At 46.2% G+C, this 143,602-nt stretch overlaps 3 protein-coding genes, 2 long non-coding RNA genes and 1 pseudogene across 14 annotated transcripts in view; 2 read left to right on the top strand and 4 right to left on the bottom strand.

Moving 5' to 3' along the window:
* Window positions 1-3,876, top strand: part of LOC119525237 (zinc finger protein 77-like) — a 12,159-nt gene extending 8,283 nt beyond the window's left edge. For both annotated transcript variants that reach the window (XM_037823865.1, XM_037823866.1), the window contains exons 2-4: window positions 679-805; window positions 1,807-1,990; window positions 2,388-3,876. In XM_037823865.1, coding sequence (XP_037679793.1) covers window positions 679-805; window positions 1,807-1,990; window positions 2,388-3,537 — 1,461 coding nt within the window. In that variant the 3' untranslated portion in view covers window positions 3,538-3,876. The remainder of the gene's footprint in view (window positions 1-678; window positions 806-1,806; window positions 1,991-2,387) is intronic.
* Window positions 3,877-23,036: 19,160 nt separating this feature from the next.
* LOC119525240 lies at window positions 23,037-46,532 on the top strand. Of its 2 annotated transcripts, none has more exons than XR_005214945.1 (3): window positions 23,037-23,088; window positions 42,607-42,711; window positions 45,218-46,532. It is a non-coding gene; the product is annotated as an uncharacterized LOC119525240 (long non-coding RNA). The 2 variants fall into 2 exon arrangements; XR_005214946.1 differs by having other exon boundaries at window positions 45,164-46,532.
* Window positions 46,533-63,044: 16,512 nt separating this feature from the next.
* LOC119525209 lies at window positions 63,045-64,330 on the bottom strand (annotated as a pseudogene).
* Window positions 64,331-64,865: 535 nt separating this feature from the next.
* Window positions 64,866-84,017, bottom strand: LOC119525241. Its single transcript, XR_005214947.1, has 3 exons — window positions 83,968-84,017; window positions 65,476-65,602; window positions 64,866-64,920 (listed from the first exon to the last, which is right to left on the bottom strand). It is a non-coding gene; the product is annotated as an uncharacterized LOC119525241 (long non-coding RNA).
* An 843-nt stretch (window positions 84,018-84,860) lies between these two features.
* ZNF554 (zinc finger protein 554) lies at window positions 84,861-102,687 on the bottom strand. Of its 6 annotated transcripts, XM_037823869.1 has the most exons (7): window positions 102,437-102,687; window positions 94,948-95,008; window positions 94,156-94,195; window positions 93,576-93,649; window positions 93,006-93,132; window positions 92,084-92,179; window positions 89,758-91,549 (listed from the first exon to the last, which is right to left on the bottom strand). In XM_037823869.1, exons 3-7 carry the CDS (start codon window positions 94,184-94,186, stop codon window positions 90,363-90,365), a joined length of 1,515 nt encoding a protein of 504 aa, XP_037679797.1. In that variant the 5' UTR covers window positions 94,187-94,195; window positions 94,948-95,008; window positions 102,437-102,687; the 3' UTR covers window positions 89,758-90,362. The 6 variants fall into 6 exon arrangements, with proteins under 6 accessions (XP_037679799.1, XP_037679797.1, XP_037679795.1 ...); XM_037823867.1 differs by lacking the exon at window positions 94,948-95,008 and having other exon boundaries at window positions 94,156-94,215; XM_037823868.1 differs by lacking the exon at window positions 94,948-95,008.
* A 10,055-nt stretch (window positions 102,688-112,742) lies between these two features.
* On the bottom strand, window positions 112,743-143,318 carry THOP1 (thimet oligopeptidase 1). Of its 3 annotated transcripts, none has more exons than XR_005214951.1 (14): window positions 143,175-143,318; window positions 140,184-140,396; window positions 135,941-136,089; window positions 134,098-134,205; window positions 131,505-131,607; window positions 128,951-129,111; window positions 125,266-125,401; window positions 124,600-124,966; window positions 124,009-124,210; window positions 119,155-119,341; window positions 118,792-118,920; window positions 117,147-117,283; window positions 113,682-115,846; window positions 112,743-113,245 (listed from the first exon to the last, which is right to left on the bottom strand). XR_005214951.1 is itself a non-coding variant. In XM_037823960.1 (13 exons), the coding sequence occupies exons 1-13, from the start codon at window positions 143,227-143,229 to the stop codon at window positions 115,691-115,693; spliced, it is 2,103 nt and encodes a 700-aa protein (XP_037679888.1). In that variant the 5' UTR covers window positions 143,230-143,318; the 3' UTR covers window positions 112,743-115,690. The 3 variants fall into 3 exon arrangements, 1 of the variants encoding a protein (XP_037679888.1); XR_005214950.1 differs by having other exon boundaries at window positions 112,743-113,817; window positions 114,694-115,846; XM_037823960.1 differs by having other exon boundaries at window positions 112,743-115,846.
* Between the last annotated feature and the right edge of the window lie 284 nt (window positions 143,319-143,602).

Raw genomic sequence — 143,602 nt, 5'->3', positions numbered from 1 at the left:
GGGAGTTGGGCACACTGGAGAGGACTTTCCCAAGTTAGTCTTTCCCAGCCGAAACAGGGCCAGGAGGAACCCACAAAGGGGGCACAGACCGGCTCCAAAGTGCCCTGGGGAGGGGATCGGGAAGGGTGCCAGGAGCTTCTTCCATGGCTCCCCAAAGCTGACTTTTCTTGGTCTGTCTTGCAAATGCAGCCCTTCAACTAACTGTTCCTCAAGTGTAGCATCTTTAAGTCGTCTCCACCGCATCTTTGTCTGGGGTGCATTGAAACAGTGGCTACCCTCAGAGCCGGGCCCCCGGCAATCTGAAGTCGCTGATCAAAAGCCAAGATTGGTGGTTGGAAAAAATATCTATTTCCAGCATTACCTGAATGATAATTTTATTTCTTCATCTTTACTCTGTCCCAGAATCTGCCCCATCTCAGTAAAAATATTTTTTTAAGTTACGTGAGTATACATGTCATCGTTATTGTCTCAGTTTGCTTCATGTTTCCAAAGTTTTTAAAGTCACCAAGATTATTATATTTTATTTGCTTACTTATCATTTCTTATGAGAATGTAAGGTCTATGTGATTCAGTATTCTTTGTGAATTGAGTCCATTTCCCCAGGCTACGAGCTCACCCATCCTCTGCACACTTTGGGGGCGATGGTTCTTTGCTGAAACAATATCTGGAATGTTTTAGGACTCAGTGGTTTTTGAGGAAGTGGCTGTGAACTTCACCCCAGAAGAGTGGGCTTTGTTGAATCAGGCTCAGAGGAACCTCTACAGAGATGTGATGTTGGAAATCTGCAGGAACCTGACTTCAGTAGGTAAGGATGGCTTCATTCCTTCACTTAGTCTTCTAGGGAACAAATGTATCTTATACACTGTTCTTTTTATTTGGGTTGAGTAATGGGAATATGTTGGAAGGCACTATCCCAGCTCTCATGGAACCTGGAGTCAAATAGCTTTTTCATGGAAATTAAGTTTTATATATTAAACTTTGTATTTCTCTTAGTTAAAAGTCTTGAGTCTCACTATGTTTTATAAGTGTGGGTATAATTTTGGGGCACTGAGAGAAGCTTTCTGGTTCTTCCCCTGTGAGAATTATACTGTGAATAATACACACTTGACATGGTAATTTTGCTGCAGTTAAATACTCATCTTCAGGGCCCTAAGGACCAAAGTATTGGCTCATCTCATGGAAATGTGGGTTACCTTCACCATGTGCTTTTATCCATGAGCAGGGTAGTGTTCACACACACTCAGTTTCCCAAGGGAGCTGGGGACCTGGCGGGAGGGCATCCAGGGCATCATGCACCTTGGGAGGAGCAGGTTTTGGATAAAGGAATCATAAATAGAAACAGCAATGAGAAAGATAAATCAGCTTTTGTTTTAGAAGGGTCAATTTTGTCATTTACCTTGGTTTATTTGTTTGATTTTATATCCATTCCCTCACTTTCCTTCTTTTCAGGGAAAGACTTCCTGTATTTTTTCTTATAAAGGTAGCATTTGGGCATGTGCATTTTGCCCATTTCCTTCCTACTTTGCTCTCTGATCATAGTCTATTTATATCAACAACTGTCGCCATCTTTTTGGAAGTATTTCTTAGTAAACAGGTTGCCATTTTGACCCACTTCCCTTATTATTGCCAAAGTCCCCAAAAGCCGCATCTGTAGAGTCTTCCTTTGCTCCCATGTTCATTCTTCCTTATAAAATTTGTTTACCTTTTTGGATCAGTACGGAAAGAAATCCACATATATTCTATTTTCTTTCTTTCATCCCACCATTTTTTCCCCAAGAAATTGAATTGTGTTACCAATTGTTGCAGATTGTTACACTCAAGTTAAAACCAGTGGATCAGGTCCTCAGCAGGATATTTTGGGGAGTAAAGTATCCAATGAAGAGAAAATAGTAAGGTTCACAAGAATTGATTCCTGGTCCTCTGTTTTTGGGGAAAACTGGAAATTTCATAACATTGAACATCAGCACCAAATCCAGGAGAGGCCCCTGAGGTAAGTGGCACCCATGCAGGAGGAAGGAATATTTCTATAGAGTGTTAAACTGTCTTGAAATTCAAGAAAAAGCATAAACCTAACTATTTGTATACCGGGAGAATTTTCACAAGACAGTATTTTCATAAATGTGAAGAAGATATTGGGTAGCTGAAACAGAATTCAGTTGGAAACAATTCTCATAGAACCCCATATGTAAGAACAGTGGAAAAGTAATGGCTGTAGTTGAGCTTTAAGCTTGGTCCACTTTGAAACAATGCAGACAGTACAGAAAACTTATTCACTGAAAGTGGCAAATACATAGTCACAATACTCATTTACAACAAGCAATAAATTGTTAATAAGTAAATCGCTTATAATCATTAACCATTAATAGTGTGCTTCCTATTTTGAACAGAAGTCATTTGGTGGAGAGCCTCTGTGAAAGTAATGAAGGTAATCAATGTGGAGAATCCTTGAGTTCTCATATTGAAAATCTTATTGTGCATAAGAGTTATCCTACAGGAGTTAAACCCTATGATTGCACTAAATGTGGAAAAGCCTTTAAGGATCATTCTTTCCTTGAGACTAAACAAAGATCTTACACTGGACACAAACCATATCAATGTGAAGAATGTCAACAGCCTTGCAGTTGTCCCCCGTGCCTAAGCACTCATGTAAAAACTCACATTGCAGAGAAAACCTATAAATGTCAGGACTGTGGGAGAACATCTAAGAAACATGTGAAAACTCTCAGCAGTAAAAACCCTTTTGAATGTAAGAAATGTGGGAAAACTTTCACTTGCCCCTTATCCTTTAAGGGACATATGAGAGGTCACAGAGGACAGAAAATCCATACATGTAAGGTATGTGGGAAGGCCTTCATTTATTACTCGTACCTTACACGACACATAAGAAGTCATACTGGAGAGAAACCTTATGAATGTGAGCATTGTGGGAAAGCCTTCAGTTGTCCCTCATACTTTCGAGAACATGCAAGAATGCACACTGGAGAGAAACCCTATTTGTGTAAACATTGTGGGAAAGCCTTAAGTTATTACACATCCCTTCGAGAACACATGAGAACACACAGTGAAGATAAGCTCTATGAATGTATGCAGTGTGGGAGAGCCTTCAGGTATCCTTCATCCCTTCGGGGACATATGAGAATGCACATTGGAGAGAAATCTTATGAATGTCAGCAATGTGGCAAAGCTTTCGGATGTCTCAAATACTTTCAAAGACATGTGAAAACACACAGTGGACTGAAGCCCTATGAGTGTAAGGAATGTGGGAAAGCCTACAGTTTTGCCTCATCCCTTCGAGTACATGTGAGAACACACACTGGAGAGAAACCCTATGAATGTAAGGAATGTGGGAAAACCTTCCGTTGTTCCTCAGGCCTTCGAGTACATGTGAGAACGCATACTGGAGAGAAACCCTATGAATGTAAGCATTGTGGGAAAGCTTTCAGGTATACTGCATCCCTTCGAGTGCATGTAAGAATTCACACTGAAGGGAAGCCCTATGAATACAAGGAATGTGAGAAGACCTTCACTCATTCTTAAAACTTTGTACACATAAGAAAACACACTGGAGAGAAACCTTATGAATGTGAAGAATGTGGGAAAACCTTCAAGTATAGTACTTCCCTTATTGTGTACATGAAAACTCAGAATAATTATAAATATGGTGTTGCTTTGTAAGTGCCTCATCCTTAATATAGATCCCTATGAGCCTAGCCTTGGTATTATGGGCTTGAGGATGCTGTCTTGACCAATAGGGGGAAAAGAAATGAGACAAAATAAAGCTTCAGTGGCTGAGAGATCTCAAATAGAGTCGAGAGGTCAATCTGGAGGTTATTCTTATGCATTATATAGATACCCCTTTTTAGTTTCTAGTGTATTAGAATAGCTAGAAGGATATACCTGAATCTATTGAATGGTAATCCAGAAGACTTGATTGTTGATGATAATTGTATAACTATATAGCTTTTATTGTGTGACCATGTGATAATGAAAACCTGGTGACTGACACTCCCTGTAACCAGTGTATGGGCAGATGAGTAATAAAATAATGACAAAAATATATAAATAATAGGGGGGTTAAGGGGCATGGGATGGTTTGGGTGTTCTTTTTATTTTTTAATACCTATTTTTTCTTTATTTTGGAGAAATGAAAATGTTTGAAAATTGTGGCGATGAATGCACAACTATACGATGATACTGTGAGCCATTGATTATATATTTGTGATGGATTATATAGTATGTGAGTGTCTCTCAATAAAATTGCATTGAAAATAGGTTTCTAGTGTTTTAATTTCCAGTTAAACATTTAAAGTAATAAGTATCCTTTTGTGTACTCTTTCAGCTGCTCCACATGTTTTGTTATATAGAACTTTAATACAGAACAGTTATTATATTACTTTAATATAGTGCAGTTATAGAAAATGTATAATTCCATTGTAATATGTTTTGGACCCAGAAGTAATGAAGTGCCCCCTACCCCATGTACATCTTGGTTTAACTTTAGATGAAAAGTTTTTTTTCAGTATCCAAGGATATTTTGTTTTATTAGAGAAGCTGTAGATTTTCAGAAAAGTCATGCAGAAAACACAGAGTTTCCATGTACCCTGCACACACACTTTTCCCTATTATTAACATTTCACATTTGGTGAAGCAATATTATTACAATTATCCTATTATCTACAGTCATAGTTTGCATTAGCTTTCACTCTTTATGTTATACAGTTGTGATTTGTCTTTATAATTTTTATTCTGTTAACATACATACAACCAAAATTGCCCCTTTTATCCACTCTCAGTTATACAATTCAGTGGCATTAATCACATTCACTGTGTTGTGCCTCCACGCTCAGCATCCATTAACTTTTCCATCACCCCGAACAGATACTAAATCTTGAGCAGCACCATGGAGGAAGGTAAAGCAAGGAAGGAGGATAAGGAGCATTGCAGGTTGAAGTTTTGAATTGGGCAGTTACTGAGGGCCTTGTGGAGAAATTTTTTAATTAAAATTGAGAAGGCTGTGGTGTGAGCCACATGAATTTTTGGAGTGGAGTAGTTTCCCAGGTACAGGAAGGAGCAGGTACAAAAACTCCTCAGGACAAAAACATGTGCAATGTGTTTGGAAACCTTCAAAGAGGGGAGGGGCAAAAGTTGATTAAGATGGGGAGAGATTTCATGGGAGCTGTAGCTATGGAACGTAGAGGCTGCAGGAAATTGCTACGAGTTTGCATTTTACTCCCATATACTCTCCTCATACAAGCAGTTTTCCCTATTATTAACACTTTGCATTAGTGCATTACCTTTGTTACAACTGATGAAACATAGTTGTACTACTAACTATAGCTCATAGTTTACATTAGGGTTCACTGTATTGTACAGTCAGGGTTTTATAAACATTTTTACTCAAGTATCATATATACAACCTAAATTTCCCCTTTTAGCCCCATTTAAATGTATCATTTAGTTGTGTTAATTAATATTGGATTCCCACTTTCTATTCTTTTCCTAGCATTTGATCGTGATGATGTGAAACTTTTGGTTTTGTTGACATTTCTTCTCTGGTCCACTGTTGCAGATACTGGAATTTGCCAACTGTGTATCTTCCACATTTGCTTGTTGCTAGTGGATATCACACCCTATGTTTGTCACAGAAAGTAGTAACTGTGCAAAGATATTAAAAGAGAACAGTCTAATCTATGTTCATATTTTGAACTTTTCTCATTGTCCTCGATCTTGGTTGGAAATTGGACTCTGTATTGTGGCATGAAGATGAAAGATGAAAACCTAGAGTGAAGACGGTTGTACTGAATTGTGTTGTCAACTTGGGTAAGGTTGGTATCTACATATCCCAGCATCCTTTCTGTCTAACTCTGGGTTAAAGTTCACAAGAAGAGGAATGGGCATGAGTTTTGGAAAGCTGAAGTGAAGAAGCCATGACTCTCAGTACTGCCATCAGGAAATAGAGGGATGCCTGAGAACCCAGTGGGCCCAGGCAGGTTACAGCTCATTTTTCTGACTTGTGGCTCAACTAGTCAAGATTAGCCCCAGACCACACACCACATGGTTCACTTTAGTTCCCTCTTCAGCACCAGCTTCCCCCATCATGGGCCGCCTTTGATGCTCACAGGCCCACACCGGCCCTTCAACTTTCCTACAAACTCTGTGGTGTCCAGCAGGCCACCGCTTCAGGCTCTCGTATTTAGTGTCTTCTCATCCTCTGACCCCCTTCATCTCCACCTCTTCTCATTGTTATGCAATTTTTTGTAGTGGGCACATAGTTCTTTCTTGGGATTGGCTCATGTAGTTAAATCCCCATAGTCACCTTGTGATATGGGTGCCAACAGGATCTTCATTTGATAAAACTGGGAAACTTAGACTGTCTTAGAACTCCACTCTGCCACGAAGTAGTTGGGGCTGGAATTGGTGACCAGACTCCCTGACACCCAGGCGCATTGTCCAGCCCCTGACAGTATGAACCTAGAATTAATTGAAAAACCCACTGAATTCATTTCAGAGGTGTCTGTGTGGAACAGAATCCTGTTTATCTGTTTACCTGCCCCCTCCCCCAAATACACTCACTCCCCTGCCTAGCTTTTCTTTGGATAGCTGCCACAGATTTTGTTTGTCACCTTCATTTGAGAAAAATCTGTCTACATTTTCAGATACTAAAAGAGGCAGCCCAGCTTTATCCTCACCCAAGATGCTGGGGAGCTGAATAGATATGAGAACCAGACCACAAGAGGTGTACCAGTTAGGACAAGGAGAAAAGGCAAAAATCAAAACCAACTTACTGTTTTCTTCTTACTGCAGCTGTTTAATGTGATTTTAACCATTGAGTTCACGGCAGAAAATGCAGAGCTACATTAAGTAATCTGATAAGTACAGATATTATTGTAGATGTTAGCATGGTTTACTTACAAAACTAAAAGAAATGAAACTGCTAATAAAGGATTTCATTTGCCTTGTTTAGGGCTAAATTGTGTACATGAACTTGTATTCATGTGAATAGATTACTGGGGAAAACATTGCCACCCCACAAGGAAATATATATCTAGATTTAATGTTCATGAAATGTGCAGGATATATATGGAAAATATTTTGCTATTAAAACATACAAATAGCATCAAATGCATGGAGATTGTGCCCCTTTTGCTGGACATGAAAAAAACCAGGTAGTATCTAAGTTCTCTAAATACAACCATAACAGCTAAAGTCTAACCAGATTTTCACCAGATACTTTCTATTTGCATCAAATTAAACACCCAAAATAAACATAATGGAGGGAAATGCCGCTAAAAATAGACATGAAATGACTAGATAAGAATGAGGATGGACTTGTCTCAGCAGATACACGGAGTATTTAGTAAGTTAAATTAAGGTGTTATAAACGTTAGCATACATTAATGCATCAGTGAAATGAAGTATTGATAGATATCCAGTGGTATAATAAAATATCACACAATAAACCAGAATTTCAGTTTGGCAAAGAAAGAATGGCTCATTCCAAAGTTGTCTTTAGTTATTCATTTGAAAATAAAAATTTTTACTTATTTTATGCTATTCCCCTTCCCCTAATCCAAAGAAACTAAAGAGTTAAATCTAGATGGTACAACAATAGATATTAAAATATTATAAATATTTCTAGGTTATTGTGAAGGAATCATGATATAGAAATCCTAAAACATGTGAAGGAAGGACTAGATTTAATAGGAAAAAAGGGTTAAAATGTTATGGTAAACGTTTTATAAATTAAAAGACAAAATGTAGATTGGAAAATATCTTCAGCTTTGATAAAAAACAAAAGTTAATATTCCCATAAAGTCTTATCAATCAAAATGCCAGAACATCAGCAATCTAATTCAAGAGGGCAGATGCCACTGCAGACTCACAATAGCCTAAACACAAATGGGTAATAAAATAGGGCTGATGTTACAGTTATTCAAGAAACTAGCTGTTTAAACAGCGTGATGATACTGCACACATTTCCGATTTACATGATACAAAGAAGGGCAACAGAGTCTGCAAGCATGTGGGATCAGTGCCCCCCTGTACATGGCTGGTGGAGCTATATATTGATTGAACTTTTCTGGAAGGTACTGTCCAATGTCTTCCCAAATCTTCAGTCATGTGCAAAAAGTTTGAGTAGCATTTACAGTCCTAGGACTTCATCTGAATCAGAGAAATATGCAAAGGTGATTGTGCATTTTGCTCACAAAAACAACATGAATATTTTGTCACAAATTTCCAATACGAGAATACTTATAAACAAATGGCTCTCAGTGCAATACCCTGAGGGCTTTAACATGGTGTGTTAATACAATAATACAGTACTGAAATGGAAATTTGGTTAGGATAAACTTTCCAAAGGCAAATATTAAATGTTACAATTTTTATAAGAAATAAAGCAATAAATGAACCATGCCAAGTCCTGATCCTGTCATTTACAAAGTATTGTATTCTTTTGAGCAATGCCAGTGGGGTAAATGATTCATCTTTGGAAGCAGAATGCAAAACAATTAGCTTTTTAAACTGTCTGGAGCTGATGACGGTTTTGCCTTTTACCACCCTGCTCCCTTTGTGACTTACAAGATCAGTGACTTTCCACTCCCTAATTTCCCCTGGAACAGAAATCCCCATCATCCCTCCAGTCCTCTTGCTTTCACAAAGTAAGAGTAACTAAGCAATATGCTGTTTATGAAATGTAAACACATGAAAACTTCCTCATTATAATATGGCTAATTATTGAGATATTTAAAAAAGACAGGTTAAGAAACAGTAAGATCCATTTAAACAGGTGTTTGTAGCTAGAGAGATGTTGGGGAACTACGATTAAATAGAAATAGAAGTCCAAATTCATCCATTGCAAATCTGCCTTGGGAACTCAGGACTGTAGTCACCACGATGGGTTTGCTGTAAACAGGGAAAACCCACGGAGGTTGATCTCTCTCTTCTATGGAGGATGTTGGTGGATTTTCCTAACTGGAAAAACCAGCTTGCTCTTTCACGCTGTTGCACTTCCGGAAGCAGTGGGAAAACCATTCCCTCCCAGTTCCCCCCCCCCCCCCAGAAAATCTTTGGCATATTTTAGTTCAACACTCGGACATCTGCTTAACACGGTTTAGTGAAGTCCAGGAAGAAAGTAACTTTAGTCCCATTATGAATCCGAAGGAAATTGGAGGAAACCAAGCCCCATGGAATCTTTAATGCCTGTTTCTGTTGGATTTCAGGGGACAGGAGGTGTGACATCCTCTGTACAGTGTCGTTACGGTGTTTTTTAAGCCTGGTGTTTGCACTAACTGCTGTTCGGCTGCTGGGGCACCTGCTCATGTCCTCTTGGGGTTCACATGGGGACAGCCCCCCACCTTGCAAGTGGAGGCAAATAGGGCCTGCCTTGGTGGAGGAGATGGGGGGCTCCCGCCTGTTACCCCTGATAGTACACCAGTGACCTTGTGTCCAATGACTGGCCCTGCCCCATCCTAATGTTCTCAGTCCCTGGGATGGTGCTCAGAGGAGCTGGAAAAGGACAGAGGGAGCTTGACAAAGATCCTCAACCTTAAGCCCTCCCTGAAACAAACAAGCTGGGTGCTCACGGAAGTTAACTTGGGGAAGAGGGCCATGTGATAGGAAAAACTTAGGTTCCAGTTTTGAAGGGGAATAAACTAGTCAAAACTGAAACAACGTGTCAAATACTGTAAAAAGTGGGGTGCCCTGGGAGAGGGGGGCTTGGTACAAGAGTGATTCAGATTCATAAATCAAATTTTTGAATCTTCCATAAGCAACTTTCCAATCTAGCCGCCAAGAAACATACAAGTGTGAATGCTTATATATAACTCACCAAACATTTTATCCTGAATAAACTTCCATCCCAATAATGTACATGGATCATTTTCATGACAGCGCCTTCTAGGAAAAATATATTGATAGTCTTCATTTACTTCATTTACTTCGCCAGGGCCCTTGATGGAAATTGAGAAAGCTGAAGTGGGCATGTTGGGAACATACATGAGCATACATGTATCACTACAAATTTCTCAGACTAGGATAAATCTTAAGAGGCCATTGCTTGGCCTCTACCCCTCCATTCAGCCTTTCCAGGGCTGGATGTTAGGTGTACCTTTTCATATTTATGTTGAAAAAGTATCACATTTTATACATTTTCATTTCCTTGAGTACACTAACTGTGATGGCTAAAAAGCACATGAAAAGATGCTCATCTTCTCTAGCTATTAGGGAAATGCAAGTCAAAAACCACAATGAGATATCATCTCACACTTATGGAAATGGCCGCTGTTAAGCAGGAAACTACAAGTGTTGGAGAGGATGTGGAAAAATTGGAACGCTTAGTCACTGCTGGTGGGAATGTAAAATAGTACAGCCGCTGTGGAGGATGGTTTGGCGGTTCCTCAGGAAGCTAAGTATAAACCCAGCAATCCTGCTACTTGACATATACCTAGATCTGAAAGCAGGGACGTGAATAGACATCTTCACACTGATGTTCATAGTGGCACTATTCACAATTGCCCAAAGATGGAAACAACCCAAGTGGCCATCAACAGATGAATGGATAAACAAAATGTGGTATATACAAAAATGGAATTGTTATTCAGCAGTAAGAAGGAATGCAGTCCTGAAGCACATGACAACATGGATGAACCTTCAGGACATTATATTAAGTGAAATAAGTCAGATACAAAAGGACAAATATTGTATGATCTCATTGATGTGAACTAATTATAATAAGTAAACTCAGACATAAAATATAAAATATAGGTTACCAGGGTATAGAATGAGGCTAAAGAATGGGGAATGGCTGCTTAATATATGCAGAATTTTTAACTAGGTTGAATTTAAACATTTGTAAATAGACAGAGGTGATGGTAGCATGTTATTGTGAGAATAATTAAGTGCTGAATGGTGTGTGAATGTGGTGGAAAGGGGAAGTTTAGAGTCATGTATGTCACCAGAAGGAAAGTTGGAGGTTAAAACATGGGAATGTATAAAACAGTGAATCTTATGGTGGACAATGCCTGTGATTAACTATACAAATATAAGAAAGTTCTTTCATGAACTAGAACAAATGTATGATGCTATTAGAAAGAGTTAATAGTTAACAGTAATATTTTAATACTCTTTCATCAACAGTAACAAATGTACTACACCAATACTATGGGTCAATAATGGGGGGGGATAAGAGATATGGGGGGATTTGTATATGCTTTTTAATTTTTGTATCTTTTCTGGAGTAATGAAAACATAAAATTGATCATGGGGTTGTGTGCACAACTATGTGATGATACTGTGAGCCAGTGGTTGTAGACTTTGGATGGTTTGCATGGTGTGTATTTTAAAACAAAACAAAACAAAAATACCTTGATGATCTGCCATTAAAGGTTCTTAATGAAATCCTCTCCATGAAGGAACATTTATTTTCATTCACAGCTAAGAGGCAGATTTTGAATCTTATGCACCAACATTCCCATTATGACCATATTCCAAGTGGGAAAAATCACACTTTTCATATACTCCCTGAGCTGGAATGCCTTAAGTGGAGCCCCTCGTTTGGGATCCTGATTCCTGATGTGCTTTCCCCAATGCAGGTGGGTGAGCCAACACTATAGGTATATTCTGGACTTCCTGTTTGTTGTCCAGGAGAGCAAGAGAAATCCCTTCTTGTTACCCAACACAGCCTGTGGATATGTTTCCAGTGCCTCCCCGGTGATCACAGGACCTTGGAGGGTGCCCTAGATGTGGCTGTAAATTTTACCCGAGAAGCAGAATTCCAGGGCCATCACTGCAGGAACCATCTGCCCGGGTGGAGATACCACTGGAACTGTACAAATTCCCACAGGTGCAGTTGAGGATGTGACGTGGACGGGCAGGGATGAAACATTATTTCCTGGGTACCATGCTCTGGCAGCTCAGCAATGTGGGAGCAAGGAATCGGATGTATGCATCTTCCCCAGCAGACAAGAGAACATACCACATTCTCAGTGTGGTGGTACTTTCATTATGGAAACAGAGGTTAATATTCAGAATATATAAAGTACTTTTACAATGCAATTATCAAAAGACAAATGACCCAATTAAAAAATGGGGGAAGGAATTGAATAGACATTTCTCCAAAGAAGATACACAGATGGCCAATAAGCACATGAAAAGGTGATCACCATCATTAGCCACTAGGGAAATGTAAATCAACACCACAGTGAGAAACCATTTCATACCCATAGGGATGTCTGTTATTTAAAAAAAATAGATTGGAGAGGATGCAGAGAAGTTAGAACTCTATTGCACTAGAAAGCAATATGGCAGTTCCTGAAAAAGCTAAATAAAGAATTGCCATTTGGCCCAGCAATTCTACTTCTAGGTATATGCCCAAAGAGAGTGAAAACAAGGTTTTCACCAATATTTATAAAAGTGTCATTCACAATAGCAAAAAGGAGGAAAGAACCCTAGTGCCGTCAGCAAATGAATGGAAAAACAAAATGTACATGTGCATAGTGGAATATTATTTGGCCTTAGGAAAGAATGAAATTCTAAAACATGCTGCAACATGGAGGAACCTTGATAACATTATACCCAATGAAATAAGGTAGGCATATAAGGATCAAAATCGCTTGATATCACTTATAAGAGATGACTTGAAATAGCAAATTCAAGTAGATTAGAGGTTACTAGGGAGAATGGGGGTGTTTGTAAAACAAATTTAAATAAATCAGAAGACGTCTAACTATTGAACAACTGAATAATGAATTAAAGCATTATTTTTGTTATCCTGTTTCAAAAAATGCTATCAAAGGTGAAACGCTGCACTATTGGGGAGGGGGTATTTATAAAAAAGTGAAACAGAGGCATTACTAATTTGAGTAAATCACAGTGATTTCCAGGAAACTTATTTCTCAACACTTCTTTTCCAGATAGTTCTTGGAGGGAGGATGAAACATAATAAAATGGAAACATCATCTTCCTCTCTGTTGAATATCTACATTACTTTTTTTCTTACAATGTGTGACTGATTGCTTAATAATACTACCACCCAGCAATGACCCCTTGTATTTTTTCCACCAGATGAAAAAGGGACCCTCGTTTTGTCTTTTCACTCAGATAACTTGTGGTTCTTTTGATCTGTCCCTGAGTGACAAAGGTCAATTTCTATCCTTCTTATTGTTGAATTTCAGGGATACTTCCTTGCCATTGAGCACAATGGAGTTATTACTGCATTTTGGGTGGACCTAGGCAGGGCTTTTTCTCTCAGATGATATGACCATTTCCTCTAGATTTGAGAGGGGAAATGGTCAGCAATGACATCTGTACATCCTTTATGGAGAGGATGCTTGTCACTAAGTGATTCCAACTGTCAGAATGGACTTTCCTGGCTAGTGTCATAAATTCACCAGTCAATACGACTATTGTTTGTGGGGACACAAATGCACTAATAAAGCTCAGTTGAGCTGCCTTGACTTCTATTACATCATGGAAGGGTTGCATTATGACCCCATAGTGGGATTTTACCACCAGTGGGAAAGAGTCCCTAAAAGAGATGCTTTTCTTGTGAAATTATGGTCATTTGTGCTCCTATGCTCTTTTACTGTGAATCTGATTGTGTTGTTTTGGAGGGATGTCCACTGAATGCTTCTTTGGTTTCTATGCATTGGCACCTTTTTTGATAAGAGCATGTCTGACTCTGGTTACGCTGTCCACAGTGCTGTGTGTGCTGCAGCCCGTGCCCTCCGTGAGATGCTCCTCATAAAATTAGAAATGGAGTCTCTGGGGAATGTTTAGAGGTGATTGCCATTATTGTCCATGGCCCCAGCGACTACTGTTTATTGGGCTTCATGATCTCCATTGTGGTCTCCTGAAAACCTCAAAGAGGGCAGGTGAATTAGATTGATTTTTTCCACCGGTGTCCCAATTGTGTCCATATCTGTGTCACACTGTAAAATGTTCCCTAGAACATGAGTGGCTTCAAGTTCATTTCGTTTACATGGAAATTTTCAAGTAGAAGATGCTGCTAGAGGAATAATTTTGTAAATGCAAGAATCAATGCCATATCTTCTTGGCTCACTGTAGCCAAAATTTTTTCCAATGTAACTATTTTTGAGGTCTTACCACTGATGTCTTGAAATGACTATGGAAAGGACCTATTCTTTGAACTACGCTATGAAAGACATTCTGCAGAGTAATTTCCATAATTTGTCTGAATACTGTCCCACCTTTCACAATAGTTATCACTATCCTATTTTTACAGATAAAGAAACTGACGCTCAGGGGAGTAAATTCAATTAACTCAAGATCATAGATCTAATTCATAGGTTAACATGGATTTCAACCCCAATTTTTATGAAATCACACTGGATGCCCAGACCACATCTGGTCTCAAGCATTAGTGTTTTTGGCATTTCAATTAGCATATGTACATGACTATAATACCTCCATTTGCATGTACTGAAAAGGTGATGTTGTAGTTCACTATGCATTTATGATGTTACCTCTTTTCACCTTCACAAAATGGGCCCTGTAGATATTTTAGCCTATTTTTAGGATTGAGACTGAGGAAAGTAAGTGATTATCCTACTGGTATATAAAATAAAATATTTCAAAGCTATGCCTCATTCTTAAATGTTTTGCTCTCTTAGCTGAGTTTATTTTCCATTACAAATGATACATCTCTTTCAGCATCACTCCTATCTGAGGACTATCCAGGTTAACAACAGTGATGATGAGCTGGTTTCCATGGGAGATGTGGAGGGTTGAGTTATGTATCCCAGAAAAAACCATGTTCTTCATCTTTATCCCATTCCTATAGTTGGGACCCCATAGTAAATAGGACCTTTTGAGGATGCTATTTTTAGTTAATGAGTGGCCCAAGTGAAGCAACTTGGGTCTTAATCCTATTACTGGAGGCCTCGTAAGGAGAAAGCCCCCAGGAGGAGCTGAAAGCTGGAAGACAATGGAAGCTGGAAGAGAAAGGAGAGGACGCCATGTGGTGGGAAAGCCTGGGAGCCCAAGGATTGCCAGCCAGCTAGAATGCTACTGACCTTGGGAGGAAGCAAGACTTCCAGCTTCCAAAACTGAGCCAATAAATTCCTGTTGTTTAAGCCAAGCTGTTGTGTGGTATTTATCTTGGCAGCCTGAAAAACAGAGTTTTGTAAAGAAATTATGTGAAACTGTATGATATTCTGAATATGGGACTTTTCCAGCTGGACTGAAACATCTTCTGGCAGTAGGATGGTTTGTCCCCAAGACCCCTTGTGGTCAATATTGCACCATCCAGGAGATGCTGGAGTGGACTATTGAGTTGATTGAGGTTGGATGCAGTTTTTTTTTTTTTTTCCAGTGCCAATAAATATTTATTTGTTGTATTTTTCCAGGGAAGAGTGGGGGAAAGGGAAAGGGGAAGCATGTGTTACAAAATCATAGCAGAAGAGAAAGAAAAATCCAGTGCAACAGTATCAGCTGTCACATCAAGACATCACAAGGATGGAGTCAGTAAAGCCCAAGGGAACTCAGGCTCGTGCAGTTCAGGAATGAGTGGAAGGGAACAGGGAAAGAACAGATGGGTCACTTCTTTCCTACCCTACCTTCCTCCGCATAAATTCAAGATTTCACACAAAGCTTTGGTTTCTAGCAGTAAGTGTGGAGTTACGTTCTTCCATCTTCTATTAAACAGTCTTGTTGCCACTTTGACATAAGTTTCTTGCACCTGCATAAAAGTTCTTGAGTGAGTTGGATATATTCATTTTAGCTTTCCTTGTCTCCCTTCCCCTTTCTACATGGAACCCCCTCCCCACTATTGCTCCTCTCTACACTAGGAATAAAGATTAAGTAGGTTTGGTCCATCCAAATACAGTATTAAGTGTTTGGCACAAATCATGTCAAGGAATCCTCTTGACTCAGAAGGTCGGTAATGAGGGATGGGTTCCTAGATTCTTCAGGTTTTTTTTCACAAATCATTCAAGAGTTACGGAGACACCCCCCAAATTAAATATATATGGGGGTTGTAAAGGGGGGGGGTTAGGGTAGGAGTCAAGTTTTTAGGACAGAAGATCTGGTCCAAAATAGGGAATAGGAGAACCCAAAGAAAGGATAGTTCAAGGTCCCCACTTCGAGAGGGGCCTCCAGCATGTATTTCAGCTCCTTTTGCCTGGTGCAGAATCTGCTGTCAAATATACTTTGGCTATTTTTCCTTCAGCACACACACAAAAAGAAGTCTGTAAACAATAAAAACCTCATAAGAACATGGAGAAAGAACAACACATTATGTTTGCACAAACCAGGCCACCTTGCAATTACCAAATCAGTGACTCGTGAAAGTCTACAAAGCCCCCCTCCCAACAGAATAACTGGGGGGGGGCAGCATTTGTGGGAGACAAGAACCCAGGACCAGGTGTATCACCCAGTGTGTTCTATTGCATTTGCCCCATTTCAACCCAGTGAGGTAGGCTCACGGTTGACTCAGAGCAGGTAAACGAGACCCCCTTCTCCCTCAGCTACCATGACATTATAATCACCATATAAGCAGTGGAACAGGACATCAGCTCCGGATGCCACTAAGAAGCCTTCACTTATGGTCTCTCTGGAAGCCAAGCAGGAAAAGTCCAGAATTGTGAAAGGTTAGGGATTTTGGTCTTTGCTTCATCCATCTGTGAGAAGCACTATTCCTAAAAGGAATAAACACTCACCCAGTTGTGGAGAAGCAAAGAATTTATTCATGATCTTGCAAGAACGGGCGCCCAACCAAAATGTGGGGGGTTGGCACACAGAGCAATAGACCCAGCAGTATTTATTCCCTACGCCTAACCGCAAGTCCCTCCCGTTTCGCCATTGGCTGGATACTCCAGAAGTTACATTCTATTCCACAAGCCCAACTAGCCCGTGCAAATTTGAAACATGCAGCCAGCCCAAATTGGAAACATTTGAAATAAGTTTCCCCTGAGAATTTGCAACATTTGAAATGGTTGGAACAAATCTCCACCCCTGACTATAATGGTTATGCCCAGGCCTATTTAGAGCCAGTCTGGGCTAGTTTGGTAACAAGTTATGAGGCTATTTTGGGAACTTCTACCCCCTAGTCTCCACCTTGCAAGGATAGTAGATAGTGGGCAGATAAACAGGGGGGCTGACTGTGGATAGTGGGTGGATAAACAGGGGGACCGATCATGGACTACAGTTTGTCTTTTTAACCTTCTGCCAATTCCTGAACTGCCCTGCCCTGCCAGGCACACCTATCCTGTGTGAAAGCTAAACTTAATCTCATTCTTACACATTCATCCCCTCATCCACAAACACCCCGCTGTGCCTGGTAGCCCTAGCCTAATCCAGTGAAAGATGGAGCTATGTATCAAGCAAGTCCTGTGCCCGAGGATTAAGAGGTTTGGAACAGTGTTCTAGTTTGCTAATGCTGCCAGAAATGGATTGCCTTTTATAAAAAGGGGTTTATTTGGTTGCACAGTTACAGTCTTAAGGCCATGAAGTGTCCAAGGTAACACATCAGCAATCGGGTACCTTCACTGGAGGATGGCCAATGGTGTCCGGAAAACCTCTGTTAGCTGGGAAGGCACGTGGCTGGTGTCTGCTCCAAGTTCTGGTTTCAAAATGGCTTTCTCCCGGGACGTTCCTCTCTAGGCTACAGTTCCTCAAAAATGTCACTCTTAGTTGCACTTGGGGTATTTGTCCTCCTGTGCTTTCTTCAAAGTGTCCCTCTTGGCTGTGGCTCCTCTACAAAACATCACTCACAGCTGCACTGAGTTCCCTCTTCCTGTCAGCTCATTTATATGGCTCCACTGATCAAGGCCCACCCTGAATGGGTGGGGCCGCGCCTCCATGGAAATTTATCTCATCAGTGTTATCACCTACAGTTGGGTGGGGCATATTTCCATGCAAACAACCTAATCCAAACATTCCAACTTAATCCCCACTGATATGTCTGCCCCACAAGATTGCATCAAAGAATATGGCTTTTTTGGGGGGACATAATACATTTAAACCAGCACAAACACGAAAACTTTGTTACCTGTATGGATAACTCTCACCTGACCTTGGCTTCTTCTCTTGGCCTTTAACCTGCTCCAGCCTCTCATAACCTGTACACCACTTCCCTGTTTAGACCAATTTCCAATCTCCCAGTAGAAGGAAATTAAGTCATGGGGTGACCTAATTAAGACCTAATCTCCATGAGATACTTTCAGAATGGATGGATATCAAGAGGACACTGATAGGAGAGCCAGCTCTAGTTGGCAAAAATAAGGTAGTTCAATAGGCTCTACACTCCAAATAGTTGTTCTTTGTGGTGACAAAGCAGCAACCACAAAAAAGTATTCCTGCTGTGCAGATTTAGAGCTGCCATATTTTAATTGTTATCCCACCCATTCAGGATGGGTCTTGATTAGTTTACTGGAGTCTTTAAGAGAGCTAAGAGCAGACACTGACCCAGACGTTTGTAGATGCTAAGCTAAGAGATGAAGCTCAGAGTTTGCCCTGGAGAAGCTAAGTGAGAACCCACAGATGCTTAAGGAGAAAACCACTGGGATCAGAAGCTGAAAGCAGCACAACCCGGGAGCAAAGGACCAGCAGGCACCAGCCACATGCCTTCCCAGCTGACAGAGGTGTTCCAGATGCCATCAGCCTTTCTTCAGTGAAGGTATCCTCTTGTTGATGCCTTAGTGTGGACACTTTTATGACCTTAGAACTGTAAATCTGTAACTTGATAAACCCCCTTTATAAAAGCCCATCCTTTTCTGGTCTTTTGCATAGCAGCAGCTCTAGCAAACTGGAACACTGTTTGAACACAGCGATTTCAAGGGAAACGAGAACAAAATCCTCCAGGACAGTAAATCAGAATTTCTGGTTAATCCATTTTCTCATGTAGGTATATGTACAAGCATATTCAAATACCACTAGAAAACAACCTGCGCGCATGTGGTGCCAAATCCTAGAAATTTCACATGGAATTAGAACCAAACAGTGTCTTTGACTTTTTGGGTAATTTTATGTGTCAGGAAATGGTTAGTTCCTTGGTGTTCAAGGCCTATTCCTGAAGATGCTGTTAAAACGAAAACAAAAACAACCCCCTAGAGATAAAATCCACTTTCTACGAGATAAAAAATTTTGTCTAGGCAACAGGATAATTTAACTTATGAAACTCAAGAACACAAGAAAACAAGAACAATAACAAACATAATTTCCTTGAATATTTTCAACTAGAAAGGCAAGGCATTTTCTTAAACAAAACATTCTTATGTTCCCACGACTCCACAGGAATCCAGTAAATAATTTTACGGCAAATGGGCCCAGATCAAAACTAAGTAGAAACTTGACCATCCGACACGTGGGGAACGCACGTCACAGCTCCCTCAGCAGAACACTGGTAGAGCTAACCAAGAATGCCAGTACCACCCAAAGCTGGGCCTGTAGTTTTGTCTTTTGTGAAATGTGAATGGCTAGAGAGTTGATGTTGCTTTACAGAACACTTCCCTCTGGTAAGGCCGGGGCAGTGAGTGAGGTCAAAGAGTACAACACAAGTAGTTTCCCACAGTGCCTTTGTCCTCTGACCAATGCACTAGGTTTGGATGCTGAATTCTTGCATATATAAAGAAACCCTACAATTCAATGACAATGGTACAAAGTGCCAGTTTGAATGTATTATGTCCCCCAAAACACCATTACCTTTGATGTAATCTTGTGTGGGCAGATGTATCAGTGTTGATTAGATTGCAATTCTTTGAGTGTTTCCATGGAGATGTGCCCCACCCAACTGTGGGTGATGACTCTGACTGGATAATTTCCATGGAGGTGTTACCCCGCCCATTCAGGGTGGGTCTAAATTAAATCACTGGATTTAATGAATGAGCTGAGAAACAGAAGGAACTCAGTGCAGCTGAGAGTGACATTTTGAAGAGGAGCTGCAGCCAAAAAGGACACTTTAAAGAATGCACTGGAACTGAGAGAGGAGCTTCAGCTTACAGAGACATTTTGGAGACAACCTTTGAAAGCAGACTTTTGCTCCAGAGAAGCTAAAAGAGGACGAACACCCCAAGAGCAATGAAGAGTGACATTTTTGAGGAGCTGAAGCCCAGAGAGGAACATCCTGGGAGAAAGTCATTTTGAAGCCAGAACTTGGAGCAGACGCCAGCCATGTGCCATCCCAGCTAACAGAGGTTTTCCGGACGCCATTGGCCATCCTCCAGTGAAGGTACCCGATTGTTGATGTGTTACCTTGGACACTTTATGGCCTTAAGACTGTAACTGTGTAACCAAATAAACCCCCTTTTATAAAAGCCAATCCATTTCTGGTGTTTTGCATGCTGGAAGCATTAGCAAACTAGAACATGGAAACAGCCCAATTATAAAATGGGCAAAAGATATTAAAAGACATTTCTCTGAAGAGGAAACACAAATGGCTAAAAAAAAACACATGAAAAACTTTCATCTTCACAAGCTATTTGGGAGATGCAAATTAAGACTACAATGAGATATCATCTTACCCCAATTAGAATAGCTGCCATTAAAGAAACAGGAAACTACAAATGCTGGAGAGGATGTGGAGAAACTGGAACCCTTATTCATTGCTGGTGGGACTGTATAATGGTGCAGCCACTCTGGAGGACAGTCTGGAAATTCCTTAGGAAACTAGATATTTAGTTACCCTTTGATCCAGAAATTTCACTTCTTGGTATATACCCAGATGATCTGAAATCAGTGACACGAACAGATATCTGCACACCAATGTTCATAGTGGCATTATTCACAATTGCCAAGAGATGGAAACAATCCAAATGTCCTTCAACAGATGAGTGGATAAACAAAATGTGGTATATACACATGATGGAATACTACGAGGCAGTAAGAAGGAATAAGGACATTAAACATGTGACAACATGGATGAACCTTGAAGACACAATGCTGAGAGAAATAAGCCAGACACAAAGAGAGAGATATTGTATGTTACCGCTAATGTGACCTCTGTGAAAACTGTAAAATAAATGTTTTATATTGTTGAATGTAGGGGACCTAGAGATAGATAGCAACTCGTGAAGGGGGAATGATAATCTAATAAGAACAGATAAGCTATTGAGGATAATCTTAATGTTATGGGAATGCTCAGGAATGATTATGGTTTGTAAATTTTCTTGGAGTACAGTAGGGACATATTGGAAGCAATGTAGTTATTTTAGGTTTTCTTATTCCTTTGTTTTGTTTGAAATGTTTTAAAAAAATTTTTGATAAAGTAAAAAAAAATAAACTGCTATTATGAATGGAATTTTTTTGTTGATTGCTGATCATAGGGAGAAGGCTTTCAGTCTCTCACTGGTGAGTACTATGCTGGCTGTGTTTTCCATATATGCCCTTTATCATATTGAGGAAGGTTCCTTCAATTCCTACTTTTTGGAGTGTTTTTATCAAAAAGGGATGCTGAATTTTGTCAAATGCTTTTTCAGCTTCTATCAAGATGATCGTTTGATTTTTCCCTTTTGATTTACTGATGTGTTGAATTACATTGATTTTCTTTTCTTGAACCACACTTGCATGCAGTAATGAACCCTACTTGGTCATGGTGTATAATCCTTTTAAAGTGCCATTGGATTCAATTTCCAAGTATTTGTTGAGAATTTTGCATGTATATTCATTTGAGAGATTGGCCTGTAGTCTTCCTTTCTTGTATCTTTTTCTGGTTTTGGTATTAGAGTGATGTTAGCTTCATAAAATGTGTTAGGTAGTGTTCCTTTTTCTTCACTTTTTTGAAAGAGTTTGAGCAGGAATGTTGTCAATTCTTTTAAGAAAGTTTGGTAAAATACCACTGAGAAGCCATCTGGCCCTGGGCTTTTATTTGTAGGTAGATTTTTGATGACTGATTGGATCTCTGTGCTTGTGATTGGTTTGTTGAGGTCTTCTATTTCTTCTCTGTTCAGTCTAGGTTGTTCATGTGTTTCCAGGAAATTGTCCATTTCCTCTAGGTTGTCTTAGTTTGTTGGCATATAGTTGTTTATAGTATCCTCTTATGATTTTTAAAATTTCTTTGTGATCTATGGTAAAGACCCCTCTCTCATTTCTGATTTGGTTTATTTGGATCTTCTCTCTTTTTGACTTGGTCAGTCTAGCTAAGGGTTTGTCAATCTTGTTGATCTCAAAGAACCAACTTTTGGTTTTATCTATTCTATTGTGTTTTGTTGTTGTTGTTGTTCTCCAGCTCATTTATTTCTGCTTTAATCTTTGTTATTTCTTTTCTTCCACTTGCTTTAGGGTTAGTTTGCTGATCATTCTCTAGCCTCTTCAGTTGTTCAGTTAGGTCTTTGGTTTTAGCTCTCTCTTCCTTTTTGAGGTATACATTTAGAGCTATAAATTCCCTCTCAGCACCACCTTCCTTGTATCCCATAGGTTTTGATATGTTGTGTTATTGTTATCAATATCTTTAGATATTTGCCTATTTCCCTTGCAATTTCTTCTTTGACCCACTGGTTGTTTAGCAGTGTGGTATTTAACCTCCATATATTTCTGAATGATCTGGTTCTTTGGTGATTAAGGATTTCCAGTTGCATTCCATTATGGTCAGAGGACCCAGGTGGGAGGGACCTCTGCCTCCTCTTGCCTTCCCTCGGGCGGTGATGCCTGGTGGAAGATCGGTCCCTAAATGGGGTGCGCGGGCCGCCTTGGAGGATCAGGCCTCCTGTCCACCCCGCCCGGGCGCCCATCCTCCCCGACCAGGGACGCTCCTCCCCCTGGACCCCAAGCCTGGAATTCCCTGCCCATCCCTGGGCCCCGCGTCCAGGAGGAGGACGCAGGAGAAGCCGCGGAGCTGCGGGCGGACGTCGGGGCCGCCGGGGAGGGAGCAAGTTCTCCAAACGCCCAGGTCCGGGGAGACCAGAGGCCCCGTCCGTCACTCAGTCCGCGGGGAGGGCGGGGAGAATAACGTCCAGTCAGGGATGAATGGGGGCGGGCCCAGGAGGACTACCCAATCAGGGGCGCCAGGGCGGCACCATTCGCGTGGGCGTATCGCTACTTCCGGCCCCACGTGGCCCTGCCCCTTCCCTATTTCCCCTGCGCGGGCAGCGGGGGCTGCCGGGAGGACGCCGCGGAGACCTCAGGAGGCGAGAGATGGTGAGCGCGGGGCGGAGGGGCCGCGAGACTGTGGGGTGAGGCCGAGGCTCACCGGGGGGACCCCGACTCCGGGTTCCTGGGTGGCGAGGCCTCGGGGACCTCCCCTCGGGCCGGGGCTGGGGCGCGCCGGCGGGGTGGTCCGTGGGCCCCAGCCCCTGTCAGCCGGCCCCCTCGGGCAGCGGGTCCCGCATGCGCGGCCTGTCCCCCGCTTCTCGCTCGTCTTCCAGGCGTGAGGGTCTGTGACCCCAGCGCCCTCCCGCGCCCGCCGGCCCCGTCTCTCGTCCCCGTGACGGGTGTAAGCACTGCTGCCCGCCCGCCGCACTGGGAAACTGCGTTCAAATGACCGTCTTTTGTAAACTGCTTTTCGTTATTCCGGAGCCACGGAGGGTTTGCTTTAAATGACTTGTTTCGGGTTGTGGACGTTTTGCGCGCGAGGAAAGGAGCGCGGACGCCACCCGCACCGTGACCCGCTGCGCCGAACCTTCCGGCGTCTTTCCCCGGGACGGCGCTCTCGGCGGCCCGGATTTGCGCGGAGGTTCCCCTGGGGCTGCTTGCCTGGTGGACCTGTCCTCGGCCCGGCTGTCGTGTTGCTCGCTTTTCCTTGGTCCTGGGTCTCGTGCCCAAGGTGTCCCCGTCCAGCATCTCTCATGGGGAGACCAGCGAAGAGCGCCTGGGTTCACCCTTCCCTCGCCGCGTTCTCCAGGGCAGCCTCTGGGGCGGGCGTCGGGGTTCAGGACGTCCCGTGCCCCTTGGCTCCTGGTTCTCACGGTCCACGTTGGGCCCGGAGGGCGGTCGCTGCGGTTTCAGGAGGGACGTGGGAGCTGGAGGCTGACATCTGTTAGCAGCCACGCCGGTGTCCAGCTCAGTCTATTTCTTGTTTGAGTAAATGTAAAATAATAATTCCCTTTTGCCTTCTTTCTTCTCTCAGGGAGGATAATGAGTTTCTCAAGTCTGTCCTTTCCTTTTTGGTACGTACTCGTATTATCCCAGGCCTTAGGTTGAGAATGCTGCTGGGGAAAAGTGTGTCAGCAATAGAGAAAATATTCTTTCTTACATTAGGATTGCAGGGAAGATGGCACACAGTCCCACACACCTTGAAATGAGGTGAAAGAAGAGCTGGATTAGAGAGATTCTTAAAAATAGAAGTTATTGTCCTATTTGGGGTCCAGAGTTTCAGCAGTGTGGGATTCTGATCCATTAACTGGACATCAGAGATTAATGCAAATTCTGTAAAATGTGACCGCTAAATCCGAAAGTCTCAGTTCTGATTACTTGATTGACAGATTGTTATCGTAAGGGTGAGAGTTAAATGACACGTTTTCGCTTCCCTACTTTATCCTTAAACACCAGGTGAAAGTAGTGACTCTCCTGGGTCCTTTTCAAACACTGATTGAGAGTTTGTCTCCTTTAAATGACCAGTGATGGCGTGAAGATGCTGCATCACCCCGTTGGGGAAGTAGAGACCAGAGGCCAGGGGACTCCAAGCTGAGTCCAAAGTAGAGCCGGCAAAGAAGACCAGTTAAATTTCACGGTCTACTTTTGGGGAGCCTGCCACCGTGGGAGGTCTCGAGCAGCTCAGGAGGATGATGGGGGAGGCCCTTGGACTGGGAGATACTCTCGGGCTGGGAAGGGGAGCTCTGCACCCAGGCGGGCCTGGGGCATTTATTGGTGGGGGCTCTGTATTTATTTGAGCCACCTGATTACCTTCTTGGAATTGAATTACTCCCTGTCATTGAAAGTTTCTATTTACTGCTTACCAAAGAGGGTGAAGCATTTTCATGTGTGTCTTTCATCTTCTATAAAAAAGTTTTTAGTCACTTGCTCGCTTTTAATTCATTTATATACTCTTTGGTTTCTTGTGTTTTCTTTCTATACAAGAAACATCTCCCCATTGGATATCTTAGAAACATTTGTGTGTAACTTCTGAATGCTTTCTAGTTTTGTGCTTTTCACTTATACTTAAAATGACTCAATTGTGGACGGAGCACACAGAAGATTCATTTCCCATCTGGATATAACCACTTGGCAACAGTTGCACGTGTTAAATTGGCCATCACTTGCTATCAGTTCATTTGTTATTTACCACTGCTCTCTTTGCCACTCCCTCTGCCTTCAAGATATTGTGTGAATTGTTCTGGTATAAAAGCCTTGATGTGTGTTAGGGAATGTCCCTCCACCTTGTTCCTTAGAAAATCTTGTATATTCCTGGGAACTAGTTCTGTCATGTGATTTAAAAAAAAAAAAAGTTAATTTGGAAATAATTAAAAACTTAAGCACAGCTGCAAAAATATTAACTCCATACAGAGAACATAACCCCCACCCCCAAAACTCAGACCCGCACACTTGCCGTATCATCTGTTACTGCCTCTGTTTTATAACCGTTATAAGCTATAGTTGTAGACATCATGCTCCTTAAATACTTAACTATTTCCATGTGCATTTCCTTACAGCGATATTCACTTCTGTAACCACCTTAAGAAAGTTCAAGAAATTTAACATTGATATAAAGCTTATCGTCTACATTCCAGTTTTTCATACGTCCCAATAATGTCCTTAAGGGCATTTTCTCCTCCATTATTAGGTCCAGTCTGGAATCACATATTGCTTATAGTTGTTACTGTCTCTTTTATCACTCTGTCTTTAAATTGTGGACTTGCCCATCTCAGCCACTCCAGGCAGACTGTTGGGTGAGAATAATCACCACCCGCCATTACCCGCACTTTCCCATCATCCCAAACAGAAACCCTGCACCCATTATGCATTAACTGCCTCCTCTTCCTCCCCACCTACCCCGGCATCCTGTACTCTCCTTTCTGTCTCAGTGAATTCTCACACTCCAGTGATATCATAAAGTGGAATCCTGCAGTTTCTTTTGATCTTTTACTCCACATGATGTCTTCAGGGTTCATCCGGGTCACGGCATCTGCTACAGAACCTCACTTCTCTCCAGGGCTGAGCAACACTCCACTGTGTGTAGACACCATGCTCTGTTGATCCATCCATCTGCTTATGACCCTCTGGGTTGCCTCCACCCCCTGGCCACAGTGAACAGTGCTGCTAAGAACATCAGGGGACAAATATCTGTCCCCTGATATAACATTCTTGAAAATGACAAAATTATAAAGATGGATAACAGATTAGTTGCCAGAGTTAGGCATGGTGAGGTGGAAGAGGGTGGGTGTTACAGAGGGTAGGAGGCAGATCTCTGGTGATAGTACAGTCCAAGTTCCTGCTTTCAATTCTTATGGGTACATACCCAGAAGTGGGGTTGCCGGGTTATATGGTAGTTCCTTGTCTAACTTCCTGAGGACCCACCAAACTCTTTTCCATGGTGGCAGCACCATTTCACACTCCCACCAAAAATGTGCTGAGGTTCCCATTTCTCTGCATCCTTGCCAGCATTTGCTACTTTCTGTTTTTCTTTTTGAATAATAGCCATCCTAGTGGGAGTGAGGTGGTAGCTCACTGTGGCTTTGATCTGCATTTCCCCAGTGGCCAACGATACTGAGCATCTCATGTAATACAGATCCATAGAGAGCTGCAAATCTGTACACAGAGGTTCAGTGTACCCTTCACTCAGTTTTCCCCAGTGGTTGCATCTTACATAATTAGAGAACAATAGCAATACCAGGAATTTGACACATTGGTATAATGTCATGTATACTACTTTGCCATTTATTACATGGTTAGATTTGTTTGATCACCACAAAGATGCAGAACTGTACTATCACCAGAGATCTGCCTCCTCCTCTCTGTAACACCCACCCTCTTCCACCTCACCATGCCTAACTCTGGCAACTAATCTGTTACCCATCTTTATAATTTTGTCATTTCAAGAATGTTATATAAATGGAATTGTATATTTTGTGATGATTTGAGATTGGCTTTTTTCACTCAGCGAAATGCCCCTGATACCTATCCAAGTTGTTTTTCCCCATTTTTATTGCCATTCTATACAATTGCTATACCAACGTTTGTTTAACCATTCACCTATTGAGGAGCATTTTGCTTGTTTCCAGTTTTAAGCTGTTACATGCAAAACTGTTATGAACATTTGTGCACCAGTTGTTGGGTAGCTCTATGTTTTCAGTTCTCAACGATAAATGCCCTGGAGTGTTAGTTGTTGGGCTGGATGTTAAGTGTATGTTTAGTGTTTTAAGAAACTATCAGATTGTCTTCCTGCATCGCTGTTCTATTTTATCATCCACCAGCATTGTTTGAGAGCTTTAATTTCTCCACATCCACACCAGCAGTTGGTGTTGTCACTGTTAATTTTAGCTGTTCTAACAGGTGGTAGTGATATCTTATCATGCATTTCCCAAATTGCTAGTGATGTTGAACATCCTTTCACATGTTTATTTACCATCTGTATATTCTCTGCACTAAAATGTCTAGTCATGTCTTGTGCCCACTGTCTAATTGGAATCTTTTGGTTTTTATTGTTGTATTTTGAGAGTTCTTTATATATTCTGGACATGAATCCTTTCTAGATATGTTGTTTGCGAATATTTTCTCCCAGTCTGTAACTTGTGTTTTCATTCTTTCACAGGTCAAAAATTTTTAATTTTGATGAAAGTGCAGTTTATCAATTTATCTTTTTCTTTCATGGATTGTGCTTTGTTGTCACATTTAAGAAGTCTTCACCAATTCTTGGGCCAAAGATCTTTGCCTATGTTGTTTTATGTTTAAATCTATGATCCATTCTGAGTTAACTTTTGTATAAGGTGTGAGGAGTAGGTTGAGGAGGTTTTGTTTTGTTTTGGCTTATCTATTCAAACCACTTATTCCTTTAATGGGTCATCCTGGTGAATTACCTTGGTTAACTTCAGAGTGTTTTATTGTAAAATACAGCATACAGAAAAATGAGTCCAGCAAATATATGGTTGGCAGAAATATTATAAAATATCCATGCAGTCACAATTAGGGAGGGATACAGACATCCTTCCACAAGATGCCACACCTGAGTTAATTCCTAATCACAAAATCACAAACCCCATTCTGCTCTCCTTGTGTCACCAGTGTCCTGAATTATATATATGAGAAAAATTTGCTTTTTCTTAATGGTATTATCATCTGTGTATGCATCTGTAAATCAATATATTTTAATACATATATTTTAGATTGCATGAAAATTGAATCAAAATGTATGATTTTTTCATCAGGTGTCTTCTGTTCCAAATTACAGTAAAGTCTTCTATGGATTGGTAGCCCATTCACTTTTTAAAAGGTTTTATGTTTTTATAGTCATAGAAATCCTCTGGTGAAAAATCTGTACAATCACCAGTCATGTCACTGCAGGATCTCTACTCTGCCTTTTTGCCAGCGCCAGTACTGGCCTCTGCAGTCCCCTGACTCGCCTCTTTCTGTTCTTCTGTTCCTATCACAGGTCTTCTCTTGTGGGCTGTGTCTGGCAAGTCTGCATTTGGGTTTCATTTTTCTTTGCATAACCCAAGGAATTATGCTGAAGCCAGTTGTCTTGCCACCACCAAAATGGGTTCTGATCCAAACAACAAAGATGACATCTGGTGTAGTCTTGTACATTTGGGCTAGTTTTCCCCAAATTTCTGTCTTAAGTTCTGCTGCCTTCCCTGGGTGAGAGACGTCAGTGACCATCTGTTTCTGCTGAAGTGGTCAGTTGTTGTGAACTTCCTGGCCTGGATAGTGACTGTGTCGTTCATGATGGTGGCCGATCCTTAGGCAGACAGGGAGGAGAAGAGGACCTGTCCGTGCCAGCCAGTCATATCAGCATGCCTATTCCTTTGTCCAGCAAGGCAGCCAATAGCAACTTTTGGTTATCGAGTATTTGACTTGTGGCTGGTCTGAAGAGGCATCTGTTGTAAATGTAAAAAGAATATAAAATAGCTCATTAAAATTTCATATTGATTATATGATTAAGGTTTTGGCTATACTAGGTTAAATAAAATATATTTTACAAATTAATTTCACCTGCTTCTATTTACTTTTTGACCCGGTTACATGAAAAATTATGTATAATTTGTGGCTTGCACTGTCCTAATGGACAGCACTGTTCCAGAGTGTCCTCAAGTAGGAATATACAAGCAGCAACAGCTTTATTGCAAGTAGATACCTGAGTGGTTTCCAATTTTTGGCTATCATGTATAGGGTTTCTAAAACATTCTTGTATGTGCATTTTCTCTAACTTGAATGGCTTTCCCTCATCTTCTCAGAATATACCATGCTGAAATCTAATCCTCTCCCCAGAAACCTCTACCTGCTGTGAATTTCCACTGTTAAGTTCATGTCAGCTCCATCCTTCTGGTATTTTTCTCAGCAAAACCCTTGGAATAATTCTGACTCCTTCATCTCACACTCCAACTTTCCAGCCCTTCAAGAAGATCTGTTGGCTCTAAGCTCAGATTATATCCAGGCTTGAACAACTCTGTGATCCCTCATCATCTCTTAAATGATTAGAGTCAGAACCAACTCCATCTGCCCCCTACAGTCTGTTTCACCGTAACAGACTTAACATAATCTCGTAAAGCTGCCAGTTCACAGACCACATCAATCATTTAAGTCCCACAACAGCCTCCACATAACCAGTGTCAAGTCAGAGCCTTCTCCTCCCTTGATGTGACCACCCATCTGCATCCTCTCTCACTCTTCGTTCCTGAATTTTGCCGTCTCAACTCTGCTCCGTCACACTGGTGTCTGGCTGTTCCTCCAGATTACCACTTGGGACAGTGCTGTCATTGTTACTTCCTTGGCTAACACCAGAATATCCCTGAAGTTTGGCTCACGTCTTTTTTTTTTAAGGCAGCCTACTGTGAATGTCCTAATTCATCCACTTTGCATTCCCAGCGTTTTCATTCCTTTTTATCTTGATTTTTTTTACCACAACACTCATCACTTTTACACAACATAGAACAGTTTCATTTTGTTTTGTTTATACTTGATTCACCTCTTCACATGTCAGTCTTTTCCAGAAGAGATCTCTGTCTATCCATGTTTCTCACTGATCTATTCCAACCCCATGAAGGTTTTTTTGGCCCACACTGTGCACTAAATAGGTATTTAAATAAATGAATGGGTCCTGTTGCCCATTGTTTGAGTTTCGCAATTATTGAAACTTGGATTGGAATCAGCTTTGAACTTACCCCTGACCCACCAAAAAAAGATGGGTTTTACATTAAATTAGATAAATGTGGGGAGAATTTGCACTCTTACCAAATTAAATTTCCAATTTCTGTACATGATATGTCTTTCCATTTAATTATTTCATTTCTGTTCATAATTTTTTTTTTAATTTTTGCTTCCTGTACAGAGTTTGCACAAATTTTGTTAGATTTATTCCTCTGCATTAAATGTTCAGATGCTGGTTTGGACAGTTTAAAAAAATATCATTTCTTTTATATTAGTAAAACATAAAACTGAAATTGATTTTTGAATGTTACATTTTTAACCATTGTTTCTGAGTTCAGTTAGAAATTTTAATTTATCTGAAGGTTTTTGGAGAGCAGGGAGTTTCTAAGCACTAAATCATACCCTCTGCTAATAATCAAGTTTGTTTTAGTTCATAATTCTTTTATGTATTACTTCTTGTTTTCCATTTCTAAACTCTTAAGGTCAGCCTTCAGTACACTGTAGAGTATGTGGACATTCTGGCCTTGTTCCTGATTTCAGAGGAAATTCTCACCATTAAATCAAAGTTTGCTGTTGTTTTCTATCAGTACCATATATTTTCCTATTAGGTGCTTACCTGGTATTAATTACTATGGTTAATGAATATTGAAATTACTCAGACATTTCTTCTGAATCTATGAAGATTAATCCTATGATTTTTCTTTTTCTTTTATTGGGTGAATCAGCATTTCATCTGTCTTACATTTCTGGTATTACGTGAACTTGATTGTAAATTATTACACCTTTATATTTTTATATATTTGGTTTAATATCTTAAGAACCTTTGTATTTATCCTTATGAATGAAATTCGACATACAAACTTATTCATAAAGTATATATAACATAATTTTCCATTCTAGCCATTTTTAAGTGTACAATTCATTGTATTAGTTACATCCACAATGTTGGAGAACCACCACCACTATTTATTTCCAAAACTTTTTAATTGCCCCAAAGAGATCCTGTACCCATTAAGTCATAAATCCACATTACTCTCTTCCCAATAACATCTAATCTACTGTCTCGATGAATTTGCCTGTTCTAGATATTTCTTATCAGTAGAATCATACAATATTTATCCTTTTGTATCTGGCTGCTTTCACTGCACATAATGTTTTCAGGGTTCATCCATATTCTAGATATATCAGAATTTTATTCCTTTTTATGACTGAATAATATTTTAGTATACATACATACGAGGTTTTGTTTATCCATCCTCTGTTGTGTGACACTTGAGTTGTTTCCTCCCTTTGGCTATTGTGTATAAGGCTGCTGTGAATGTTGGTGTACAAGTCTTTGAATACATGTTTTCAGTTCTTTGGGGCAAACACCTCATTTGACTTTTGAGCAACTGCATTGTTTTTCCACCGTAGCTGCCACAGGGTTCCAGTTTCTCCAAATTCTTATCAACATTTATTATTTTCTTTCTTTTTAGAATAGCCATCCTTATGGGTGTTAAGTGGTATCTCATGTTTTTGATTTGCATTTTTCTGATAACTAATGATGGCTATTTGTATATTTCTTTGGATAAATGTCTATTTGAGCTCTTTACCCATTTTTGAACTTTGTTATATGGTTTTGTTATGTGTTGGAATTCTTTATATATTCTGGATAATAAATATTATCAGAGACATGATTTGCCAACTATGTTCTCTCTCATTCTGTAGGTTTTTTGACTTTTTTTCTTGATGGTGTCCTTTGATGCAAAAGTTTTAAGTTTTGATGTGACACAATTTATCTGATTTTCTTTTGTTCCTCAGGCTTTCGGTTTATATCTGAGAATCCATTGCCCAATCTAAAGCCATTTAGATTTACTTATATTTTCTTTTAGGAGTTTTATAGTTTTAGCCCTTATATTTAGGTCATTGATCCATTTTTATTTAAGTTTTGTACATAGAGTGAGGCAGGGATCCAACGTCACTATTGTGCACATGAAAACCCAGTTGTCTCAGCACCGTTTACTGTTTTTTCCCTAGTTTATGACTCCATGAATTTGCTTATTCTAATTATTTTGTATCAGTGAGAAATACAATATTTTTCCTTTTGTGTCTGGCTTATTTCACTCAACGTTTTTAAGGTTCATCTATGTTGTCATATGTATTAGAACTTCACTCCTTTTTACAGCTGAATATTATTTCATTGTATGACTATACCACAATTTGTCCATTCATCTCTTGATGGATACTTGGGTTCAGCACCATTTTTTGAAGAGATTAAAATTTCTCCATTGAATAGACTTGCATCCTCCTCAAAAATCAATTGGGCATATTTATGGATTTATTTCTAGACTCCCTGTCCCATTGGTCTTTATGTCTGTCCTTAATCATTACCATACTTTTTCATTATTGTAGTTTTGTAATAAGTTTTTATATCATAAAGTGTGAGTCGTCCAATTTTGTTCTTTTTGAAGACCATTTTGGCCATTCTGGACTCATTGCATTTAATGAATTTAATGATTGGCTTTTTCCATTCTGCCAAAAAGGCCACTAGGATTTTGATAGGGATTGCAATGACTCTGTAAATCTCTTTGGATAGTATTGCCATCCTATCAATATTGTCTTTCAATCCATGAATATGAGTTGTCTTTCCATTTATTCTTTATTTTATTTCTTCAAGGTTAATTGATTTTGAATTACTGTTAGTTTATAAAAGGTAAATCTTGTCTGAATTTATCAGTTTTCACTCTTATTTTAATTTTTCTTCCACTTTCTTCTTCTCTTTCTTTTTTTTTTCAGCTTGTTCAGTTTGATATGCAGCCTTTAGATACTGATGTCTTCTCTAAAGAGCCTAGGACCCAATCAGCCTAAATTCACAAGTTTGTATATTTAATTGCCCGGTTTTGAATGTTTCCTTATTTCTTATTTGATCTTTTTCCTGTCATTACAACTTTATATATAAAACCATTGTAAGAAAGGAAATAGTTTCCTTTTCACACAGAGAGACAGCATGGAATAAGGGAAATGGAGGCAAAACCAGTTTAAACAAGCCCCAGACAAAGAGAAGAGAGAATCTGCCTGCTTCTTATATGGAAAAGTAACCATAGTTACTGGAATGTAAAGAGATATGAGGTAATATCAGAGGCGGGAACTCACAGCAAAAAATATAAAAATTTGGGGGGGATAGGCTGATCAGTTCAAAATCTCAATAATGAGCTAGTTGGCTCTCTAGGATTGGCTGTACAAATTAAAATCTCAAAAGATGGATTAGTTAGTGTTCTCGGATAGGCTGTAACCTCTGTAGTACCCAAGTCAATGGGGAAACAGGGGAGGGACTTGCGAATTAGGAGTAGGAGATTTAAAGATTGCCATTCTCTTCCTCTGGCGCGCCAGCCTTCCTTCCATGTGTTTGGCTGGACGCCCTATCTTGCAAGATCGTAAATAAATTCTTTTCTCCTCCAGAACCGAGAGAGCATTTATTCCCTTACAGGTACCGCTTTATTTCCGACACCATAAATTTATGAATCATACTTTCAGTGTTTTAAGAAATCTGATTGTAACCCAGAGTCATGAGGATTCTTCCTAAGTTTCTTTCTAGAAATTTTATAAAGGTTTTACATTTGGGTCTGTAATCCATTTTGAGTTATGTTGTGTATATGGTGAAAGATATGAATGAAACAGCTTTTTTAAATATATGAATATATGGTTCCAGCACCATTTATTTTAGAAGACTGAATTCCATTTCATTTTTTGCCAAATTTAGCTGCCCATATTTGGACCTTTTTCTAGACAGAATTCTGTTCTATAGATCCTAGGTGTCTGTCTTTCCCAGCTATCAGTTTCTAAGTCTTGAAAATCAATTTTATTTTAATCTTTTCCTGGCTTTATATATAAAGTTGATTTCCATTCGACAGCAAATATTTAGTCTTGCTTTTTATCTTAAGGTGGTGAACATACTCATCACCCTCAGGTGTCCTGGTACCCACCACTTGTCTGCCCATTCCCGCCTATATCCATCCCCAGACAACCATGGATCTGCTTTTGGTCACTATGATTTAATTTTTCTCCTTTGTAGGTTTACCGGCTGTAGTGCTTTGCTATGTTAATTTCTTGATGATAGAAATTAGTTATTACAAGAAATTAGTAATTACAGTGTATCTGGACATCTGAGTTCTCCCCATTTTTGGCTATTATGATTATAGCTGATATATTTACACAAGAACCAGTACACAAACTTTACATCATATGTTTTATTGTAGAATATAGCATATATACATAAAAATGATAACTTTCCAAGTGAAATTTAACAAGTAGTTAGCAAATTTCAAAGGATGCTATGTGTTACAGTTCCACCATTTCAATTCTTTCCTTCTAGCTATTCTAATACCCTAGCAATTAAGAAAAAGAAAATTATATAAAAATTCAGTATTCATCATCCTTTTGTTAAATTCCATCTTGTCTGTTGCTCTCCCTTCCTCCTGTTTAATCACTTTCCTGATCTTCAGGGATGTCTAGGCACTGACCACACTAACATGTTCATGTTGAAAAGGGGTGTCAACTTTATGAGCACAGGGGGCACATCTGGTTGATGTTCTTGAAGAGGGTGTTGCCTCTGGGTTTTGGGACTTAGCTGGCACAGGAGCTGTCTGGAGGATTTAAGTTTCTGAAGAGTAAACTTAGTGAGTGAAACTATTATAGAGGCTCAGTTAGGAACCAGGTATTCTTTAAGGTTTTAGGACTACTGTTGACTTGGGCTTATCATATTGTGGCCATTTGGCATATCTAGGTTACGCCTGCATAGGAGAAACCTCCAGGACAGCCTCTGACTCTATTTGAATTCTCTTAGCCACTAAAACCTTGTTTTGTTGCCTTTCTTTTCCCACTTTGGTCAAAAAGGCAGTCTCAATCCCTTGATGCCAGGGTCAGGTTCATTCCTGGGCTCCATGTCCCACGTCGCCAGGAAGGCTCATTCATCTTCGGGGTCCTGTCCCACGTCAGGGGGAGGGTGATGAATTTACTTGCAGAGTTGGGCCTAGAGAGAGAAAATCCACATTTGAATAACAAAAGAGGTTATCTGGAGGTGACTCCTAGGCATAATTATAGGTGGGCTTAGCCTCCCCTTTACAAGTTTCACCCAAGCAAGCCTCAATATCAAGGGCTTGACTTTAAAAGTAGGGGGATCCTAAGCTCACATAGCATATGTTATGTCCATGATCATCCAGATCTCACATTATCATCACTTAGTTGTACAATCTCATCACTCTCCATTTTGAACAATTCTCATGACCCAAAAACATCACATAACTTTCGTCAACCCTTAATTATTTGCCCCTAGTATTTGTGTAATACTAGTGTGGTATTCCTATTAATTATTCTTAGTATGCAATATATAGATTTTTCCCATGTACCCTTCTGTTGTCAACTATCTGTGCTGTCATACCTTAGAAGTATATCATGCAAGCCCCTATCTCTTTTTGAGGTGCTGATCTGTGGGAAACACGCCTTTAAACCACCCCTTTGAATCCTATTTGCCTTCAATACAGCTCTGATACTTGTAATCCCATTAACAATCATCACCCCTATCTATTACCACACCTTTGAATTCACCCTCATTAACATATCTGGACATACTAGATTATCATTCCCCCTCACTAGCTACTATCACTAGGTCACTAATATTCTGTATTATAAGAGGTTGATTTTACATTATTCAGAGTTCACAGAAGTGGTAACATAGAATATCTTTCATTTTGTGTCTGACTTTTTTCACTCAGAACTATATCTTCAAGGTTCATCCATGTTGCCGTATGTCTCAGGACCTTATTTGCTTCTTTATTGCTTCTTACTGCTGCATAGTAGTTCCATCGTACGTACATACCACATTTTGTTTATCCACTTGTTTGCTGAAGGACACTTGGGTTGTTTCCATCTCTTGGCAATTATGAACAATGCTGCTATGAACATTGGCATACAAGTGTCTGTATCACTGCTTTCAAATCTCCAGGGTATATACCGAGAAGTGGCATTGCCATATCATAGGGTAACTCAATATCTAGTTTTCTGAGAAACTGCCAAATTGTCTTCCAGAGTGGCTGCACCGTTATACAGTCCCACCAGCAATGAATAAGCGTTCCGTTTTTTCCACATCCTCTCCAGCATTTGTACTTTCCTGTTTATTTAATGGCAGTCATTCTTATTGATGTGAGATGATATCTCATTGTGGTATTGATTTCTCATCTCCCTAACAGCTAATGAAGATGAACATTTTTTTACGTGTTTTTTAGCCATTTGTATTTCCTCTCCAGAGAAATCTTTTTTCATATCTTTTGCCCATGGTACAACTGGGCTGTTTGTACTATTGTTGAGATGTAGGATTTCTTTATATATGCAAGATATCACTCTCTTATCAGATACATGGTTTCCAAATATTTTCTCCCATTGCATTAGCTGCCTGTTCACCTTTTTGACAAATTAAGGTACAGAAACTTTTGACTTTGAGGAATTCCCATTTCTCTATTTTTTCTTTCATTACTTGTGCTTTGGGTATAAGGTCTAAGAAGCGACCTCCTGATACTAGGTCTTGAAGATGTTTCCCTACATTATCTTCCAGGAGTTTTATGGTACTATCTTTTATATTGAGGTCTTTGATCCACTTTGAGTTTATTTTTGTATAGGGTGTGAAGTAGGGGTCCTCTTTCATTCTTTTTGTTATGGCTATCCAGTTCTCCCAGCCCCATTTGTTGAAGAGACTGTTCTGTCCCAGTTCGGTGGATTTGGGGGCCTTATCAAAGATCAGTCAACCATAGAGCTGGGGGATGATTTCCAAACTCTCAATTCAATTACATTGATCAATATGTTTATCTTTATGCCAGTATCATGCTGTTTTGACCTCTGTGGCTGTGTAGCAGGCTTCAAAATCTGGAAGTGTAAGTCCTCCCACTTTGTTCTTTTTAGAATGTTTTTGGCAATTCAAGGCCCCTTTCCCTTCCAAATAAATTTGAAAACTAGCTTTTCCAAGTCTGCACAGTAGGTTGTTGGAATTTTGATTTATAAGATCACTTTGGATGGAATTGATATTTTAACGTTTATAGTCTTCTATCCATGAGCAAGAAATACTTTTCCACCTATTTAGGTCCTTTTTAATTTCTTTTAGTAAAATTTTGTAATTTTCTGTGTAGAGGTTTTTTATGTCCTTGGTTAACTTTATTCCTAGGTATGTGAGTTTTTTAGTTCCTATTGTGAATGTAATTTTGTTTTCAATTGCCTCTTCAGTTAGGACATTACTAGTGAATAGAAACATTCCTGACTTATGTGCATTAAACTTATGTCCTGCCACTCTGCTGAATTTGTTTATTAGTGCAAGTAGCTTTGTGGTTAAATTCTCAGGATTTTTGAAATATAAGATCATATCATCTGCAGATATGACAGTTTCGCTTCTTTCTTTCCAATTTGGATACATTTTATATCTTTGTCCTGGTGAACTACTCTGGCTAGAACTTCTAGCACAATGTTGAATAACAGATGTGACAGTGGGTATCCTTGTCTTACTCCCGACCTTAGGAGGAAGGAAGGCTTTCAGTCTCTCACCGTTGCTTATTATGCTGGCTGTGGGTTTTTCCTATTTGTCCTTTATCGTATCGAGGAAATTTCCTTCATCTCCTACCTTTTGAAGTGTGTTTATCAAAAAGGGATGTTGAATTTTGTCAAATGCTTTTTCAGCGAGTCGAGATGATCGTTTAACTTTCCCCTTTTTATTTGTTAACATGTTGAATTACATTAATTGATTTTCTTATGTTGAACCACCCTTGCATGGCAGGAATGAAGCCCACTTTGCCATGGTGTATAATTCTTTTAATGCGCCTTTGGATTTCATTTGCAAGTGTTTTGTTTAGGATTTTTGCATCTATATTCATTAAGGAGATGGTCTGTAATTTTCCTTTTTTCTAGTGTATTTATCTGGTTTTGGTATCAGAGTGATATTAGCTTCATAAAATTAGTTACGTATTGTTCGTTTTTCTTCAAGTTTCTGAACGAGTTTGAGTAGGAATGGTGACAATTCTTTTACAAAAGTTTCGTGAAATTCCCCTGCGAAGCCATCTGGCCTTGAGCTTTTATTTGTAGGTAGATCTTGTTGATCTTCTCAAAGAATCAACTTTTGGTTTTATTTATTCTATTTTGTTGTTGTTGTTTTGTTCTCCAGCTCATTTGTTTCTGCTTTAATCTTTGTTATTTCTTTTCATCTACTTGCTTTAGGATTAGTTTGCTGATCATTCTCTAAGCTCTTCAGGTGTTCAGTTAGGTCTTTAATTTTAGCTCTTTCTTGCTTTTTTGATATATGTATTTAGAGCTATAAATTTCCCTCTTAGCACTGCCTTTGCTGCATCCCACAGGTTTTGATATATCGTTTTCTCGTTTTCATTCTTCTCTACATATTTACCTATTTCTCTTGCAATTTCTTCTTTGAACCACTGGTTGTTTAGAAGTATGTTGTTTAACCTCCGTATATTTGTGAAAGATCTGCTTCTCGGGTGGTTGTTGGTTTCTAGTTGCATTCCATTGTGGTCAGAGAATGTGCTTTGAATAATTTCAATATTTTAAGAACTATTAAGACTTGCTGGAAAACATTCCATGGGCACTAAAGAACAATGTATATCTTGGTACTTTGGTATGTAACAATCTATATATGTCTGTTAATTCCAATTCATTTACCATATCATTTAGGTTCTCGGTTTCCTTATTGGTCCTCTGTCTAGTTCTATCTTTAGAAGCCAGTGGTATGTTGAAGCCTCCCACTACTATTGTAGATGTGTCTATTTCTCTCTTCAGTTTAGCCAGTGTTTTTCCCTCTCTTTTATTCATTTAAGTTATCCTTACTAATCACTCTTCAGTTCTGTGCTCTTCTCCTGATCTCTCTTTTTTTCTTAGCTGGTAGAGCTCCCTTTAGTATTTCTTGCAGGTCAGGTCTCTTGTTAACAAATTCTCTTGTGAAAATTTTAAACTCTCCCTCAATTTTGAAGGAGGGCTTTGCTGGATAAGAATTCTTGGCTGGCAGTTTTTCTCTTTCAGAATCTGAAATACGTCATACCACTGCCTTCTTGCCTCCATGGTGCCTGCTGAATAGTCAGTAGTTAATCTTGCGGTGAATCAGTTCTCCCTCACTGCTTTCAGAACTTTCTCCTCTTCAGCAGTTGACAATCTAATCAGTTTATGTCTCAGAGTAGCTTTATTTGAATTTATTCTATTTGGAGCTTGTTGGGCAGTTTTGATTTGCACATTCATGTCATTTAGAAGGTTTGGGATGTTTTCCTCAATTATGTCTTGAAACACTCATCCTAGCCCTTTACCCTTCTCTTCTTCTGGGACACCAGTGATTCTTATATTTGTTTGCTTCACATTGTCCATCATTTCTCTGAGATCCATTTAAAATATTTCGATTTTTTCCCCATGTGTGCTCACAGCTACTGTCCTCAAGTTCACTTATCCTTTCTTCTGCCTCTTCAAATCTGCTACTGTGCATCGCTAGTATATTTTTAATTTGACCCGTAGTGTACTTTATTTTTATAAGATCTATTTTTTAATTTATTGTGTTAAACTGTTCTTTAATGTCTTTAGCCATCTCGTTGAAGTTGTTTTGGAGAGTTGAGTTGTTTGTACTTCTTTAATTGCTCCAAATTTTGTGTGTCTTCTGGCTTTTTAATTTGTAGGTTTGGCTCTTCCAATAGCTTCTAGATCCTTCAAGTGCTTTGTAATTTTCTGTTGGCTCTGGGATATTTACGTGTCGTGATAGGGTTACTTTGGGAAGTATAGAACTATTTGGACATTTATAAATAATTTGGTAAAGCAATAGCTTGCTGGGGTGCAGTTTCCCTAACCTACCAGCAGGTGGTACTTTCAAGTAGGTCTTCTCCAAACTTCACTTGTGCAGTGGGCAGAATCCTATCCGGGTGTGGAACCCATCAGTGCACCTGTTCTCTGTGTGCACTGGTGAATGCCTCTCCTGGGGCTGTGATGCAGGTCCTGATCAAGGGCACCCTGCAGGTGGGACGTGGGCCCTGCCTGCCATGTACCTGTAAGTTTCTGGGGTGTGGGAGGGGCTCCTGATCACCGGTATGGCAAATCTCCCTTCCCTGCTTCTTGCTGTTGCACCCCCTCAGACTTCTGTGGGCGGAGAGCAAATGCTGCCTGCGGGTTCCCTCGAGGGAGCTCCCCGCTGCCTGGCTGTGAAAGATCACCCCCTGCAAACTGTCAAGGCGGGGTGCACGGGAGAGGAGAGCTGCTGCTTAGTCCCTCGCCTGGCAGTGGTTTTGCTGCCACTGGCAGGGAGACTGCCAGACGGGACACACTCACCACGTCCCTCCAGCCGCGTCTCCTCTTCATTTTTGGTGGTGTCCCCTCCGTGTACTGTGGGGAACCCTCTATGGCCAGCCACAGAGAGCCCGTTTCACCTCACCTACTCCACCATCTTCCTGGAAGTCCCCCACAAATGTTTTTAAGTTTTTATTTCTCTGGGATAAATTCCCAGCAGTGGGTTGCGTGTTAAGTACATGGTAGATCCTTAAAAACTGCCAAATCATTTTCCAGAGTTGCTGTACCATTTTACCTTCCCACCCCATGTATGAGTGGTCCAGTTTATCCTCATCAGCAGTTGGCACTCAACCTAGTTTATTTTAGTCTTTCTGATAGTTGTGTGGTTTCAGCTTGCATTTCCCTAACAGCTAATGGTGTTGAACATGTGTTCACATGCTTATTTGCCATCTGTGTATCTTCTTCTATGAAGTGTCTTTTGGAGTCTTCATTAAATTTTTTTTTAACTGTTCAGTAAGAACAGTAAACTGCTCCTGTGTGTTACCCTGGCATCCACAAGAGTCCTCACAACTCCCAGCATTACCTGGCTCTCTAACACAGAGGAGAATCCATTTAAACACAAGGGATCCAGGCTTTAAAGCCCTGGGCAAGTTAATTAAAATAAATGTCACATTTGGGACAATTCCACTGAAAAACCTTCCAGTGAATACTGCTTCCCTTAAGTCAAATTTCCCCTCCTTAGAATGGTCACCATCTTAGGATGATCTGCTAATTGGAATAAAAAAAATCAGTGGCTTTATTAGTAGGTTTTGCCAACTGGAATTCTATTAACTTACCTTCATTGGTTAAAATAGTTTATTAAAACAAGCACTAGAAGGGTTATGGCCCATCATATGAGATTTGTTGAAGGAAGGAATCATAGTCCCCACAGGCTTTTTTTAATTGTCCAATTTGGCTTGTCCTTGAGGCAGATAAAAATTAACGGAGGCTCACTGTTGGCTGCATGGTGCCCCCAATCGCAGCACATCCCCATTATTACTGAGATGACTGAGAACAGTGAAAGGGCCCTCAGGAAGTATTTTGCCATTTAAATAGCTCTGCTGTGGCCCACAACCTTTGTAGCCAAGACCTAGAAAATATACCCCCTTCGACTACCATTTGCTGCTGGCATTATATGGATGATGGTCACTGAAAATCCAGACCACCAGAGGCCACCCAGGTGTACCTGGGTGCCACAGTGGCCAGGCTCCAAGGCAAAAGCTGGGCTATCGCTGCCCATATAATCTAAGGTCCAGCAACTTCTATTACATTCTTGAGCTCGATCTGGTCACAGCAGAGGGACGCCAATCTCCCAAGTGTCACATCGGTTATTGCAGGCCCAACACCTGCTGAGTCTGAGTTTTGGAAGCAACATCTTCCCCATCTGTCTCGGTTAAATGCTGTCACATTACCTGGCAAACCCTCCACTTTGATGTGGGGCTCCCAACAGCCCCGAAGCTTGCCCTGTTGGCCGCCCAGCAGGTACTTTCTCAGGGAGGCCCTGGCCCCTGAGCACCACATACCATGAGGTTTTGGACCCAGTAGCTGCCTGCAGTTGCCCAGTCCACACCCCTGGGGTGAGAGCCTCTGCTTACAGCCTGGGCACCCCTAGAAACAGAAGCCATAATGGTGCCAAGCGGTCTCAGTGCACTTGTGGCACCTGTCATGCCATGGTTTAAGGACTCGTCACCTCAGCATGGCCACAGAATCCTCACTGGTAAAATGGAAACAGAACCTTCAGGATCGGGCTCAACCCAACACAACACAAACGTCCTCCCAACTTACAGGAGGAGGTGTCTTCCCTCAGCCCCTTGCCTGCCAAGGCTTTGGAGCTGGCAGTGTTGCCCCCAGTGTCTGAGTCGTTACAAGGAACCAACAGTCCGAGGAGGAAAGGGAGTTGGTACATTTTACCCCTGGAAGTGCCCCCAGTGTACAAGTGGCGCTCGCTGGGGGGCACGGCATTCCACCCCACCATGGGTGCCTCTCTCGTGCCAGATGGCACCCGCTGCTTGGTCCAGTCAGGGAAGTTACAGGCCACTGCCCTTGCTACACAGCCGGCCTGGAACAGAAGGCTGTCAGCTGTTTGCCTTGTTGCAGGTTGCTGGGCAACAGCCGAGAGTCTTGCTGGTTGGTCTGGCCAGTGGAAAACAGACAGTTTCCTTTTCCAAGGTAAAGAACTATGGGATGTCCAAGCAGCATCTGGTGAGTGCTCCCTTGAAATCTGAGGCTTTCTTGTCTCTGTGCTCATACAAAGACCAACATATAATAATCAAACTGATAAACTAGCCCCAATTTCCCTTCCACAGCACCACTGCCACTGGCAGTGTGGACCCTGACACTTTTGGCCATTGGGGAATTTTTTCTCTGATAAATTCAGCCAAAGCTGAAGGACTTCCCCATGGCAAAAGCAGCTATTGCTGTTTACTTTTTGATCCAACTTCTCATTGACAGCTTGAGATAAGGCAGAATTCTCTGGGGACCATATGCCATGGTTGGTGTAGACCTTTTCCCCCTTAGGAGGAGCCATGTGCTGTGCTGTGACTACGGCAGGTATGTACACCGGCCTCCTCGCCCCCCAGCAAAACACACACACCAGCTTTACAAAACTATAAGTTCCCTTTGGGCCCCATTATTATTATTTAGATCAGGGCTCCCATCTTACATCATAAGCAGTACAACAGTGGCTCTAGAGCAAGGGCTCAGTCTTAAACAAAAGGGGTGCACTTCTGCAAGCCTTGTAATTGCTGTTTTCTGTAATTAAAGGGGGACTGTCTCATCTTTGTGTGTGTGAAGATTTTCTATAAATGAGACTCTTCAATAATACTCCCCCTATAGCTATGGATTTTCAATCTTGCCTCATCCCATAAGGGGTGGAGGCTAAGATCAACAGCAGATTGTCTCCTAGAACCTATTTATGAGTTGTTATGGGATCCGTTTGAACCTCACTTTCTACCATCTAAAAGTGTGCATTATTAGGCTATAAGGGTGATTGATCCGGCCGCCTCTCTGCTCCCCTCGGGGAACTTAGCTCTTTCTCCACAGCCATTTCCACAGATGGTGGGGACCCCAAGCAGGGCGATAAGCCTTCTCTGCTGAGTAAATGAAAATTACATTCGAAAGTAATCAGGGAACCAACACCCTAAACCCCCCATGATGAAAACAGACAACCCCTCCTTGGGGTTTGCCAGTGGCAAAGCAGCATCACACGACATAAAGCCCGTGAAATGCTGTCACACGCCCTTCTGTTAGCTCTTGTTATTGGTCTGGGTGAAGCCTCCAAATAAGCCGCTGTGTCAACCAAATGTGGCAAATGCTGAGGTCAGCTTGCCACCACATTTGTCTCCTACAAGCCCTACAACCCAAAGACCTCTCCATCAACCAAACTGAGGCGCAGGGTCCAAAGAAAATGGCTAACCTGGAGGGCTGCCCACAGGCTAACGCTGGAGCACAAGCTCAGCCACAGCTATTTTAATTGGCAGACAAACAACCTGCCATCCTGTTAGCACATGGCCATATGATTAAAAGCTATTTGCAGCAAGATAGCATTCATCACCTATCTGGGCAAAAACATTGGACTGTTGGGAGCTTTCAGATTCAGCTACCCTTAGTTGGGACTTGGTGTCACTTGGGTTCTGGCACTTTGCTCCAGTTACACAGCATCACAGGTGCTGACATCACCTTTGCTAGCTGTGTACCCCCAAAGCCCCTTGATTTAAAAAATATTTATATGAAGCTCCCAGGTCCAACTTTGTCTTCAGATTGTACAAGCAGCTCAGCCTCACTATAATACCGTAGAGCTCCAAAAAGGTAAGCTCCGTAACCCGAGAGGATGTCCACCTGGGAAGGACACCCCAGTCCCACACCTCTGACGCCATCGCCCAGCCCAAGACCTCGCCCTCAGAGAGGACCTTGCCTCTGGCCACTCACCAGCTACCAGACCCCAACCACAGTGGAGCTGACAAAGTCCCACCACCCATGGGAGAGCCCAGACACTCTCAGTTCTGCGGTGACTACTTGTAATACTGAGTCCTAGGTTTTAAAAATGGGACCCACCAGACTGGAGTGACCTTCTAGACACTGCAGTTTTCTAGTCCCATGACCCTGTCTCACTTTGTGATACCTGTAAATCTCCAAGTTCTGCCCCCCCGTGATTGTAATTCTTCTTGTACTATGTTAAACCCTGATGGGACCAAGTGCAGTGCCTCCAAGGTGCAGGCTCCCACTAATGCCACTCACTGCTCTAATGTGAAGGGAGACCTTACGAAAGGATCCGTGGTACGTGCTCTCCTCGGTGTAACGGGAAAATCCTTCTGGCTTTCCAGTGCTCAAACCACTCATTCCCTTTACCCTCTTTCCGTCTCCTTCCTCATTATTTAGTATCCCACCCCTACCTCAGTCTAACAGTGCCCACCACTCTCAACCCCCAAACAGAAACCAAAGCCAGGGCCTCAGCCCCTGGGATATCTACAGACACCCAACGTACACATGCATCTAGCCAAGCCAGTCTCATGCACTCAGAGTCCCTATCTGCCAGATCTGCCATCGGCCTGCTTCCACACATTCTACATCAAACATTTATCCACCTGATAGAAATGACATGGAAAAATACTGGGAAATTAAAACCTCCCCAAACCGCCACCTCCCTTGTATCTAGGGGCCCTCATGGTGACTAGTGACTGCTCTTGTGTTTCCTCAACACGTACCACAGATGAGCTATTTACCGGAAGACTCTGCACCCTCACTACATGCCCAGGGAAACCACCGTCTCCCTCCGGTTCTGATCCTGAGGATTTCCCCTCTACCTGAGGGGAAGTACAACCTTCCAGTCCAGAGGTAAAGCCACAGGACTGAACAGTGGCCACAGGCAGTGCTCAAGTGGTCTGCTTTGCGGCTTCTCCTCACCTCGATGAATTCCAGCCGCTCTTGGCCTTCCTTCCCACTGATGTAAACCCTAATCACTCTTCCACAGCCCCTGCCAAACGTTCATCATCCATCTACTGCGGTCAAACCATAATACTGGGACTTGCCACCACTTTAGGACTTGCTGGAATGTCTAAAGAGACTCTCGATCTAACCCACCAATCAGCAGTCATTACTGCTAACCAACAGATGTCCCAAACTCAAGCGTCTTACTTTCCTACAGTACAAGAAATACTAGGCCTGCTTTATCCAGGCCAGAGAACCCTGGCAAAAATGTTCTTTGGCAACAGATTGGCCCTTGGTTATTTATTAGCTAATCAAACAGACGTAACGTTACTAGTATTTCCCGTTGTGTGTGGATGAACAATGCTGGACAAGCAGCCACTTCAGCGGAACGGCCGAGCTGCAAAATCTCCATCATAAAAAACACGACCCACACCTTCAGGTACTAGGATTCAACCGAAGTATTAGTAGGTGCCCCTGTCTGAACTGATTAATTCTCTGGGTTAACACCAAACAGTGGGGAGCCTGGCTATAAGCCAGGGACTCCTCATGCTTGTGCTTGCTTCCTTCCTCTCTAATGTCATAATAAAATGTTTTCTGTGCTGTTTAGGGCAGCTTATACCCTGTTTTCTGGAAGTCTTTATCATCCAGGACACAAATACTGATGTCAAGTTTTGATCTCGAAACTGATATCAAGGCATCAAAAGGCCAGTTGTAATATAATTTTCTTCAAAGTGCTGTCTCAACACAGTTTGGAGACGCTGCCCAGAGTGCTGTCCGTTTCCCTTCTGGAGCAGCTGATTAGGACCATATCCCAGCCACTGCCCTTAGCCAGCTCTCACACTCTGGGGCCACCCTATTCCAGACCTTGTCCTCTGGGCTGGGTACCCAACAAACGGGGACAACCTCTATGCCCCCGGAGCCCATGAGGTTATTCACACTGGCCGATCCCAGGGAGCCTGCGATACCTCGCTAACCCCACACCCTCTTTGCCACACTTAAGCTGCCTCCTTCCCTTCCCACTTACCGTTACCCTCTGCCCAGGTACAACCCCCTGCGTGGCCCTGCATGGCAGCTGTCTCCCTTGGAGCAGTGAGGAATAAAAGACTTTAAAAGCTTTGCAGCTCTCCAAGTGTCTCTGTGTTATATCACACGATCAGTGAACTTACAGTCATGCCTAATATTTTAGAATTATAGAATAGCCTGCGATTGGTGGAGCTTGATGACCGAGTGTGATCAGAGAGCCCTCCTACAATACTGCCTTCCAGGGTGACTGTGGGCACACCGTGTTCCCGGAGAGACGGTATCCGCGGCTTGACACTGAGGGGGAGTGCAGGCAGTCGCACGCGAACAAGCCAACAGCAGCAGCTCTCCTGGGGGCTGACCCAGCCCTTCATGGTGGACCGGGATGTCCTGGAACGAGACACCCCGCTCTTGCTCTCCAGGCTCTCCAGGCAGGGCCAGAGGGACCCACCGGGAGTCGATCCACTAAATACACAAGGCGTAAAGACGGGGACAGGCCAGGGACCAAAACTAGGAAATTTGTTTATTTAGGGATTCAGTTTACTCTCAGGGACCTTTCCCAGAAAGACAATGAGATGGGGGCAGGCTGGCTTCTACCACTCCTTATGATGGATCAGGATTATGGCTGTAGGCACAGGAGACATACCATTTGGCAAGTGAAACCAGAGATTAAAAACAACAAAACAAAACCATAATCTCCTGAGAGATCCACAAACTAGTCATGCTCAAAATCGGTGGGCCCCCTAGTCAAACTAGCCACCCTGCAAGAAAAAAGGGAGGACCTGAGATGCAGATGAAATAGAACGGGAGGATACCCACTCTGAGTTACAACACAACCTTGGGGGTGCCCTGGGGCTTGCCTAACATTTCAGGGCCCTCTTAGACAAGGGTGCCCAAGTTATTGTGATTCTGGGCTAAATCTCCCTATTTAAACATGGAGTTCCTTTTATCCTATAAGGTATCTCCAGGAAACTGTTATCACAGGGGCACAGGGACCCTTGATGCCATATTCCCTCCGAGGAAGGTCCCCCTGCCTCTTGCCACTGAGCTTACTGAAGACACGAGAGGGCCGTGGGTGACTATTTGGCTGTGGCTGAGCTACCTAGTATGTTTTACTCAGTTCCCATTTCTAAATCACCCCAACCACAATCTGCCCTCACTTTTTTAGGGTCCTCAGTATACAGTCACCTGGCTAGACCTCAATAGTCAGCAGTGGCCCATAATTTTCTGCCATCAGGATTCATCCTCACTCTCATTTACAAAGGTGAGGTTTTGACGTTTTGTTGATGACACTTTATTACAGGGCCCTACTCGAGAAAAGGTGCCTCACACAGTACCAAAAACACCAGGGCTGGGCCATCGCCCCTCAGGAGATCCAGCGTCCTGCCTGGTCTGTCAGGTTCCTGGTACCCTGTGGTGGTCAGAGGGCCAAACAATCCTGGAGGCTACTGGGTAACAACTTTCACTTTTACAGCCTCCTCAAACCTTAAAGCAAGCTCAGCACCTTCTGGGCCTGTTCACCTTCTGGAGACAACACACTGTCCTCACTTGTCCTTTTTACACCGATGTATCCCATTACTCGGAGGTGCTCCACCTTCCACTGTGGGTAGGTGGCTGGGGGTTCCCAACAGTGAGCACCAGCACTATCCCCAAAGGCTGTCCGACAGGCCCAGCCTCTGATGCCCCAGGCCTGACTTTCTGGGGCTTGGCCACCATGGACTGTGATCTGTGGATCCAGCATGGCTCAGGGTGGCTCCCAACAGGATTTTAGACTAAGCAGCTGCCACAAGCTGCCTGTAGGACCCCCTTGGAGACTGAGGCCCTTACCAGCTCTTGGGCAGTTGGCCAAAGGACACAAATTCTTGTTAGGCAATGGGTCTGAGACCCTTGCAACTGACACTTCTCTTGCCAAACAGAAATGCTGACGCTGGGCCTTGACAAAGTCTAGGAAGGTGTGGCCTCCCCAGGCTGAGCCCCTTACCCACAAACACAGCAGAGGGAGAGGCACCCCCTGCCTGCCCTGCTGGGAAAGTAGGGAGCCCCCTGGCTCAGCCATCTGACACTGACAGGGAGCTGATCTACAGCGGCGGCTACTGCAGTGCAGCACGACGGTGTGTGGCAGCACTCCCCTTGCGTCGGGCACGTCTTAGCCTGAGACGACACCAGGGTTCAGCCCGGCTGGTTCAACTGGACCTGGTCCACCTCGCTCTCCCAGGAGGCCGCCCAAGGCCTGCGTTTCCACTGACTCACGGCAGCCACCAACAGCCCAGCTGTTTGTTCAGGCCAACAGGAAAAAGGGAAATCTTACCACACGGTGAACTCTGGGCTGCCACATCTGGCAGAGGATGAGTGACTTCCCTCTTCCTGTTTGGGCGCCCACTCTGGAGGCCTGCTTTAATGCTGTTGTTGACACTCGGCCAGGATACGTGTCACAGACCTGGCAGCCCCTACCCTAAATACTAAGAGTAACCAGCCTGATCCCACAAAGTCCCCCAACTCTGCCTTAAAACTTGCCATGTGCATACATGAAACCTCAGGACACTGAGATGACAGGGCCTGGTGGTGGGGCCAGCCCCTAGGGCCTTACTCTTGGTGGCAGGTCGGTTCCGTAGGCCGTCTGCCCCCTCCTCCAGGGCCACACCATGTGCCATCACCATAAGGGACACCCACACCAGACAACAACAGCCTCCTCTCTTCAGGCCCTCACCACGTCCCTTCCCGTTCCCTTTGGTGCTCCTGATATAAATGACCTGAACCTGATAGAGGACTTTAATCTAGATTATATAAAGAACTCTACAACTAATAATAAAAAGACAGAGCCCAACTAAAGAATGGACAAGGGCTTGAACAGACATTGCTCCAAAGAGGATATACAAATGGCCAGTAAGCACATGAAACTATGATCAACATCATTAGCCAACAGCAAAATAAAAATCAAGACCACAATGCAATACCGCCTCACAACCACTAGGAGCAGGAGAAACAGAAAGAGCGCAGGGCAGGCAAGGATGCGGAGAAAGGCGCACGTCACACACTGCTGGTGGGAAAGGGAAGTAGCACGGCCACTCTGGAAAACAGTATGACAGTTCCTCAGGTGTTAGACACAGAACTGCCATGTGCCTCAGTGATTCCACTTGCAGGCACACACACACGGTGTGCGCCCTGGTGCTTCCAGGAAACACCCCGAGAGCGTGAGGGAGGACACGGGCCAGCGACCACAGGCATCAGGGCCATGTTTCCTCTCTGCTGAGTCAGTGCCTTGGCATTCTCGCCAGCCACACGCAGCAAACTGTCACTTTAGTGGCCACTGTGTGTGGTTCTGAGCTCCACCCTCCCTCCTCTGCACCAGGAAGTCTCCTGAGAGTCGACCACTTGAAGGCCGACTGGCAGCCTCACCTAATCAGTGCCACCTCGGCACCTGGAGATGAGAGGAGAAGGGGGCTATACCCTTGTGCCATGGATGGGTCTGATCACCCCATGGGCAGCACCAGAGTGTGGCTGGACACCGCCAGGTCATTTTCCCCAGGTGTCCCATCCGGTGGACTGGTGGGGGACTGTCCATAGACAGCCTGAGAGCCTTGGTGGCACGGGAGGCTGCTGTGGATTCTCCCCTCCACTGGGATTGGAGTGGTGGCAGGGCCAGTAGCTCCTGCACTTTTGCTTCTCTTGCATCCATTACACTCCATCCCTGACCAGGCAAGCTATCAAGGGGCATCCCCTTGGAGACTGGTGGCACAAACTCTGATGAAAAGAGAGAAGAGGAAAGAATATTTTGTCCCTGCTCCACCCAGAACTCCAGAGGAAACAGCTGTGTGACTTGATGCATGTAAGACTCCCCACCAGTGCACGTGGGTCCTTCTGGTGCTCCAGTCTGTCAGCAGGCAGAGGGCCTGCAGGTTAGGCCTCAGGGCCCGGCTACCCTTCCTAAATCAGGATTCCCAATAGACACCTAGAAATTATTCTTAAATGACCAAATGGGAATTCTGGAGTTGAAGAGCACAGTAACTGAAATGTAAAGTTCACTAGAGGGGCTCAACAGCAGCTTTAAACTGATGGGAGAAAGCATCAGTGACCTTAAAGTTAGATTGAGAGAAGAATGAAAAACGATAAACAGAACCACAGAGGAATGCGGGACATTAATACGTACTGAATATACACATGGTAGGAGTACCACAAGGAGAGGAGAGGAACAGAAAAAATATTCAAAATAATGGCTCAGAACTCCCCAAATCTGATGAACAAAAAAAATCTATTAAAATAAAAAAAATTCATGGAACTACACTACACAAACACAGTGAACCCTAAGTTAAACTATGGACTACAGTTAGTAGTACAGTCATAAGAATGTAGTTTTATCAATTGTAGCATGTTCCACAAATGCAAGGTTTAATGATAGGGTGCTCTGTGGGAAGCCTGTATTTGATGCACGATTGTCCTATAACCCCACAACTAATCTAATTTTAAAAGAATTACAAGTCCAAGCAGCGCAGTGACCTCAATGTAAGATAAACTCAGACTCACAGCCTGAACCAAGGCTCCCACTTAACCCCACCCACTGCTCAAGCCTGGGCATTAGAGCCAGGCACACTCCGGAATTTTCACCTTCTCAGGCAGCAGATTTGACTGAGAAACCCAAAAGTGTCCTCAAACAATTGGTTTTCAAATACCAAATGGGCAAATGCTCCCCATAATGAGTTTTTCTTCTTTCACAAGTTTTACTTGAATTACTTGAATTCTAAACCTTTTTGCCTAAGGATACCAGACAGTAACTTTCAGAAGGCTCCCCGCCTCCCCTTACTAGAGGTCAGTAGTGAACTTAAAGGCTTTCATACCTGTGATGATTCTATTTCCATTTTTACCACCTCCACCACGTCTCCGTGTCCCATTTTTTGCTCATTCTGACTCTCCAGTGGGCTAGTGGCCTGACGGAGGGTGGATATTTTATGACCCAGTTATAGCTTCTCCTGAGGACTGCCGCACGGCCGACTGTGGGACCCATAAGGAGACACTGCTAGATTTCTATGGGTATCAAGGCTGGCTGGTGAGTCCTAATTCTTCCTCCAGCCCCTTACTGGAAATAGAAATTATTGCCCAGATCCAACACCAGGATCGGTGTGGACCACCAAAAGAGGAGGCAAGAACCTACACCTGGTAAATGCAAGCCATATCCACAGACAACCAGAGAAAAATGTCCCCTGTTACCGACAGAACCACCCAGCCACAACCAGATGGACTAGGATGGCCGGGGCCCTCTCCCGCCAAGACCACCCCACTCCCCACTGGTAGTGAGCCCAGATTCTTGGAACTGGGTCTGCTGGGTCAAACAACAAATTTATCAGGTGCAAGTGTTCAGTTTTGTTTTGGAAGTCAGTTTTGTTTCACTTGAGTGTTGGCCTTGTCTTCAGTCCACGGCCCAACCTTGACATCTGAGTGCCTACGGAGGCCAAACAAAGCTGTTCCTCAGACAACTGGATTTTTCACCACCGGAACTGACCAAAACCATCCCTCCATTTCCTCACGCCCCACTTGCCGCCACACACCCTTGGCCCCGCACCGCAGCAGGCCCCATGCCGTAATCTTGAAGAATCTTCAGTACCTCGGCTGCTGTTCCATCACCACTCATTACCACCTTTAATTTGTGGATAATCAAGTGCTTCATCTATGTATCAAATAGTTCACATGCATCTTTAATGTCTTGCTTCTGTTCCTCAGACTTCTCTTCTTTTTATCCTGTTTGTTGTCTCCCACAAGTTCATTTCTCAGAGTTAATCTCATTTTCTCTCCAGACAGGGATGTTCTTTTCAAGGACAATTTTAATGCTCTACTCAAGAAAGCACGTCTACAAGACATTCAGACACCAGTGGACTCAGTGTCCTCCACGACTACTACATTTTAACCCTACTTTCTTTCAAACCTTTTTCTCTGAGAGGATTTTTTGCAAGAGGAACAAAAGCACTTTCTCAGGAAAACATTTTTATACAACTTAATTGGACACATATCATGTTCAGAAATTGGTGAGGATGAAATCCTGAATTTTCAGAAGTTTCAAAATGCCTCCCACCGCTTTCATCCTGACCACTTACCCAGCAGGCAGCCTAGAAAAGATGAGTCCCTTTCTGGGAAGAGTTCATTTAACAATCACATTACCTTGCTGTGAGTGTGTATACTGAAGAAAGGTGAGGGAAGTAGCTGTATTGGTCCATTGCTGCTAACTGCAATGAAGCCAGAAAGCCAAAAAACAAGTCAAGAGCAGTGAGACATCCCTGAGGGTCCAGCATGCTCCGAGTGGGTGGAGGGGCCATGTGTGAGAAATGCTTACTGTGAATCATTATCCTGTCCTTGCCCCTTGCTAGATTTGTGATCACAGGCAACTTACTAAAATATATAGATATCAGTTGAGTCATAAAAGGAGATGATAAAAGTATTTACCATATAAAGTCTCATTAGTAACCAAGTTTATATATATTAACTAAGTTGCTTTACAGAAAATACCTAAAACTCTACCTGAAAAAATATTTCAGTGTCTAGATAATAAATGAGAAAGATCAAAGCATCCACAAGACAACTGGGAGCCTGCTCACTGCAGGGGCAAATCTCCAGTTGAACAGAAACAATGTCACGTAACTGCCATCAAATGGGGCTATTTGGTGTCTATGATGGGTCAAGACAAGAAAAAAAAAAGCACTGTGTAATCACCTCCCTAAAAGACTAAAAAAGGACCAAACATTCCACTCTTTACACTTAATAAGACCAACTGCTATTTTAGCTCCACCCCATCCTTTCTTCCAGAGAACTATTAAGATTGTCTATCACAGAATTACATTAATGACCAGAGAGTATCCAACCCAGAGCAATACGTCATAACCTTGAAACTCATCCTAACCACCCAACACAAGCCTAAATCCAATAACAAGTCCTTTAATAAATGTTCTCTGACTCCACGATCTTCAGGGTGTGTGGTCATGCACATTGCTATAATTCACTGTACACAGTTTTCCTTGAGTAAAGGTGTGAACTTGTGTTTAGATGACACTGCAGAAAACATTATTTAGGTTTTTACTATTACGGATGAAGAAATTATTTTCATTCAAAAGTTGTAAATATGTAAGAATAAAAAATTAAATTTACCTAGAAGAAAAGTATATGCACTTGATGCATATCCAGTACCCTTGATTCAGAATAAATACTGTCTAAAATTGACAAAATTGAAAAGTTGATTTGACAATCCACAATTGCAACTGGATACTTTAATATGTCCTCACACAAAATGAAAAATAAAGAGAACATTTGTAGTATTCAACTTATTTCAAAACACAGCCCACGGGGCGGGGCAAGATGGCGGAGTGGTGAGCTGTATGTTTTAGTTACTCCTCCAGGAAAGTAGGTAGAAAGCCAGGTACTGCGTGGACTGGACACCGCAGAGTAATCTGACTTTGGGCATACTTCATACAACACTCATGAAAACGTGGAACTGCTGAGATCAGCGAAATCTAAGTTTTTGCGGCCAGGCTCAGTCCCGTGGGAGGAGGGGCCGTCAGCGCTGGGAAGGAGGGAGAACTGCAGTGGCAGCTCTTATCGGAAACTCATTCTACTGATTCAAACTCCAATCATAGATAGACTGAGACCAGACACCAGAGAATCTGAGAGCAGCCAGCCCGGTGGAGAGGACATAGGGCTAGCAAAAACAGCAAGAAAAAAAACAAAAATAAAAGCGGAGGCTTTTTGGAGTTCTGGTGAACATAGAAACGGGAAGGGCAGAGCTCAGGCCCTGAGGCTCATATGCAAATCCCAAAGAAAAACCATCTCTCTGCCCCCTGGACCTTTCCTTAATGGCCCTAATTGCTTTGTTTCTTAGCATTTCAATAACCCATTAGATCTGAGGAGGGCCCTTTTTTTTTTCTTAATCTTTTTTTCTTTTTCTAAAACAATTACTCTAAGAAGCCCAATACAGAAAGTCTCAAAGACTTGCAATTTGGGCAGGTCAAGACAAGAGCAGAACTAAGAGAGCTCTGAGACAAAAGGCAATAATCCAGTGGCTGAGAAAATTCACTAAACACCACAACTTCCCAAGAAAAGGGGGGTGTCCTCTCACAGTCATCATCCTGGTGGACAGGGAACACTCCTGCCCATCGCCAGCCCCATAGCCCAGAGCTGCCCCACACAACCCAGTGTGACGGAAGTGCTTCAAGTAACAGGCACACACCACAAAACTGGGTGTGGACATTAGCCTTCCCTGCACCCTCAGCTGGTTGTCCCAGAGTTGGGAAGGTGGAGCAGTGTGAATTAACACACCCCATTCAGCCATTCTTTCAGCAGACTGGGAGCCTCCCTACACAGCCGTGCAGCCCAGAACTGCCCTGAGGGGACGGCAGTCACCTGTGACATAGCATAGTCATCCCTCGACAGAGGACCTGGGGGTGCACAGCCTGGAAGAGGGGCCCACTTGCAAGTCTCATGAGCCATACGCCAATACCAAGGACTTGTGGGTCAGCGGCAGAGACAAACTGTGGCAGGACTGAACTGAAGGATTAGACTATTGCAGCAGCTTTAAAACTCCAGGAACACCAGGGAGATTTGATTGTTAGAGCTGCCTCCCCCCCGAATGCCCAGACACATGCCACACATAAAGGGCAGGCAACACCAACTACACACACAAGCTTGGTACACCAGTTGGACTCCACAAGACTCACTCCCCCACTCAACACAAAGACAAAGCAGGGGAGAACTGGCTTGAGGGGAACAGGTGGGTCGTGGACGCCACCTGCTGGTTAGTTAGAGAAAGTGTACTCCACGAAGCTGTAGATCTGACAAATTAGACATAAGGATTTCAGTCGGCCTACAAATCCTAAAAGAAACCTATCAAGTTAAGCAAATGCCAAGAGGCCAAAAACAGAAAATTTTAAAGCATATGAAAAAAACCAGACGATATGGATAACCCAAGCCCAAGCACCCAAATCAAAAGATCAGAGGAGACAGTACCTGGAGCAATTAATCAAAGAACTAAAGATGAACGACAAGACCATGGCACAGGATATAAAGGACATGAAGAAGAGCATGGCACAGGATATAAAGGACATCAAGAAGACCCTAGAAGAGCATAAAGAAGACATTGCAAGAGTAAATAAAAAAAATACATGATCTTATGGAAATTAAAGAAACTGTTGACCAAATTAAAAAGATTCTGGATACTCATAGTACAAGACTAGAGGAAGTTGAACAACAAATCAGTGACCTGGAAGATCACAGAATGGATAATTAAAGAACAAAAAAAAGAATGAGGAAAAAATTGAAATGGACCTCAGGGATATGATAGATAATATAAAATGTCCAAATATAAGACTCACTGGTGTTCCAGAAGGGGAAGAGAAGGGTAAAGGTCTACGAAGAGTGTTCAAAGAAATTGTTTGGGAAAACTTCCCAAATCTTCTAAACACCATAAATACACAAATCATAAATTCCCAGTGAACTCCAAATAGAATAAATCCAAATAAACCCACTCCAAGACATATTCTGATCACACTGTCAAATACAGAAGAGAAGGAGCAAGTTCTGAAAGCAGCAAGAGGAAAGCAAGTCACCACATACAAAGGAAACAGCATAAGACTAGGTAGTGACTACTCAGCAGCCACCATGGAGGCGAGAAGGCAGTGGCATGAATATTTAAAATTCTGAGTGAGAAAAATTTCCAACCAAGAATACTTTATCCAGCAAAGCTCTCCTTCAAATTTGAGGGACAGCTTAAATTTTTCACAGACAAACAAATGCTGAGAAAATTTGCTAACAAGAGACCTGCCCTACTGGAGATACTAAAGGAGCCCTACAGACAGAGAAACAAAGAAAGGAGAGAGAGACATGGAGAAACGTTCAGTACTAAAGAGATTCATTATGGGTACATTAAAGGATATTAATAGAGAGAGGGAAAAAATATATATGACAAACATAAACCAAAGGATAAGATGGCTGATTCAAGAAATGCCTTCACGGTTATAATGTTGAATGTAAATGGATTAAATTCACCAATTAAAAGTTATAGACTCGCAGAATGGATCAAAAAAAATGAACCATCAGTATCTTGCATACAAGAGACTCATCTCAGACACAGAGACACAAAGAAATTGAAAGTGAAAGGATGGAAAAAATATTTCATGCAAGTTACAGCCAAAAGAAGCAGGTGTAGCAATATTAATCTCAGATAAAATAGACTTTAAATGCAAGGATGTTTTGAGAGACAAAGAAGGCCACTACATACTAATAAAAGGGGCAATTCAACAAGAAGAAATAACAATCATAAATGTTTATGCACCCAATCAAGGTGCCACAAAATACATGAGAGAAACACTGGCAAAACTAAAGGAAGCAATTCATGTTTCCACAATAATTGTGGGAGACATCAACACATCACTCTCTCCTATAGATAGATCAACTAGACAGAAGACCAATAAGGAAATTGAAAACCTAAACAATCTGATAAATGAATTGGATTTAACAGACATATATAGAACATTACATCCCAAATCACCAGGATAAACATTCTTCTCTAGTGCTCATGGAACTTTCTCCAGAATAGATCATATGCTGGGACATAAAACAAGGCTCAATAAATTTAAAAAGATTGAAATTATTCAAAGCACATTCTCTGACCACAATGGAATACAATTAGAAGTCAATAACCATCAGAGACTTAGAAAATTCACAAATACCTGGAGGTTAAACACCCTCCTAAACAATCAGTGGGTTAAAGAAGAAATAGCAAGAGAAATTGCTAAATATATAGAGACGAATGAAAATGAGAACACAACATACCAAAACCTATGGGATGCAGCAAAAGCGGTACTGAGGGGGAAATTTATAGCACTAAACACCTATATTAAAAAGGAAGAAAGAGCCAAAATCAAAGAACTAATGGATCAACTGAAGAAGCTAGAAAATGAACAGCAAACCAATCCTAAACCAAGTAGAAGAAAAGAAATAACAAGGATTAAAGCAGAAATAAATAACATAGAGAACAAAAAAGCAATAGAGAGGATAAATAACACCAAAAGTTGGTTCTTTGAGAAGATCAACAAGATTGACAAGCCCCTAGCTAAACTGACAAAATCAAAAAGAGAGAAGACCCATATAAACAAAATAATGAATGAGAAAGATGACATTACTGCGATCCTGAAGAAATTTAAAAAATAAAAAGAGGATACTATGAACAACTGTATGGCAACAAACTCAATAATGTAGAGGAAATGGACAATTTCCTAGAAACATATGAATAACCTAGACTGACCAGAGAAGAAACAGAAGACCTCAACCAACCTATCACAAGCAAAGAGATCCAATCAGTCATCAAAAAGCTTCCCACAAATAAATGTCCAGGGCCAGATGACTTCACAGGGGAATTCTACCAAACTTTCCAGATAGAACTGACACCAATCTTACTTAAACTCTTTCAAAACTTCAAAGAAGGTGGAACACTACCTAACTCATTTTATGAAGCTAACATCAATCTAATACCAAAACCAGGCAAAGATGCTACAAAAAAGGAAAATTACCGGCCAATCTCCCTAATGAATATAGATGCAAAAATCCTCAACAAAATACTGCAAATCGAATCCAAAGACACATTAAAAAAATCATACACCATGACCAAGTGGGGTTCATTCCAGGCATGCAAGGATGGTTCAACATAAGAAAATCAACGTGTTACAACACATTAACAAATTAAAAGGGAAAAATCAAATGACCATCTCAATAGATGCTGAAAAAGCATTCGACAAAATCCAACAACCTTTTTGATAAAAACACTTCAAAAGGTAGGAATTAAAGGAAACTACCTCAATATGATAAAGAGCACATATGAAAAACCCACAGCCAGCATAGTACTCAATGGTGAGAGACTGAAAGCCTCCCCTCTAATATCAGGAACATGCCAAGGATGCCCGCTATCACCACTGTTATTCATCATTGTGCTGGAAGTGCTAGCCAGGGCAATCTAGCAAGACAAAGAAATAAAAGGCATCCAAATTGGAAAAGAAGAAGTAAAACTGTCATTGTTTTCAGATGATATGATCTTACATCTGGAAAACCCTGAGAAATCGACAATACAGCTACTAGAGCTAATAAACAAATTTAGCAAAGTAGCAGGATACAAGATTAATGCACATAAGTCAGTAATGTTTCTATATGCTAGAAATGAACAAACTGAAGAGACACTCAAGAAGAATATCATTTTCAATAGCAACTAAAAAAATCAAGTACCTAGGAATAAACTTAACCAAAGAAGTAAAAGACCTATACAAAGAAAACTACACAACTCTACTAAAAGAAATAGAAGGGGATCTTAAAAGATGGAAAAATACTCCATGTTCATGGACAGGAAGGCTAAATGTCATTAAGATGTCAATTCTACCCAAACTCATCTACAGATTCAATGCAATCCCCATCAAAATTCCAACAACCTACTTTGCAGACTTGGAAAAGGTAGTAGTTAAATTTATTTGGAAAGGGAAGATGCCTTGAATTGGTAAAGATACTCTAAAAAAGAAAAACCAAGTGGGAGGACTTACACTCCCTGACTTTGAAGCTTATTATAAAGCCACAGTTGTCAAAACAGCATGGTACTGGCACAAAGACAGACATATTGAAGATAGACATACTGATCAACAGAATTGAATTGAGAATTCAGAGATAGACCCCCAGATCTGCGGCCAACTGATCTTTGATAAGGCCCCCAAAGTCACTGAACCGGGTCATAATGATCTTTTCAACAAATGGGGCTGGGAGAGTTGGATATCCATATCCAAAAGAATGAAAGAGGACCCCTGCCTCACACCCTACACAAAAAATTAACTCAAAAATGGATCAAAGATCTCAGTATAGAAGAGAGTACCATAAAACTCCTAGAAGATAATGTAGGAAAACATCTTCAAGACCTTGTATTAGGCGGCCACTTCCTAGACTTTACACCCAAAGCACAAGCAACAAAAGAAAGAAATAGATAAGTGGGAACTCCTCAAGCTTAGAAGTTTCTGTACCTGAAAGGAATCTGTCAGAAAGGTAAAGAGGCAGCCAACTCAATGGGAAAAAATTTTTGGAAACCATGTATCAGATAAAAGACTGGTATCTTGCATATATAAAGAAATCCTACAACTCAATGATGATAGTACAGACAGCCCAATTATAAAATGGGCAAAAAGATATGAAAAGACAGTTCTCTGAAGAAGAAATACAAATGGCCAAGAAACACATGAAAAAATGTTCAGCTTCACTAGCTATTAGAGAGATGCAAATTAAGACCACAATGAGATACCATCTCACACCAATTAGAATGGCTGCCATTAAACAAACAGGAAACTACAAATGCTGGAGGGGATGTGGAGAAATTGGAACTCTTATTCATTGTTGGTGGGACTCTATAATGGTTCAGCCACTCTGGAAGTCCTTAGAAAACTAGATATAGAGTTACCCATCGATCCAGCAATTGCACTTCTCGATACATACCCGGAAGATCAGAAAGCAGTGACACGAACAGATATCTGCATGCCAATGTTCATAGCAGCATTATTCACAATTGCCAAGAGATGGAAACAACCCAAATGTCCTTCAACAGATGAGCAGATAAATAAAATGTGGTATATACATATGATGGAATACTACATGGCAGTAAGAATGAACGATCTCGTGAAACATATGACAACATGGATGAACCCTGAAGACATAATGCTGAGCAAAATAAGCCAGGCACAAAAAGAGAAATATTATATGCTACCACTAATGTGAACTTTGAAAAATGTAAAACAAATGGTTTATAATGTAAAATGTAGGGGAACTAGTGATAGAGAGCAATTAAGGAAGGGGGAACGATAATCCAGTAAGAACAGATAAGCTATTGTGGGTAAATTTAATGCTCTGGGAATGCCCAGGAATGACTATGGTCTGTTAATTTCTGACAGGTATAGTAGGAACAAGTTCACAGAAATGTTACTATATTAGGTTACTTTCTTGAGGTAGAGTAGGAACATGTTCGAAGTAAAGTAGTTATCTTATGTATTTAAAGTGAAAAAGAGCAAATAAAGTAAAAAAGAACACTGGGTGCCTTTGTCTGTTTGTTTGTTTCCTTCCCCCATTTTTCTACTTATCCATCCATAAACTAGACATAAACAGTTGTCTTTTTCTTACTCCCTTGTTATGGTCTCTTTGAAATTTTTTTTTTAATTTAAAAAATTTTTTTTTATTTTTTATACATTTGATTTAAAAAAAAAGTTAAAAAAAAAAAAACAAGGAAAAAAATATGCAGAGCCCCCTTGAGGAGCTGGTGGAGAATGCAGGGGTATTGGCCTGCCCCAACTCGATGGTTGCTAATGTGCTCACAGACACAGGGGACTGGTGGTTTGATGGGTTGAGCCCTCTACCACAGGATTTACCCTTGGGAAGACGGTTGCTGCAAAGGAGAGGCTAGGGCTCCCTATAGTTGTGCCTAAGAGCCTCCTCCCGAATGCCTCTTTGTTGCTCAGATGTGGCCCTCTCTCTCTGGCTAAGCCAACTTGAAAGGTGAAATCACTGCCGTCCCCCCTACGTGGGATCAGACACCCAGGGGAGTGAATCTCCCTGGCAACGTGGAATATGACTCCCAGGAAGGAATGTAGACCTGGCATTGTGGGATGGAGAAAGTCTTCTTGATCAAAAGGGGGAAATGAAAGGAAATGAAATAAGCTTCAGTGGCAGAGAGATTCCAAAAAGAGACGAGAGGTCACTCTGGTGGGCATTACGCACAATATAGACAACCCTTTTTAGGTTCTAATGAATTGGTGTAGCTGGCGGTAGATACCTGCAACTATCAAACTACAACCCAGAACTCATGAATCTTGAAGACGATTGTATAAAAATGTAGCTTATGAGGGGTGAAAATGGGATTGGGAAAGCCATAAGGACCACACTCCCCTTTGTCTAGTTTATGGATGGATGAGTAGAAAAATGGGGGAAGGAAACAGACAGACAGACAAAGGCACCCAGTGTTCTTTTTTACTTTAATTGCTCTTTTTCACTTTAATTATAATTCTTGTTATTTTTGTATGTGTGGTAATGAAGGTGTCAGGGATTGATTTAGGTGATGAATGTACAACTATGTAATGGTACTGTGAACAATCGAATGTACAATTTGTTTTGTATGACTGCGTGGTATGTGAATATATCTCAATAAAATGAATATTAAAAAACAAAACAAAACAAAACAAAACACAGCCCACAAGATAGTTCTAAGGAACATCTAAAGAAACTGTTCATTTGAGAAAAGAAATGTACGTTGCTTTTAATTGAACATAATTACAGGAGAAATACTGAGGGATTGTAATCAGCTCTGAGTAACAGGAAATCCCCACACACTGCCTGGTATAGAAGGAAGATGATTATTCTCACATGGAATGACCAGCTCACGGCACTCATTCAAGAATGCACCAGAAGAACAGTCCCATGTGCTTGTTCGGCTGTACCATTATAGCTTTCATGGTACAATCAGGAACAGTGCTACAAACAGCATTAAAAGAACAAGATATTCACTATACAAATTGGACTTTATGCAAATAAGTTATGAACTAGAGAAGAGGGGGGTCACAGAATCAGAAAGTATCACTAACCATGACAGTCTGAGGCAATGGCCTAGTGGACATGTTAGGCTTGCAGGAAGATACAGACTGTGAATGTCTGACCATGGAAATTTATCCATGATAGGGAAGCATGTAGAGATGTCTGGAGGAAGACTACACCTCTCAGGAAATGAAGGTCAAGCAGTTGTGTTGCTTTGAGGATACTCTTGATTAGTGGGACCAGAAATTGATAATATGAGCTGGAAGCTGGTGTCCACAAAGCCCATATGAATCTGTCTCTTTCTACGGTGGCTCGAAAAACTGAGTGATGGTTTTTTCACTTTCGCCTTCCAAATCTCATGCAAGTTACCAACTGGTGAATTGTAACATGGAACCATAAAGAGAAGGCATTTGAGAAATGCAGTTGCCAGCCGTACCCATGCTGATGTAACATGGTCCGACACAACCACCTGTGGATTTCATCATCCCATCATAGGTCTCTCTTCTTAATCAAATGCCTATTGTCCAATACCCACCCAGAGACAAAGACAAAATGCAAACTGCAAAAGATGAGAATAACTTGCATTGTATTACTCTTTTGAAGAACTCTGCTTATAAAATTCTGCCAACAGTTTAGTAGCAAGGAAAATGGAATACGTCTCCTCTGGCCAAAATAAAGGGGGGAGAGGAGAGGTCTTTCAGTAAAAATGGTGAACTATATATAATGGATAAGTGACATCAATCATCTGCCACATTAAAACAGTTAAGAAAAACTGCAGAACTACCCAAGTTTCATTGTTCAAGTGATCCCTTATAAAAACTTTAAACTATATTAAAAATTTATCATATTAAATGTGCATTTCAAATCACCCATGGGCCAACAAACTTCAAAACAGAATGAATTTTTTTATTAAATGAAATAAAAGGAAAAAACACTATTTATTACTATAGCTGAAACAGTATTTCCAGAATTATTTCTCACCTAAACATTTAATTGCAAAAAGGAAGAACTGGGGCCCACTTTAAGGATGAGGCACAAAGACAATACCAAATTTATAACTTTTGTAAAATTTCTCTCCTGGTGTAAATTTTCCAGAGCCTTATTTATGAGTGAACATGAGGCTTTCCCACATTACTTACATTCCTTTCTAGTGGGTGCGTTCCCATGATTTCACAGGGATGTCTTGCAACTGGAGGCTTTCATATAGTCCTTATATTTGTACGGTTTCTATCCAGTGTGTAATCTCACACAGTTTCAAAAGGATGAGGGCTAAATGACGGCTTTCCCACATTGCTTACATTTATGCGGTTTCTCTCCAGTGTGCATTCTTACGTGTTTTGTTTGTTTTTTGGAAGGATGAGGACCAACTGAAGGCATTCCCACATTGCTTACATTCATACGGTTTCTCTCCAGTGTGAGTTCTCACATGACCTTGAAAGGATCTGGGAGAATTGGAAGCTTTCGCACATTTTACCCATTTATAGAGTTTCTCTGCAGTGTGCATCCTCATGTTCTTGAAAGGTTGTGGGCCAACTGAAGGCTTTTCCACATTGCCTACATTCATAGGGCTTTTCTTTAACATGAGTCCTTTCATGTCTTTAAAAGGCTTGGGGATAACTGAAGGTTTTTCCACAGTTTACATATGTAGCATTTCTCTCCCTTGTGTGTTATCAAGTGTCTTTATAATGTTGAGGTATAAATGAAGTCTTTCCCACATGCCTCACATCTATGTGGTCTCTTTCCCATAAGAGTTTTCAGAAATCTAGTAAGACTTGAGAACTCAATGAAGGCTTTCCCACAATGCTTACATTTGTAGGTGTTATCTGCACTGTGAATTCTTACATGCTGAGTGAGAAATAGGGATAAGCAAAGGTTTTATCACAGAATTTACATTCACAGTGTTTCTCTCCCAAGTTTTGCCACGTGTCTTCAACAGGCTGAGGGATAAACAAAGCATTTCCCACATTCATTACATTTATGACTTCTCTTCCATGCGAGTTCTTTGAAGGCTCTCCCATGTTGCTTGCATTCATAGGTCTTCCCTGAATTATGAGTCCTTATAGTTGGAATGAGGGAATAGGAACAAGGGAAGCTTTTCCCACATAATTTACATTCACAGGATTTCTTTCCACTGTGAGTCAGGTATGAGGAACAACTGCAGGCATGCTCACAGTTTTTGTCTAGTTTGAGATCTGATGTGCCTCTTAAGGGATGAATAATGCAGGAAGACTCCACTGCATTCATGTGGTTTTACTACAGTGTTCTCATACAGCTTAAGAGTTTGGAATCAGTTAGTTACCTTCATAACTTTCACAGAGTCTCTCCTCAATATAATTTTTGTTGAAGTTAAGAAACACATTATTACTGACTTTTTTTTTTTTAAATTGAGTTTTACTGAGATATATTCATATAACATTCAGTCATCCATGGTGTACAATCAGCTGTTCACAGAACCATCATACAGCTGTGCATTCATCACCCTATTACTGCTTTTATATGAATTACATTTCTAATTACATTTCAGTGAAAGGACAAGTTCTCTGCCCTATCTGAATTGTCTGAAAGTGGATTCAGTGAATAAACTGAGGGTTCAGCCATATGCATTATTAAATCATCTTTTCTTATATATAAACATCATAGGTTTCCCTATGATTGTGTCTAACTAAAATATGTTTCCAACACTCCTATATCTAAGTCCCATTCAAAAAAAATTACTTTTTGTTAGAATTCAGTGAATAAACAAATTTGGAACTAGGCTTATGTTTTTGTTTTTACTTCATGACATGCTAAGGTTCTGTCCTGGGATACTGTTTTCTCTTGTGAGTGTGACTCACCTCAGATGTCTTTCCTGGTCTTTGTAATGATCTTCAATGATACCGTCTTCCCATTTTTTTCCTAAAAGGTAGGCCCAGGAACACTTGTGAACTCTGCCATTTTCTGTTCCTTGTATATTTTTTGCTTATATATATCCTGCTGAGAAACTGACCTATTGGTTTTAAATTGAGTCTTAACATCTGGAACAAAACCAAGTTAACAAATCTTCTGAGGAAGAGGGCAACTGTGAGGAAATAAGGATGCTGAGGAGTTAGGAGTTAGCTGTTTTTGGACTTCATTGATAAAAGGCTGGTCAAAATAGTGGGCAATTTAATAAACATAGTAAAACTTCCACAGGTTCAAACAACAAACCTTTCTGCTCTGAAATGAACCATAACTTCTATACCCAGAATAATGACACTATAAGGAACCTGTAAGTCTCTTCATCAAGACAGAAGGAAAAACGTAGTTTAATACACAGATTTTTCATTGTCAGAGAGAAACTCTTAGGATTAACTAGGTCCATGACAGCTCTGACCAATGTATTCCCTTTCCACATTTGAAATTTTGGAATGATGCTGAGCAAGAAATGCTCATTCTCTAAATAACTAAGTGAAGGAATGATGTCATCCATACCAACTGAAGCCAGCATCCTGCAGATTTCCAGCATCACATGCATGTTGAGATTCCTCTAAGCAGAATCCAGCAAAGTGCATTCCTCCAGGGTGAAGTCCACAGCCACATCCTCAAAGACCACTGAGTCCTAAAATACCCAATATATGTGTGCAGAATGATGGATGAGAATGACAGCATGGGAACTGTACTCAATCACAGAAGTTAAGACAAGTTCAGTCACCTGACATCTACCCTACCTCTTACTTTCTTCTGTCCATACTCGCTTCCTCATAGATTTCGCAGCATCTCTTCATTTTTGTTCTGACAGCCTGTTTTAGTTCTATCAGAACTATCTAGAGACAAATGCAATAAATACCTCCATTTGAAGATGTTAACATGTACAGTAAATGTTTAACTCAGCAGCCCTGAGTTGTCCACAGCTGTCTTCAGGATTGGCCCTTGACTAGCTGTGAGAAAACCTCTAAGCCTCTGGAATATCTTATTCAGTAAGAATGTCTTCATAGACCTTGGGCCTTGGGTCACACCTGAGAGTTTATTCTGACGAGTCATTTATGGCAAATGCCTGTTCTGCTTGACTGGGGCCTCTGTCATGCCGTGTCAGTTTGATCTCTTAAGGGATTGGACACCGAGGAGGTAAGGTCAGTTACATGGATGCCCCAGGCCCATGTGACTGAACCCCAGCAGAAATCCTGCTTTGGTGGGCATCCCTGATTGGCAGTACTTCCATACATGTTGTCAAACATGATTACTGGGAGAATTAAGCATAATCCATGATTTCACAGGCGAGTATGACTGGAAGCTTGCACCTGCGGTCGGGGTTACTGCTTCTGGGGGGAGTGGCGGCCGGTAGCTGAGCCCTCAGCTCTCGGGGCTGCTTAAAGGGTACCGGCGGCGGGGGCTCTTTCCCGGAGGCGAGGGGGAGGCGGAGGACTTGGCCGGGTCCTCGGCGGGAGGCGTGCAAGGTGTGGAGGGCGGCGATAAGGACAAGACACTCTTCATCCAGTAGGAGTATGCGCCAAAGAGGCTTTATTCAGGGGTGATCACAGGTTATATAGGCTGGTAAGAAGGGTAGGGCTGGAGAAGAGGTGAAGTAGCCTTAAATGGCAATACTGAAGGAAGAGGGGCTAGGATTGGTTCTGAGAGGACGCAGGAGCCGTTGCAGCGGGCGGGGGTTGTTCTGGCCACGGTGCATGCGCGCTGGCGGTGGCAGGAGTGGCCTTGGCACAAGGGAGTGTGTGGGCAAGATAAGGAAGTGAGGAAAGGGCGGTTGGGAGAAAGGCGGTTTCCTCCGGCAAGCCTCCCCTGCCCGTGACATTTTGGGTGAGGAAAAGGGAGCTGCCCTGACCTCGCTCCTCAGGCTCGGGGGGGCTGCAGAGGGCACTAACGCCCGTACCTACTACCCTCCCCAGGGGGTGATATCAGGTCCCCTGGCCCAGGCCTGGCAAGCCGAGGTACAAGCTCAGCTACCCGCAATTCCCCTTTCTTTTCTAATTAGAGGAAGAGGCTTTACTGGAGAGGCCCGCTAAGGGTGAGGGAAGGGGGAGGTCAGGGAAGGGAAAAAGGGGTTGACGGTGGCTCGGTGAGGCTGGAGCTCAGTGTTGGTGTGGTGCCCGGGCGCTTGACAATGGCTTCGCTGCAGCGGGCTGGGCGAAGGTGAGGGGTTTAAAGTTCAGGGGCTCAGAGAAGCTGGAACTCGAGGCGAGAGCGATGTTTAGGTGATTGAGAAGGGCCTCGCGGTCGGCGGGTTGACCGGTGGCGTTGAGGTCGCGGAGGGTTGGCTGTCATCTTGGAGTGGGGGGCGTCAGAGGTGGCGAGTCGCTGATACTGGATTTGCACGAACGAGGAAAAAATGGCATCCGTTTGTTTCCTTACAAGCTGGACAATTTTGCGGATGAGGCAGGGTCCTAAGATGAGAGCTAGAATAATTATTAATAGGGGGCCAAGAAAAGGAAGGATATATGGGAGGATGGGAGTGAAAAAACTGGACCAATAACTGGTGGCTTCACGATCTCTTTTACGCTTTTCCAGTCCTTCTCGGACCCTTTTCAGGCTGTCCTCGACGAGACCTGTGGAATTGGCATATACACAGCACTCTTCTCCTAGGGCGGCGCAGAGGCCTCCCTCTTTGAGGAGGAGAAGGTCAAGACCTCGGCGGTTTTGGAGCACTACCTCAGAGAGGGAATTGACAGAATTTTTTAGATGGTAAATAGCGTTTTGTAAGTGATGAATGTCTTCGTCAACAGCCGCCCTGAGGTGAGTTAGGGCGGAGTCTTGACTGGCTAGTGCAGCGATTCCGGTGCCAGTGCCGGCAAGACCTAGGAGGGAGGCAATTGTGAGGACGGTGATGGGCTCTCGCTTTTGCAGAAGGACAGGAGCTGCAGTTTTTTCCAGACGGAGGAAGAAGTCTTCTTCGCTGTGGTATAAGACCCTAGGGATAAGGACAATTAGGAGGCAAGTTTCTTTATATTCACTGATGATATTCGTGCTGAGACAGGGGGTAAGTCCTGTAGAGGAGCAGAGCCATTGGGAGGAGTTATGAGGAATGAGAAATTTTGCCGAGCTGCTGGGAGATGAGTAGCTGGCACAGGCAGTGAGGTCGGGAGAGTTACTGGAGCGAGGGCGGACGCACTTTCCCGTATAGGAGACTGAATGAAAGGTCAGGGGGACGGCAGAGGTATTCCAATTGCATTCCAAGGGGCTGTTTTCTGTGCTTTCTGAAAAGGAGAGGTTGGAGGCAACGGGCTCGTACAGTGAGGAAGAGGTGGAGAGGCAGAGCCAGCAGGAGGAGGTAAAATTGGGGTTGGAGGAGTTCACTGAGGCAAAGGCGGCTTGGATGAGGCTGAGGAGGGGAGAGGAATAACGAGAAGGGGGCAGAGGAAGCTGGGGTGGTGGTGTTTGAGATGTAGTTGAAGTGCGTTTAGTCGGAGCTAAGGTGCGGCTGGAGAGCTGTGGAAAAAGGGGGTTAATGACTTTATTGGGACCAATGTTAAAGGGCTTTTTTATAACAGTATTTTTCTTTGGTTGGTTTAAAGCCTCCTTTCTTAGGAATATAAGGGTTCCCCGATCGAACCCCGATAGCCAAATTCGGAAGCCCCAAGTTTTACCCAAGAGCCAAGACGTATCGGCAGGGTTTTGTATAGTGAGCATTAGTCTTTTAGGACAAAGGTACCTGTTGAAATAGCGATAGCCTGAATTTTGGCAAGTATACGGGATTACTGCGAGGTTTAGAAATTTGTCAGGGACAGAAGGTTTCCAGCCAGTGGCTAATGTTTCACACCCCCAGTACGGGCAGTAATAGTCCTTTGGGGATTTACAATATGATTTTCCAGGATTTGAAGCTGGACACATATAATAATCCTGAATATTTAGGCTGCCTGGATAACCAGGAGGTTTTGGATTAGGAGGGACAAACAGATCAATGGCATAAAAGACGAAGGAGGGAGATCCCGCTGTGGTGTTGGAAAAAATTATTGTGGAGTCTTTCCAACGCGCAAGGGTCCACTTCCAAGGCTGGTGGGGATCGCCCTGGGTAGAAGAGGCAAGAACTAACATGACCATTAGAAGGGAGGTTATGCTTGGGTGAGTGTTGAGAGGGTGTATGACATTGGTTTTTGCCTGTTTATAGAGGCGTATAATTTCTCTAATTTCTCGCCGCTGCTGCGCTCTGCTCGGACTGGGGTCCAGGCCCAGGTGTACTGTTGTCATCTGGTGCACCAGGCTGCGGAGACGACGGCATTCCCGTCTCGTTGGACGCGTGGTTGCTGGTGGCGGGCCGGATTGCCCTTCCTGGGATCCATATTGGTTGTGCTGCATCATCTGGAAAAACACAAGCAAACCTGCGCCCCTGGGCGAGAAGTGGGGAGGGACCTTTCCAGGTATTATTCTCCGGGTCCTTCCAGTAAACCATCGGGGCCTGGGTGGGCCTATACGAGGGCCCCCAATGTTTATGTAGGGGCGAAAGCCCTTCCTTATTGAATGTGAGTAGATTAAGGTGAATAAGGGCTGCTATAACAAGGTCCCCTGGAGTTGCCTGGGGGAGCATTGCCCTCTCTTTTTCAATTTGTGTTTTTAAGCGGCGATGGACTGCTTCCACAATGGCTTGCCCCTGTGGATTATAGGGGATGCCAAAATGATGGGTGATGTTATATAACTGAAGAAAAGCTGCAAAAGAGGCACTGCGATAGGCAGGCCCATTGTCCGTTTTTAGGTCCCAGGGGACTCCCATGAAGAGAATTCCCTGTCTCAGGGCCTTGATACAGTGTTTGGCCGTTTCCCCGGCGAGGGGGACCGCATAACACATGGCCGAGAAGGTGTCAATCATTACATGTACATACTTGAGGCGCCCAAAGGACGGAACGTGAGTTACATCCATTTGCCATCTAGAATTTGGTTTTAAGCCTCGTGGGTTGACTCCTTGAGGTTGTAAGGGGCCCAGTGGCGCAAAGGGCGCACAAGTTGTACAATTGCGGACAAGATGTTTACAGGTATCTAAGGGGAGGCCACATAGATGATGTAACGACGTAGCCGAAAAGTGAAACCTGGAATGCAATAACTTGGCCTGGTTAACAGCATCCCCCGGAGGGGCTGCCGTGTGGGTTAGCATAGCTTGGGTATGTTGAGTTGAGACCGCTTGGTCTACTATACTATTGCCATTAGCCAGGGGCCCCGGAAGGCCTGAGTGACTACGAATGTGGCTAATGAACCAAGGATTCTGTCGATGCTCCAGGATGCTTCTGAGGTTAGAAAGTGCTTTATCAATGGCCGAGTTTCCGGGGAAAAAGGTGGAAAACGCGAGGACTCGGCAGACCTGATACGTGTAGAGGCTGTCTGTGAAAATGTTTACTGGGTGGTTGCAGTGGGCGTTTAGTGCGTATGACACTGCCAGAATTTCTCCCACTTGGACCGAATGAAGGTTGACATAACTGAATAGGCGGGGTTCTGGATGGTCCTGCGAATAAGAGAGGAAGGCGAAACGGGTTTTGGAGGCGTCAGTAAAGACGGTATTGGCACCCGGGATGGGTGCAGAGGAGGGGAAAGGATGGAAGGGGCTGCGGAAGGGAAGCTTGGCGAGTCCCTGTAACAGCCGATGGCTAGGATAGTGACAGCTGAATTCCCCCTGAAATCCTTCTAAAAGGATTTGCATGTCCGGGTTGTCACGTATAAGCAGGCGGGTTTGGCCTGTGTCTAGGGGCCAAACAATTTTTTCTGGCGGCTCTCCGAATACATGAACGGCCAAGGTAACTAGATCTGAAGCTAGGCTGATCCAGAGCCGCACTGCAGGGCAAATCTTCCTAAGTCGACTTTTAGCGGGATGCGCCCAAAGTAGAGGGCCTTCCTGCCACAGGCAGCCCATAGGTGTGCCGGGCGTAGGGAGTATGAGTGCTATAAGATTGCCCTCTTTAGTGCTGAACCTGTTGAGACAGCAGGCAGCAAGTGCCTTGTTAAATGCGGCAATGGCTTCCTTTGCCTCCTGGGTAAGCTTAATGCGCCGGGAGATTGCTAGCGGCGGGGCTTCAGGGACACTTAGCAGCATAAAGAGTGGTTGTAGCTGTGCTGTGGTGATCGGCAACGCAGAGCGGAGCCAATTGATCTGACCGCAGAGCTGTTGAAGCTCAGTGATAGTGACCCGGTCCGGTATGTCCAGCTGGGGAGCGGACGGAGCAATGGTTTTATCAATACTAAATCCTAAGAAGGCTAATGGTGGCACAATTTGAACTTTATTGGGTTGAATCGTAAGGCCGAGGTCAGCTAAATTAGTGGTGAGGTCTTTAAGGAGTAGAGGAAGTGCCTCGGCGTCCTCAGAGGCCACCAAGATGTCATCCATGTAATGGATGAGCATGGCCCGCTTTCGCAGGGGGGCCACTGCGTGATTAACATACATTTGGCAGATGGCCGGACTGTTACGCATCCCTTGAGGGAGGACTTTCCATTGGTACCTGCTAGCCGCGCCCGCGTGATTGGGGACGGGGACTGTAAAGGCAAAGCGCGGGCGGTCTCGCTCATGTAGCGGGATGGAAAAGAAACAGTCTTTGATGTCAATGGTGGCTACATGATAATGGGCCGGGATGGCCACCGGATGGGGGAGGCCAGGCTGTGGGGAACCCATAGGAAGAATATGCTTATTGATTTCCCGCAGATCATTGAGGAGCCTAAATTTCCCTGTGGCCTTTTTATGAATAACAAACACTGGCGAATTATAAGGACTAGTAGAAGGCTCTATGTGGCCAGCGTCCAACTGTTCCTGGACAAGGGCTTGGAGTGCTACTAATTTATGCGTGGGAAGGGGCCACTGCTCCACCCATATAGGTTCCTCGGTATCCCACTGCAGAGGAACAGGCGTTGGAGGTGTTAAACGAGCAGTGGCGCACATTATTGGGGGGGCTGCGCGGTAAGCACTGCCCCAAAAGCGGCAAGGATATCACGGCCCCATAAAATTTGGTCTATGGTGTGCAGAAATAACGGGCGGAAGGTGCCTGAGTGGCCCTCTTCATCTTCCCACTTAATGGGTCTCATGGCCTGAAGAGAAGTAGAGGTACCGGTGGCTCCCACTACCGAGGGACCATCAAGAACCATGCACATGGCGGCATACTGAGCGGGCATGCAAGAGACTTCTGCCCCTGAATCGAGCGTGCCTGTGTACCATTGCCCCTCTATTCTTAACTTACGAGTAGGTTTTTCTGGAGTGATGGGGACTGTCCAGAGAAGCGTTTTATTGTCGGAGCATTGATTAGTTTTATTGGAACCGGCCGGCATGCTGCCTCTTAGGGGCGGGGCTGAGGCTTGCCCCGCTTGGAGTTTAAAGCTTGCTTAGTGCTCTGGTGTTGACTACCGCCAGGGCACCAGGGATAGCAGAATTTTTTTAAATCTTTCTCGTTAAGGTCTCTGTGGCTGCTTTTGCAATCGCGCGCCCAGTGATAACCACGTTGGCAGCGCGGACATGGAGTGGGAGGGGGGCGCCCATTGCGTTGCATGGGAGGCGGGCGTTTGACCTCCGTATTGGGGCACTCCCGGGCAAAATGACCGCTCTGCCCGCACTTAAAGCAACCGGTGGTGGCGGCTAAGGCGGCAGTGACAGCACCAGAGACAGCCTGGGCTAGGGACGCGGCAGCTGGGTCAAAGGCGCTGCAGGCGAGAACCCAGTCATTAAGTGTTTTTTCCCGCAAGGGGAGAATGGCTTGCTTACAGGGGGGGTTAGCCCCTTCTAGAATGAGTTCCCGGGTGAGAGCTAGCTGGGCTTGGGGGTTGGTAACTTTTCTAGCACAGGCTTCTTCAACCCTGGAAACGAAGGTGGCGAAAGGTTCGTTTGGCTCCTGGAGGAGCTTGGTAAAGTTGTCAGGTCGACGGGCAGAGCAGTTGGCAAACGCGCGTAAGGCGATGCCTCTGAGGACAGTCCAGAAGGCAGCAGGGGCATTAATATAAGCAGACGCATTTAGAAACGCTCCAGTGCCCAAATAGGCTTCGGGGGGATGATAGACTCCAATGGCTGCGTCTTGCTCACTTTGCTTAGCTGCTTCTGCCTGGAAGTGAGCACGCCAGTCAACAAACTGACCGGGGTTAAAAATTGAACGGGCAAGCGAGGCCCAGTCTTGGGGGAGGCAATAGTTCATGGCGAGATCCTGCAGTATTTGGGAAGCATATGGGCTACCTAACCCGTCCTCCTTGACGGCCCTGCGAAGCTGCTTGATAGTATCTAAGTCAATGGGATACCAGTCGTACGGTTTCTGTGGGGTGGGGATAGGGTTAAGAGGAAAGCAGCGAAAAGCACGAGAGAAAGGAGGACGCGCTTGCAGAGGGCCTGGTGCGGGAGTGGGGGTAGGGGGAGCGTTGCCCCAAGGATTGCCTTGAGGTGCAGAAGGCAGCCAGGGGTTGTTAGCCGGTGGGGTGGGAGGAGCGGCGGCAGCTGCCGGTAGCGGCTCCGAGGGGGAGCTCGCCGGAGGGGGAGGCGGGAGTGGGAGGCCCCAAGCGTCGCAAGATGGCGGCGCGGTAGGCGTGGCTAAGACACAAGATGGTGGATCAGCCCCGCCCTGTGAAAGGGTGGGGTTCAAGGCACAAGATGGCGGACTAGCTCCGCCCTGTGGAAGGGCGGGGTAAAGCGTATGCGGTTTCCGGCCCAGCTTAGGGCTGACGTCATCGCCGGAGCACTTCCTCCCCTCGATGGAAGAAGAAGGAGGAAGTTCGCCATCTTGGCGTGGCGCAGTGTTATTTTGCTTTTTGGGAGTTACCTCGAGCGCGTTGTTAATCTGCTCGACTAAGGACTCCGTGTCCGAGTCATGATTTGAATTAGTATCGCTATCTGAATCTGTTGGCTGGGTTGCTAGGGCCTCTTTGGATTTAACGGGGCCTCGATCAGGGGGGAGGGAGCCTTGAAGGCAGGAGCGGATGGTTATCAGGGTGGGGAGCAAGCCGGGAGGGAAGCGCTTGCTCTCATGTTCCATGGCGTTGGTGACTCGATCAATAAGACGATCATAAGTAACAGGGTCCCAAAGATGGCAAGTGGTGAGCCATGGGTTAAAGGGCAGCAGGAGGTCCCAGTATATCTGCAGCTGCCGGACAGACACTTTACAGCGATGCGTGTCTAGGAGACCTGCTAGAGCACGAACTTGAGGTGCCTGGCATGTAGATAGACGATTACCCATAGCTGAGGGGAGAGGAGGGGGAGTTGTTTACCGAGCAGAGAGAATGAGATAAACCGTGGCTGCGAGGCCGAAGGAGACGGCGAGAGCGGAAAGCAGTGCCCTTTGGCAACGGGAGCAGTCAGGGGGGGCGGTTGCAAAGAGACACACGGCGCCAAATGAGGAAATAAAGATACAAAGAATTACAGCAAAGTAATGGAGGGGAAGAGGGAGAGCGTTAGGAGGAACGGGGGTCATAGAAGTGCGCATACAAGAGGACGAAGAGAGCGTGGGGGAAGGGAGGAGCGGCTTCGGAGCAGTGAACCTCACACGGCTCCGGAAGCGGCGAAGGAGAGGCGGCCCTTACCTTGCAGGCGAGGAAACGGGAAGCTGGAGAGGCGTCCGGGCGAGCGGGCGACCTGCCGAACTGTTGTGTGGAGACGTCCCTCACACAGGGCACCAGTTGCGGTCGGGGTTACTGCTTCTGGGGGGAGGGGCGGCCGGTAGCTGAGCCCTCAGCTCTCGGGGCTGCTTAAAGGGTACCGGCGGCGGGGGCTCTTTCCCGGAGGCGAGGGGGAGGCGGAGGACTTGGCCGGGTCCTCGGCGGGAGGCGTGCAAGGTGTGGAGGGCGGCGATAAGGACAAGACACTCTTCATCCAGTAGGAGTATGCGCCAAAGAGGCTTTATTCAGGGGTGATCACAGGTTATATAGGCTGGTAAGAAGGGTAGGGCTGGAGAAGAGGTGAAGTAGCCTTAAATGGCAATACTGAAGGAAGAGGGGCTAGGATTGGTTCTGAGAGGACGCAGGAGCCGTTGCAGCGGGCGGGGGTTGTTCTGGCCACGGTGCATGCGCGCTGGCGGTGGCAGGAGTGGCCTTGGCACAAGGGAGTGTGTGGGCAAGATAAGGAAGTGAGGAAAGGGCGGTTGGGAGAAAGGCGGTTTCCTCCGGCAAGCCTCCCCTGCCCGTGACATTTTGGGTGAGGAAAAGGGAGCTGCCCTGACCTCGCTCCTCAGGCTCGGGGGGGCTGCAGAGGGCACTAACGCCCGTACCTACTACCCTCCCCAGGGGGTGATATCAGGTCCCCTGGCCCAGGCCTGGCAAGCCGAGGTACAAGCTCAGCTACCCGCATGCACCCAGTTTCTACTGAACTCTGCCTTATGAAGCTTTTTTCTTTAGTTGTTTTGATGTGTATTCCTTCACTGTAATAAATCATATTCCTGAGTGATAGCATTTCTGATTTCTGCAAGTCCTTTTAGTGAAACATTCAACCCAAGGGTGGTCGTGGGGACCCCTGACACAGAGGCACATGGCTAAATCTAGATGCAGTTTTAATGAGTAAAAATACATCCGGGTACTAAGAGCTTTTTGTTCTAGTCTCTGCACCAAAAATGAAAGGTCGAGACCTATGGGAACCCACCGTGGAACAAGAGCTGGCCGGCCACAGTGTCCTGAAGTACTTGAGCTGACAGGTCCAGTGGGCTGAGCGAAAATATCTTTTTGGAGAAGTACTAACTTTAACTTCTTTGTGTAATATAGATCACTGACTCAGTTTTCACTCTTTCTCTCTGTCCCATTTCACAGAGACAGAAGTTATTAGAAGTCAAAGCTCAGGCAAGGTGAAGAAGACATGAGAATACGAACATCCCACCATCCCTGCATTCATGAACTTTGGTGCTGCTGGCCAGCAATTTTAAGTATGCACACACGCCATGCACATGATATGATGCCAGAACAGCTTTTTTCACCAAGACCACAAGATTACTCTGGGCCTTGTTGACTTTGAGGAAGAGGTTGAGAGTCTCAATTTGCAGATAAGTTCACTGAAGTCTAAAACAGTAAAACTGCTCATGACTGAAAAATGCATAGGTGTCCTGCAGTGCTTTCCTACAGAAGAACATATGCTTCTCTTTCTGAAATCCCAGGAGGAGGTGATTCTCCACAAGCCACCCGAGAGGCTTACATGAGCAGGCAACAGGCTGCACGCACGCTGGGGGGGACACAGGGGTCACTCTCTTTCACTGTATTGAACTGAAAACTGCCACTGAGACTGTTCCGTCTGCTGCTGTGAATAAAGCGCAAAATCGCCCCACTCCACACACTCCTGAACAGCTCGTGGCTTTCCGTGGTTTGATGGGTTATTACAGACCATTTATACCCATTTGGGGTGGATAAAAGACACAGCAAATAAACCACATTCAGGCTGTGCTCAGCTGAGCACTCTGATAAAATGGAAAGCTTATCTGCTGCAACACAGCATCTTCACCAACAGCCCCTTAAGTGCAGACATGCATGATACTCTAGGACCAGTTTCCTATGTGGAACACCCTTCTGGCCTGGAAGGGTTCAGTGCATTGGAAAATAAGCACAGATTTTATCAGTTGTCAACAGCATCTCTTTGTGGGCTTATTTCTGTATGGAGGGCATCCCTAATGTTCTGCTGTCTTTTATCTTTCAATGTCTGTCCCATGGTCAACGTAGTCTGCTGCGTGGGGGTGGACTGTGAGGACCCAGGGCCCAGGACCCGCCCCCACCTCCATTACTGAGATACACACAGCTGCCTACACAACCAGGCAACAGGCTCTTCCCCCTGGGGGGAGGCAGTAAAACTTCCCTCCCCTCATCACTGTTAGTAACCAAATCTCGGGAGACCTTGTTGTAACCAAATCTTGCGAGATCCTGTTGCAAACAAATCTCATGAGAAACTATTGTGACACCTTTGTAAACCTCCCCCCAGCACTCCTCACTCTCTGAGGAATGGCAGAACACTGACTTCACTCGACCAACCCACCATCAGGAAAGATCATCTCCTGTTTTCTAAGTCCCTTATACTCATGGGTAATTCATGCCAGGCATGGTCTTTGGTCGTGGGGCTAATCTGGGTTGGAACAGGCTGCACTCTCAAATTCTCTTATTTCCATGCCTCCTGTTGGGTACATGGGCATGACAGCCCAAGCCCTGACCACAGAAGTCACTGAGCTGCATGCTTCCCCTAAATCCTGTTCTCAGAAAAACTACTGCCAACCCACTGACTTCCATGTGTAGGGGTCACAGAAAACACTGCTGTGCTGAGATTCTCATGCTAGAATTTATGGGTTTGGTAGAGTAAGAACAGAACAGGAATGCCACTGTTCGTTGGTGCAGGTATGAAATCAGATGCATGGATCAGCCTCAGTTACTCTTGGCACATCTTGTGCGTGTTGCTGTCTCATAACAAAGCGCCATTACTTAGTTTGAATCTATCCAATACTCTAATGCTTTGCAATATTAATAAGAAAATGAGCATCCACATTGTGTGAAAGACCATGCAAATAATTTTCTACACATTCGCTCATATATCTCTTCTAATAACTCTGCAGAGAAGACATTATTACAACCAGTTCAGAGCAGAGAAATCATACAAACGGAATTAAAATCATGACCCAGTTAGAATATAGGTCGGTTTCTCTTCAGACCCTATCACATATACCTTACACTTCTGTTGTTACGATGACTGGTATTTCCCAACGTGCTGAGATCAGCTAGATTCTGGCTGAGCATGAAGAAGAGAAGACAAAGGAAACATCCTCTTCCATTCAGACATCCTTATGCCTTGACCTGGAAAAGCCCTATGTCTTGAAGAAGACAGGCTCCTGCATTTAGGACAATTTGTTTAGATTATAAGTCCACAGGACTTAGTACAAACAGGCATAGGGCTACAAGACTGAATAAAACAGAAAATTTCTGAACCACATGGATCTTAATTTTTGGAGAAAAATAATAAATTAACAAATTAAACATAACTGCCATGGGAAAATGTAGCACAAGAAGGGTTGAGGAGGGATATACAAACAAATACACACACACACATACACACGCATATATATCCATCTACATACAGTAAATTTCATTATCCATGATAGTTACATCTATAGTTCCTACAAACACTGAATAATTAAATACCAAACCAACCTCATATACCCTCAGCTGGGAATCTTTCACCAGCTGAGTGAAAGACTGACTACAAAAGTGCTGTGGGCATTTTTAGCATGTAAGCCAATTTACAAATGCAGAATCCATGACAATGAGAATCGACTGTATGTTTGCACATGTACACACACTATTTTTGTTTACTCTGCACTGCCATCATTTTCATATATTATGTGTATATATCATGTTATGTACATAAATATACATATATTTATACATAACACCCATATATGAATATAACTGCAGGGCAGAGTAAAGGAAAACAGTGAAATAATATTTTGATAAATGATACATAAATTGGCTAAGTATACGTATATACACATAACTGTGTAATTGTACATATACATATATTTAACTATATAACTACATTGTTATTTAACTATATATGTGTGTGTACATAGATGGATATGGATATAGATCTAGTTGTAATTTCAACTCCAAATAATTAGGACCGCTTTGTCATGACTTTTCAAAATGTCAGAACAAATTTCACATTCTCTTTGACGTCATCAATCCCAACTTGGAGGTACTGGAATAACAAGCACTGGAATAAAAAATAATAACAAAAACCGGGCTCAGGAGACTCCTGAATCACAGGGAACCAGCGAGCCTCACATGTAGCCCAGGTCGGCAAACTCAGCTGAGCTCATAAAAGAAAAGGTCAGTATCAGTGGACTAAATGGCCAATCAGAATCTAATCCTTCCCAGAAACCCTTACACGAAAATACTATCTAATGGAAGAATTTCAGAATAGTCCTCTCTCAGATCAGGAATAAGACAAGGTACCAGAAGAGACCCAATTTAATTGGATTTTGACAGATGCAGTGTAACATTAAAAGAAATGAAAGAAATAGGGACAAAATGAGTTCCAGGTGGGGACATCAGCCAGCACTTGGTCCTAAGCAGGGTGGGCTTTGGCTATCTCCGGCACAGGCAGAAGCCTATGTGAGTGGGGCAGGATGAGACAGAAGTCACAGCAGAGGGGAGTGGAGAGTGGTGGGGTGTAGGCCCATCACCCTGTGGGAACTAGCCAGCCACTGTAAGGATTTTGGCCTTGATTCTGCATGACTGGAGAATGACGTCAAGCTCTTCAGTGGGGAGTGCTGTAATCATGTAGCTCTGAAGATCCATCATTTGTACTGAAATAGACTGCAAGGGGCAGATGTAGAAGTTGGGAGCCCTGTGAGGAGACTAAAGCTATCATCAGGTGTGGAGGTGGTCACGGCTGGTATGTAGGGCTTGCATCCTGGTTATAACTAGAAGTAAGATCTACAGAATTTCCTGAGCATTCAAGGTGGGTCAAGACAGAAGAAGAGGCAGCATCAAAAAGAATAAAATACTTAAGTATAAAGTTAACAAACGAATTACTACACTTATGCTCTGAAAGTACAAAACACTGTTGAAAGAGATTAAAGAAATTTAAATAAATGGAAAAACATCCCACATTCATGGTTTGGAAGACTTAATGTTGTTAAGATGGCAATACTCCCCAAATTGATGAACACATTCAACACAATCCCTATCAAAATTCCAGCTGACTTATATTTGTAGAAATTGACAAGCTGATTCTAAAATTCATATGGAATTGCAAGGGGCCCAAAACAGTCAAAACAATCTTGAAAAAGAACAAAGTTGGAGGACTCACATTTCCCAAATTTAAAACTTACTACAAAGAATTGATAATAGAAAGTGTAATACCGGGAATAAAAAAGGATAAGGAATAAATCAGTGGAACAGAATTGAAAGTCCAAAATTAAACCATGTGTTTCCAGTCAGTTGATTTTCCGCAAGTGTGCAAAGACCATTCAACGGGGAAAGAACAGTCCTCTCAAAAAGTGGTGGTGGGATAACTGGTATCCACAAGCAAATGAATGAAGTTGGACCTTTATCACATACCGTATACAAATATTAACTCAAAATAGATCAAATAATTAATTTTAAGGAGCTAAAACTACAAAACTCTTAGGAAAAAAGTTGGGGTAAATCTTAATGACATCGTATTTGACAAAAGAGTCTTAGAAGTGACAGCCAAGGAATAAAAACGATCATTCAGACTTCATCAAAATTTTAAAATATTGTGCTTCAAAGGACACCCCCATCAAGGAAGTGAAAAGAAAACCCAGAATGGGAGAAAATATTTCTGTATCATGTATCTGACAAAGGACTTGTATCTAGAATATATGCAGAATTCTTACAAGACAATAATAAAGACACAGAACCCAATTAGCAATAGGCAAAAAAAAAGTCTGAATAGACATTTATCTAAGGAAGAAATAAAAATGGCCAGTAAGCACATGTAAAGAGTCTCAACATCAGTAGTCTTCAGGGAAATGCAAATCAAAACCAGGATACCACTTCACACCCATTAGGATGGCTAGAATCCAAAAAATGAAACATAAGTGTTAGTGAGGATGGGGAGAAACTGGAACCCTCATATATTGCTAGTTGGAATGTAAAGTGTTGCAGCACACACTGTGTAAGTTAGGCAGCTCCTCAAAAAGTTACCTGGCCTAAATTCTCCATGGTTATAGTGCCCATTAGCTTAAAATATCCCATAGTGGGCACGGACCCTCTGGCGCAACAAGTTTTTGTTTTTGTTTTGTTTTTTAAAGAAATCAAAATGCAAATGAAATAAAGGTGAAGACATGACTGTTGAAAAACTACTAAAGAAAAATGCTCAACCTCAGTGGTAACCAGTAAAAAGAAATACATAATCAGAAAGAGATGCTGTTTCACATAGTAGATGGACAAAAATTGATGTGAGATATTTCCAGCAGTTAGTAATGATGGGGAATAAGCAAACCTCTATGCACAGCTGGTGGGCAGGTTCCCTCACCCACACCATCAGCATTTCCTTTACACTTATCCATCGTCTACACCACCACAATTTTTTAATGCCTTATTATCAAGATATATTCACATACCATACAATCACCGAACTGTACAGTTGTTCACAGTATCATCATATAGTTGTGCATTCATCCACAATTTTTGAACATTTTCATTACTCCAAAAAATAAGAATGAAAATAAAAGCAAAAAAGAACACCCAAAACATCTCATATCCCCCCCCCCATTATTCATTTACTTTTTCTCCCCATTTTTCTACTCATCCATCCATACACTGGATAAAGGGAGTGTGATCCACAGGGTTTTCACAATCACACAGTCACCCCTTGTAAGGTACATTGTTACACAATTGTCTTCAAGAGTCAAGGCTACCGGGTTGGAGTTTGATAGTTTCAGGTATTTACTTCTAGCTATTCCAATGATTAAACCCTAAAAAGGGTTATCTACATATACATAAGAATGCCCACCAGAGTGACCTCTCGACTCCATTTGAAATCTCTCAGCCACTGAAACTTTATTTTGTTTCATTTCTCTTCCCCCTTTTGGTCCAGAAGGCCTTCTCAATCCTACAATGCCAGGTCCAGGCTCATTCCAGGGATCGTGTCCCGTGTTGCCAGGGAGACTCAGATCCCTGGGAGTCATGTCCCATGTAGGGGGGAGGGCAGCGAGTTTGTTGCCAAGAGTTGGTTTAGAGAGACAGGCCACATCTGAGCAACAAAAGAGGTTTTCTGAGGTTGACTCTTAGACACAATTATAAACTCTCCTTTACAGTAAGAAGCTTCATAAAGGCAAGCCCCAAGATCAAGGGCTCAGCCTACTAAACTGGTAGTCCCAGATGCTTGCAAGAATATCAAGAATTCCCCAGGTGGGGAAATTTAATATTACCACATTTTCCCCAAGTCCCTCAAGGGGGCTCCCACAATTTTTTTGAAAGTGTAGACATTTAAGATACATTTGCATATGGAAATAAAAAGCACGAATGTCTATAGGAGCCTGGTTGACAAGATAGAAGCATGAACTTGAAACAAAGCAAGCGCCATAAACACTGGAATGGGTAAGTTAATTGGGTGACCCATAGCCTTAAACACCAGAATTTGTGAAATACACTGAGGCAAAGAAACCACAGAAAAACCTTTCAGTATGATAATAATGGTTTATTAACAGTAATATTCATTTATTCAAAGTTAAAAACGGGCAAAACTCAACAAAAACACTTCTTGGCTATATATAACAGATGGTAAAGGTATAATGAATAAAAAAGGAATCAGGGCAGTGTCACCTCTGGGGGCAGGAGGGACATATGACCAGGGAGGTCATAGAGGAGACTCTACCAATTGCCCAAGGCCTGTTTTATCTGGATGGTGAGTCCATGGTGGTTTATATTATTATTATTAAAACTTAACATAAATATTTTATTTCCTGAATTCTCTTGGCTTCCTCAGCTTATCACTCAACCCACTCATATTTGCAACCAAGAAAATAAAACTCTTACATACTCAGTGAAAATTAATGGGATAAAATTCTTAAATGCTTGGGTAAACTGGAGTTATATGGCAGCAATACTCTACAAAGGAAACAAAAGGAAGAAAAGGAAACATTTGAACCAGTTCAGATAAGCAACCTGTTTCACCCACACTTCACAAGGAAACCTGCAGTCAGGAGGCTGAACACATTCCCGAGCTTGGGGAACGCTCTCACTGCTGAGACAGAGCCCCAAGTTGGTGCACTCCTAGGTAATGAGTGCAAAAGGAGCCAAGGGTTTAACATCTGGGAGATCCACACATCCTCCTTTCCCCAGAAACTCTCCCTCCTTCTGGGGACTCAATTCCCACCAAGGATGAAACTAAAATTAGTTTAAGGTTCTGATCCAAATAAATTCTCAGATTCATAAACTTCCTCCAGCAGACAAAACCAAGGAGTCCTTCTCCTAAGTCTGACTTCCACAGACTTTGTCCATTTGCACAAATTACACTCTAACAATTCTGGGGATGCTTCAATCAAACAAATGTCCAATAAGAGCCCCAAGATATCCACAACGGCAATCTTAGAAAGGATACAAAACACTCCCAAGCATGTGGATTTCCCCTTTCAAGGCTCTGTAGCTTCTTGCAGTATAAATGGCTACATCCTTCTACGTTCTGGGCTGCTAGAACCACCCCACAGTGGCAGGCTCCCCAAAAAGACGCCCTGAAATTTAAGTGACATCCTGACCATGCTCAACTTTGGGCCCAGCTTGGACTCACTGGCCCCAGTTCTCTCCAAATGACACATCTTCATCCTATCACTGATCATTTAATGAGACAAGGACTCTCAACCCAATGTTTGAAAAGGATCCACCAGAATCACTACCCTGTGTTGAAGTATAAAATATGAGAAGGAAATTCTAAGGCACGTCTTATGACTTTAAAAAACTGGTAAAAACATACCCCTTTCCAGAAAGATATCATGACAAAATATTTCTGTAAATTAAACAATCAGAAATGAACATTTCTCAACTTTACAGATCACACTTGACACCTATATCTATATATTATATATTTATCTCCGACTCCCAGGAGTAACAGGAAAATGGAACAAAATCGTACTGTCACAAACTCTGCACTCTGCATACACGAGAGTAACAGCTATTTTTATGAATATTAATAATCCGACTCTTCCTCCACCTCACTTTAATGTATGCAACTGCGTGCTTTTTCCTGCAATTCTAATGGACGGGGAAACATTCCTGGGACACTATTTTCCAGCAGCATCTCAGGATAAACCCCGGAATAAAGGGGTCGGCGCCAGAAATGAAAGAACAGACCTAAGAAACATATTCTTACTAAAAAGAACAGAAGTCAGGAAGGGCCCGTTGTTTCACACCGACTGAAACGCGCCCCGAGCAGGAGAAGCAGCGTCAGCGCCGACCCGGACAGGGACACGGCGTCAGGCTGCGGGGCGCTCCCCAACACTGGACACCCCCACAATGCCCTCCCAGCCGCGGCCGCCAGGGGCCCTGCGCCGGCCTCCCCGTCTCTCCCCCTACCCACCGCAGGGGTCGAAGACCCCGGCCCCGAACACTCACCTCCTCCATCCTCCGGGGGTCTCCGCGGCGTCCTCCCAGCAGCCCCCGCGGTTCACGTACAGGAGACGTCGACGAGGGCGTGGGGCACGCGCTCGCGCCGCAGCCGGAAGCCGCGGGACGTTCACACGTTGGCGCCACGGCGCCCCCGGCGCGGCTGATTGGACACTGCGCCAGGCACCGCCCCCGACGCCCATGAATGGTTAGTACGCCCAGCACTGCCCCCGGATAGTGCTCCCGGCACCGCCCCTGATCGTCCCTGATTGGATAGTGCCTACCCTAGCGCCCACGATTGGACAGCATACCCAGCACCGCCCATGGGGCCCATGATGGACGTCACTCACGACAATCCCCGCCCTGGGGCCTGAGTGACGGCGTGGCGGGCGCCCACGTGGCTGCGCGGGTGTCCCTGCAGGGCGTCCGCCTCCTGCACGCGGGGAGCGGCCCCCGGGCCGGAAGGGCGGGAGGCCTGATCCTCCAGGGCCGGGGTCCGCTCACCCCGCTTAGGGACCGACCCTCGACAGGCGGCAGCGCTGGGGTCTCCCCGTCTCCCCCGCCCCACATCCGGGTCTTTAGATCAGGAACCCCGCGGACTCCCCAGCACTGGCGCCTGCGGGAAGGGGGAACCCCCAGAGAGAAACGTTCCCTAAAATTCTCAGGGAGACTTTCTACACGGGAAGGAATTGTGTTAGGGGAGATTTTAAATGTGCTCCTTAAAAAGTGTGTCTTTTCTTTGCAAAGAAAAAACCCTATGATATCCCCAAGGCAACCGAATTCCTATTTTAACTGATACAAGAATAACCAAGAGAAGCTTACATAAATTTGCTTTGGAGGTGAAATCACTTAAGACACTTAATAGATTGGTCCAAAACACCAAATGCATTTAATATAGCTACTCATGTCAAGAAAACCCTCTAGTTTGAGATAAACTGGAAGTACAGCTTCTTACATCACTTGTCATTTTATTAAGAAACAGAATTGAAAAAATTCTTTTGTTTATGGTTTGCAAAAAGGTTTTAGACAATTTATAAAAATTAGCGTTTAGAGAACGAACACAGGATATTGGCTTCAAATAAGTAAATTACTCATGAGAATGATAAACTATTAATAAATAAAATGTTATATAAGTTTCTGTTTATTATGAATAAAGAATACCACGTTTCAAAAAATCAGCATGAGATTTAGACGTCTAGTTTGGCCTCCCGAACCTTGTCTGCCTTCCATAATGTGTTCACAGACATATCCTGTGAGCATCCCAGGATTCCCATGTGTCCATCCTGTGAGAAAGGACATGTCATTTTATTTATGAGATTGAAAAATGAGGCCAGTCTGAATTCCTCACAAAATGCTCATTAGTACCAGAGAGAATATAACAACTATGACATCTAAGGGAAAAGAGAAGTGTGACTCGAAATTTAGATCATGCCAGGATGTTATTCGCGTTCAGAGGTAACACAGACGTTGTCCAACAAGCAAAGAATCGCAGGAACAGAAAGCTGACAGAAAGGATCAGATCCCTTCTCCCTCTTCCACGTTTCCATCTCCCTCCCAGGGTCCCCACCTGGCAGAGGTCCATGGGAAGCCCTCTAGAAAAGTGCATAAGTGGTTTGCTGAGTTTCTGCCCGCATCACAAAATCGAGTACAAAAGAGGAGGCATGGTTGGCTGAAAACTTAACCTCCAAAGATGTCCAGGTTCTAACTCCCAGAACCCGTGAATGTGTTCCCATACATGGCAAAAGGGACTCTGCGGGTGTGATTAGATTGAGGATCTCGAGTGTGGAGTTTGTCCCGGATCATCTGGGTGGACCCAGTACAACCCAATGATCTTCATAAGAGCGAGGCAGGAAGGTCAGAACCAGAGAAGGAGGTGCAGAGTTGGAAGCAGAGATTGGCGTGGTGTAGCCTCTAGAAGCCAGAAGTGAAAGAAATGAATCCTCTTCTTGAGTTCTTGAAGGAATGCAGCCCTGCCAACGCCTTGGTTTTAGATTTCTGATCCCGGAAATGTCAGAGGATAAAGTTGTGCTGTTTTAAGTCACTAAATTTGCATACGTTATTATAGCAGCAAGAGAAATCCTTGCCAATAGTTTAATCGTGGCACAAGTAGCTCTTATTCCCATTCTCACATTTCATGAAACAATTTTGACCTTTCCCTTTATACCAATTCACGTGACTCTGTTAATATTACAATAAATTTCTGAGGGATCTGGCAGTGTTTCACAAACAGCATCTCTGCACCTTTATGTTTGAAATATAACGCTTTTTGGAGACAAAGTTCTGATTAGAAATTTTATCCTGAACCATAAGTAACCATTTGTAAAACATAAGGGCAGCAGATTGTTACATTCATCATGAAGTCACTTATTAATGATTATGACAATATAATCTTTTCTGTATTGCTCTTTTACGGGAAAGGAAAGGAAACTCTTCAAACAATTATGATAAATGCAATGGAATATTATTCAGCCATAAAAAGGAAGCAAGTTCTGACACATGAACCCTGAAGACATGGTGCTGAGTGAAATAAGCCAGATGGAAAAAGAAATAGTGTATGACCCCATTTATATGAAATATCTAGAAAAAATACATTCATAGAGTCAGAAAGTAAATTTGAGGGTGCCAGGTCCTGGGGGGAGTGGGGAGTTATTGCTTCTTGGGTGCAGAATTTCTGTTTGGGGTGATAGAAATTTTTTAGTGGATGATGGCAATGGTGGCACAACATTGTAAGTGTAATGAATGCCACTGAATTGTACACTTAAAAATAGTTAAAATGAGAAATGTTACGTTATACATAGGTTACCACAATGAAAATCTAACAAATAAAGTGTAGAAAAAGATTTGGGAGAAAAAACCTATTTGAAATATATCAATCCTACAAAATATGCAAAGAATAACATGACTATCCATATACCTACCATGAGCTCTGATAAATCCTCTCTACTATATTGTCCTCAGATTTGGTTAAAGAAACAAAACATTATAGGAGATATCTATTAGTATGCTAATCCCCACCCTCTCTTCCCATTGGAAGCTATTATCAGCAATGTGTTCCTAATTCTTGTCATTTTTACATAGTTGGTACTTATTATTGCCAGGTCATATATATGGAGCCATAAACTATATATAACATTGTTTTGCATATATTCAAATTTTATAAAAATGCTATTACCCTATTTACTCTGCAACTTGGCTTTTTTTTTTTACCTTTCAAAAAATGACTAAAGTTGTTAAGTCACAACTTATCAGTTTAATTATAATGTTTAGTGTAATAAATGTCAGAAGAAATAGAAACAGAAAACATACCTTCCAAATTATCAGAAAAGACACATTCCTCCGATGCAGATAAGATAGTAAAAGAAAGAAAACAAAAGAATCTTCAAAAATAAGAAACATGGCATAAAATATGTTAGCAGAATTAAAGCCAACCATCATTATTACGATAATAATTGACATAAATGTATATCCCTTAAAAGGAAAAAGGATCCCAAAAATAAAATCCAACTATATGCTACAAATGAAAGGCACATCTAACATGAAGGGCTTTTAAAGATGACATTCAAAGGGTATGAAAATATACCAGAAAAAAAAAAATGGATTAATTGTGTTTAAAAGCAGGTATCTTTGTATTCAAGGAGAAAAAAAGCATTAAAGGCAGACAAAGAGGTCACTTCAAAATGACACAGGGTATAAATGACAATGAAGACCTGTCATGATTTTTCCCCCAGATAAAGAATATAAAAAACTGAGAAGCAAAAATAACAGGAAAATATTGGAGAAGTTAGGAGAAGCACAATAGCAATAGGAAATTTTAACTCATTCCCTTAAGCTAATTCTTTTTAGATCAACAATTAAGGAGAAGCTGTGTTTCTCAAAGTACAATTGAAAGACTACATACATCAGTGAAGTAATCTGGGATGCTTATTTAAAATGCAGATTACTAGGTCTTAACTCTCACTTCCCAAATCTGAATCTCTGGGTATTAAATTTGAAAACCACTGATTAATAACGGTTTGACAAGTCAGATTCTGAATCATAAAACCAGAGAATACAGTTTCTTCTTAGGCATATTTGGAACAATTATAAAACTCAAGCACATAGTAGACCATACAGTAAACCAAAATGAATTTCAAAGATTCAAGACAGTAGGCACATTTCAGACCACATGATAATAAAAGCAGAAAGATAATAAAGGAAAGAGATGAAAAGAATCTCTGAAAAGCCCAGTTAATATCATATACAATAGTGAAAGACTGAATGCTTTTTGCTAAGATTGGGAGCAAGGCAAAGATGTCTGCTTTCACCAGTCCTATTCAACAGCATACTGGAGGACCTAGCCAATGCAATATCACAAGAAAAAGAATTAAAAAAAAAAAAGACATGTAAACACATGGACATTTTAAAAACATATTCTCTCCCAAGACTTTTGTGTCAGAGAAATCAAAATGAAAATTGCAATTATTTAGAAAATAACAAATCTACCACATGTGAAAACAAAGCTGAACTAAAGCTCTCCTCTGGGTAAATCCTTCAGCCTGGATCCTCCAATGACTCATGTCTCAGCTTAAATGTTAAACCCTCAGAAAGGCCCTATTTGAGATTGGTCCCTCTCCTATTATCTAAGAAACATCCTGTTTAGGTCCTCCATAGCATCTACTAAAACTTGGAATTATTTAGAATATTTCTTTAGTGTCTGTCTGTGCCCTTCACTCTCTCATAGGACCAGCTATATAATTTGCAGGGCTCACTGCAAAAAGTAAATGTGCTCTCAGTGGAGGAGGGAGATTTTGTTCAAAAACTAAGAATTTCAAGACAGAGACAGAAGAGTGTTCAACTAATCACATGGTCTTTCTGAAAGCAGAGCCTTGTGTGACTGCACTGGTCATACACACATGAAGCCAGTCCTGCTCCCTCACCACTGGAAAATCTGTTCGAAGATAGATAAAATCTCGTTTGTCTTATTCACAGATACTTCACACAATGAAGAGCTCAGGCTCTCCATAAATAATTGTTGGAAGGAAAACAGCATAGTCCATGAAAACTCTAAGTCAAGTGTTCTTAAGAAAATGCTGAGAACTATAGATGTTTCCCCCCAGAAAACACATCTATGCATATTTTGTACACAGTTCTAGGTTCTTCATAAAGCCATTGAAGGAACTTATCCCTCGATCCATTAGGATTTACACAAATTCCAAATAAAAGATCCCCACTTTAAAGAAAGACTACACAATTCATGTGAACATACCAATTTAGATAAAAGGAAGCAGGACTGGCAATCTGCCTCACACCTCTAGGAAAAGATTCAGAAAAAAAATTAGTTGACTTCTAGGGGAGAATTTGGAACATCGAGCTCCCCTGTATCCCTCTTTGCTCTGTGGGATGGCAAACGTGGCACTGGCTTTGTACACATTCTTTGTGTTCAAATCCTGATTCCACTACTTTCTAGTTGTGTGATCTTGGGCAAGTTACTTTATTTCTTTGTTTCCTTTTCTGTAATAAGGGTTTATGAATAGTTACTACTTCATGGGGTTGTCATGAAGGTTAAATGAGGAAACAAACATAAGTGCTAGACTGCTATCTGACATGTAGTAAGCAACTAATAAATATTAATGATGTTCAGCATTCATACCCACACACTTGGCTGCTATCTGGATTGTGAAGTATATTTCATGGTTGGGACTTTTTTCAAGCCACCAAAGGTTGCCACACTTCTCTAGCTCCAAGATCGACTTCATTATTGCCCTCTTGCTAGCCACAATCCTCCCCAACCAATCAATGAAATTCAACGCCCGTCTCAACTTTTGATGCTGTGCAATTTTTATTTATTGTCAAAATGATTACAGCAATACTGAATGATATGGAAAAAAGACAGAAAATCACACATATCAGATAACCCTGAAAAACTTTTCATTTTTTCATGTCTCTTTCCAGTCTTTGCTCTTTATGTATATATTTTGACTGCACTGTATGGAATTATATATATTATTTTGCACTTTTTACTTTTGACATAACATCCAAAGAGCTTTCTGTCTTAGCCAAGTTCTACATTGCGAGAGTAATACATGAGTCGAATTAGAAACTAGGTAAGTGAATAACAGTGCTGGAATGATTAGGTAAAATGTTTGAAACAGAATACTGAAACAAAAATATTGAACCCAAGACAAAAAGTTTAAATGGAATAACTTCCGTTTCAACAACTAAATTAATCATAATAATTCTTAGCAAAATCCCATTCCACATTAGTGTTCCCATTTGCCAATCATATCAAAAAGGACCAAACCCACTAGGTGTAGCTCAATGGCAACTTTCCCTATTAAAAGGCCACATCTCAGATCTAACCCTCAGTGCTTTCTTAAGGGCAACATTCAACCATAATTATATGGTAGATTACTAAAAAGCAATCTCTAAAATCCAATAAGGTGGCTGCTCTGAAGGAAAGCTTTCCCACAGTCAATGATTTTGTAGGTTTTCTGAGTTGTGTGGGTTTTCTGATGTGTAATAAGTGAAGAGCTCTGGCTAAAGGCTTTCCCACATTCATTACAACTATATGGTTTCTCTCCAGTGTGAGTTCTCTCGTGCCTAACAAGGGAAGACCTCTGGCTGAAGGCTCTTCCACACTGATCACATTCATAAGGGTTCTCACCAGTGTGAGTTCGCTCATGTTGATTAAGAGATGAACGATCACTGAAGGCTTTTCCACATTCGTTGCATTCATAGGGTTTCTCACCAGTATGAGTTCTCTTGTGCAAAATCAGATAAGAACTCTGGCAGAAGGATTTCCCACAATCTTTACATTTATAGGGTTTTTCCCCCGTGTGAATTCTCTGATGTTGAGTAAGTGATGAAACCCTGTTGAAGGCTTTCCCACATTCGCTGCATGCATAGGGCTTCTCTCCAGTATGAGTTCGCAAATGTCGAGTGAGGGTTGAGCTGTGTGTGAAGGCTCTGCCACACTCCTGACATGCATATGGTTTCTCTCCTGTATGAATTCTCTGGTGTTCGCTGAGAGAGTGCTTCCGGTTGAAGACTTTCCCACACTGGTGACATTCATAGGGCTTCTCTACAGTATTAATTTTGTTATGTACAGTAAGAGCCGTATTATGATTAAATGATTTCTCACTTTCAGCATATGCAGAAGATTTCCCTCCTGGATGAGTTCTTTCATGTTGAATAAGGTGACTATTTTGGCCAAGGGCTTCTCTACATTCATTAGTTTCACAGAATCTCTGATCTGCATATCCCATTTGATGACTGTTTAAGAATGAATCAGGTCCCAAACTCTCCATATGTGGATCACATTCGTGGAAATGTTTCCCTGTAGAACTTCTCTGTGATAAACCAAGATTTGAGCTCAAATTACAGTTTCCCCCAAAATCATACCATGTAGAAGCTCTCTCCTGAGAAAATGCCCTTGTTTGGATGTACATCACCGGCCTCAAAAGCCTCTTGGGGTCTTCAAGATTCTCCTCAAATTGATCACATTCCCCACCTTCTCTGGTGAACCTTATGATATTTATACCACCAGATGGTTCTTCCCCCAAAATGATCTTCTTGTAAGTTGACTCTTGGTTTTGCAGTCTCGTCTCCCAATCTGTAATAAATTGGTGGTGGGGTGGGGGAAATGTTTGAAGAAAGAAAATACTAACTTAAGAATGACGGGACAAGAGAGCTTCCAATGTATATACTGCATGTGTGGATTCACCGTCAAATTTCAGCTTTTGACATGGAGGAAGGAGAGACGGATCAGTACATTAGTGTGTGAGGGACAGCACACAGAGTAAGGAAATGATGGAAAAGAGGGCAAAGAAAATGCAAATGTAGAAGAAATTAGTCCACAAAGGGGGAGAGTAAGGATGACAGAGGGAATGGATTATTAAGAAAGCCATGGAATAAGAGATATAACCAGAAAACACATTTAATAAGAAAATGGATGTTCTTTTTTCTGCCACCAAAGAGGGGTGATAGAAGGTTGTAAATGGAAAGAGAAAGCTGTTGGAAGTGAGAATGAAGATCCAAGAAAATACAACCAAATAGCCTTGGCCTTTAAGGGGTGATCTCTTAGATCAGCACCTTGGGAAGGTGCTGCCCCCGACCCTGTCAGGACTCCCGTCTGCCTGGTTCTCACCTGAACAGGAGGCTTGGGGAATTTCTTTATCCATAGTCCACATGGCTTCTCCCTGTTTCAAGTGGAAAGGCATCATTGGTCGAAACAGTGAATACCCTGCCAATGGGAGAAGATGGGTAACTTCAGAAGTGTGTGCCAAGGAAAATGTACCCCCCTCAACACCTGTTTCAGCACTTGGATTCTTCACAGCTTCTGAAAGAAATAAGAGCACCTCTGAAAGGCAGCACATTGACCAAGCTAAAGATTTTATTTCCCTAGGTAAAAAATTACGGATCTTTTGCAACCTGCATGATCTTTGAAGACATCATTTTGAGTGAAATAAGCCAGACACAAAAGGACAGATATTATACAACATCACTTATATGAAATACCTAGAATAAGCAAATTCAAAGAGACAGAAACTAGATTCGGGGTGACCAGGGGCTTGGTGGGGGTGGGGAATGGGGAGGTATTGCTTAATAGATACGCTTCTGTTTGGGGTGATGGAAATATTTCGGTCATGGATGTTGGTGGTACAATATTGTGAATGTAATTAATGTCACTGAATTGTACGCACAAAAGAAGTTAAAATGGGACATTTTGTGTTGTGTATATGCTACCACAATAAAACTTAAGAAAAAAAATTATGGATCTTCACCTGGGCAGAGAAAGCACACGTGCCCTAATTAAGTACCCAAGAGGAATTAACCAAGCCTAAGTTAAGACACGCATTTCAATAGCAGCTTCAACTATCACATGCTAAAGAAATCAGGCTCTTTGTTCTGCTGGAGAAACCAGTAGACTGTGAGCTTCTCAAAGGCAGGAACACGTCTGTCTTTTTCACCCATAAACGCCCAAGTCCTAGCATAGTTCCTTGTACACAGCAGTTGCTAAATAAATGTGTTGAGTTAATGAACACATGAATGAATGATGGTGACTTTACCCAGTGAGACCAGGTTCCTGTATGTCTCCAGCATCACGTCTCTGTACAGGCTTTTCTGGGCTGGGTCCAGCAACGCCCACTCCTCCTGGGAGAAATCCACTGCCACGTCGTCAAAGGTCATTAAGTCCTAAAATATCACATAGATTCCTGTTCATGAAGGGACCATCGAGTCAATGAAGCCTTCATCAGGTAGTCTGCTCAACTCCCATGACTGCTGGTGGAAGGATAAACTGGTAGAATCTCTTTGGAGGCTAATAAGACAACACCCATCAAACTTACAAATGCACAGACCCCTAACACTGCAATTGCATTTAAAAAAAAAAATGCATCCCACAGATTTCGTCCAAATTGGTTGGATTTACTCTAAAATGCCTGGAGCTTATCTCTTCAGCATTGTTTGGAGAAGCAAAGACTGGAAACAATCACAATGCTCCCCACCCAAGGGCTGGTTTATAAATTAGGTATATCCATATAAAGGGATGTAATGCACCCCCTCCTCCCCCCAAAAAAATCATGCATTGATGTGATACACTGGGAGCCTTTCAGGAGAAAGAGGAAGTTCCCACACACCTGGGACCAGGCGGGCAGGTAGGCAGCAGCCATGCTCTCCTCTTGGGGAAAAACAGGTTCCTGGGCAGGCAGAGCTGGGGGAGGAGAAAGGCACTGTGAAGACTAGACCCAGGCCTGTCCTCAAATGCCGGAATCCTTGCTCTAGAGGCCCCTCTTCCATTCGAAGTGACACACACACACAACAAACAGCCAGCAAAAGGCAGGACCAAGGCCAGGGGCCTTATCGCCTCCATTTTTTTAGTTCTTTGATATTTTCAATACCTGCCCACGTTTATAAAGCATACGAATTCTACTACAATGCAGGTCCCAGACCCAAATTCTGGAAGGTTCCATTCAGTTGCCACAGGTACCTCTACCCTCAGAGCCATCACACTTTGGGTTTCTGGGACTCGTAATCTCCCTTCCCACCCACTGGCTCCTTGGTCTCCCAGCCTCTCCAGGCCCCCTGGCTTTCCTCTCTTCTACCAAACCACACTGTCTATTGTAGGAAGGATCCGGGATAACCTGTCCCCACCCGCAAATACCCGGCTCTGTTTCCCGCAACACTGGGGCACTGCAGAAGATAAGGAAAGGGACTCACCGGGGGTAGAGGGAGGACCGATGGCTGTCATCGCAGAAGCCTGTGACGGAAACACACCAGCATGAAACAACAATAAGAGAAACAGGCATTTCACACGCACCCTCTACGCGGGGGACATCGCGCCAGACGTCTCGCATGTGTTTCCTTATCATGAGAAGCAGGAGAAATGGGTGGGAAGGCTTCACGTACCAAGCGGACCACCCCCTCCCCATTCCTCCAAGGAAAGAGCATCTCGTGACCTGGGGCTGAGCTGATTCTGGTACTTCCGGGTACACCGGAAGCAGTCCTGCAACCGGAAGCAGTCGTACAACCAGAAGCAGTCCTGTACCCGGAAGCAGTCCTACACCCGGAAGCAGTCAGGGTACACTGGAAGCATCACTTTCAGGAAGACTCAACTAGTAATCAGAGCAATTTAAGAAACCCCCACTGTAGGATTTATCCCCATTAGCCAGTTAACCCTTCAAAATCATCCCCTTGGAAGCCAGACACAAAGACAAATTCTGTATGATTCCACTTACGTGAAATATCTAGAACAGGCAAATTCATAGACTTGGAAATTAAAATACAGGTTTTTCCAGGGACCGAGGGGAGGGGGAATTGGGAGTTCCTGCTTAATGTGAATAGAATTTCTGTTAGGGATGATGACAAGTCTTGGTAGTGGATCATGGTGATGGTTGCACAATATTGTGAATGTAATTAATGCCACTGAAATGACACTTGAAGATGGTTAAAATGGCAAATTTCGTGTTATATCTATGTTACCACAATTTTTTTAAACATCCACAACCTCACCTCAAGATGATTTTAACAGATCCGTGGGTTGCAGTCATGTTTCCAGGTTGCTTACACGCACCTAAAACAGTTTCAAGTACTTAAAAAACACATGAAAAAAGAGAGAAGAAAGTGCAGTGACAAATATATTCTATCTGACTCTTATTTTATGGGAAACAAAGCACACTCATATCTGAATTGTGTTGTTCGTAGACAAGTGCCTTTAAATACCAGCTTGAAACTGATATTTCTTCATAGCTTTAGGTACAAATTTAAGAACAAATCATGATGATTTAAGAACAAATCATGACAATTTAACAATAATTTAAAACAAGTTGTAAAACAAGTTTGAAACTAACCAAAAAAAAGAAAGAAGCACCTAAGTTGTTCAGTGCAAAATGTAAGAATTCTAAATAATTGGGTCATTAAAGTACGTTCAGCAAACGATAGATGCCATTAAACCTAATTATATTTCAGTAACATTCTGATATATTATCAGTCCTAAAATAAAGATAATAGATATAGTAGACTGTTTTAAAAAATTTGTCCATATGGATTTTATCCACTTGTTTACTGTGAAAAAGTTGAAACTTGTCTTTAAACGTTAAACTTGTGGAGCTCCTGGTGTTCCAGCCCATTTGAAGAATCTGCCTGGAGGTTCCCATTTCCTCCATAGCAGTTTGGTTCTTTTGGTTGCAGAAATGAGAAATCCAGGCTCAAAATGGGTTAGACCAAAAGGAATCGCCCAGAACTGGGACTGTGGCATTCCATGAGGAGGAAGGCAAGGGTTGAAAGTTGCAAAGGTACAGCCCGGCCCACCGCCTCTACTACCGTAACACCCATGTTGAAGGAGGAAACCAGAGCCCAAAATACGCATGGAAGGAGGCAGACGAAAACAGGAGGGCACTAAAAGCTGATATCTACTACGCAATGTCCATGTGGCAGACAATAATCATTCTAAGACCTTTTTGTGTAGGTTATGGGTTGAATTATGTCCCCTAAAAAGACATGCTCTAGTCCTAATCCCTGGTCCCATGACTGTGACTTTATTTGGAAATAGGGTCTTTGAAGGTGGGATTAGTTAAGATGAGGTCACACTGGAGTAGGGTGGGCACTAATCCAATATGACTGGGGTCCTTATAAAAAGGGGAGAGAAGACACAGACTGATGCAGAGAAGGCCATGTGAAAATGGAGGAGGCAGAGGGAGTTGATGTATCTACAAGCCAAGGAACACCAAGGATGGACAGCAACCACCAGAAACTAGGAGAAGGCAAGGAGGCGTCCTCCCCTAGAGTCTTCCGAGGGATCATGACTCTGCCGACACCTTGCTTTCAAACTTCTAGCTTCTACAACTGGAGGACAATAAATTCCTGTTGTCTTAAGCCATCGGGTTTGTGGGGGTTTGTTACAGTGGCTCTGGGAGACTAAGAGAAGTATTTACAACCTTCTCCCAAGTTCTGTGGGGTTCCTTCTTGGCTCCTGGGACTTGAAACTGTAGCTCAGGGCAATGGGTTGAAGACTTCCAGCCTCTTAGCTCTTCTACACCAATTCTCTCTCACCCTTGTTTGGCTCCAGGGATCCCCGGTCCATCTTGGCTACTGTCAGCAACCTGCTAGCCCCTCTCATTCACCCAGGTCTGTGGCACCTGCTTCAGGGTGTTTTTTTCCAATGCTCTGACCACCGAAATGCATCTCTTCTCCATAAGAAAGGCCCAGTGAGGACTTGTGCACAGACAAAAATGAAAGAAACTTCAGGGGAGGGGAGAAGATAATGAACCCTGGGTTGGGAGATTAGCAGAATGGCCAAGTGCTTCATCATTCCTTAGCAGGGGTCATCCATAAACAGGATGGACCCTCAGTACCCCAAAATGGTGAACCAGGAGCACAATGCAACGCTATAAGTCACAGCTTCTCCTCCTCAGCACTGTTGACAGCTGGGGCCGGATCACTTTGTTGTCTGATACTAAAAAAGTAAGGGCTGTGTATCTGAAATGCCAATTTCATGGGGCACATCGTATTTTGCTTGACAACCCTATGGGGGACCTCTTTCCTCCTCCAGGGTCTCCTCTCCTTCCATGCGTGCCCTGTAGTTACCCTCTTCCTGGATCTTTCTGCGGAGCTCACCTCTCTCTGAAGGTTTCTGAGCCATGTTGCCTTGCCAATAACTCTACCTCTGAATGCAAACACATCCCAGCCACACCAACCCAACCTGGCCTCAGGTGGCTGAGGTAGGACAGGCAGGAATAGCCAAATGCCAGGACATTCTCTCTTCTGGCCCTGGGGTCTCTGGTCCTGGTCAGAGGGGTCTCCTCTCCTGGGCCTGATTTTCCTGCCAGGCCAGGACTTGGGGACAAAAAGGCAGTGTCACCATTACTTTGGGCATATCCTGCCCCACTGCAGCTCCCAGCACTCCTGCCCAGTTGTGGTCATTCGATATTTGTGTTCTTGCTTCTTGCCTGAGTTCCTCACCACACCACAGATGCTGTTCCGGTTTGCTAATGCTGCCCTTTTGCAAAACACCAGAAATGGATTGGCTTCCATAAATGGGGGTTATTTGGTTACAAAGTTACAGTCTGAAGGCCATAAAGTGTCCAAGGTAAGGCACTTCACTGGACGATGGCCAATGGCGTCGGGAAAACCTGTTAGCTGGGAAGGCACATGGCTGGCGTCTGCTTGCTCCCAGGTTGCGTTTCAAAATGGCGTTCTCCAAAATGTTGCTCTTGGGGCATTTGTCCTCTCTTAGCTTCTCAGGAGCAAAAGTCTGCTTTCAAAGGCCATCCCCAAAATGTCTCTGTAAGCTGAAGCTCCTCTCTCAGCTCCTGTGCGTTCTTCAAAGTGTCCCTCTTGGCTGTAGCAACCTTGCTCCTTCTGTCTGAGCTTATATAGTGCTCCAGTAAACTCATCAAGGCCCATGCTGAATGGGTGGGGCCACACCTCCATGGAAATTATCCAATCAGAGTTATCACCTACAGTTGGGTGGGTCACATCTCCATGCTACAGTTGGGTGGGTTGCATCCCCATGGAAACACTTAATCTAAGAATTACAATCTGATCAACACTAATACGTCTGCCCACACAAGATTTTTTGGGGGAAACAATACATCCAAACCAGCACAGACGCCATGTCACCAAGGGCTGTGTTTGCCCTGGTTATGCCAAACCTCCAGGGCCTAGCACAGCTTAATGAATATGTGCTGAATGAATGTAAAAATTGGCCACAGGAAAACCCACACACGTGTTCAAAGGAGCTTTATTCATAATTGCCGAACACAGGAATAAACCAAGATGCCTTCGAGAGGTGAATGGATGAACAAACCATGTGGGTATCCATTCAATGGAATAGTAGTCAGCGATCAAAAGAAATGAGCGATCAGGGGGAGGACTGTGTGAAGGTGTTGGAGCAGGAAGCTACAGGTATTGGTCTCTCCACCAAAAGGACTAATGAATTGGCAGGAACTCTCTGAATCAACTGTTTTGGAATTCTGGAGACTAGTGGAGCACCTACAGCATCCAGGGAAGAGCTGGTTGAAGAGGCTGGTAAATTTCAGGAAACATGTAAAACAATAATTAAATTCTGTGAAAATGGGAACATGATGTGTTAAAATGTAATCTGAGACAACAACATTACAAAAAGGGAGGGAGGGAGATGCATAGAAATAGAAAAAAGAGAATAGGAAAAAAATAGCAGTCTTTGAAAAGATCAGTAACTTTGACGAAACTTTAGCCATACTGACTAAGGAAAGAACAGATGAAATAACTAAAGTCCGAACTGACAGGGAAGGCAATCCTACTAATCTTATAGAAATAAAAAGGATTATAAGAGAATATTATGAACAAATGTATGCCAACAAAATTGATAATGTAAACAAAATGGACAAATTACTATAAACACATAAATTACTTAATCTGACTCAGGAAGAAACAGAAAAACCTCAACAGACCAGTAGCAACTAAAAAGGTTGAATCAGTAATGACATACCTCCAACCAAGAAAAGTCCAAGGGTGGATGGCTTCACTAGTGAATTCTACTAAACATTTCAAGAATTAACTCCAATCTTTCTCAAACTCCTCCAAGAAATTGAACAGGAAGGAACCATTTCCTAACTCATTTTATGAGGCCGTATTACCCTGATACCAAAACCAGATGAAGACAGTTCAAGAAAATAAAACTGTAGACCAATACCCCTTGTGAATATAAATGCAAAATCTTTAACAAAACACTGGCAAACTGAATCCAATAGCATATTAAAAGGGTTATACACCAGGACCAAGTGGGATTTACTCCTGGAATACAAGGATGGTTCAACATAAGAAAATCAATGTAAAGCACCACATTTATAGAATGAAGGAAAAGAACCAAATAGTGATCTCAATTGATGCAGAAAAGGCATTTGACAAATTCCAGCACCCCTTCTTGATAAAAACATTTAGAAAACTAGAAATACAAGTAAACTCCCTCAACATGAAAAAGGTCATATATGAAATACCCACAGCTAACATACTCAGTGGTAAAAGACTGCAAACTTTCCTCTAAGATCAGGAACAACACAAAGATGCCCACTGTCACCACTGTCATTCAACACGGTATTGGAAGTTCTAGCCGGAGCAAACAGGCAATCAATCAATCAATCAATGGAATGCAAATTGGAAAAGAAAAAATAAAACTTTTCCTTTTTGCAGACAGCACAATTCTATATAGAGAAAATTCTGAAAAAAAAAATCCACAACAAAAAAAAATTAAGAAAAATTCCATCAGCCTTATTTGCAGAGATGGAAAAGCCAACTGTCAAATTCATACGAAAAAGGAGAACAAAGGTTTTCATTCTCCAATTTTGAAACTTATTAGAAAGCTATAATAATAAAAATAGTGTGGTACTGGTATATTTATATACTGGTCTACTTATAGACCAATATAAATCGAACTGAGAGTTCAGAAATAAATCTACATATCTATGGCAATTGATTTTTGACAAGTCCTCTCAATGAGGGAAAAAGGCTCTTCAACAAAATATGCTTGGAAAAATGAATAGGCACATGCAAAAGAATGAAATTGGACCCTTACCTCACACCATATACAAAAATGAACTCAAAACGGAACAATGACCTAAATATAAGAGTTAAAACTTTAAAAGTCTTAAAAGAAAAAATAGTTAAATATCTTCAGAATCTTGTATTAGACAGGGGATTCTTAGACTTTACACCAAAAGAACAAGCAACAAAGGGAAAAAATAGATAAATTAGACTTTATCAAAATTTAAAACTTTTTTACATCAAAGGGCATTATCAATTAAGGGAAAAGACAACCTACAGAATGGGAGAAAATTGTTGCAAATCATGTGTCTGTTAAGGGTTAATATCCAGAACACACAAACTACAACCCAACAACAGTAAGACAAAGAACCCAATTAAAATATGGGCAAAGTACCTGAATAGACATTTCTCCAAGGAAGATAAACAAATGGTCATGAGTACATGAAAAGACGCTCAACATCATTAGCCATTAGGGAAATGCAAATGAAAACCACAATGAGATACCACTTCACACCCACTAGCATGGTTATCACCACAAAACTGGAAAATAAGTGTTGGAGAGATATGGAGAGATTAAAAGCCTTGTACATTGCTAGTGGGAATGTAAAATGGTGCCATCACTGTGGAAAACAGTTGGGTGGTTCCTCAAGAAGTTAAATATAGGATTGCCATGTGACCCGGCAATTCCATCCTAGGTATATACCTAAAAAAATTGAAAGCAGGGACTCAAACAATAATTGTGCTCCAATGTATACAGATGCATTATTCACCATAAGGCAAAAGGTGGAAGCAGATGAATGCATAAACAAAATGTGGTCTACCCATACAATGGAATATTATTCAGCCAGAAAACAGAATGAAGTTCTTATACAAGCTACAACATTGATGAACCCTGAAAACATCATGTTGAGTGAAATAAGCCAGACATAAAAGAAATATATTATATGATTCCATTTATATGAGGTATCTAGAATAGAAAATTCATAGACAGAAAACAGTAGTTACCAAGGGTTAAAGGGAGTGGGGGGCAGGTGGAAAAAGAAGTTATTGCTCAGTGGGTACAGAGTTTCTGTTTGGGGTGCTGAAAATATTCTGGAAATAAGATAGCAGTGAAGGTTACATAACACTGTCAATGTACTTCAGGTCATTGAGTTGTACACTAAAAAAATGGTTTAAATGGGTTTACATTATGTATATTTTACATTTTTTTTTAAAACAAATGAGCTATCAAGCCAGGAAAACACAAGGAGCAACCTTGTGTGCACATGGCTTAAGTGAAAGATGCCCGTATGAAAAAGCCATATACTGTATGATTCCAACTATATGGCATTTTGGAAAAGGCAACAATATAGAGACAGTAAAAAGATCAGTAGATTCCAGGGGTTTAGTTTTGGGAGGGAGAAGAACAGATAAAGCACAGGGGTGTTTTAGGGCAGTGAAACTATTCTGTAGGATATCGTAATGGCAGATAAATGATATTATGCGTTTGGGAAAATGCACAGCATACAACGCAGGAAGCGGAGCCACATGGACTTTGGCTTAAAACAATGTATCGATATTGGTTCATCAATAGAAACAAATGTGCCACAGTAATGCAGGATGTTAATAATCGTGGAATGGGTAATTTTGAGTTGCATCTATGTTACTACAATAAAAAGCTTTAAAATAAATAAACAATAGGGGAAACTGTGTGTGTGGGATGGGGTATTTGGGATCGCTATACTTTCTGTGCAATTTTTCTCTATACCTAAAGCTGCTCTAAAAAAATACTTTTTTTTTTTTTTTTTTTAAGGGGGAGAAGGGGGAGATCTCAGATTTCATCTGTCCTGAAGAAGATTCTGGCTCCATCTTGGGGCAGCAGAAAATCCCCTGGGTCTGACAAGCAGTAGGGTTCAGGGGAGGGGGGGGCCGGTCTGTGCACTGTGGGGTGTTGAGCAGCCTCCCTGGGCTCCCCCCACTCGATGTCCGGGGCACCCATACTTCCACCCTTGTGACAATCAAACGTCCCCCACGTCCCTAGGGGGACAGAATCGCCCCCACCGTCCAGATCAACAAGCAGCCCAGCTAAGTCTACCTAACTCAGAAGGGTGTCCAAGCCCTTTTCCCTTTAGGATAAAAGAGAAAATGTGTTGGCTCCATTTTCCTCTAAAGTCCGGCCTCTAAGAGCTTTATCCAGCTTGCCCTCAGCAGTCTCCCATCCAGGGACCTTTGACTTTTACCAGATAAAGAAAGGTCTGGCTCTGCCATGCTGGGTGCTGGGTAGCCTTGGACAAGCTGCCTGAGTCTCTGAACCTGTTTTCTCGCCTCTAAGGTGACAAGTAAGCCACCCCAGGGGTCACACCCCCAGGCCACCCTTGCCCAGCCCCAGCGCCGTGTCCACTGTCCACCCAACGTCCCGCACAGGCTGGGTCAACAAGAGAAAGCCAGCTGGATGGAGCCAGGCCTGAGGGGGGGTTCGAATCCCGGCGCCGCCTCTTACCCTGGTGCGCTCCCGGGCGCGTGGCTCGCCTGGGTGGCCGTGCAGGTGGTGATGCGCGCGCGGTGTCAGCTGCAGCCAGGTGCGCCCCTGGGGAAGCGCTCAACGCAGCTCAGCTATTGCTGCGACTGATTTTATTGCCTGCACGTTTTGGGGCTCCCATCCCCACCCCCGGTGCACGTGGGCGCGCTGCTCCCTTCCGCCCCTCTGCGCGGCAAGCGGGACTCTCCAGCCGGCGTCTCCAGGAGCTCAGCCCCGCAGCCCCCGAGGCGCGCGCAGAGGAACGACTCCCAGTGCGCCTGCGCGCCACGAAGCTGCGAACTACAAGTCCCAGAAGGCGCCGGGGCGCAGCGCGGGGAGACCCGAGCCTCCGGGCGGCGAGTTGGCCTACAGCGCCCTCTGCGGGCGGGCGGTGTCTTTGCAGGTCCGAGGGCCCAAGTGCGGCTGCGCGAACTGGGTCCCCGCTTTTGGGGTGCGGGTCCGTACACACAGCCTCCGACCCCAAATGCAGTGCTGGCATTAGCTAAGCCTGTGTTTAAATCCAGACAATTTAACAATCGGCTATGGCCCTCCCTGAGACGCAGCTGAGGACTGGGGACAGCACTGCCACCAGTTCCTATGCGTTGCTGTGGGAAGTCAGTGAGAAAACTTGGGATGCCTGAGACCTAAAAGTTTGCCTTAATATTAAGGACTATAATAAATTAGTAATTTTATATGCTATCTATAATAAAGACATAAAGGTTTTCCATTATAATAATAATTTTGTACATATAATTATTATGTAGTATAATTATTATATATTATTATTACTGTTGGGCCAAGCCATGAAACGTGCTATCGCTCTCCCGGATACTACCTAGTTCTCTTTCTCCCTCTTGTTCTCTCTATTTAACGCTGTGTATGCGATGCCCCCCCCCCACACACAGCATGTTTTCTATTAGAGAAGAGATGGGATCCCGGGGAAATGGAGATGCTGAGCCTGCTTCCTCCCTAACAATTTGACCTCCACTGACGATCTGTTGGCACCTCAGATGGTATTTTTGTGTGATATATAATTATAAATGCTGTGACTGGACTGTGATCAACAGGTGCTCAGGCAACGTGGGTTGGGATCTGTTCCCCAGAGTCACATCTTATTTGTTTCAAGCCTAGGTTGAGAGACTCATCTTCAAGTGGCTTTAGTTTAACTCCAATGTAAGTAGAATAAACAAGCACTGACCCCAATGACTGTAATCTCATTTGGGGGGGTGGGTAGATTAAGAAGATTCTGAATCAGCTGATCCTTGAGAGTTGCCATGTTGGACTTGGAAGGAACACGATTGGAAAATTGGTGACAAAGAAGTCTGAGAAGAGGTATGTGGATAGACCTTTCTGAGCGGGCAAAAAACATGAAGATATTTGTGTCCCATGTGAATGCTCACCAGAGGGTGACTTCATCAGAGGAAGATTTTAATAATCAAGTGGATAAGTTGACCTATTTGGTGGATACCAGCCAGCCTCTTTCCCCAGCCACAACTGTCATTGCCCAATGGGCTCATGAACAAAGTGGTCACAGTGGTAGGGATGGAGGTTATGCATGGGCTCAGCAACATGGACTTCCACTCACCAAGGCTGACCTGGCCACAGCCACTGCTGAGTGCCCAATCTGCCAGCAGCAGAGACCCACACTCAGTCCCCGATATGGCACCATTCCCCGAGGTGATCAGCCTGCTACCTGGTGGCAGGTGGATTACATTGGACCACTTCCATCATGGAAGGGGAAGCAATTTGTTCTCACCATAATAGATACATACTCCGGATATGGGTTTGCCTTCCCTGCACAACATGCTTCTGCCAACACTACCATCTGTGGACTTACAGAATGCCTCATCCACCATCATGGTATTCCACACAGCATTGCTTCTGACCAAGGAACCCACTTCACAGCAAATGAAGTGAGGGAATGGGCACATGCTTATGGAATTCTCTGGTCTTACCATGTTCCCCATCATCCAGAGGCAGCTGAGTTGATAGAACAGCGGAATGGTCTGTTGAAGACTCAATTACAGTGCCAACTAAGTGGCAATACCTTGCAGGGCTGGGGCAGTGTTCTCCAGGAGGCTGTGTATGCTCTGAATCAGCATCCACTCTATGGGGCTGTTTCTCCCATAGCCAGGTGTTCTGGTTTGCTAATGCTGCTATTATGCAAAATACCAGAAATGGATTGGCTTTTATAAAGGGGGTTTATTTGGTTGCAAATGTACAGTCTGGAGGCCATGAAAATGTCCAAATTAAATCATCAACACAAGTATATCTTCACTGAAGGAAGGCCAGTGTCATCTGGAAAACCTCTGTTAGCTGGGAAGGCACATGGCTAGTGTCTGCTGATCCTGGGTTGTGTTCAGCTCCTCTCTCTGCTCCTGTGCATTCTTCAAAATGTTGCTCTTGGGGCATTTTGTCCTCTCTTAGCTTCTCTGGAGCAAACTCTGTGCTGGCATCCAGAAAGCATCAGCAAAAGTCTGCTTTCAGTGGCCATCTCCAAAATGTCTTTCTCTGTTGCCCTCCAAAATTTCACTCACAGCTGCTCTGAGTTCCTCTGTTTGTCAGCTCTTTTATAAGGCTCCAGCGATTTAACTCAGACCCACCCTGAATGGGTGGGGTAACACCTCCATGGAAATTATCCAGTAAAATTCTCGCCCCTGGTTGATTGAGTCACATCTCCACGGAAACAAAGGATTCCAACCTAATCAACACTAATCCATCTGCCCCCACAAGGTTGCATTAAAGAACATGGCATTTTGGGAGACATAATACAACCAAACCGGCACACCAGGATTCATGGGTCCAGGAATCAAGGAGTGTAAACAGGAGTGGCACCACTATCACAATCACTCCTAGTGATCCACTAGGAAAATTTTTGCTTCCTGTCCCTACAAGCTTAAGCTCTGCTGGTCTACAAGTCTTAGTTCCAAAAGGAGGAGTGCTTTCACCAGGAAACACAACAATAATTCCATTGAACTGGAACTTAAGACTGCCATTTGGCCACTTTGGTCTTCTACCTCTGAATCAACAGGCAAGGAAGGGGATTACTGTACTGGCTGGGGTAATCGATCCTGACTATCAAGGGGAAACAGCACTGCAACTACACAATGGAAGTAAAGAAAAGTTTTCCTGGAATACAGGAGATCCCATAGGGCATTTCTTAGTTCTACCATGCCCTGGGATTAAAGTCAATGGAAAACTGCAATAACCCAATCCAGGCAGGACTAATGGCCAAGAAACTTCGGGAATGAAGGTTTGGGTCACCCCACCAGGCAAAGAACCATGGCCAGCTGAAGTGCTTGCTGAGGGTAAAGGGAACACAGAATGGTAGTGGAAGAATGTCATGATAAATATGAACTATGGCCACATGACCAGTTACAGAAATGAGGACTATGATGGCATGAATATTTCCTCGTTTTGTTATACGAATGTTTGTATTTGTCTGTAAAGCAAATATCTTTGTTTTCTTCTCTAGCTTATCTCTTTATCATATGACATCAGCAGTTATTGTTCATTTTGCAGTATTTAAGTTAAAGGAAATCAAGTTTAAGAGTCAGTGTTACCCAAGGACTTTCACCCTATTCTGGAGAGATTTAGTGCATTTCCGGTTGTATGTTGGACAGCGGAGTATTGTTAGGCAAAATATATGTCTATAATTCTGCTCTATTTAGAAATTAAGTACGGTTTAAGGTAATGTGAGTAACTGCCAAGCTGACGAGGGGTGGACTGTGAAGGGTTTGTTCATGTGTCAACTTGGCCAGGTGATGGTGTCCAGGTGTCTGGTCAAGCAAGCACTGGTGTAACCATTACTGCAAGGACGTTTGTGGCTGGTTAATAAATCAACAGGCTGGTTTATTAAATCACCAGTTAATTGGCTGCAGCTGTGACTGATTACATCAATGATGGGTGTGTCTCCTTCAATGAGAGAATTCAATCAGCTGGATTTAATCCAATCAGTGAAGACTTTTAAAGAAAAGAGAGAGGACCGTCACTTCTTCTTCAGCCAGCCAGAGTCTCCTGAGGAGTTCATCGAACACCTTCATTGGAGTTGCCAGTTTGCTGCCTGCCCTACAGAATTTGGACTCGTGCATCCCCACAATTGCATGAGACACTTTTGTAAAATCTCATATTTACCAATATCTCCTGTTGGTTATGTTTCCCTAGAATACCCCAACTAATACACCTCTGTTTTCTATAAGACAGACCTCCCTTCCCAGGATGTTTGAACCCGGCAGGCCTTTGTCCCAGACTGTCCGCCTCTACAGTGTTCTTCTGGCCTCCAGGGTTTCAAAATAGATGGAATAAAACCCATCAAGATTCATTTGGGTCACACTTTAACTGAAGTAACCTCATCAAAAGTTCTGATGTACAATGGGTTCTCACCCACAGGAATGGATTAAGATTGAGAACATCTTCTTCTGGGGTACAGAACTCCAAGCCACCAACTATTCTTGAAATGTCACCAAAACTCTCAATCATGAGAATATAAGAAAAAGTGTGCATGGTACCCAAGCTGGGGAGAGAACAGTGCAGCAGCAGATAAATAACCAGTGGGAGCTATCCAGGTGCTGAAACTAAATACAGAATGAGACTTAATCCCAAGAATTGTTTTACACTGCAATAATATATACATCTATTGTGTGTATTATGAAATACATTATAGAAATTGGCTCACACAACCATGGGGATTGGCAAGTCTGGATTCTGTAGGGCAGGCCACAAGTTGGGAACTTTGATGAAGATTTCGATGAATTCCCCAGGAGAAAGAAGCTGGCTGGCTGAAGTGGAGATAGAAATTCTTCTGACAGCTGAAGTCATCAGTTCTCCCTTTAAGACTTTCAACTGACTGGATGCAACTCTCATTGGTGAAGGCCATCTCCTTTGCTGATTGTAGATGCAATCAGCCACAGATGCAGTCAACTGACTGATGGTTTAAATCCACAAAATACTCTCACAGTAACCACCAGGCCAGTGCTGGCTTGACCAAACAATGACAACATAACCCAGTCATGTTGACAGATGAACTTAACCCATCATGACCTTCTAGCCTTGCTGTGTGCTCACATAAAATACCCTTTGGGGTATAGTGATCATGCTTGAGAGGGGTGGCCTTGTGACACCCCCATCCCTGCCTCTCCTGCCCAGGGAACTTCCATAGTCCCAGGACTCAGAAATGCCACATCTGGGAGTGAAACATGTGAACAGTGCATCCCAGGAGCTGTGAGCTCCCTCCTCGGCTGGCTTTATTAGGCATCGTAGACAAGGATGAGCATTATTTGTAGAGCTTGTCACTGTTTGCCAATGGTTTTACTCATATTTCTTACTGACTTCAAGATGTACTGCATTTTGTCAGAAGGTAAAAAGCTTTTTGTTTGTTTGTTTTGGAAATTTGAATAGGGTGCTTTGGGGTCAAACAGAATTCCTTGGAGCTTTTAGAAGCTATAGAGTTTCCTTCCTTAGTCTTCACATGAACAGTACTGCCCATAACTCTGGGACACTGTTTTCTTTTACTCAGCTATGAGGCTACCAGAAAACTCAAAATGACATATGTAGCTCACATTATACTTCTACTGGAAAGTGGTTTAGGAGACCAAGGCACCTGTCATAGTCTTTGAAGAGTCCAACCAGGTACTTACCTGGAGCATTCCCTTAGGGGTGAGCCTTGGAACTGGTAGATATGGTGAGGCTTTGCTGCCTTCTGTCCACAAGAAATATTACAGCCTGTCTCCATGCAATCTGCAAATATTCCTTGAGTAACCATGATGGGTTGGCAATGGGCTCAGAGCAGGGTGGAGGTGGGGGCATGCAGCACTGGACCCACTAAGACCAAGTTCTCATAGACCTTATGTGGGGGGGGGGGCACGAGGGGGGCTGTGCACCGAAAATAAGTAATTGCACCAGTAAATATATAATATGATAAGAAACATAAAGCAGAGTAAGGAGACAGACAGGAGAGGTGCAGTCTTGGCCATAGATGTCTGAGAAGACTTGTCTAAGTACTTGACATTTGAGGTGGAAATCCATTGAGGAGTTTTAAGTTGGGGAGATGTTTGCATTTAGCTCACTCTTGCTGATCTATGGAGAACCGATGGCATGGGGATACGCACAGAAGTCTCTTGCAGTTGTCCAGGTAAGAAAGGATGGTAGCCTGATTAGGTGATGGCTGTGCAGGTGGGGATAAGGGGTGGTGTCCAGACATATCCAGAAGGAGCCAGTCAGAGCTGATGAAGGGTTGGATGTAGGAAATGAGGAATTGGGAAGAACCAGGAACGCCTCCTACATGGCTTGTTAAGCATTGATGGATGACGCCACCATACGGAAGTGGGGAAAGCTCCAAGGGAAACAGCTCAGGTGATGGGAGGCAGAGAAGAGGTCACCCACGGTCATGTGGGACATATTTGCTTCACAGCAGATGTTAAACCTTCAACTGGAGTCATCATCAAGTGGGCAGCTGGGACGTCAAGTATAGGAGGTCGAGGGTGAAAGACATAAATGTGGGAGTCACCTCCACAGAGATGACGTGGACTTGGGGTGGGATAACGTAACTAAACGAGAGGCTGGAGTTGTGGAAGCTAATAGGACTAGGACACGGCTCTGGGACACTCCAGCAAGTAGACATCCAGAAAGGAAGGGGATCCAGGAGTGAGATGGAGCTGGTGCAACCTGTGAAGAAGAGGGACCAGAATCCTAGAGAAGATGGCGTTCAAGGAGATGGCGTCATTGTCGAAGAGTGCTGGGGACAAAAAGGAACCACAGGAGACTTTTGGCTCAAGGTTTCAGAGGCTTGAAGGCTTGCCCCCTCACTGGTTGGCGTCTCTGGCTCATCAGAAATCCTTGGGGTTCCTTGGCTTTTCTGTCACAAGGCAAGGCACATGGCAGTGTCTTCTCCTTTCTCTTTTGGGTTCCATTGACTTCTTGCTTCTGGCTGCTCCCCATGGCTTCTCTTTGTGTCCAATTTCCTTTGCTTGTAAGGTCTTCAGCCTTACTAAATTTAGGCCACCCCCATTCAGTTTGGGGCCACCTTAACTAATAACATCTGCTAAGGTTCTATTTACACATGGGTTTTCCACCCACAAACCAGGGGTTGGGACCTGAACATGCCTTTTGTGGGAAACACGATTCAATCCTCACAGCGTTCAACACAAATACATTTTAAAAAAATACTTTAAAATTTTCTGCCCCAAATACTCTGGGGTGTATTGGGGTATTACATTAACCTGTACAGAATACCAAGATCTTTTTCCCTAGTCTAAGTTCCATGTAATTATGTTGTTTGTATAAATTGACTACAGGTTAAATTAGATAGCATGCTACAGAGAATATAAATTTTGTACCAAATGAAGATCTCTTAAATAACAGTTAAAACTCAGGAATAGATGTGACTGCTGGAAGAGCTTACAATCTACGAGCCTTTACAATAACCCTCATTTAACACTTGCACTCCTGCATCATCGATTGCCCAGTCTCTGTCCACATTCTATCCCCTGATAACCTAGGCTCTCAAATTTAATTCTCAGCATGTGCTCATTATAGTTAGTTTACATTAGTGAGGCCTTACAATATTTGTCCTTTCGTTTCTGGGCTATTTCTCTCAACATAATGTCCTCAAGGTTCATTCACCTAGTTGCGTGCTTCAACAAATACATTTTAAAACGTGCATGAAAGGGGTAATTTTCTAAGAAAAAACTTGCCAAATCTGACCTTAGGAGACATGGAAAACCTAGACAGTTCAATCAGCATACAAGTAATACAGAAGGTGTCAAAGAGCGAACTCCAAATAAAGCAACAAGCCCACATGGTTTTGCCAATAACTCAACTGAACTGAACTTTAAAACAAAAGATCATTCCAGGGCTAATTAAATTGAATCTGGGTATAACAAAAACAAAACAAAACAAAACAAACAACAACAAAGAAAACCAGGAATTGCTGCCTTGCTCCATACCAGTGGCTCTTAAAAAATGAAGTGTGCGTTAGATCACCTGGAGGTCTTGTTTAAAATGCAGATTTTAGTCCTATTTTGAAATTAAAATTCATGGTAACCAAATTGGATCTGACAAGAACTTGGACACAAATAATAAAAAAACAGAAACCACTTCTCAATCAACAGAAAGTGATAATCTTTTTTATTGATGCATAGCTTGCAGGGATGGTGGCAAATTAAATATGCAACTGGCCAAACATTCCCAGTTGTGTATGCCCATGTAACTACTCTCCAGTTCAACAAGATTTTGCAGCACTTGGGGGGGGTCCCCTCTTCCCATGCGATGCCCCTCAAAAGGTGACCACTATTCTGATTAGTTTGCCTGTATTTGAATTTCATATAAACGGCAGCATCCTTTTTGGTTCAGCTTCTTTTACTTAACGTCGTCTGAGAGAGTCACGTATGTTGGCATCCCTGCTCTACCTGTGGAGGATTCGTTCTTCACTTACTGTTGCATGGCTTTCCATTATGTCATCCCACCAGTAACTTGGTAGATGCCATCAAATAGTTTTGTAAAGTGGTGGTACCAACTTACACTCCTACCGCTAAAGCGTAATTGTTCTGCAATCTCATCAGCACATGACATTTGCTGTTCACTTTTAGACATTGCGGTGAGCATGTAGAGTTGCATCATAGTTTTAATTCGCATTTCCCTCATGGCAATTGATGTTGAGTACCATTTCAGAGTTGGTGACAATTTGGTCTCTTTGGTGGTATAGTGTCTGTTCAAGTCTTTTGCCTCTTTGTTCTTATTGTCAATTCTTTGTTGGTACACATATCTCAAGTATCTTCTACTGTTCTCTGGCTTGCCTGCCTTTTCTCTCTCTTAATAGTGTCTTTTGATGAACATAAGTTCTTAATTTTTGCAAAGTCCACGTTGGCAATCTTTTTCTTAATGCTTTTTGGTCCCCATTTAGAGTATCTTTGCCAACTGTGATGGTCTTAAAGATATTCTCCTACATTTTTTTTTTCATAAAAGCTTTAGTGTTTTACTTTGCACATGTACATTTATGATCCATCTACAATTAATTTTTGCATATGGTATGAGGCAGGGACCAGGGGTCAGTACTTTCCAGGTCAGGACTAGTTTTGCAGAAAGACAATCCTTCCCCACCAACTTGCAGTGGCACCACTGGTGCAAATTAAGTGACCATGTATGTGTGGGTGCTTCTTAACTCTCTTTTGCTCCATGTTCCACCAGTGGGCCCATCCTTGTATCAATACCACACTTTCTCAAATACTGGAGCTTTATAGTAAGTACTGATTATCTAATAGTGTATGTCCTCCAAATGTATCGTTCTTCTTCAAGACTGCCTGGGGCACTGCACATTCTTTTCATATTTATATAAATTTTAGAAGTGTCTAACCAGTTTCTACAAAAAAAAAAAAAAAAAAAAAAAGTCTGCTGGGATTGCACTGAAGCTACAGATCAAATTGGCAAAGAAATAACGTCTTAAATACTTTCCAATTCCATGACCATGCTGTATCTCCCCATTTGTTCAGGTATTCTTTAATTCCCCTCAACAATATTTTGATTTTTCAGAAGTGGAGGAATGGCACATCTTTTGTTAGACTTATTCCAAGGTATTTGAAAATATTTTTGATGCGATTATAAATGGTATATGTGATGGTTAAGTTCACTTCTCAACCTTGTTAGGTTATGGTATTTAGTTCTTTGGTCAAGCAAGCACTGGCCCGATTACTACTGTGAAGGTATTTCATGGATTTAAATCACAAGTCTGTTGAGTGCATCTATGGCTGGTTGCATCTACAATCAACAGACACTGCCTTTAGTAATGAGAGAAGTCCCATCCAATCAACTGAAGGCTTTAAAGTCTCCAGAGAACTGATTTCAGCAGTCAGAAAGAAGAATTTCTATCTATGTGTCAGCCTGCGTCTCTTGTGGAATTCACCAAAACCTTCACCAGAGTTCCCAGCTTGCAGCATACCCGTGGAATCTGGACTTGCCAATCCCTGTGACCATGTGAGCCGATTCGTATAGGAAATCTAATAATATTTACACATTTATCCCGTTAGTTCTGTTTCCTCGGAGAACTCCAATTAATACGTTATCTTTTAACCTTTAAACATTTCCTTTTCGAAATGTATACTGCTAGTATACAAAAAGGGGTAACAGATTTGAGCAGACACTTCATCAAAGAAATAATGACGGTAAATAAGCACATGGAGATACGCTCAGCATTATTAGTCCAAGGAAAAGCAAATTATAACCATAAAGAGATACCACTTCACACCTATCAGAATGGCTAGAATGTGAGAAAATGAAAGCACATATCCAGCTAAAGACTTGTGCACAAAAGTCCACTGCAGCTTTATTAGTAACAGCTGAAAACCTGGAGGCACCCCAAATGTCCAGACAGATGGGTGGGTAAACAAATGTATGCCCACGGATGGAAGAAAAAGGAACCAATACGGGTCCTGAGACCCAACCGCCACCCAGGGGAAGTAATGACCAGCCCACCGGGAGCGAGTGCGGGAAACGGCGTCTGCAGACCCCCAAGCCCGCAGCAGGGGCCCACGACAGCTCCACCTGCAGAGGTGGGGAGAGGGAGGCTGTCGGGGCCCCCAGGAGGAAGGGATCTCGGCAACCCTTGGTGGCCATGGATCCTCGTGGAAGGGTCAAGATGGAGGGACAGACACAAAGCCCGGGCATGGGCAGCCTTGCCACCCCCAGGCAAGCAGAGGCCAGGACCCAGCCGCCGGCTTCCGCGGGCCCTGTCCACCTGGGGGAGGCCCACCTGGGCTGTGCAGGCGACTCGTGGGAGAAACCCCTTCTGGGTCCAGGTCTCTTTAAGGCCAAAAAGCAAGTTTACAGAGAAACGTCACAGAGACTTTGGCAAGGCTCCCTTCTTCCCTTCTTTCTCCCCTGGGTGCAAAGGAGTTGGGGGTTAGTGGGAACCAGGGCCCAAGGAGACCCTAATAGGCTGCCCTCCAAGCCCACCCTTGGAATCCTGGACAGGGCTGCGGAAGCTTCCAGAGGTTTTCCTGGCCCTGGCGCCCATGCCCATGCATGAAGGGCTGCTGCACTACTGCCCCTTCCTGCCCCAGGCTCGGGACCACGTCCCTGGGATCTGAGACTTCAGTGTGGACTCAGGACCAAGTTCACGGGCCCTGGGACGGCAGGGAGGGGCAAGGCCACCCACTGGGCGGGACCCCTTGACATGACGGAGACGAGGAAGGTGAGGGTCCTGGTTGCCTGCACAAGCCCCCGCCCTGCCTCTCACCTGCTCTCCTGGACGGTGGCCCTTCCCACCTTCTTGGGGGTCTGAGAACCACAGGCTGCGTGGGGTGCAGGACCCTGACCCAAGAATCCACACCTCCACTGCCAGGTCCCTCGGCAATGGGGGCTGGGGTGAGTGGCTGCAAAGCCAGAGAATCAGCTCCCGGGGCTGCTGGGTTACCTGAGGGCAGGTGCTGGGGGCAGCCTTGGTTGGTGGTGGTGGTGGTGGGGGGGCGGAATCCCTGGGACAGGAGGGCCAGGGCAGGTGGCTCCGCAGGTCCCCAACCAGGGGCCCAAGAAAAAGGGGCTGCAGAGGGAGGGCCTGCAGGCCCTAGAGGGAGACCCCTCATGCCTTGTCCTGACGTGGACACTCAGGGTCCTGGGGACCCAGGAGCCCGTCCACCCAGGCCAGAAGCCAAGCCCACGCCCAGGCCCAGTGCAGCCACAGAGGCTCTGTACCCCGAAGGGTAAGGGACGAGGCAGAGGCCACCCAAGGGCCGGCAGGGGGAGGTGAGGGGAGTGGCACCCACCTCCCTGTGCCAGAGGCTCCGCATGGCAGCAGGTGCCCGTGTGGAGGCTGGGTTTGCCCTGCATCTGGCTTTTGGTTTGTTCTATGAGCCCCGGGCATTTTAAGCAGAAGCCCCAGCTGCCACCCATCCTGAGGCCAATCTCTGCCCGCTTGGCAGAACCCTCCTAACCGTGGATCATGCTCACCAGCTGGGGACGGCGACCCACCGAGGAGCAATGCAGCTCCTCTCCTCCAAAGCCCTCAGCCAGACTGGCCAGGAGTTGGTGAGCCGGGGTGGGGGAGAGTGGGGGAGCCCGAGATGGGCCCCAGGTGCCGCAGCCACCGAGTCCCCGATGCAATAGGCTGAGGACAGGGGAGCTCAAAGCCACCGAAGAAAACACAGGTCCAGTCAGACCCACTCAACAACTGGGGCGCATCCATCATCCCATGCTCCTGTCTTCTGCCACAACCAGGAAATGCCACTAAGGTTTTTCTGAGAAGTGGTCACCTGAGGACCCAGGAGGGCTGCCCTTCCCCAAGGGCAGGACGTCGCCACGGAGGCGGCAGTCACACACGTCTGGCTTCAAGTCTGCAAGGTCACGTCGGCCGGAAAGGCTCGGAGGTGCCTCCACCAGCACTGCTGAGAACTCGCTCACGTCAAGTCAAAATCCACGAACCCAGAGTGAGGCAGGTTTCCCTGGTGGACAAGACCCTTGGGAGGAAAACGGTCGCCCCGGGCGTGTGGGGTGGCTCTTGTCCGCTGGCTGCAGCCCCGGGCCCTCCAGACTGTCAAGACCTGAGCCCACAGTCAGCCAGAGCTGGGCAGGGAGCCGGGAGGGATTTTCCAGATAAGCCAGGAGAGGAATTAGGAAAAGGAGCAGACACCCGGGTAAACAACCCCGGGCCCCGGCTGGTCACACAGACAAGGGGACACTCCAGACTCCACCACCCTCTGGGGTCACCTGCTTCAAAAGCATCTCCGTCTCCCCACAACCCGGACACAGCCAGTGTGGAGTGCCCACACACGGAGAGCGTGTCACCGGGCGCTGTAACAGGTCACCTGCCCACGGGCTCTGTCAAAAGCGAGGTTTAATAGAAACACCAAAATGTGACTCCCGCCCCGTATTAGGCCGGGAGGCCCCCTCTCTAGTGGCTGCATCCAAAAGGGGACCCTTCTCCTAACCAGGGGAGCCCTGGGGTGGGGAGGGGCAGCAGAGACAAGTCTCGAGAGAATGTGGGAGATGCGAGTGTCCGGCGTCCACAGGACGTGCTCTCGTCAACCCACACTGGCCAGCGAGGGGGCTTTCGGAGGCTGGCTGTGAAAACCGAAGAGAAAACAAACAGCCCCTCTCGCCCCTCGCCACCCCTGCCTGGGACTGCTGTGGGGGAGCCACCCTGTTTCCAGCCTGGGAGCTAAGGCACCGGGAAGGCGGGGGGCGGCGGTCTGAGCTGCTTGGCCCTGAAGGGGGCTGCCTGGTGGGGGCTCAGGAGAGCCCAGGGTGCCGTCAGCAGGCCCCCGGCTCACCACCCTCCACCGGCAGCCCCTTGCTCAGGAGGAAGGCGTCCTGCTTGGGGTCGCGGCCCAGGAAGAGCTTCAGCATGGCACTGGCGTCCTCAGAGCCGCCAGGTCGCAGGATGCACCTTCTGTAGGCCATGCCGACCTGTGGGGTGGGGGCAGAGGAGGCTGGGGTCTGGCCGGGGTGCGGGGGACGGCGGGAGGGAGGGAAGGGCGGCTCCCAGGGGACTACTGGGAGCAATCCCTGCCCTGTCTCTAGGAGAGCTCTGGGGGCTGCCTGTGCTGCCAACACAGAGGGGTCCTGTTAGAAACGCAGGCCCCTCTGAACAGGCTCAACAAGAGGGAAAGCAGGTGTGTGTGTGTTTGTGAACGTGTGTACGTGCACGTGTGTGTGTGTGCAGGAATCAGAACTGCTCGGCAACCCCCCAGCTGGCTTTCCCAGCCAGCCTGCAGGGACACAGGCACGTGCCGGCTCCGGGCCAGAGGCCTGGGGGAACCGCTGCCTCCTGACCACCCCTGGGGGATGCGGGCAGGTGGCTTCTCATCTGAGCCAGACGGAGGGTGGATGTGCCTCCACAGGGTGGCAGGAATGGCCGGGCCCCCCAGTCTTGACCCCTGAAGAGGCTCACGGCATCCTCGGGCCCCATGACCCCCTTGCTGACTGCCGGCTCCTGCCCTGAGGGGTGGCTGACCCCTCCTGGGCTCCTCCCGGGACTGCTTAGCTGGTGCTAGCAAAGCCCCAGGCTCACAGTGTTCTGGAAGGATCGCCACCCGAAGCCAAGCGCCTGGACCCCAGCAAGTGCATTTAAAGGGGGGCGGCAGCCTGCCTGTCCTCGGCCACAGGGTGAACTGTCTGAGGGACCCCAACACAGCTGGTGTGTGTGGGGGGGTTCACATATCTGCCTCCCCTGGCCCCAGCCTTCCAGCACCTGGGAGGGGCAGCTGGGAAGCCGGTGTTCCCAGAGACCCTCAAAGCCCCCCAGGGGCTCCCCCACCCCCCAGGGGCACCCCAAGTACCCTGAGCACCCCCAGGCCCAGGCTGTCTCCTCTGCCCCCTCACAGGCTGTGGCAGCTGCCCCCGTGCACGGCAATGTCCCAGATCGGGGGGAGATGGGGCACTCTCGGCAGTTCAGAGATGAGAGACCCGAGGGTCCGGGAGGCCACGTGGCATCTAAGGCCACACAGGCAGTCAAGAGCACGACGGGCTCGACACCAGGTGTCCCCGGAGAAGCGTCTCCTCCATCTGTCTGTCTCACCCTCAAGCCCACAGGTCTGCAGCCCACCCCCCAGATTCAGGAAGGACTCACTGGGGGAGCCCCCAGGTCGGAGCGGAAGGGTCCGGATTGGAAGCGGTGCTCACCAGCCCCGGCCCCACCCCCGAGGCCACAGGCCCAGGACGGTGGAAGCCAAAGGTCCCAAGAGGCGCCGGGGCCGGCCGCACTCACCTGCCCACTGAGGACGCCCTCCTGCCGAAAGCGCGTGTGGAACATGTCCATCGAGTAGACCTCGCTCCACAGGTAGCCGTAGTACTGGGCGTCGTAGCCCCCCGCCAGGTGCCCGAAGGTGGCAGGCATGTTGGTGCCTGGGGGGACACGGGGAGACGGGGGGCCCGCGTCAGCCCCGGCTGCACCCACGCCCAAGAGGGAGGACGCCGGAGGGGAGACGGGGCTGGTGCGGCGGGGAGGGCCCCGGGAGCGGGGCGGCCGTCTCGGCACCGGACCCAGGTCTCCGCTGACAGCTGGTCAGGGACAGAAGCGTCTGCCCCGCAGCACCTTAAACGGGGACCGTGGCTGCCTCAGGCCGAGTGCCCCACGTTACGTGACTCAACAGACTAAAACGCACCCACGCGATGGAGAATCACACACTGTCTAAAATGGTGCTGGCAGGGTTTCTTTAAACACTTATGAAATACTTAACTCACACAACACTACGTGCATCACAATCCGTTACCTTCACATACGCACGTCTCCCCGAGCGTCCACACAAATCACACACACACACACACACACACACACACACACACACTCAGAATTGACGCATCAGCACGTTGTCAGCTTGTGAGCACCAGACAGGAAATCACTGGTCTGCTCCGGATCTTCTAAGGTTTTTATAGAGCATGTGGTACTTTGGGAATCTGGGAAGACTAGGTTTGTATATTTATCTAAAGCAAAGGTTAAAAGAATTGGTTCTTTCTTTGGAGGTGCTCGTGCCCCTACCCCTGCATTCTCAGCACCTAGACAGGATCCAGGTAACTTAGCCAGGATCCGGGTAACTTAGCCAGGATCCAGGTAATCTGACAGGACTAGGTAACTTAGCCATGATCCACAACTTGACCAGAACCCAGGTTACTTAGTCAGGACCCAGGTAAGTTAGTCAGACCAAGTAACTTAACCAGGACTCATAAACTGGACAGGAACCAGGTAACTTGGCCAGGATCCAGGTAATGGCCGGCCTGTGTGACCCACCCAGGTGCCCAGGCATGTAAGTTTTCTGGATCTGGGAGCAGTGGCTCCCATACCTGCCCAGTCAAGGAGGAGAACCAGATCTGTGCCCGATGCTGCGTGAGGAGTGATGACTGGACTCAGGTGCCCAGAACACACAGCATGCAGCGTGAGGAGGGGGCCCCTGCAAGGGGATATCCGACAGCCTCGGTGCTGCTGACGCTGGGGCTGGGTTGTTCCCTGGGTGGGGTGTCCTGGGCACTGGGGGGTGTTGAGCAGCCTCCCTGGGATCCCCCCACTTGATGCCAGGAGCCCCATCCCCAGTCATGACAACCACAAACGTCCCCACACATCGCCCAGTGTCCCCTGGGGACGCAGCCACCCCAGGAGAGACCCACTGTATTAAGGGACAGTTTTCTCTGCTGGATGCCACCTAAACTAAACGTGGAGGCCCAGCGGGGGGCCTGGCCAGTGGAGGTGCTGGGTTGGGGAGTGAACAGTACACAGCACAGACGGCAGCCATGAAGGTGCTGCAAGCAGCCCACACTGCTGGGCCGGGCTGTTCTGGGGGCACTCAGGGAGCTGGGGGGAGCCTGCAAAGGGGCCCCAGGCTGGAGAGGGGTCGCCTCCTCCTGGCCCGAGCAGCTACCTGGTGTGGCCGGGACACCGAGGATCTCCTGGCAGAGCCGAGCGTACTCCGCGGCTGGGTCCACGTCCGGCTGTGTGTGCAGGGCCTGGTCCACCTTGGCGAGCACGATCTGGCGCAGGTTGAAGAGGCCTGTGGGGGGCGGTGAGGAGGAGGCTGAGGTGGCTCCCGGTCCCAGTGGTCCAGGACCCCGAGCCCACTCCAGGCCTTGCTGCATGCCGCCCGGGCAACGGGCTGGGGAGGCCAAGAGCTGCCAAAGGGCTCCTGCCACTGCCCCATGCCCCAGCACCGGCAGGGCTGCCCAGAGGGCGGGGCCGGGGAGCTGGGCAGGCCGGGGTCCCCTCGGCGGGCAGGGGTGCCGCGGACCTGTGTTGGCCTGCCGGGACCTGAGCAGCTTCTCGAGCAGCTCCTGGGGGATGGGGCTGCCCGTCCTGTAGTGCCGCGACATCCGCAGCAGGGGCTCCTTCTCCCACACCCAGTTCTCCAGCATCTGCGATGGCGCCTCCACAAAGTCGCGCTCCACGTGGGTCCCGCTGAACATGGCGAACTCGGCCTGGGTGGGCACAGAGGGGTGACTGCCAGCACGGCGCCCCTCCCCGCGGCCCAGCCTCACCTGGCCACAGGTGCACACACGCGGGCAGCAGGCCACGGGCGGGTCATGGTGACCCGACGGCAAAGCCTGGTCACGGCGGGGGCCGGCGAGGATCCCCGGCTGCCGGGGGCCACCTGAGCCTGCCCCAGACACCCCCGTCCCTGCCCCCATCCCCACTCATCCCCCATCGATGCAGCCAACACTCCCAAAGAGCGCCACACCCCAGAGGGACAGAGGAGCCCGCCGTGGCCGAGTCCTGGTGGCTCCCGAGTCTGACGATGGACACGCTCGCGGCCCTCCTCCCGCTCCTCCACGCGGGGGAAGCGGCTCATCAACGAGACCAGCCCCCGCGGGCCTGGCTGGGGCTCATCCCTCTCCCCCTCCTCTCCACACACGCACACGCGCCCCGAGGGGCTCAGCCAGCCGGGGACTGGTCTGGGGCTGGGCTCCAGCGAGAGCAGCGTGTGTGTGTGTGTGTGTGTGTGTGTGCGTGCGTGTGTGTGTACGTGTGTGCGCGCGCGCGCTGGTGACAGTGAGTGCCATGGAGAGAGCGGAGCTGGGGAAACGGGGAAAGGAGGATGGAGAGCTGTGGGTCAGAGAACACCTTTCCTAATGAGAGGACACCGCAGCAGAGACCTGAAGCAACCGAGGGGGGCCCTGAGGGCGCTGGCAGAGAGCACCCAGACGCTGACAGAGAGAGTCCCCGAGAACTGGGCATCGGGGATGGGGAGTGGGTGAGTGGGGAGAGTGTGAGGGCCGAGGTGGGGCCATCAGGCCTGGGGGCTGAGGGGCTCCAGAGCCCCCAGAGGGCCAAGGAGGTGAGGGCCATGCACTGTTGCCCTTTAGGGGCGTCTCTGGCTGCAGGTGGGATGGGCAGAGGTGAGACCTGTCTGGAGGCGGCTGCAGCAATGGGAGGGGGGAGAGGGGTGGGAAGCCACGGAGGCAGGGCCGGCAGGAGGTGAGAGATGATTTGGGGCGACTTGAGGGGGGCCTGGGCACCTGGAGGAGGTTCCTTCCCTGCTGGGGATCGGGCCAGATGAAGGAGGCGCTGTCTGGGCACGTTGGGTTAAGGAGCCTGCTGGCAGCTGTGTGGAGATGGGGGGTGGGCCCCTCTCACGCTCCCGTCACTCCCTGCGAGCAGCCACTGACCCCGCAGACCCCTCGTCTGCCTCCCGGCCCCTCCGTGGGCCCCTGCCCCAAAGCTTTCCAGCCCTCTACCTCCCGACCCAGGGTTCCTGGGGTCCTCCCACAGCCCTGACCAGCCACCTGGCGCCTTTGTGGCTCTCGCCCCAGGAGGGCCCCTCATGGCTGGTGCTCTCGTCCACGCCAACAGCTTCAATGACCCCAGTGCTGTCCTCTGGGCCCTGCGCCAACTGCTGCCTCCCGTGCCCGGGCCCTGTTCAGAACCCGGCTGTCTACATGCCACACGCAAACATGACACGCCTGCCTCCCAGCCCCCAGGTCACTGCCCCCTGGAATGGCTCCATGGAGCCCCATCTGCACTCATGGCTGGGCCCCCCCCCGCCGCTCCCCCAACCACACCCTGGGTCACCCCTCGGCTTCCCCATCCCTCCTTTTTCAATCTTCAAAACCAGTCACCACAACAAGACCCCCCACTCTATGCCTACAAGGACAGCTGTTACTAAAGACATGGGAAATAAGCTGTGGGGAAGTGGGGCTCCAGGGCTGGTGCTGGTGGGAACGTGAAACGGGGCGGCCGCTGGGATGCAGCCTGGCGGCAACTCAGAAACCTCAACACAGAGGCGCCACGCGACCCGCTATCCCGCCCCCAGGTGCAGACCCCGAGGAACTGAAAGCAGGGGCTCGAGCAGAGTCCCAACACCGACGTGGAATCCACCTAGGCGACCACTGGATGATGGAGGGAAACACAGGGTCCCTCCAGACAATGGAACATCATTCAGCCGTGAAAAGGAATGGAGTTCTGACCCGTGCTACAGTGTGGATGGACCCTGGACTCATGACGCTGAGGGAAACAAACCAGTCACAAGTTGTCTGACGTCACTTTTAAAAGATGTCTAGAAAAAACAAATCCAAAGACAGGAAGTAGAGCAGAGGTTACGGGGGGTGTGTTTGGTGGATACGGAACGTGGGTCCACCGGGCCTGCTGCTTCTCCCAGCGCACGCTTCTCCTCGCCTCCCCGCCGCCCACGGGCCCACCGGCCTCAGGCTCGCCCCAAACCCATCTGGGCAACAAGGCCAGGCTGACTGACTCAGAGGCAGAGCTGACCCCCAAATTCATCTCACGCCACGGACAACGGAGAACAGACCCCAACAGAGAGCTGGAACTATAACACTTCCAGGGAAAAAGTCAGGAAAAGAATCCTGTGCTGAGGGCTAGAGAACGATTTCTACAACAGTTCACAGAAAAGCACAAACCGTAAACAAGAAAAGTTCATAGAGTGGATTTCGTCACCATGCAAACCTTCTGCTCGTCAGGTCGCTGTCTAGTGGTCCGTCCACACAGACGAGCGTCACTCGGCCATAAAAGGACTGAAGTTGTGGCCTGAGCTCCTGCCTGGATGAACCTCAAAAACGTGGTGCTCAGGGAAAGGAGCCGGACACAAAGGGACAAACGTTACCCGATTCCATCAATGGGAAATATCCACAGAGTCAGAAAGGAGGAGAGACGTTGCCAGGGGTGGGGGGAATGGAGAATGCCTGCTAAGGGGTCCTGAGTTTCTTTTTGGAGTGACGGAAATGTTCCAAAATTGATTGTGGCGATGGCTGTAGAGCTCTGAGAAAAAACTAAAAACCACTGAATTGGACGCGTTAAACGAGTAAATTCTGTGATACGTGTACTACATCTCAGCATGCCTGTTTAAAAAACAAAGAACAGACCTGTAGAGAAAATAAACCCACAAGCCACAGCTGGGAAGAAAGTCACAAAACATACACCTGACAAAGGAATCTTATCCAGCATTTCTAGGGGACTCTAGAAACTCAACAAAGAAAAAACAAAACCTAATCAAAAAAAATAGACAAAGATCTTGAGCAGATGCTTCAGGAAATGCTAACGGGCACAAGGACAGAAGCTCAGAACCATCAGTCACCAGGGAAATGCAACCGGAAACCACGAGGCGCGGCCACCACAGGTCCAGGGGCTGCTGGCCTTGCCCGCTGTCCCTTCGGCAGGTAGGAGACGTCAGATGGGCTCCATCAGCTCCTGTGTGGCCGCATCAACAAAGACCAATGCTAACGGGGAAGAACGTCCACCCGACACGAAGTTCAGAGGAACAGAAAGCTGCGCGTATACGTGTGCAGGTGAAAACACAGGAAAGGAATATGGAAAGCGAGGGCAGCAGTGTTCAAGTCTCTCGGGGTGCTGTCTGCCAGTGGTGTGTGCCAATGAAATTGAAAAAAACAAAGAGAAACGTGGGCAGGGAGTAAGAGGACGTTCACCCACTGTTACCCCTGGTGACCTCCACCCAAGGTCAGGGTCAACCAGGCTTTGCTGAGACGGGAAAGGCAGGTGGTACCCGCTGCAGGTGCTGGGCCCGGGGGCCTGAGCCGCCTTCCCAGCAGAGCTGGCCTAGTGCTCAGAGAGCACCCGGTCCCCACTGGGCCCCTAAGAACATTCTCAGGGTCAGAAATCACGACTGTGTGAGGGTGCAGAGGGCCTCTGTGGAGCTGATCTGAGGCCTGGGACCTGAAAATTCTGGGGGATCCTGTGCCAGTTTGGCTATATTATGTCCCGCCAAAAGTCATATTCTATGATACAATCTTAGAAGGAGGCAGACATACCAGCATTGATTAGGTTGGAACCTATTGATTGAGTGTTTCCATGGAGATGTGACTCAATCACCTGTGGGCGAACCGTTCGGGTAATTTCCATGGAGAGATGGACCCCACCCACTCAGGGTGCATCTTAATTTAATCACTAGAATCCTATAAAAGTTCACAAACAGAAGGACGTCAAGGCAGCCAAGAGAGACATTTTGCAGACGGCCCTTGAGAGCAGACTTTTGCTGACGCTTTGGAGATACTAGCCCAGAGTTTGCCCCAGGAAGCTAAGCCCAGAGACATTTTGGAGAATGCCATTTTGAAACACAACCTAAGAGCAAGGAGACGTCAGCCACGGGCCTTCCCAGCTAATGGAGGTTTTCCAGATGCCAATGGCCTTTCTCCAGTTAAGGTGTACTCTTACTTATGTCTTGGTATGGACACTTCTATGGCCTTAGAACTATAGATTTGTAACGTAAAGCTCCTTTATAGAAGCCAACCCATTTCTGGTATTTTGCATGGCAGCAGCGTTAGCATCTGGAACAGATGCCCAGCTTTCTGCACCTCCGAGCTCAGAGGAACGACACCTTCAACCTTGCTGGGCTGGATAAGTGTCTGCCTTGCTTTGGTTTTCATTGCCAGCTTGTATTTGATCGTCCAAACAGCACTTATGAATGTTAACAGATGATTCACGAGGACTGTAGGTGCCGTGCAGCCTTCTACGCAAACCACAGACGTCACCTGCACTCGCTCCTCCCGACGGCTCCAGGGAAGGGCACTGCCAACCCCACAGTGTCATCACAGGAAGACGCCAACAGGTAGTGGGCTGAGAGCGGACCCTCCGCCCGGCCCTGCCGCCCGCCCCCACTGCCCCCCTGCACACCCACCTGTGAGCAGAGCTGGTGCATGACATGCCCAAACTCGTGAAAGTACGTCTCCACCTCGTCGTGCTGGAGCAGGGACGGGGCGTCGGGCGTGGGCTTGGTGAAGTTGGCCACCATGGCGGCGATGGCGATCTGGCGGCTGCCGTCCTGCTGGAGGCAGCCCGGCTGCAGGCCAAAGCAGGCCGCGTGCCCGTACTTCCCTTCCCTGGGAGGGGGCAGTGTCAGGCCTGGCCAGGCGTCCCCATCACCCAACAGCCCACTAGCTCACTGCACTCCCTGCCCCCATTCGGCCCCCAACACCAGAGACCACGGGACAGGATTAACAGTCCCTGGCTTTCTCCGACCCAGGCTCCCCCTTCAGAGGCTCCACTGGAGAAAGAACCTCAAGAAAATGGGGGACCATCGTCGCTCATGTCCCTGCACTTCCCTAAGACCCCGGACTGGCCTCGGCAGAACTGCTTTTCCTCTCTAGGCGGCCAAGCAACACCGAGAACCAACGATGGAGACCATCTATTTAGCACCTGCTGTGCACCAGGCCCTTCGCCGCCCCACCTTATGGACGGGAGGGCCGCCCCCGGCCCGGCGGGCACCCACCGTGGGTAGAGGTCCAGGTAGAACTTCCCGATCACCTTCCCCGAGGCCGTGTCCCTGGCGGAGTACAGCGTCACGTCCTCGTGCCAGGCCGCGGCGCCCTCCTCCAGCTCGAAGGCCAGCCCCAGGAGGTCCTGGTAGATGGCCAGCAGTCCCTGCGTGACCACGTGCATGGGAAAGAACTCCTTGAGCAGGTTCTGGTCCACGCTGTAGCGCGTCTCCTCCACCTGGTTCATGTAGTAGCGCATGTCCCAGGCGTGGATCCGGGCGTCGAACTGCAGGCCCCGCTTTTCGCACTCGGCCTTCTTCAGCTCCAGGATCACCGCCCGCTCCTGCTCCCCGAGGGGCTTCAGCTTCCGGGCCAGCTCGTCTGGAGGGGCAGCGGGAGGGGAAGGTAAGGCAGCCCCCCCGCCTCACACGCGCCCTCTCCCCACAGGCCCCGGGGCGCCCCCGCGAGCAGTAAGGCCTTGGGTGTGCCAGGTCGGAAAGGGGCGGAAGCGGACGTGAGAACGGCCAGTGACGGCCCAGGACGTGTGGGGACCAGGTACCAAGTCGAGGAATGAGGGAGTCGGGGGACGTTATCGTGATCCCCACTCCACAGGACCTCACAGCTGCCCCCGCCCAAGCCTAGGCCCGGGGACTGCACCCACGGGGGATGAAGGGTGTTACCCAGGAAGGTGGCCACGACCTGGCTGGTCTTGGCCATGTTCATCTCCAGGACGTAGTCAGCGTGCGTGCGGAACCCCAGCAGGCCAGACTTCTGGGCCCGGAGGCTCACCAGCTCCTTCAGGATCTCACAGTTCTCCTGGAACCAACACACAGCCCCCAGGTTGGGAGAGGGTGGAAAAGGGGGTGCCGCATCACCAGCGCTCGGTGTCTCCTCTGCGAGGCCCCCTGGGGGCGCCCCCACCCACCGCTCACTGCCTTCCCCGGGAGCCCCAGCAGCTGACAGCAGCAAGCAGCCGCCCGGGCCCCCGGTGGGCATGTCTCCGGCCGACGGGGCCCAGCCCCGTTTTATCTGGTCATCCCATCCTCACTCTGGTTTCTGGTTCTTCATTCTGACCCAGTGCACATTTCTTTCGGCCCAGGGAGGGCACAGCCCTGAGTGGCTGTGAGGCCCCAAATGTGGGAACAGGCAGGGGTCTCCAGGACGGCCTCCAAGGGGCTCTCTGCTAGGCTCTGGAGCTTGTACAATTCGGGGTCTCGTCCCCAGCCTCAAGGGCTCTGCCTGGGTCCCGTCAGGTGTGGGAGCCTGGCTGAGGTGTGGAGTGCTTTGTTTACTCATTTATAATGAAACAGAACCCCATCTGGAACGGAACATTCCCGTCAGCAGGATGGGTGCCGAGGAGAACAAGTGAGAGACAGAGAGGTGGGGGCACGAAAGCAGACGGGGGGCTGGAGGCTGGTAGGGATCGTGTCTGGAGGGCTGGAAGCTCGCCCCATACTCTCTCCACCCAGCACTCCTGGAGGGCCTGCGGTGTGTGCCTGCTCATCCGCACCCTGGCCCCCGACCCCGTATGTTCCACAGCAGAAGGAGCCACAGGCCTTGAGACGGGGAGAGGGCTGGGCTGTCCAGGTGGCCCGAGCTCATCACAGGGGTCCTAAGAGCAGAAAACCTCTCCCGGCTGTGACGTGATAAGGGACGGAGGGTCAGAGGGATATAACGCACCAGCCCTGAGGATGGAGGGGGGCCACGCCCTGTGGAAAAGGCATCCAGGAGGAAGCAGCCCTGCCCCACCTTGAGTTTAGCCCCGGGAGAGCCATGCTGGCTTGTGATGTCCAGGGCTGCTGAGAATCAGCAGGTGCTGTCTCAGGCTGGAGGTGGGTGTCGTGTGTTACAGGGCCATGGGAGACCCACACCCCAGGCACAGCCCAGGTCTCCCCCCAGCTGACACGTGGCGCCCTCAGGTTGACCGGCATGTTCCGTCTCTCTGGGACAGCTCATTCTCAAAGCATGGACCCCAGGCAGGCGGCTCAGCACCACCCTCTCTAGGGGCTGAAACAGGCAAGTTCCCAGCTCCCTCCCAGGCACCCTGACGCCGGCAGGGCCTGGGACCCCACCCTCCGCCAGGTGACTCTGTGGCACACTCAGGTCTGAGATTCGCTGCCCCTCAGAATCCTCAGAGCGTTTAAAGCAACCCCTCCTTGCACACCAACTAATCAGACTCCTCGGGGGCGAACCCAGGCAGCAGTATTTTTAAACCCCACTCGGGGAAACTGGGCTCTGGGGCCACCCCACGGACAGGCCTCTGCTCTTTTAAAGGGATGTCTCCCAGGCCACCAGCCACCCCTGGGTGGCTTCCTGGAACTCAGCTGCCAGGACTGGGGGGTGCCGCCAAGGCCCTGCGCCATCTCCCACATCCCCGTCCATCTGCCCAAGGACCCTCCCTCCTTACATTCAACAGCCTCCCCACCTCCTCCAGGACAGGAGAAGGCCGAGGGGGTCACGGGTTCTAACACAGGAAGTGGCTCAGTGCTGACCAGGGTCGCCCCAGGCTGCAGCCGCCCCTTCTCCCTAAACCCACGGCCTGAAATTCCACCAAAAAGAGAAGGGGAAACTGGTTTGGGTAAAGAGCCTGCTGTCTGCCTGAGGTGGAAGTGAGAGCAATGAGAACCAGCAGAGAAGGGCCCCAGGGGCGGGCACGGGAGCAAAGGGCGGATGGGAGAGCTCTGGAGGCGCCACTCAAGGCCGGGCCACAGGCAGGGCCCATCGGCCGGCGTCTGCTACCAAGCCACAGGGTGCACGGTGCGCGTTGGTGAATTCTAACAGCCATCTGTTGATGCCTATCTGTTAAATAATTAACCAAAAAAAACCAGAGCTTATGTTTTGAAATCGCTTTTCCGTAACAATGCATTTTTACTGTTTCATCAAAGTGGCGTCTACAACAAACTGGTTGCAGACAAAACAAAACTGGTTCTTCTCCAAGACTGGCCAAGATCTGAGGGGCTGGAGCGTGGCCAAGGAGAGGCAGGGAAAGGAGCCCGTCTCCCCTCACCTGCACCTGGTGCCCAGAGTGCAGGGGGCACCGGGGGGGGGGGGCAGAGGGCTTCGCCGGGCAACAAGGCCTCTGGGGAATGCCCTGGGAACCTGGCCTCAGGGATCCGAGAAAGCATGCCCGTGTTAGGCGTATCTGACCTGGAGAAGGGTTCCTTGCCCCACTGCATCCTGAAACCACCTCCCCCAATCCACCCCCAGCCCCCCAGCACTCCTGTCACCTGGTGCCGCGTCTGGCGAGCGAGGCGGCGATGCATAGCTTTCGCAGTGCCCCAACGAGCAGGGGTGCCCTGGCCCCCACTTCCCTGCAGGCTCACTGTGATGACAACCCCCGGCCACCCGGGGGAGGGAGCACCGGAGAAGCTGTCATCGCTGGCCTACAGATCGGCCTGCCCTGCACTCTCAAAAACGTAAGCTCACGACTCGCTCTCGGCCAGACGGTGCTGGAGCTTGGAAACAGGGAGATGTGGGGAGCACAGGCCCGCACTCCCACAGGCTGACACCTCACCCTAGGAGCTCAGTTTGGACGTAGCAGAGCCCCCAACCCGCTCATCACATCACCTCCTCTAGGGTCACATCTCAAATTCCCCAGTGGGGGGATTTTTCTGGAACCTCAAATTCACTTAAGGCCCACGTGGTCCACCGTGGGCCCGAGGGGATGGAGACCGGGACTGGCGTGTTCTCTGCAAGTGCCTGCTGGGGGGCTTTCTCTCCCACGCCTGGCTGGCAAGGGGACAGGCCCGGGCCTCTGGCTGGCAGATCCTCGGGGGCCACACAAGCAACACACAGTGCGGTTGGGGAGGATGCAAGGGGGCCCACGCCCAACACCCCCTCTGCTTGATACGCTAAACAGGAGAAGCTCACACCGAGGCCACATGTCCGCACGCTGGAGGGGTAGGAGCCAACACAAGCACCCGCGTGGGGACGGACGGTCGTCTGCACCCAGAGGCCATCCTGGGGTGAGAGCCAGAATGCCCGGGTCACGACAGAGAAGCAGGACACGGGGTGCATCTGCAAATCCGAGCTCGATGTGGGGCGACTCGATAAGAGAGGGGATGGTTGGCAGCCGAGGCACATGGGGCCGTTGGAGAAAACAGAGAATCAAGGTTTCCGTGGGACACGAGGCCCTTCTGCGAGACAGAGCTCAGGAGGCAGGGACCGAACCAGAGGGAAGGGCTGGCCCACGGCCCGGGCACCTCACAGGGGCAACCTCGGCTGGCCGCAAGGTGGGCAGCCCCCAGGGGGCAGGCCATGGAGGCGAGTCACCCTGGCACCGAGGGCACAGAGCAGGACAGGGAGCCTCTGAGCTTCGAGACACGAGGGCCCCGGGCAGCGGGGCCCAGGAGCGCAGCCACTCACCTCCTTGCACCGGCAGTTGAACGCCTCTTCCACCTTCCTCCTCGTCTCGGGCACGTGGCACTTCTTCAGAAGCGGGAAATAGTGCGGGTACTTGAGGGTGACTTTCAACTTGTCGTCCTCGGTCTTCTCCAGGGAGTTCAGAAAGTCCTCGGGGAGCCCCCCTGTGAGAAGAGAGCCAGAGAGGTTCTCCAAAGGCCCCAGACGCCGGTCCAGCAGAGGGTTGGAAAGGGGCCGGGATGGGAGCCAGCCGGAGCAGCGGCTCAGAAGGCTCAGCGGCCGCCCCACCAGCCCCCGGTGGCCAAGCTGCTTCCCTCCCCTAGCCCCCCCAGAGGAAACCATCAGGCAGGCCGGGGAGGCCTCTGGAGACTTCCAGCAGGACCCGCCTGCCTGGGAAACCTGGAGGCGTCCTCACCAGGCCTCCCTCAGGGAACTCAAAGCTCAGCTCAGCTCAACCCCTTCCAGGGAGCTCGAGCCTCCGCCGTGCCCTCAGCCCCTCTGAGCCTGGTGGGAACGTGGGAAGGCCCGTCTCACAAGGAGACACAGGAGTGGCAGGGGATCAAGTGGACGCTCACAGAAAGCCGGATTCAAAGCGACAGATACTACATAGTTCTGTCTGAAATGTCTCGAATAAGCAAATCCAAACAGACAGAAGGCAAATAACAGGTTGTTAGGGGTTAGGGCAGGGGACTGGGGAGTTATTGGTTAACACAGAGTTTCTGTAAATATAAAACTGTTGTATAAATTAAATTGGAGAAACGAGAATAGTTCAGAAATTGGGGCAATGGTTTATCTCTTAATAAGATGGTTGATTCACTTTAGCCGCTTTTGAAGGTTAAAAACTTGGAAACCACCTCAACATCCTATGACAGGGCAAGGGTCTAAAAGCTGATTTGTCCACTTAACGAAATATCATCTGGCCTTTGTTAAACCATTTTTAGGAAGCTTTTAGTAATAAGATAATGTTTATTCCATAATGTCAAAGGAAAAACGCTTCCAAAATTATGTGCCTGGTTTGCTTTCAAACGTGTAAAAAATCCTCGGGAAGCAGGCCAGGATTTTGACCGTGGGTGCCTCTGAAAATGGTAGGTGGGGTCATTTCCCTGCTTATTCATTCTTTTCTATACTCTTGACTTTTGAAAAACAATCAAGTCTCACTTTCATGAGAAGAAAACAGCTGGTCCAGGTGGGCTGGGAGGACGTGCTCCAGCAGCGGCCCCCACCCCAGGGGACCCAGCACCCCAGGGCCAGCTCTTTGCACAGCGTTGGGTCCACGGTGCTGGAGAATGACCCAGGCTCTGTCTACACAGGAGGCTGGGCTGAGAGGAGGCCCCTTCAGTCTGAAGAAAGGGCCGGGAAAACACACACGGCAACGCTGTGGTGAACAAACACGGCCACCCAACTCCAAGCCCTGGGAGCCCCCTCTGGCCTTGGACTGCAGAGCTTTAAAGCCAAGCCCAGGCCACCGTCTCTCCTTCAGTCATCAGGCACTGAGTCACGGACTTGCCAGCTGAGACTCAGAGGCTGGGAAAGGGCAGCCGAGCGCAGCAGGCAGACCTGCATGCACCAACCAGGGAAGGCACACGTCAGCGGGCACCCCGATAGTCCAGCCACCTCACGAGACTTTCCACGGAAGCCTCGTGCCACGAGGGAGCGGAAAGGGCCCCCCGGTTATCACTGTCTCAGAGGCAACCACTGGGGAAGTCGTGGCTCACTGGGCACTGCCAGGCTTTCCTGGCAGAGCTTTCGAAGCCAACGAACACACAAGACGACTGGCCTGGATGCTTCAGAACTGTCTAGGTTGGGAAAGATTCCTGAGGAAACGCCCCCCAGGGAAGGGGCCTAGTAGTGACGTGGGACTCCTGAGGGGACCCCGGGTTGAGGGGAGGAGACACAGGTCCTTGTTCTCAGTGGATGTCGTGGGGCCTGCAGCTAACACTCACGTGGCTCAGGAAGGAAACACACGAGCATCCCCAGAGAGGAAGACAAAGCAAGTGTGCAAAACGGGTAAGACCAGGTGAGGATGTGGTTTTCCATTGCACTATTCCTCCAACCTTCCTGGAGGCTTGAAAGTTTTGGAAGGAGGGGGATAGAAAGAAAAGAAAAAAGAAAAAAAGAGGCTCCAAGTCTTCAGATTTGGGAACTACTGAGTCAGTCCATGCCCTCCGTTTTGTAAAATTAAAAATATCAACAATAGTAAAAAGGCAGAGGTGGGTGGAGCCCGAGAGGGGCAATCCTGGCTGATTTAGAAGCAGGGCTGAGGCTGGCCCCCTGGCTCCCAAATCCCAGCCCAGGGCTCCTGACACTACCCTGGGCCACCTTCCGTCAGAGGCAGAATCTTGCCCTCCTTTGGGAAGGATCTAGAACTTTAGGTTCTAAAATGCTTTGAGTACTCCAAGCAAAGACACTCCCCACCCAGGGTGGTCAGCTATAAACGCCCCCCCTGCTGTCGCCCACCCAGGAAGCAGCAGCCCCCGGAGGCTCTCTCGAGACCACCAGCGCAGCCCCGGGACCGGCTCGCCATGCGGGCCGCAACCCCACCACTGCGGGCCCCTACCCAGCTCCTCGCGCGTGAACGGCAGGAAAGTCGTGTCCTCGTTCAGGTTCTTGTTGAAGTCGATGCACAGGAGGCTCAGCTTCTTCTTGATGCCTTTGATTTTCTATGGGAGAAGGAGACAGTGACATGAGGAGGCAGAGGCCCGAGGGGGGAGCACGGCAGGCAGGCGGGTGGGGCAGGGTCTCACTCCCGTCAGATCCCACCTGGGGTGGGAAGTGGCCCTGCAGCAGGGAGAGGCACCTCTAGCGGAAAGAGTAAGACTCGGAAGATGGAAATGAGAACAGAGTGGTCACGACACCCACAGAAAGCCACCGGCTGTCTGCACAAACAACGTAGTCACCCGCTTACTCGGCCGGCTGCCTCTGCCGCCACGGGCGCTCCGGGCTTCTGTCCTCGTCAGCTAAGCGGGTCCTGGCGAGGAGCCTCCTGGAGCCTCCTGCCCAGGAATCATCTTCAGGGTCCAGAGCATGAGCTCTGGAACACTTTAAAGGAGATGAATTTGCACCCTTTCAGGGTAAATCTAATTTCTGAAAACCGTTAAAAATTGAGCCACATCAGGGTAAAGGAATGACACAGGCCAGCAAAATAAGGCACGGACTCTTGCGGGCCCCGACCCAGTCCGAGGCTGCAGGGAGGTGACCACCGTGTGACGCTCACGGCCGAGGGCGTGTGGCCAGCAAGTGGCAGGGCCAGGCCTCCACGGGCGCCTCCCGACAGGCAGAGGGGACGGCGGGTGCAGAGGAGGGGGACATGGAGGTGCAGCAACCATCAGCCCTGTGGACAGCAGGGTCTGGAACGCAGCCCTGAGACCACAAGGAAAAGGCCCTTCGGAAGGATGGCGGGACGGGGCAGGAGGCAAAGCGAGCTCCCAGATTCTCAAAGCACCAGTGGGCTCCGCCAGCAAGATTCTGAGCTGGCACTAGCCGGTGTGTCCGGGGGCTCTCAGGTGCTTGTGAGGTTGAGCCTTATCTTGTTTAAGCTTCACAAAAACCAACCCACACGTGTGACTCTAGGCTAGTGACACCTGTAAAGGAAATGCTGACGTGCCCTACAAGAAAGCAGGGGCACCTGGCAACCTCCCCCGCCAGGCCCCACGTCGGTGGCTGAAGCCACGGGCCTGACCTTGGGCAGCTGGGCACGGATCCCGTTCCTCCCCGCCCGGTTCTCAGGGGACAGTTTGTGTAAAGACTGCTAAGTGTGGCACATGTGACCACACAAGCCGGACTCTGGGCAATGTGAGGGATTCATAAAGACACCCATGGCTCCCCGTGGGATTAGAGCCTCACACACAGGGGGCAGCTTTCAGTCGTTGGCACCTGCAACCCAGGGCCCCCGAGCTCCAGTTCTGGTTTGACAGTTGTCTTGTTAGCCAACGTGCTGCACCTGTCCAGACGGTTTCTTCACCGTGAGGCGGAGACGCCTCCCCCGCAGGGCAACACTGCACTGGGGAAAGCCAACACTAGCGCTCACTGGCTAGTGCACGCCTGGCTGTTCCCCACGCTTTACGCACTCACACGTTTAACCCACGTGGCGTGTCAGTGAGGTGGGGACTCAGACCGACCCGCACCACCGATGGGAAGACAGAGCAGAGTGACAAGAGGGCCGAGAGATCTCATTCAAATCTCCATGGGTCACACACTGCCCTGCACCCCCGCCGCCGCCCTCCGCTCCTGGGACAAGATGACACGTCAGGTACGCGGTGAGCCTGACGCCTGGTGGCCTGGCACCTACCCTCCCCGCTGTGCCGTGGGGCTGCCTCTGCAGGGGAGTCTGAGGCCCACCCACCCAGGAGGCTGCCAGGGGCCTCTCCTGCCGACCAGGTGTGGGACGGGCACAGCAGGCAGGAGCTGGAGGCACCTGGGGGCTCACCACCCTGGTCCGCCCGATCTCTCATGCTCCCCGTCGGGGAGGAGAGGGTGCCAGGCAACACAACCCTCATGGCCATCAGAGGCCACAGACAGGCCCGAGGGCTCCCTTGAAGCTGTGCAGAAGGGCATGGGGCCACAGAGCCCCAAATGCCTCCAACCCATGAGGCCTGGGGCCACTTGCTCCCAGAGGAAAGCCCTGGAGAGGGCGCCTTGGGAGGGGGTGACCCCGGGGCCCTTTTTAGTCCTCCCCTAACTCCAGTCTCCTTGGGGTCATGACCTCTCAGGTTTTAGGCAGGAGCCATAGAGCAGAGCCATCCAGAAGGGACAGAGGGACATGAAGAGAAACCTTTGGGGATTTCTGGGGCCGCCTGGCACAGCGGGGAGAAGAGGGGACGGGAGTCCGGACACCTTCCCGCAGCCCCACTTCCCATCTGGAAAACATGAGACGCCACAGCACAAGGCCACGGGGAGGGTTAGGCGAGGCCACCTCTGTCCCACCCTCCCCCACGAGCCGAGGCACCCTGTGCTCCAGGGAGGCACTGCCCTCGATGCTGGCGAACCGAGGGAGGAAAGGATGCCAGGGGAGGGCTGCTCTGGATGGACCTCCCTCCCGGAAGGTGGGTCCTCAGTGTGGGAAGTTGGCATCAGGCCAGAGGCTCAGCCTTCGAATGGGGGACATCCGCCTGGTGGTGGGGAGGGGACACCCCGGAACCCCGAGAACTTACTTCTTGTGTTTCCTCGGGGAGGTGGAGCCCGTTCCTCCTGCCCAGCTTGATCAGCCGCTCCAAGTACCGCTTTGCCTCCGGCCTCAGCGAGTCCTTCTGGACCTTTTCCTAGAAGGAGAAAATAAAAAGACTGTATTTATGAAAATCAGTGTCAACACCAACCACGGGCAAGGCTGCAGGGAAACTGGAGTGCTCGCCTGTTGCTGGCGGGAATGTAAAATGGTACAGCCACTTTGCACAACCGTTTGGCAGTTTCTGAGAAAGAAAACGAATGTGCGGCTACCAAACGGCTGAGCCACTGACTCCGGAGCATCCCTGAGACACGGAGACGCCAGCTCCCCCACATGCCTGTCCACGAATGCTCACGGCAGGTCGACATGCAAGAGCCCCAACGTGGAGTCAGGCCGGGCATCCTTCCAGGTGAGAGGCCACGCTGGGTTAGCACCTAGAGGCTGCTCTCCACACACCCTCCTGGCTGGGCTTGACCGTGGAGGTGTAAGTCAACAGCCCTGGGAAAGAGGGCAGGGAGTGCCCTGGCTCTCCCAGTATTACTTCTTACCAGTGAGCTGCGTGAGAGTCTGTCTCGATAAAGAAATTCAGTTAAAAAAGTAAATGATAAAAAATACAGGGATCCCTATCTGAGATTCTATAATGGTTTCACTCACTAAGTTTATTCTTCAGAGACTTAAATCCTCCAGAGAACTCCTGTGCCAGCTAAGTCCCAAAACACAGGGGCAACAGTCTCTTCTAGAACATCAACCAGACGTGCCCCCTTTTCCCATAATTTCAACACCCCTTTTCAACGTGAACAGGTTAGTGTGGTCACTGCCTAGACATCCCTGAAGATCGGGAAAGTGATTAAACTAGAGGAAGGGGTAGCAAGAGACAGGATGGAATTTAACAAAGGATGATGAATACTGAATCTCTACATAATTTTCTTTCTCTTAGTTGCTAGGGTATAAGAATAGGTAGAAGGAAAGAACTGAAATGGTGGCACTGTAACCCACAGCATCCTTTGGAATTTGCTCTATAGCTACTTGTTAAATTGTAATTTGAAAGTTATATCTTAGTGTATATATATGTTCTACTTCACAACAAGGAAATGATTGAAACTATGGTACTACAACTCATAACGACTTTGGAAATTTCCTATGTATCTACTTGTTAAGGCATACCTTGAAACTCTGAAAGATATCACCTTTTTGTACACTTGTTATATTTCCTAATAAGGAAATAACTGAAACTGTGGAATTGTAACCTATAATATTTTTTGAAATTTACTAACTACTTGTTAAATTTCACTCGGAAAGCTATTGCCTTTATGTATATACGCTGTACTTGACAATAAAACATGATTACAAAAGTAAGTGAACTGTTTCTGCTCTCACAGGCCACCTCCCAGGCCCCTGCCAGTATCCGTACCAAAGCGTTTTCCTGGCGCTGGGAGAGCCGAGCCAGCACGCGCTAAAGGAAGGGGTCACCAGCAGCGCTCCCCTGTGACTCTGACATCACCAGCAGCGGCTGCAGCTTGGGGAGGGCAGAGCCCAGAGGCGGGCGCCCGCGGTGTGCTATGTCACTCTGGGAACGCCACTCGGCCTCTTCTCCCTCGCCCGGGAAGCGGGGTACAATCTCTAAGTAACACCCAGGGTGGTTGTGAAAATGAAACAAGGCGATAGATGTGTGGAAGGCTCTAAGGACCCTGGGGGTTTCATGTTGTTTTAAAAGCCTGGAGAGCACAACGCTCCGGTTCTGAAGAGGTTCTGAACGGAAGGGCCTGGTTCCCTCCCTCTGCTTCTCCCGACCCCTGCCCCGTCAGCCAAGTCCCACCGGCGCCCACGCTCGCCTGCAGCCAGACGATCCTCTGGTACACGTCCTGCCGCATGCTCATCTCCACGTCGAACTCGGAGAGCTTTTTGTCGGCCTCCGTGCTGGCCGTCCGGATGTCTCTGGATGGAGAAACGTGCTGGGGGAAGTCGAGGATATTCCTCTGAACTGCAACGGGGGAGACAACGGGGACAGGTGTGAAAACAGGTCCCTGTGGGAGCTGGCAGCGCCAATCTCCCCCGAGGCACAGACTCTGCCCCGGACTGGCTTATTGCTCCACGCCAGGCACCGGGAGAAAGAAACGGGCAGCTGGAGCCCATATCCTCAAGGATCTCCTGGTCCAAACGGAAACACGGAGTCCACTTGTGATGCTCCACCCCAAAGCGGACTGTGCAGAGACTGGCAGGACAAAAGGAGAGGTGCACGGAACTCAGCTCCAGAGTCAGAGCCTCGTGTGCCAGTTTGAATCTACTATGTCCCCACAAAAGCCACGTTCTTCAATGCAATCTTGTGGGGGGAGACTGATGAGTCTGTTGATTAGGGCGAACTTTTGATTAGATTTTTTCCATGGAGATGTGGCCCCGCCCATTCAGTTGGGTCTTGATTAGTTCACTGGAGTCCTTGAGAGAGCTCAGGGGCTGACACAGACCCAGATACTTGCTGATGCTTGGAGACACTTGGAGATGCAGACAGAAGGATGTCTGGAAATGCTGAGCTAAGAGACGAAGCCCAGAGTTTGCCCAGGGGAACCAAGCAGAGTGCTGAGAAAAGCTAAGAGAGACAGAAGCCCAGAGACACTTTGGAGAAAACCATTTTTAAACCATAACCCAGGAGCAAAGGACCAGCAGACACCGGCCACGTGCCTTCCCAGCTGACAGTGGCGTTCTGGACGCCATCGGCCTTTCTTCAGTGAAGGTATCCTCTTGTTGATGCCTTAGTTTGGACTCTTCTATGGCCTTAGAACTGTAACTTTATAACCAAATAAACCCCCTTTATAAAAGCCAATCCATTTCTGGTATTTTGCATAACAGCAGCATTAGCAAACCGGAACAGCTCAGTTGATCATATTTTAAATTTGTAAGTGACTTTATAACTTACACAGCATGATTGTGCTGTTTCCTGGAGGTGGTGCAGGCAGCTATGAAAGCACGACCTTTAACAAGGGGTCACCGTGTGACCCAGCAACTCCACTTCTACCCGGCCACCAAGAGATGAAAACACATGTCCTCACAGAAGCTTCTGCCCCAATGTTCACTGCAGCAGGATTTCCAAGAGCCAGAGGGGACACCACCCAAACGCCCGTCAGCAGACGAACGAGAAACAGAATGTGGTCCCTTCAAGGGAGCATCATTCAGCTGTAAAATGGAATGAGGCACTGCTCTATGCTAAGACATGGACAACAGCAAAGCATGAAGCGAAATGGGGAGAAGCCAGACACAAAAGGACAAATAGTGTATGATCTTGTTGATGTGAAATGCTCAGAATAAGCAGATTCACGGAGACAGGAAGGGGTACAGGCTTTCCTCTGGAAGGTGACGCAAAGGTTGTAAAACTGATTTTGGTGATGAGTGTACAATTCTGAATATACTAGAAACCACCTGAACATTTTAAATGGATCAATGGTATGATACATGAATTATATCTCAAAAAGGCTTTTGCCAAAAAACAAAAACAAAAACAAAAACAAAAAAAAAGAAAAACAAAAAGAAACAAACAAACAAAACACATAAATTCTTGCATCAGAGACCTGAATTCAAATTGAGGTTTGGTCACTTTCAGGATTTGGGGACAATGAAAACACCCGAGTCCCACGTTGTCTAACTGTAAAAGGATTAAGAGGGTTCACCCGTCCAGCAGGATTTTAGTCAGCACAGTGGGGCCCTGTGCCCCACTTTTCTGAAGACTGAAAAGGACAGAAAACGGTCTCTGTCCTTTTGGGATTTACAGGCTACTGATTAAACAAGCACCCGTAAATGCACCAAGAGTGACCACGAGACAGTGCAGGCGTGGGATTAACTTAGGTGGTTGGCGTATGGAGAGGAGGGACAGGAAGGGGCCCCTGGAAGAGGTGAATTCAGCCTCTGATCACTTAGCAAGGGGCAAGGAGGAGCTTGGGCTGGGCATGAAGGCCTGGGGCAGGACGGCACGCCAGGCTTGCGGATCTGCAGAAGTCACGCGCCAGGGCACGGACAGCCCTGGGAAGGGTGGAGGCTGGGACCAGAGCAGGCTGGGCCAGGTCAGGAACTCGGATCTTCATCCTGCGCCCAGTGCAAAGGCACTGAAGGGCTGTGTGATGGGACGAATGCATTTTGTATATGGAAAGGACATGTCTTTTTGAGGTCCAACGGGTGGAATGTGCCCGTTTGTATATATTACGTCCCCCAGAAAAAGCCGTATTCTTCAATGCAATCTTGTTGAAGCAGACGTATTAGTTTTGATTAAGTTGGAATATTTTGATTGAATGTTTCCGTGATGTGACTCAATCAACTGTGGATGAAAAGCTTAATTAAAGTATTTCCCTGGAGATACGGACCCTGCCTGTTCAGGGTGGCTCTTAGGGATTTAATCACTGGAGTCGTATAAGAGAGCTCACAAACAGAAGAAGCTTAGAGCAGCTGAGAGGGACGTTTTGGAGAGACTTTTGGCGAGATGCTTGCTGACGTTTGGAGATGTGGACAGAAGGACGTTTGGAGATGCTGAGCTAAGAGATGAAGCCCAGAATTTGCCAGGAAGAAGCTAAGAGAGGACCCCAGACACTTAAAGAGAAATGCCCTGGGAGAAAGAAGCAACGATGTACAGGAGCTGAGGGAGAGGCGCTAAGGAACAAGCCCAGAGACATTTTGGAGAAAGACATTTTGAAACACAACCCAGGATCAAAGGACCAGCAGTCACCAGCCACGAGCCTTCCCAGCTGACAGAGGGTTCCAGATGCCATGGGCGGTTCTCTAGAGAAGGTATCAGTGTTGATGCCTTAGTTTGGACACTCAAGACTGTAACTTTGTAGCCAAATAAACCCCCTTTATAAAAGCCAATCCATTTCTGGTGTTTTGCATAAGGGCAGCTCTAGCAAACCGGAACAGGCAGTAAGAGGGCAGTGACACGATCAGTTTCATTTTCCTTTAAAATTACTGCCTACTACGAAGAGAAAGAAATAAAAAGCCACAAGACTGAAGGCGGGAGTGGGCGAGACCGTCCAACGTCACCTTGGGGAGTGAGGAGGACCACCCCTTGGATCCTCGTGCAACTCAAAGGAAAGTCCCCAGCACCCGACAGGGGAGGTGGACACGGCGGCCCAGGCTGGAGACAGGGCACCTGCCTGAAGCTGTGGACCCGGGACTCACAGCCCTGTCTGCAGGCTCCGGGGCCGTCTCTCCCAGCCTGCAAGCACACTGCCTGCTTCTCAACAGACATGGACCCTGCTCAGTCTGCTCCATGTTGTCCTGGGGCTGGCAAATGGGGACGGCAAGTATCGGGGACATGCAAGGACCCCCTCAGCTTAAATTCAAGGATTCTTGATGGTTTCCACAGAAATATGGTTTGGCTGGAGATTCGGGGGGTGGGGGGACTTCCCTGAAGTCCTGTACCGTGTGACTGACTCCTCCCCGTCCTTCCCATGCACTCATACACCAAGCATCTCCTTGCTCACCAAGTTAACAAAAGGCCTGCAAAGGCAAGAGAAGGTTCCAGCTGGGTGACAGTGGGGACACCTGCCATCATCAGGCGAACCGAAGTGAAGGGTGGCAGCTGAGGCGGTGGTGAGACAGGGAGAAAGGTGGCTGAGTTCCAGAGTTGGGAGAGAAAATAAACATGCCCCAGGACACTGGGCCAGGTTACAAGGGACTTAGGTTTCAAGGCCATGAGCGGACTCGGCTCTCAGACAGGCGCTCTGTTTAGACACGTTCTCCAGTTCCAGGTTCTCGGATGACACAACCCGTCAGGGCCGAGCGTACAAGACGGCAAAGTAGAGTAGGTCACGGGAGGGGAGCCGGCATTTCCTGGGTGCCTCCCAGGGGCCGGCCTGCCAGATGCCTTTCCGGGCCGTCTCATTGACCCCTCACAACAATGCAGGGAGTGGGTGTGTTGCCTTCATTTTACTTGGATGAGAAAGCCGGGGCTCCTCGGGTAGCTCCCGGAGCTCGAAATCACGACAGCTGGGCTCCGGCCCCAGCTCCACCCACCTCCCAGGCCTGAGCGCTTTCCTCCACGTCACCCGACCTCCCCAGCACTGCCCACCTGTACCTAATGCCTTGACCTGGACATACCTGTGTAGGATACCTCCACGTCGGCCAGGGCCTTGAGGGTGCTCTCGTAGGACACGTCCTCAAACTTCTGGGCGCCCACCTGGTCGTACACGACCTTGGTCTTCTCGATGAGCTCCCGGGTGAGCGCTTCTATCTGCTGGGCAGTCAGATCCCACCTCAGGTGATTCACCATGGAGCAGGGGGACGACGTGTCCAGGACGTCTCCTGCGCCGTCTAGGCAGAGAGGGGAGGAAACAGGACCCCAACCGCATCTGTCACAAGTCCAGAGTTAGCGTCAGGGTAATTGGTGCAAGGGGGTGCGTCTGTCCCAGGGGACACTGCAGCGATGTCTGGGGATTTCTGTGGTTGTCACCACTGGGAAGGTCCCTACGCTGCTCACCTTCTGCTTCCCTCCAGGGCCCAGGAAGGCCCCATCCCAGAATGAGCCAGTTCCAAATGTCAATGGAGAGATGCCAAACGCAGGTCCTGGTCAAATGCACCCTGCAAGGCCTGCCGCCATTTATGAAACGAGACTCCAGAGGTGGCATGGCACAGCTCAGTTCTTGCCAAGCCAGAGTGGCGGCGGAATGAGGCATAATGAGTATTTCAGGTGGAAGTCCTCTCTATTTGCTAATTCCATTTTCCACCCCCTGCTGATGGAACACACAGGCTTCCCGTTCTTCCATTTAACACATACGTGGGATGAGGTGTGGCCTTTCAAGACAAGCAGGTGTCATGAGAGTGTAAGTAGAAGTTACCCCTCTCTGAGAAAGAGATGTTTACACCGAGGTGTAACTGTAACAGGAGGGGAGGGAGGTCAAAGCCGGGAGAACGACCTGGGGGAGGGGAGACTTCTTGAAGAAAACCAGTGTGGCGGAGCAGAGCAGTTGGCAAAACCAGACCACACAGGACCCAGGGGTGTCTGTGCAGCACAGACCAGGGGACTAGACAGGACCAAATATCTGAGGCTTGGTGGACCACGGGTGGGTCTCTGTACCATCTAAAAACCACTTTCAGCTCCCGGGCTGCACAAAAACAGGCTCATAATAGTTTGCCAACCACTGGTGTAGACAACAATGGAGCTGCACTTAAACCCCGAGTGCAAGGTAGAGCTCTACAGAGGGGAGCAGGAGGCCTGAGGGGGTCAGGTTTGCATTTTTACACAGGAAGGGGCAATTCTCAATAAATACTAGGCTGGAAGGTAGAAGCTCAAGTCAGACTGCCTGGGTTCGAACCCCATGTCTGCCATCCGCCACCTGTGCAGCCACAGCAAGACTGTGACTCTCCACATCTCAGGATTCCTGTCTGTAAAATGGGGGCAATGAAGTATAGGACACAGAGAGCAGAACTGTCTTGAAAATTCAATGAGGGAAGGAATGAAAACTATCTAGCACCCTGAATGCCACAAGAAAGTTTCCCAATGGCAGCTGTTATTATTTCAGACCATAACGTCTTATCCATAAACTCTCGAACCTGGGATGTTTCAAAAATCAGGATTCTCCCTATTAAGCAAGGTAATACAGTATCTATGCCTTTTATTACTTAACATTCAGGGTGGGTTCTGGTTAGAACCCTAAAATCAAATTACTTTTTCTGCAGTGAAATGCAGGAACATACACACCAAGGTTTCTCCACCTCTGAATAGGGACATTTGGGTGTTGCTGCATTGTGGGGTGTTAGGCAGCCTTCCTCACCTTTACCCTCCAGAAGCCAGTAGCACCCTATACACACACACACACACACACACACACACAGTCGTGACAACCCAAAATGCCTCCAGACATCACCAAATGTCCCCTAGGAAGCATGACTGCCCGAAGTAAGAACCAGGTGAGGACCACCAAGTGTGAAAGACAAAACCTCTACGTCAGCTCAGATTTTCTGGCCCAGTGACTTTACTGCAAACTCAGGGAGAATCTGTCCGTTTGCAGAGAATGTTGGGTTTCAGAACTGCAGAAAAGGGACTTTGGACTCTCCTCTAAATTCTGTGGTTATGGGCCAGAGATCAATCTCTGGGGTGAGACAGGACTTCAGACTTGTGAGCACGTGTGTTCATTCTTTGAGTATTTGCTGGTAACACCTATGTCCCGTCTCTGAGCTAAAGATCCAGCAGCAAACAAAATGAACAACATTCCTGTCTTCCTGAAGCCTGAATGCCCCTAATAATTAGTCAAGATGACAATTATTATCATACCAAGTAAAGGGAGACGATGGGAGGACAAGGGAAAACTCAGGGATACTGACCAAGGAGGCACCACGGAGCAACCTGGCGATTTTCCTAAAGAAATGAGGTCACATCAATTCCCTAATGAGAATGCTTACATAGCTTCCCGTTTCCCTGAAAACAAGGCTCTCCCAGCTTAGTAACTTCTAGCTAAACTGTCTCCTTGTTCTCCAAATACCATGTTCCCTTTCACCTGGAACACTCCCGGATCCTGGCAGGAGGGCTCCTGCTCCCCATTCAAGTCTAGGCTCGAATGTCACCTCCTCTGGGGAGCCTTCCAGGACTGCCCTCTCGGAAGCAGCACCCGCGGTTCCCACCACCTGGAACACTCCCGGATCCTGGCAGGAGGGCTCCTGCTCCCCATTCAAGTCTAGGCTCGAACGTCACCTCCTCCGGGGAGCCTTCCAGGACTGCCCTCTCGGAAGCTGCACTCTACCGGCCCCGTCGGTCTCCGTGAGATTTCCCCGTTTGTTGTTATCCGCTCCCCGGTACCAGCCACCATGTAGAATGCCCGCTCCCTCTGCCTCCGGCTCTAGGGCGCCCCCAAACCCACCCCAGGGTCCACCGCGGGGCCAGGTGCGTCCTCGGCGGGCGCGCGCCAACTTCGCTGAACGAATGAAGCGCCGGGAGAGCTGGTTCATTCATTCGGCCAGCGCGGGGACGGGGGACCCGGACTCGCGCCCCCACCCCCACCCCGGCCGAGGGTCACTCGGCTCCGGTCTGAGGACGGAGGGTCCCGGCGTTCCCCGGTCCCGAGAGCCGGAGCCGCGCCGAAGTGTGGCCGGTACCTGCGTGGGGCTTCATGGCGGGCGAGTTTCCGCCGGCGGGCTCCTCCCGCCTCATTGTCCGCTTCCGGCCGCCGCGACTGCCTCAGTTTCCCCGGCGCCGCCGCCGCCGCCGGCCACAGACTGAGACGCCCGCCGTCTGCCGAGCCCGGGGCATGCTGGGAGGGCACGTGCGCGGGGAGGGCGGGACGCACGCGCGACGGAGCTGCGCCCACCCCCTCGAGGCAGCAGGCCACGCCGGTGACGCACGAGCGTGCAACCGTTCCAGTCTCTCATTGGCTCTCGCAGGTAGGAGGGCGGGGTCTCGGGCTCCACCCACGCGAGACCAGGAAGCGGAGTTTCTATGGCTACTACACGCGGCCGGCGCCTCGGAACAGCTGCATTTGAGGCTGTTTGTGGCGGTGCTTCTCCAGAGCTGCCGTATTAATTTG

Source organism: Choloepus didactylus (genome assembly GCF_015220235.1).
Source record: "Choloepus didactylus isolate mChoDid1 chromosome 25 unlocalized genomic scaffold, mChoDid1.pri SUPER_25_unloc1, whole genome shotgun sequence".
Classification (NCBI taxonomy): domain Eukaryota; kingdom Metazoa; phylum Chordata; class Mammalia; order Pilosa; family Megalonychidae; genus Choloepus; species Choloepus didactylus.
The sequence above is the reverse complement of the archived record's forward strand: the minus strand, read 5'-3'. Positions and strand labels throughout refer to the sequence as shown.

What these genes read in the sequence shown, in the direction of transcription:
- THOP1 (XM_037823960.1), bottom strand. Translation starts at nt 143,229, where the DNA reads ATGAGGCGGGAGGAGCCCGCCGGCGGAAACTCGCCCGCCATGAAGCCC. An exon ending in AGAGGATCGTCTGGCTGCAG is followed by an intron (nt 134,206 to 135,940) that starts GCGAGCGTGGGC and finishes TTCTCCTTCTAG; the next exon opens with GAAAAGGTCCAGAAGGACTC. An exon ending in GTTCACGCGCGAGGAGCTGG is followed by an intron (nt 129,112 to 131,504) that starts GTAGGGGCCCGC and finishes CTCTTCTCACAG; the next exon opens with GGGGGCTCCCCGAGGACTTT.
- ZNF554 (XM_037823869.1), bottom strand. Translation starts at nt 94,186, where the DNA reads ATGACAGCCATCGGTCCTCCCTCTACCCCCG. An exon ending in ACCTGCCCGCCTGGTCCCAG is followed by an intron (nt 93,133 to 93,575) that starts GTGTGTGGGAAC and finishes GTGATATTTTAG; the next exon opens with GACTTAATGACCTTTGACGA. An exon ending in CAGGAACCTGGTCTCACTGG is followed by an intron (nt 92,180 to 93,005) that starts GTAAAGTCACCA and finishes TCCCATTGGCAG; the next exon opens with GGTATTCACTGTTTCGACCA.